Genomic DNA, 130557 nt, shown 5'->3' with positions numbered 1-130557 from the left:
TTTGACCTCTATTTATACTGATTGCAGACTATTAAGGCTTCAAATCCACTATTATGCCGGAAAAATCGATATACTAGACGAATATCATAAGCAAATATCACATCAAAGATTAATTTTCCGTTACATCATTAAATCGTCATTAATGATGGTTGAATTCGAGTTTTGTATTAGTATGTTTTGGCAGTTGGAGTCTTGGTTTGTGCTAAACCAACATAAGAATCTCAACCAATATTTAGTTTTTAATTTCTGGGACTTTATAGTATGGGGCTCGGCCCACTTTATAACTCGTAATGTTAGGTATAAATCTTAAATAAACAAGTCTCATATAAGTTCTTTGTAAAAAAATAGGTCTCACTAATAAATAATCATTTTTTATATTTTTTTAAAGTGAAATATTTTTTTTTTTATAAAGGCTTGCTTATAACTTATCTATTTGAAATTTGTATAAATAATTTATCTTTTATAATAGAGAATAATTGGTCCTTCCACGTGACATTCTCAATCCTAATGGAGTTTCTCCTCCCTTGTTCCAAGAGGATTTAGTTATTAGTTTTAATTGTTAAAGAGAAAATAATAAATTTACAACTAATCTATAATTATTTTAAAAAAAAAATATTTATAATCGTGAATTGTTCAACCACCGCGTAATTGCTTTAAAAAGAGTGAATAAAACATGAGATCCATATGTAAAAAATTAATTTTTTAATAATAGACCCAACTCTTTTTCAAAATAATTATGCAGTGTTTATGCACTTTATGATTATCTGTAGAATTATTTATTAGTTTATAATCTTATTTAAAATGAAGAGTAATCATGTAAAATTGAGATTATTTTCTAATGAAATGACATAATTACATTAACTAATTTAAAATAAATTATAAAATAATTGTAAAAAAAAGTGGAGCATCATTATCCTTTTTAAAATACTCAAATCAAATTAATATTTCCTTTTTATATTGAGGGTGGTTTGGTCATTACAAAATGTAGGTCCTCACTTATAAGCTTCTTTAGTTCTGAACACTCATTTCGCTAGGGTTTAGGATTTTCTTCATCGCCTCATCTGCGTCGTCGGCTTCTACGCTTCCTAAAGTACCCACAAACCCTCACCATGGCGGAACAGGTTGGATCTCTTTACACCTCTCTATCTATCTATCGGAGAATATTTTGATTCGTAAGGCTGCTTTATTAATATTCCGAGATCACCATTTTTGTGCGTTACAGACGGAGAAGGCGTTCTTGAAGCAGCCCAAGGTGTTCCTCTGGTAAGTAGTTGCATTTACGTTTGATTTGACTTATTTATGCTCCGTTTGTTTGGTCGGAAAACAGTGTAAAGAAATCGATGTAATTCAGTTTTCGAGTGTTATCTAGTGTACTCGGGCGATTCCTCTTATATCAATAAAATTTACTTTTACCTATAAAAGAAAAGGTATTCGAGTGTTACGAGTTTTTTTCCGTTCTCCTCAATCGAATGTGGACAGAATAGTTACCGCATCTTTAAGTAAAAAATTTGGTAGAACACTTAGTACTATTTTGATGAAAAATTGCGTAGCTCGAAGAAGTCGGGGAAAGGGAAGAGGCCTGGGAAAGGAGGCAACCGATTTTGGAAGAGCATCGGGCTGGGGTTCAAGACTCCAAGAGAGGCTATTGAAGGTATTAACCTCGCGAGATACATTTTCATGATGCGATTCATGTCGTGTTGATTTTGTTGGCATTTATTATTTAGATTCTATGGGTTCGTGTCTTTTCGAAATGTGTTTATTGGTGTCAATGGCACAATGCCGAACTCGTTCTGTATCCAATGTCTTTTGTGAGATCTTGCGATCGGAGTGTAATTTTGTTTTGTGTCTGTCTTGGCTGGTTGCAATTGTTGTGCCCTCAATAGTAGTGTAATCTGATGTTGGATTTGAACATGTTTTTGTGTTTCAATTATCGTGTGCTCAATAGTTGGGTGTATTTGTGCCTAATGAGAATTTGTAGAAAGCAAGCAATAGTTTCTAGCCTCAGGGCCCAACAGATCTTTCCCAGAGTCCCTCTTTGTCGATCCATTGTAGACTACTGTTCTTGTAATTGCATCTTTTTGGAAACTCAACTGACTTAGATCTTTTTGCTACTTCCATGATAATTTTTTTTTTTTTAATTTATACGTGACCATTTTGTTCTTGTAACTTTGATCTTTTTGAAATCTCAACTATGAGGTTGTGGAACCTCATATAATTGTATATGGATTTACCAAACTTATTGCTTATGAAATATGGTTGAATCTGATATGCCTTCAATTAATGATTTTGCTATTGAAAATCATGTAGAATATGATGGTTTGATCCTATGTTTTTCTTTTCGGTTATAGAATTAGCACTGTAAGTGAAAAAAATTTGCAACTTGTTTTGTTTCGTTTTTGTTTGGGAGCAAATGAAAGGGATTTGGTAATCTTAAATTACTATGAATTTATGATCATTACTCTGTCTCCCCGTTTTTAATTTTATGGGTGATCCAGAGGGGGTTTACAGTTTCTTTTTGCATGGTTAGTTATTTTGTATATGTTTTTGAATATTATGTAACAAGGATTTTTCCATGTCTTTATAGGTACATATATAGATAAGAAATGCCCATTCACTGGGGATGTTTCCATCAGGGGTCGCATCCTTGCCGGTACCTGCCATAGTGCCAAAATGATGAGGACCATCATTGTTCGGCGGAATTACCTGCATTTTGTTAAGAAATACCAAAGGTAAGAACCATTTACCTATACTATTTATTTACTTCTCGTGTTTATCGGTGATAAGATTAACCGATTATGCTAAATATTAGATATGAGAAGAGGCATTCAAACATTGCAGCACATATATCCCCATGCTTCCGTGTGAAAGAGGGAGACTATGTCACCATTGGCCAGTGCAGGTTTAGATCTTAATTTGAGCATTTTGGGATACATTTTATGGTTAATAGTTTTTCCTGGGTACCTTTTGTTTATGGTTAATTTTATATTTTATTCCCCATCTTTTGCAGGCCATTGTCAAAGACAGTAAGGTTTAACGTCTTAAAGGTGATACCAGCTGGTTCTTCAGGAGGCGGTAAGAAGGCATTTGCTGGAATCTGAGTTCTCCCTTGTGAAAGGTCTCAGAAGTATCAGATTTGAAGAGAATGGTGTTAGATGGAGCTTTTCCCTCCTGACGATACTTCTTTTTTATTCTTTTGTTGGCTCTTCAAAATATGAAAGTGTTCATGACTTGTTTTATGTTTCCTTTCAATTAGTTACCGAGTTTTGCCTTGTCGATTCAATTTTTCAGTGAGATACTTGTAGTTGTTTCTACGTGTGGTTTTGTTATGCCCAAAGAACCGTGCAGATGTAGTTCGGCCTTGATGTGTTTTTGGTCAGATGCCATATAGGGGCGTTAGAACTTTACATGGATAACGATCTTGGGTAATTACGAGGTGGAGTTTTAAAAATTCTAATAATAGCAAACTGTTGAATAAATTAGGTTTTATCATCCAAACGTGTATTATGTTTAGAGGATTCTAAAATGAACGTGATGGATTTGAAATAATAATGTTGTTAGGGTATCAAGTATTTCACTATAGAGATAAGGATCCAGTTCAAGCGAGTTATGCCATTTAGTCTAGTACCTGGGCCGGAACCCAGATTGGGTTTAGCCTGGGTCAAACCCGGAATGAAACTGATTTTTCTAAACCTGGAATTTTTTTTTTTAATAAAATCCTACATATTATGAATATTTTTCATGAAAAAAAATATTGATACAACATTCATACTCTATTTAATTTTTAAATCAAAGCCTACATATTCCTTGACCACCAATAAAAAGCCATGCAGAGAAGAGAGTAAAAAAAAAATAAATCATAAAATAGATGATTCATTAGATATAATATACATTTTTTTTTTGAGTTTATGTCCATTTAAAAAGGGACAAAAAAAAAAAAAAAAGAGTACCGTGTGCACTTATACGGGTACTAGCCTAGAACAATTCCTTCCTACTCGAAACTCGTAATTGGAACCCGATTATCCGGGTTTTGGACCAGGCTGGATTTTTCCCCACCTAGATGAATAGGCCTAATTTAGTCTCATATGCTAGTTTTAATTGCATCAATAATATAGTTTATGATGTTTGGCTTCGATTTCATTGGATCGTTTATCCTGTATGGGAATGTTTTAAGTTTCGTTTGGATAATGAAAGTGTTTTATGTTATCATTACAATTTTATCAAATTTTTACATAAAATATGATCAACAAATCAAATTTTTTCAAATTCTAAAACAATAATAATATTAAAAAATAATATTCTAATAATATTTTATTCAATTTTCAATTTTTATCTCAATTCATCTCAACTCGCAATCCAAACGGCACCTTAGACTTCTTTTGGTTACTGAACTCGATTGAGTTCAACTGAGTTCAATTTAATTTTAAACTAAATCTAACATCCAAATACTCAACTCTCAAATTACTAAATTCATCCCAATTCAAAACCTTCTTACACATGAGACCCACAACTTTTTTCAACTTAAAACATCTTTATATGTGGGACCCATACCTTTTTTCAAATTTTCATAAAAAATACTAAACTCGTCTTAACATCCAAACACATTTTCAACTCAGTTTAGATGAATTCCACATAATTCTCTTTACTACTCAACTCATTAGTATTCATAAAGAACTCAACTGAACTGAACTCAGTTCAACATCCAAACGCTCAACATCCAAACGTAGCCTTAGTCAGTTTTATTGTGCCCCTTCCCAACTTGAGTGGAATGTTGGGAATGTTTTAGTCAGTCTGATTGTGCCCTTTTTTTTTTTTTTATTCTCTTAAATTAATTGAATTCTTCTACTCACCATCCATACACCACACATTTGATAAAGAAAAAAAATAATTTGATGTGTTGCGTAAAAATGATGAGTATAATTTTTCTTTAAAGAATTGCCAGGAGAAAATGCAGAAGTCCGTACGGGGTCTAAAACCTAAGAAGATTAGCATTATGGACAATGGGAGTGGAGTTTTTGGACTCCCTACCCATCATCGGGGAATATGCATGCAATCCAGTTTGTATATAAAAGAGAAGTAGTTAACAACATTTTTAACGTACACAAAATCTGTAAGAATAACGTGCGTCCATGCTCAAAACATGGCTATGTCTACACAAACCTAAGCCTCAGATCTCGTCCCTACGATCCCCAATTTGGAATGTTTGCTGTGGCTTCATTGACCATTTTCACCAGTGTCACCTGCATCGCATAAACTAGCCCATCGAAACCAAAAACATGGAAGAAATTCTGAAACCTCTTGAAGCAAATATCATTTCTTGAAAACTATTTTCTTTGTATTTGTATTTGTATTTGTATGTGTGCGCAGGAGTGTATGAACTCCATTCATAAAATAGCAAGTCGCTAGAGGTTTAGCTTTAAGTGTGCACAATACCCCAAGCTTGGCTTTCGAGAAGTTGTAGGGTGTGGATGAGACTCGTCTACCTCAAAGGGAGAACTCACAACCGCATTTGATTGGTGTAAACAAGTGAGCCCATAAAACAATACTGTCCTAAAACCACAACTCACAACCACGCTTCTTTGTCAATGTGACTAATTACTGTCCTAGGGTCAAGCTCAGCTGGTAAAGGGGTAGCGTGTTTGCATAGATCCTGGGTCAAACAATAGCTTCATGTTATAACAATATGTCATGAGCCTCATTTTACCCAAATGTTGGTCAGCCTAATTAAGCAGACAGTTTGTAAGTTCCATGTTCAAAATTCTAAGCAGAAGAGTTCCCCAGGAAAAAAGAAATGAATTAATGAAGAGAAATGATTTGTGCAAGCCCCAAATAGACAATCTAGATGAATTGTGTAGCAAGCCAACAATAGATTTCCTACTTAATTGGTGAGATAGAACTTACCACACTTTCTGGAACACCAGGTGGAGGCAATGGAAGGTTTCTTGGTGGTGGGATAGCATCGTAAGATCTTTTGTCAAATCTCCATTCTCCTATCTTCCCATATGTCAACTCACCCTATATATCATAGCATGCAGTGTAGACAACACTTCTCATAAACGGAAACCGTTAAATTGGCAATAAATAAAAAACCGATAGGCATTTATTCTGCCTAGCAAGTAGCAACCCCCCTCCCCCAAAGAAAAAAACTTGAAGTGTCTCATCTCTCTAAGAAACATTAAATCCAGAAAACATATACAAAAAACTGAGTCACGAAAAGAAAACTACCTTCATATTATAATCACATCCGTAAGTGTAATGAATTATGAACTTCTTGCCAACTTCTGTATCCCACGGAGGCTGATAAATGTCACAAAACAGGCAACTAATAGTAACTTATACAGTGACAAGGGAAGCAAAAGATAGTAACTTAGAAAGGAGAATAAATGTTATACAAGTGTAGAAATATTTTCCCACTGAATCCTTAATTACTTCCCTTGATAAAAATTTCATGACGTACTATTACAAAGATGCCTAATATAAAGAAATGGCAGAAGATGCTTGTATCCCCAAGATTGAAGTGCACTCAGATACAGAGTAATTACTTCAAATTTCCTCAGTGTTGACGATACCGGATTAGACAATGGTAAAACCAATTGCTAGCAGATTGATAAATTGTAGAAGCTAAACAAAGTATGTGCACTCAATAAAAGGAATGGTTATCTCATCAAACCTGAATCATGAAGTCCTTGTACAAGATGTTACCAACTCCATGCAGAGCAGATGCCACAGCATAAGCATACCTATATATGTGACAGGACAGGGAGTGGAGTGGAGGTCAATAATGTAATTCAAAATTGACACAAAATTGAATTGATTAGATAACCCTTACATTTCAAGCACCCAACCAAAAGCCTTATCTGTTTCAGGATCCTTCTTCATTGCCAAGGAAACATTCATCCACGTGGGAGCAATCTTCTTGAGTGATTCCTATTAATTTATCATAGAAATCAAGAAAATGCCAAAGAAACCAAAAGACTGCCATTACTTTCATTACTCCAAATCACAAAATATACCTTCCCAACTATGACAGGGGAATTCCCTATTGGGTCGATGTTAGTTACTGGTCCCTTGTCCTCGGGAAAATACTTCCTCAGTACCGACTCATACTTCTTAGGTTCAATATAAAAGAAAGGAAACGCAGCTCCAAGCCCGTCTCTTGATAAGTTTGGTATGGGCTTGACGATAATATGATCTGGCTCCGCCATCAGTATGTAGCTAGATACATCATATGAATAGAATATGTAAACTAATATCTAGCCAGAACAATAGAGACCAGAAGGAAAAATCAACTCATCAAAGACAAAAGTAGGTTGTTATGAGTTTCATACTCCTCTTTAATGTCTGCTTGTTGAAGCCATTGCACAAATGCCCATGGTCTGTTGAGGACTATATAACCCTGCAATTGCGAGATTTGAGATAGGCAATAAATTATATTTTACTGGCAACCAACAAGAGTATAGTTGAAGGGGAACAAAAAGAGGAAGCTCATAAAATAAGTCACTACACTTCAATTTCATTTTCATATTTTACTTACATCCATGGAGAACTATTGTTCATTATAAAACCAAACAGTGAGCGAGAGAATGGCCGAAGAACTAACAGAGTTGAACTGGATACTCATAGGCCTGACAATTTGAAAGCTACACATTACGGGTTAATCTCTCATATGGGAAAAAAAAAGTGGTTAAGCACCTCTGATGTTCGGAGTAAGCAAAAAATTACTCACAATCCTGTTTATACAGGGATTTTAATGGTAAATCGTACATCTATAATTACTTTCCCATTTATAGCAGACTTCTGCTCTTTGTAACCATGTCTTGTATTTCTTCCCGATGGTAATTGTGAATAGGCATCTCATAAAAGTGATTATAGACCTCCTTATGATGCCGTGTTATGTTTGATAACCCTCAACGATCCACCAAATATCACAAAAATTAAAATCCCACAACGGAAACCCGAATTGAATTGAAATTTCCAAAAACTGGCACTACCAAAAGTAAAACACACAGTACATATAAATTGATGAAAAGGAAGGAATAGCTGGGGGAAGACCGACCTGGTCCAATCCCGAAGGAAGAGGCTGGGCAACAAAGGTGGGGATCTCGTCCATGTACTTGTCGGGCTTCCCAGAGTGCAAGATCCTCGTATACCCACCCATCTCGGAGTTGGGACTGTCCTTGAATTTCTTGAACCAGTAGTACATGACCCTGCACTGCCAGGTGTTGTAGACGGAGTCCGAGGCCGTGACCGCCGTGTGAAACAGACGCCCAGGACTTTTTGAACCGGCCCCACCTCTTGATCTGTCCACCGGCATCTTGATGATGGGGTCGACGGATATTCTCGATGAAGAGGATCGAGAAGGCCCAGGGAGTTCAAGCTTGAGAGGGGCATTGGCTGAGATGATTATGTTGTACGTGATTAGAGCTACTGAGAAGGTTACGAGGACAGTGAAGAACGTATTACCACAACCCATTTTTCTCTCTCTGAAGAACTCACTCACTCTCAGAGCTCTCTAGTGCCCATGGATTCGTGTTATCTGGTTGCAAAACAATTTCTCAGTACAGAAATATATAGAGATGGGGAAGATGAAGTCGGCGTCGACAGGGAAAAGTCGCCTTTAGCTGTCAAGGCATAGTCGGGTGTCAACAACTCTCAAATTCTTTTGTTTTTCTTTTTGTTCTCTCTCTCTCTCTCCTTATAGTCATTAGTCATTTGGGAAACTCATTGAACAGGCAATTAATCATTAATGACCAAATGAATCGACTTTAAAAATAATAAATAAACATAATAATGGCCTCCTGAGTGTCAAAATGAGAGTAGTTTGAGTGAGCACAATAACATTTTTCTATTACTCAAATGAATATCTGAAGAATGAAAAACACTCGTATTCCATTTGTTCATAATTGCATATTTAGAACAGAAATCATTTGGCATTGCATTTAATTGTACATAGACCAAAAAAAAAAAAAAAACACAATGTGGCGAATAGGAAATGCGACTGTCTCGCTAAATCAAAATCCATATCACTTAACTCCTTTGGTCCAACAGCAGTTAATAGCTAACGCAATTGGGGTGCAATCGTGTTTTTGGATCTTGTTCGGATTGTGTGAAGTTATAAACATTTGATTATATAAATCAACCTAAACCCAATCCGTTAAAGTATCAAACTTTCAAATCTTAATCTAACTCATTTAAATATTAGGTCGGATCTCTCATTTTGACTTGCTTAATAATTAATTTAAAAAATTAACATAATAACACCTATTTAAACTCGTTTCATGTAGATAAGTTAAACTAATACACAAACCTGATTAACAAAATTTCACATAAAAGTTAAAATCTATATTTAAAATATAGCAACATTATCTTAAAAAATATTTTTCAAATTTTAACATATAATAAAACCAATATTAAAAACCGTACAATAACAAATATGAACGTCAGTCTAAAATTATAATTCCAACAATAAAAATATAAACATATTGAAAAATATCAATATTACAACTTAACAATAATAAAATTTTAATTTTAAAATAAAATCAAAATGGGCCAAAATAAATTAATTTCATGTTAAACAGGTTGATCTGTTAATAAATCGTATCTTAATAAGTTAACCCATTTTAACTTAAATCCGTTAACATCAAAATCAAATTTATTAATTTTATATCGTATTCTTATTAAATTTACGAATTGTCTCACGTATTATTACTGCTTACTTTGAGGGTGCAATAGTCTGATCAAAGGTTGGGCCACAATATCAGAGTTTGTATGCCCCCAACCCAAACTCAGGCGCACGGATTCTCATGTACCAAAAAAAGGGTAATTAGAGAAGAAAATTTCTATTAAATAGAGCCCGAGTTCTCTAATCCTTGTCTAAATCGGATCTTAAAGGTATTCCAGGCAACGGTTCAGCAATCTCCCCAAGGATCTAGGGTCAATAGATGGAAAGCTGACAGGGCCAGTTACGGTGTAATCAAGGAAGATTTTTCCTTTGGAAAAAAGAAAGCTGAACTCTACATGTTATAAAACTAGAAAGCTATATCATCCATATACATACACAACTTGGAAAAGCATGCCAAAAAACAACAGGGGTTGACCCCATGAAAGTGGAGTAGAATCAATGCACCGAGATCGTAGAGAAACGATCATCCCTTCCTGATATCTTCGGTTGGCAACAAAATAGAATTTCGCCCAAGAAGCGTAACCAGTTTATCTCTCAACTTCCGCTCTTATATGGGGGAACCTAGGAGCCCATCGAGAGTATCCTGCAAGAACGCCCCAAAACCACTTGAACAGGATCTCAGAATAAGTAGATGAAAGTTGAAAGATAGTTCAATCGAGTAGAAATCCACAGTTCTAAACAGAGAGGTCTACACTTTTTATACATAAACCGACAAATTCATAATTTCAGAAGTGAGAATTTCACAAACCTGCATTAACAATCTCCAAAAGATCTGCGTCTGCATTGGTATCTTCAGACATATCCTGCAATTAATTAAATGCAATAACAGCATATAAGTAGACAATAATCAGTCTGTGGTATCGTTTCTTGCTTTAAGCATCAGGCAGGAGTGGAAACCATCCAAGGCCACCTTGAAAACAATCATCGGACTTCAAAAGCCTGGACCACAAATTTCCAACAGAGAAGAATGCTACAGCTCAATCCCAAGTTTGTGCAGCTCGTAGTACATTCTTGTCCCAAAATTATAATTCTGGCTATTGGAATTCACCCCACATCTAAAGCATGAGGATTATTAAGAGGGCTAGACATCATGCAATTTACCTGTCCACCTGAAGCCAAACTTCTCGCAATGAGCCTAGACAGAACATTAAGAGAGCCACCATCAAAGTTGGGATGAGTAAGAAGAGCCTTCTCTGATGTGAAATCAAATATCAGTGCACAAATGCTTGAAGCCATCATAATAACCGATGGGTCTTCAGTATCCTCTGAAAACAAGTTCAGAAGTTTTGACTGAGATGCTTACATAATTGCAATATTTCATCCCAAAGGAAATTTTGAAGTAAAGTTCAAGGGATCTAAATAAGCACATCATTGACCCCGCAACACAGTTGTGGGATCACAACAGTGTGTTGATTACAACAGTCTAGCCTTCTAATATATTCATTCAGAATTCAGTTATAGTGATTCAAGCTCCCAGCTTATAGACTAGGACTCGAGTATTTATATTTTCTTTTATTGAAAATTTTTGTCGTATCTTCTTTCATTTTTACTAAGCTTCTAAATTATTTGCACTGAATTTAAGTATAGGCTCCGTCTAAGTATCCAAAGGGGTTAGTATTTGGAGATTTGTTTTAAGTGGAAAAATGATGTAATGAAAACAGAAGTGAACATAAGGTTGAACAAAAGGAACTCTAATAAATATAGATTCGTATGAAAGTTCATGTGGGGGTACATACCTGATGACTTTGTCTATATTCTTCCTTTACCAATAAAGATCACATTTTATCATTGGTTTTAGCACCCAACTTTCTTACCAATTAGATAGCAATATAACCAGAGTGTTCCAGCACCCTCTTTTCCCAGCTCTCAATATTTCAATCTTACTATACGGTTTTTTTATAATTAATAAGAAATTTTATTACCAATAATAGGCACAGCCCAAGTACACAGGATGTATACAAAGGAAATACCTACCACACTCTAGAAAGCCTTACTATATGGTTTGACATACTCCAATGAATTTCCCATCCATAAATTATAACCCAATTTTCTCTCAGATACTTTTCATGAGGCAGGACCACTTTATGTTCAATTTGAGCACTATGCTATATACATTTTTTTATAAGTGAACACTATACTACATACAAAGGTAGAAAATGCTGAAAATTATTAAAACATGCAAGAAAATTAACCTGAAGGAAAAGAAGTCTAATATTTCACTGGAATACAAAAGAATTTCACATCATAGGTTCCCACTTATGATGCAAATTTGTAGATAGGAACTGCATGTAGACAATGGTACCTGTCCAACATGCCAACGCTTTCAAAAGATGAACATAAGTTGATTCGTCCAATGACAACCGCACGTGCTCTTTCTATTGACGAAAAGAAGCAAAATGTGTTATGTGTTGTTGTAAAGCAATATTATAAAATGCATCATGAGACTATGTTAACCACCTTTAACAGGAGATTCATGATTGTATCACAAGCCAAGAAGACAGAACTGTCGTTCTCAACCATATGATTATCCAGGCCAATCAATTTTATGAGGCATTCCATAACCTGCAAAGAAAATCAATATGCAAACAAAATTAATAGAAGTGCTTTGATACAAATCATTCCATTGAGTTGAGACAATGCATCTGTACATGTAACAAGTATATTCAAGATTTCAAATTCCCAAATTTTAACATAATTCCATTATGTTACAGTACCATAGCCGTCAAATGATATATTATTAGGTAGAAGAATAATGATAAAAGGCAAAAGACAAGTGATCATGAGTATTAAAAATAAAGAAGCCACAACATTCACATTGTGTTACAAGGATGCACTTCCATGTATCAATGGGAATTATGCTTACAGCTTGCTGTCTCCCCCGTATACCTCTTTTTGTTGATCATTAATAAAACTTATCTTACTTTTCAAGAGAGGGAAAAAAATAAGAAGAATTATGCTTACAGCTTTATGCCCTCCGGAAGAAGCCAAAGCATTGCATCCTTCAATCTTCATTGTTATTTGACACAACATTGGAAGCAAAAAACATATTGAGTAGAAAGGGCTGCAATTCATAAACAATTTGAGCAAAATTCATTCTCCAACTATTTTCTTAAAAAAAAAAAAAAACAGCACAAATACCAAGAACATAAAAGAAAAGAAAACCAAAACCAAAGAACTAATTATCAGTCCATCAAGGAATTATGTTTTGAAAGCTCTCAAACCTTTGTTCATCTTCACCTTCGATTGAAAGCATATACTCTAATAGTTCTTCGACCTTCTCTTTGCACGCAAAGGGTGCTTCTGCAAGATAGCTGATTCAAATACATTTATTAGCATATTGGTGAATTTCTAATTAAATCACAATTTATCAGATACCATACGGAGAACAGTTCCTCATGCAATGTAAAGGTGGAAGTTTCTCTCTTTCAAGTAAAATCAATTGAATGGTTTGTATGAAGCAAAACCCTTCTCAATAAACATTGCTAACCTGTATAGCCTCTTAGCCTAGTTTGTAATGGATGTTTAGCAACATATAAAGGAAGTTTGTCCTTCTACCAAAAGAAGTCAACAAAATGGAAGTTTTATTCCAAGATTGTGGACAGAAGCTCGATGCAGGGAGTTTCAATAAATGTGGCATTGAAGGAAAAATAACACTGTGATCATAGTTCACTGTAAATATAAAAGAGAAAAAATTATGCGAAGAAAATGGGAAATTGAGCAGACCTCCCCACAATCCGCACTGAAGCAAGAAGATCATCTCCTTTCCTTTGTCCATGTTCCTGTATAATCAAAACGGTAAATTTACGAAGGCAACACATGAAATCTTATTGCCATCAAATCACTACCTTACCTTTGCATCCTGTAAATACTCCAAAACAACACTAATTGTCTCATTAAGTGCCCTGATCACATTTGTTAAAGTGCTTTCATCAATAAGGTCTCCTGAAAATGATCATAAGATTTCATACCCTAAGACAGTTAGGTGACAAGCTATAAATGATCGTTTACTTATAAAAAGAAAATGATCATAAGATTATTGAAATCAGTTAGTTGACCAAGCTATAAACCTAAACAACAGCATACCCTAAGACACAAACTTCACAGATAGCATACATACAAGTGACCTGCAGCATTTTTTGTTTTGTTTTTTTAAAAATGTGTACTATCGTACTAAATAATAAAAAGACAAGATTTGCCAACTAAATTTGTAATAAAACTCAAATTTTGAGGATACAAGTGAAATATAATAGCACATAAGATAAATGGAATTTTCTAGGCAAAATGTAATAATTTCTCATACACAAACACAAAAATCTTCCCTGAAGAGAATGTATAATTGCCCCAAAAAAAACCTCTTGCGATCACACAACCCAAGTAAATTCAAGTGCACGGATATTCACAAACCTATAACTAATTTAGAAAAAGAATGGAATTATGAGCTGGCTACCATAGGAATTTCTTACGTACCTTCATTTCCACCAGTGTCTGATATTAATTTAATTATCTTCTCCATCAAGGAAAAAGCAATAGCCACATTTCTTTGCTTTAAAAAAATCGTCTCAGCAGTAGACGAACAATTCTTAGATGCTTCATACTTCAAGTAGGCAAGATCATTAAGCAAAACAGCAACTTCAACCCTTGATTGCTCTAAGACAAGCAGCAGAAACCTGACAAGAGAATGCAGTGAAAAAGGAAATAATAGGTATGAAAATGAACCACATGTCACACTTGATGTAGATGGCTTTAAAACCATAGCATTTACACGTATCACCTACCTGTCAACTGGAACCAGATCTTCTTTATGAGGCAAGTTTACTTGACCAAGCAACCACTGCCCCCCAAGTATAGTTACCATAGTCTCAGCCAACATAAGAGCCTCCAGCCTCTCTGCAGGTGCTGTACAAGAGTGGGAAAAAAAGGGGCATCAATATGCTTTTCAACAGAATTTTTTAAAAAAAAAAAAGTTGTGGGTTATGAATAATAAAGCATTATCATACACACACACACACACCCTACAAAGATGAATGCTGTAAGAAACACAGAGAGCTTTCTTGCCCTCAAATGATAAAGATATAAGAAATCTTAAAGAACATTCTTGAGAAATGGGAGGAAAAGGAGAAAAACATGTTTCCCAATCTTGACTTGTGAAAAATAAAACAAACAAAAAATACAAAAATACTATATATAAATGGTATGAATGAAAAAGTAGTTCAACATACCAACACGACTATGTAGGATGGCCGCAATACCATCACGCATATAATATGACCAACGTCCGTTTGGCATTACCCGAAGGGCATCATGTAGTGGTGCCTGCAAGTACAAAGAACCTATCACAATCAGTTCCATAATCAGTTGAACTAGAAAGCATATACATGATAGTAAAAAGATGCAATGATTATAAACAAGACTTGCAAATTCATGATCTGAACCTAAAAGGTACAGAATTAAATGAGGATACCTATGAGTAGCTTCATATTCATTGCTTAAAATCACAGACTCAAAAGTTTCACTACCTTGCATATAATGAACTAAAGTAAACGAACTCTAGCCAAGGTGCAGAGTGAACTCGTTGGTTCAAAACCCCCCATTAAGTTTGCATCTAGCTTACCAGATGTAAAAAAATTTTTTTTTTGATAAGTAAAATAAGTATATATTCATCCAAAAAGTGTCAATTACAAAGAAAAGTTCTGCTGCTCCCATCCTAACTAGGTGGGAACATTAGAAACTAGAAACTCATGAAACTCCATGCCATTAAAGTCCACAGCATGAGCCCAAGTACAAAGGGTCCTAAAAAATAACATTTTTAGCTCTGCTATTGATCTCTCTTTGTCTTCAAAAATCCTCTCATTGCGCTCCTGCCATAAGCACCACAAAATACAGTTTGGGATCATCTTCCAAACCGCTTTAATCTGTCTCATTCCTCGAATTGAAGTCCAACAGGCCAAAGCATCCATCACAGTTTCTGGCATCACCCATGCTAGATCTATTCTGTTAAACACCGCATCCCAAATAGTCCTGGCTACCTCGCAATGTAAAAGTAAATGATCCACCGATTCACCCCCTCTTTTACACATACAACACCAATCTGCTATGATTATGTTTCGTCTTCTCAGATTATCCGTAGTAAGAATCTTCCCCAAAGCCGCTGTCCACACAAAGAAAGAAGCTTTGAGAGGAGCCTTATTGCACCAGAGCTTTCTCCAAGGAAATTGACTGTCAGGCACTTGTGTGAGTACCTTGTAAAAGGAGCTAACAGTGAAGACTCCTTTCCTTGTTGGACACCACCACAAATCATCTGTATGCTGGGTATTTGGGCGACAAGAGTATAAAAGGCTATAAAAGTCTATAAAACTCCCCATCTCCCAATCCTGTGCTGCCCTGAAGAAATTGATATTCCAAAGGATGTTTCTACCTTCAACTTCCATTACCTCCGCCACCATGGCATCTTTAGCATTTGCAATCTCAAAAAGTGTAGGAAAACTGTCTTGTAGAGTACAATTGGTACACCAAACATCCTTCCAAAATCTGATCTTTGAACCTGTACCCAATTGCAATCTTGTATGTTGATGAAAAACCACCCATCCTCTTCTAATGTGTTTCCATAATCCCATTCCAGCGGCCCCTCGCACCTCTCTAGTACACCAACCCCCCTCGAGACCACCATATTTGTTCTCAATCACAATCTTCCATAAGGCATCCGGTTCCTTGTTATACCGCCACAACCATTTGCCAAGTAGTGCCTGATTAAACATCCTCAGATTTCTAATACCCAATCCTCCATTGGAGATTGGACGACATACAATTTCCCACTTGACTAAATGGAATTTGAACTCTTCACCTAGGCCCCCCCACAAAAAATCTCTTTGTATCTTCTCAAGACGTCCCGCTACGCTGGCCGGTATAGGGAATAAGGATTACCAGATGTAAAAAATAAATACAAATATAATGAATTAAATTAAATAATGCCCAAAATTTCAAAGCTCATACAACAGATCAGATATGAAATTTCCAGACATATTTCCAATTTATATTCCTGAGAACCAAGAACCAGATCTGATATGGTCAAGGGTTATGGGCGCAGCCACCCAACCAATTGATAAATCCCAACGGTTCAATCTGAATTTATGGAGCTTTCATTGGTGTACTTATGAACATTGTACCGAACCTTTTATCATTATGACTAATAGTATTTAACATTCAGACTAATATATACAATAGCATTAAGACTAAAATATCTGGAAAAAAAAAAAGACTTTAAAAGAATACAGCATACCAAATATTTCAATGAGATAATGGTACAGAGTAGGTGGAGCAATTCAAATTTCAAGGAATTCTGCAATACTGCAAATGGCCTCGCCATTGTTGACACCTAAAAGAAATGAAAGATGATAAAAAAACGTTCACTTTTGTAAAGAGTAAAAGCCATGCAAACCAAGTCAATACAAATTTAGTAGACCACATAATTGACAACAGAAACACAATTTTAACATTTAAACAATGACAAATGGCTAAACTTACAATCACCGAGAGCTCAAATAAGTAGTCATTAGCAATGACATCCAAAGACAACTTGCTTAGTATCAACATCACAAGTTTTGAGGCTACCTCCATTAGATGAGAATCTGCACAACATTTTGCATCGTATGACTTCTGTTAAAATTAGATGAAAGACCACAAATTCATAATCTAATAATGTCAAAATTGTCAGACTCGCTCAAGCACAACAGCCTCATAGAGCCTTAGCACAAATTGCAAAGCACAGCATGCCTGATTGAAGTAAAATTCACACTTTTAAACACGTATCAAGTCACTTCGGATCTCCAGGTCAACAAGATTGGAAGACTTCCACGCAAGAACTCGGTCGGTGACCATAAAACCAAATAACTCAACTGTTTAAAAAAGACAAATACAACATTTTTAACAAATTTGTTTAAAGAATTAAAAAAAAAAAAAAAACACTGAATCAATGCTCATCCAACTTCCCTCAGCAAGTGCACCTCGGGTAATTCAAAGGAAAAATCCTCCAGTCCGATGGCCCCTAGAAATTATTTGCACCCAAGAGGATTCAAACCTTAGACCTGGAGGGAGCAAAGGCCTTTACCACTTGAGCCAACCCCTAGGGGTTATCAATTCATATTTTATACAATTTCCCCCAAAATACTATCCAGCAATGTTAATAAATTATCCAACCATTATTTGTAATTGAATGCATATGCTTGACTGCATGCCCTTCACTTCAAGGTTTGGAAGTGCCTTTCTTCTGGCACCTAGCCCTTCAGGTGCACATTTTTTTTTCTTTTGAAAGGTAATCAAGAATTTTTATTCATAAGAAAAGGAGGCATAGCCCAAATACACAGGATGTACACATGAGAAGTACCTAATGTTTTCAATAATACTAACATTAGTTCATAACATAAAATCCAAAATAAGACCTGATTTAACCCTATACTCCTAATGACTTGACCCTCAAAACTATATGAGTGGCAATGTTACACATGACCTGTCTCAATCAGATGTTTCACAAATGAATCCCACAAGTGAAAATTTTCAAATTGCCAAAATTGAAAAATACTTTAAATACAGCAACTTGATCTTACTTCCATGGTTGCATTGTTTTATTAATCACTCGTTTCATAATCGATGCTAAATTTGAATTGGTTTCAGATTTTACTGGTAAATACATGCAATGCCTCACAACGTGGTTAAATACATGTGCTTTGCTTTAGGGGTAAGACGCGTTTTTTCCTCTGGCACTTCCCGCTTTAAACACACCAACACTGCCAATGCCACACATCCAATGCATGTTCTACGCGATAAATAATTACAAAAAAAGGATGCAGACACAGTAAGAGGTATCAATCACCACACACTAGAGATAGAACTAGTGGTCTCTACATGCTCAGACTTCACTGTACGCAAGAAAGCAGTACGCATTAAAAGGCTCCAGGGTGCAAGAATAAATTATAAACAGGATTCCAACAAGATTAACAGTAAAATTCACTAGAGAAGAATAATAATACTCACCATCTGAAAAAGTAGATATTTGAGAAGCCAACACTTTCATGCCTCCAGATTCATACAATGTCAAGGCTCCATCTTCAGAAGCAGTTGATACTAGGTAGAGAAATTCATAGCATTCTTCAAGCACAGATAAGCCTGAACTGAACAAGAAAGGAAGTCCACAAATCAACAATGAACTATGTGTGAACAGTTCTGGGCAAAAAGGAATTCCCATACCAAAGAAAAAGGCACCATTAAAATTTAATATAGAATCCAAGTTCTTTCGAAAAATAATGCACAATCAACAGAATAGATAATTCATTATTGAAAACAAAAGGCATGATAAACAGATATCGCTAAGCAAAAACAGCAGACAAGCACCAAATCCCATATAAGCCTAATGAAAGAGATCAAGCCAATTGAAACAATGCAGCTAAGATTTTCACTCAAGTCATAGGAAACCACATCTTTTAGAATATTTCAAGAATGAACATCATCACTATATATTTTTTGTTTGTGTGACCATGAAGTAAGACGACTTTCTTAAAGCTCACACCTGTTGAGGCTACTATGTATAACGTTTAGTATATAGTACAATCATGGTCAATCAATTTGCTTTTAATATGCATGCATGACAACAAACTTGTACTTCGTACATGTGTTCCCACTTTGCACTAGAAGTATGAACAGCTCAATTTGAAATCAAACTATTAATAAAAGCCTAAAGAAAACTAAATACAACAAACTAATTTTCCTTTTTTAGTTCACAATATTTTTTTCTGATATGTGAAAAGATGTTATCAATCTATTCAGTTCACAATCTCTAAGCTCTAATTCATTCCTTTTTTGGAAATAATCATAGATCTTAATAATAGACGCAAGGAAGCTCTGATCCCTTCCTTGCTCATAACAATATTCTCAGAGGCCATAACTAAAAATTATGCTACAAAAATAAAATCTAATGGTCAAATTCAGGTTGAAATCATAAGAAAGAATAAACACGCGATAAGAATTTAGGATAACATTTTCGAGCTCGGCTCGTTCCAATTCATCAATATATAAAGAAAATTTAATGACAAAACCTTACTCCTTTGACATTATCTCTAGTATCAGCGGAATCTTCAGATTCATATCTTCTGAAGAAGCAATTTCAGGCACACGACACAAGGCAGCAAGAACGGTAATAGATAGCTTCAAGTATGCGTCACGGTTGTCGGCTCCACTGCCACCAACGCTTCCTTTTCCCATCCCTTAACGCATACATTCACACATGCACGCAAAATTCAGAGTTTGAGCTTCAATTTATTGAATACTGCGCTTTCCAATATTTGAAACCAAAGTAGGAGATGACTTCACTCGACCAATTCCAATAAACCTTGATGGCTTCGGTTGAGGTGGGTCTTCCAACTTGGCAAAATTCAAGCGTAAAATATTTTGGCGTTTTACTTCCTTAATTTTCATTGTCTTCCTTGAACTAAGCGGAAAGACGAGCAAAAAAAATTCTAGTAATAAATTATTCCAAGATGTAATTTCATCTTCATCAAACTTTTCTTTTAACAAAGAAAAGTTAAAAAACGCATCAATCTCATTAACCAATTAAACAACAAAATATGCTCGAGACTGAACTAACTACTAAGTACAAAGCCTAGTAAAACAACTTGGTTTTCTTAATTCAAAAAAGAATTAGAATTTAGAAGCATTGGTTTTCAAAATTTTCTTCTCTCGAAAACCAACGGGGGATTCAGAAATTACCAGTTCTAAGCAGACGATCCAGGAAGTGAAATCCGACGGCGTTGTAAACCCTGCGGAGCGAAGCGTTGTCGTCACCTTTGCAAAATTTCGTGACCAGAAATAGACCAGCGAGGCGCTGCTCATCCCGCTCGCCTTCCAAGAGCTTCAAGCAGTCTTCTAGTGAGGGAGATTGTTCCGGCTGTGAGTCCTGTAAATTAAGCAAAAGGAACTATCAGAGAGAGAGAGAGGGAGAAATGGAAGATAGAGAAAGAGAGAGACGCTCACCATGGAAGCTGGGGAGCTGAAAGCGAAGCGAACGAAGAGAATGGAAGTTCAACGGAGATTCTGGAGGGTTTTCTTTCTAATTCTCTGTTTGAAAAAATAAATTTAAATATAATAAAAAGAGTTCTTATATTGGGGTCGAGAATGTTGACAATCACTTCATGAGTGTTGTCTAAACGGCAATAAGAAAAACCACCGTTTATACAGATTCAAGGCAAATGAAGTTTTACACCAAGGAACGGCATCTTTTCTCCTGTTGTTAAATTAAAATTACGATGAGTGTTACAGTCATAAATAGATTATATAAAAATAATCTTACAAATTGATATGATTTTATGTAATCTATTTTACAAGAAAAATGATTTTATAATCTGATATACTATATTAAATCACATCAATCTATGATATTATTTTTATGTAATTACTTTGTGGTTAGAATATTTATTGATGGTAGGCTAAATAGTTGAATAAAGGTGTGGATATACAACTCATTATCCTTTTGAGTTCTGTTATATACAGTTACTTTTGCGTACTCTTTACGCATTCCACCGATGTGATTGGCTAAAACAATTATTTTATATTAAAAAAAGTGATACAGCCAATCATATAAATGAAGTACGCAAAGAAATACACAAAAGTAACTGCACATAAAATTTTTGTATCCTTTTTAAGTTTCAATCCAATTTGCATTTCAAATTTTATGCAAAACTTACTTAGTATATAATGTGGTTGTAAAAAATGTTTTATATATATAATTACTCTAGTAGTATAGGATCGACAATGCTTGCTCATAGTGATTTTGTATTTTCATTTTGAATTATTTTATAACTCATTTTACTATTAAATAATGCAATCAAGCAAACTCATTAGAAGTAAATTCTAATTTTACAAAATTTCCCTTGATTTTCAGTAGAAGTAAATTTGCAATTCCGACGGACGAAGGAAGAATCCTAATTTACACTATCACTTTAAGCATCTAACAAAGCAAATACTGAGGTTAAGGATCTTCGTTTTTGTTGACTGATTGATCGGTGTAGGAATGTCCAATAACAAATGGCCGTGCAAAAAGTGGAACTTACGAAACAAATCTCCTCAATACTCCATAGCTAATTAATAATTGCATAGAAATACAAAATGGGTCTTAAATACATGTTCACCTTTCCATCCCACTTTCCCATTTTAAACCCAAAAATCCAGTTTCAGAGCCCCTCTCTCTCTCTCTCTCTCTCTCTCTTTACAGCACTCTCTTCCATGGCCAATCCACATGAAAAACGGGCCTCCATTAGTTAAGCGAAAGTCTTGAATTAGAAGAGAATGAATGGGTTGAAGAAAATGGGCTTCTCTATTAGTCTCAGTGGTATTCAATCAGACTAGAAAAAAATTTTCTTGAATTATTTTAAGTGTGGACTCTACTTCAGATGGTACCCAAATCACAACAATGGCGCACACATAGATATCTGCATCTGCAATGACATGAAGTAGTTTTCGGAAGTATTGGAGGTATTGCGCATGGTATTAACAAGAAAAAGCAAGAATCAGTATCAGCATCATCTGCAGAGTTACCCTCTTCAATTTGATGATGGATTCAATAGATAAGAAAGTTGTGCATACAAATTAGCACCTCTGTTAGAGAAAACAATATCCGAGAGAGAGAAAGGAAGAAAATACACCGCAAACATCATATTTCATGCCAGTGATGGCACTGTAGTTGCTTGAAAGAGCATCATGATCAAGCCATCAACAATCAAACTGTCAAAAAACTTTCATGCAATATTTGCTACAAATTTAACTCTGCAATACAATTGTCAAACTAAAGCTATAATCACGTATAAAAGTAAGGAAACATGCACAGATTATTACACTGTATACCCACAACCCTCACCATTATTATTAACAGCCATTAAGAAGGTAAACAAAAATCATAATCTTGCTGAGGCATCCAAACCATTTTCAGTATTATAATTTCTAAAATATTGGATTTCCTAATGAGATTTGCATCATATGCACTAAACTGTCTAAAGCCTTTGAACATATATGTGCAATGTCACAAACCAGTTTCATCATCCCGACCTCATCCTCAATGTCAGCCTTTTCCTATCTGAAAAAGCAGAATTGGAGTGTTGTACTTGAGCCCATAGTCATACCATGAAGTCCTGTGCAGTCAGAATTTTTTATGTAGTATTTTGGATTGATTTCTTGATAGGAAGGACGAACAGAGCTCACTTGAGAAATCGTTCTTCAATGTTCTTCCAATTACATAAAATGATCACGACTTTTTTCACCTGCATTACTTCTTTTCAAATTTTGGTTGGTGCAAAGCTCGTGGAAAATTCAAACTAACAAACATTCTCTAATTCGAATACCTTTTGCGTTTGCTCTTCAAGACAGTAGAAGTTGAAGGGTTGCTGTGCCAGTTCCTCTTCCTCTGATTGATGAACCAATTATTTATCTGCTTCAACTGCAAACCAGTTTCCTGTACCAATCTTGCCTTATCTTCCTCCTGAAAGTTCATAAAATTCAGGGTATGGATCACTCAAGGATTGTTTTATTCGTTTTACTCAGATGATATTCTCTTAAGCAGCTTACTCATTAAAAGGTTTTCTTAAAAAAGCAGTTTCGCCTTGTAACTTAAATACAAATTGTAAGTGGGTGGTAACCATTCGTGTGTGTGTTTGCACTGCACTTGTTAGGAAGGAGAATTTTGGTTTTTGACCAGAGTTACCCCTCTTTTTTTTTTTTTTTTCTTTGGGGGGGAGGGTTGTCATATTTGCTCTAGTCAGTGCTTGCCTTGCGTAAGACCTTTTGCCCTATCATAATGTCAAATTATAGGTTCAAAAAGATGAAAAAATCTATTTGCAAGCCTCATTTGGTATACACCCAACACACTGCTGATGTGAGAACTTTTCACATCAGCTATGTTAAAAAACGATTGGTATTTATGTTTTTTTAAAGTTTTAATGGGTCCCACAATAAGTAGTGTGTTCACACACTGGCTTGTGTGTCATTGTAGCAAAACTCCAAAAAGATTCCTCAGCTACTTGTAACTGGCCAAAACTTACGGTGGGGTACGGCCACTTCGAATGAGATTGCCACCATGCTTTTAAAACAGAGGTAGTGTCTCCAGGAAGCTTTCCTGCTCTTCTCTTGCGTAAAATTTCCTCTCTTATGTCTACAATTTTCTCCTTGTAACCCTATCAAAGAAAGAGAACACTGTTCAGGTGGCAGAGCTGAAGATGCCATAATACACATTGCAAACAATAACTCCAATTACCTGTTTCAGTTCATGCTTCAACTCTTGCCTCACACGCTCCATTAAGGACCTCTCAGTCTCTGTTGGGATCAGAGGGCCAAATCCCATGCTATCTGGACCCTCCAAACCTCCATCAAACAAGTTGGCATCACTATCTACTTGTTCATCATCATCATCAGACATTGTTGCACCTGTACCTTCACCTGGAGAGACACCTGTTCGTGCAGCATGTAGGAGCAATTATAGCTTTGGTAATCGATTATTCCATGCAAAATTGCTTGCAGATCAGTGTAAAAAAATATGGATATGTGAATACATCTAAATAACCACATGCAGCTTATTTAAGGATTAGTTCATTCTTTTCAAGTAAAATACAGTTATTTTAACCACTCATTTTCCCTAGAATTCCTTGGAATTAACAATGGGTTCTGTTAACTTAGGGCCTGTTTAGGAACACAACCGTTCTCAGATATTCCCAAACTATTTCACTACTATTCACATATATTATGAGATATTCTTAGTATCCAAATGAGCCCTTAAGTGCCCCCATCATAAGTTGAGGGCTAATTGATCACATAAGCCATGCCAAGGAGAAACCTTGGATTAAAAGTACTGTCACCACAATATGGGACGGGGAAGCATATTGGGCAGCTGCAAGAAATTTTCCAACCATTGAAATGTATTCTTATTACACTAGCATGGAAGCATCCACTAGAATAGGAATAGAACAGAATATCACCTGTTAAACTTTGTAAGGATTGCTCAATCTCCCAGCAAGCCATTACTGCCTCCATTGCATGAACTCGAACATGTTGTTGCAGTTGTTCTTTAAAGGAACAAAGCAACAGAACATAATGTGTCTACATTAACAAAGGAGAAGATAAAAAATCTGATTCTATTGTGACAGCCAATTACGAAATAGGCATAGGGACAGAAAGGTGTGAATGCATGGAACAAACATGCATGGAAGCCTTTACAGCTTAAATTAATTGTTAAGCTACTCCCTGTAACTCAATGTCACCTTTTTAGTTAGAAAAATAGGTGATAACATAAACAGAAACCTTTAACCAATAAGTATTTTCGAAGAACCTTGCCATTGTTCCACTTTAAGATGGATAATCTATCCTATATGTCAAAATTGAAAGAGAACAAAATGAAGTGAAATAAACTTTGAATGAAGAGGATATTGAGTTCCAAATAACATTTCTTGCATCCCCCAACTACCCATCTTATGTATTCAGAAGTTTTGACTAGGCACTCCGACTAATTGAGAATACCATATGCAATCTTACTTAAGGTTTCAATAAAGAAAAATATAATACATTGTGAAATATCTCATTATAATGTAAGTATCATGCATGAATCTAGCAGTCCAGCAATCTCCCCGCTGCATACAAGCCAGATTATGACTGACATTTAAACCTGTATGTGTACCGACAAGTTTTTTTTTAGCATTTCTGAAACTAACCTCACAGACAAGAAGTACGTAAATGATGAGGAGAGGAAATCTACTCCCTCCCTATCCAGGATTTGAAAATAGCAGAGACTAGAATTCTGCCTAATTTTCCAACAGGCTAAAACTTAATAATAGGAAGCGAGTCGAGATATTTTTTTTATGATACACTACAACTACTGAGTAATGACGTTCAGCTGCCTTTGAATTTATGATGAGAACGGAAAACCTCAGGCAGATGTACTCATTCATGCCAAAACCAAACTTGTGTATCTTGGATATAGCTTTCCAGCACAGGGATTGTTATACCCTCTAATTCATACATCTCAGTTTGCGATCTGTATTCCTTCACAAAAGCCCAAAACCTTGTTTTATTTAGTGACATAGATATTTAAGTGACTATGTTCATCCATCACAGTTTCCTTCATTTATCCAATCATAATCACTACCACGTCTCACAGCCAACTTTGCAGTAACCGAGCAAGCTTGAAAACTTTTAATAGTTTTTCTTTTTTCTTTCCGAGTATATTTATCCATAGAACGCATGTGTTAGGAATTTTCTTTACAATTTGTGTTGGCTGAAAAGACTAGGAGTTGCTGTCCTATCTTTTATGACTTGAATTGTGGCTACAAAAAAGGATGCGTGGTGGAAATTTCATTCGGACGTCCAATTATTGGCATTCAGGAAAAACTTGAGAAAAATAATCTGTCGGTTAAAGACATCTAATCCGCTTTCAGTCTTGGAGGGCAGCGTTAACTATGTCAAGACCTTTCTGTTTGCTGTAGCTTCCTCTGTTTATGCTTTCTTGTCTACGTACAATTGGCCGTAACACAGTCTCAACAGTTTCCCATACCCAGAAATGCTTGGAAATCGATGGGCCACAAGGAGGCATGCTTCGTAAAAAAGTTCACAATTCATGGAATACTTGACAGTATATCAAATCGTTTGTTACCAACCAGGAAATTTACAACTAATAGTACATCCTTCCCTGTGCTTCATGAAAAAAAGTTGCACCATCAATTTCAAATAACAAGCCACGAAAGGCCAACTAATCTTGGGTCCCAATTGAATTCCATGAGCAAAGATGTGGTCTTTCTTAACACCACCAATCGATCAATCCTCACGCAACAAAACAGATTGGAGTAGTGGAGTTATCTGTCGGTGCATCAGACTTTACAGTTCAATCACCAAGAATTTCTAGTCGGAGAATTCTCGTTCAGAGGGAATTTTCCAACAAAATACTGTAAACCCAACTGAATTTGATGAAACGCAGAATAATATAGCCAAGTTGATGCACACAGATGAAAAAGATAAATAGTGAATTCATAATTTTTTTGATATAAAAAGCTTTTATTTGCAACAATTACAAACACATGAATCAACGAATTTTGAACAACAAAACGACGACAGCAGAGAGAAAAAAGCGTACCAAGAACTGATCGAGCTCCTTGTCGTCCCCAACCATGCTCGGAGTCGCGTGTCCGAGAGCCGAGTATTTGGCGACTACATTTTCAGACTGCGCGAGCTGGGCGTCGATCCTGGGCAACTGGTCGACCGGCGTGGCGATCCGGAGGCAGGCCACGTGGGCGGAAAGCAGCTGCTCGTAGAGCGGATGGGACAGAATCTCGGCCTTGTACCTTGCATTCTGCCAGTTCATCACTCCGTCTGCCCCGCTCTCGACCACAACACCCACTCCCACGCCTCCCTCGCTCTTGTTCGGGTTGCCGCTGGTGATATTGAGGTTGTCGCTTCCACCGTTGTTCTTCAAGTTCTCGGCCGAATCGTGGGACATGGTCGCGGCGATCATGGGGTCACCGGCGGCGGCGGATGCGACGTCGTCGATGACTTCACTGTGGTTTCGGTGAAGGATGGGGCGGGAGAGCCATTGGTTGGAGGATTGAGAGGCTGCGGTTGAATCAGAGGCGGTGTGGAGATTCAAGAAATTGGTGCTGTTTGTGTTATTGTTGTTGTTAGTGGGGCCGGCAGCGGTGGTGTTCGAGGTATCGTTGTACTGGGCTTGCGTACGGAGGAGAGCGCTGTTGAGCCAATTGGGTGCGGTTTGGAGATGATGGTGGTGGTGATTGGAGCCGGGTTTTGAGCTGGGGTCAGAGGGGGAGGAGTGGGCGGCAAGCTGGTCGGGTAAGATGGTGCGCAAGGCACTGTTGTCAGGCAAGCCTTGGTTTTGCGCTTCCCGTTGACGGGATTGGTCCGCGAAGTGCTGAAGAGGGAGGTCTTGGGAGAGCTGGTTGTGGTACGCCATGAATGAAACAGAGAGATGGAGAGAGAACGGAAAGAAAGAGATTTTACGATAACTCCTCCTGGATAATTACGAGGTACATGGCTTTAATATAACAAGACCTGCACAGGTACGAACTTCAAAGAAGAAGAACCGAACGAGAGAGCGAGCGAGAGAGAGAGAGAGAAGTGATACGAAAAAGGAAGCAGAGGGGATGCAGAGAGAGAGTGGAGCGGAAGGTTTGGGGAGAGACGGTAGGGTAGGTGGTTTTTTGTGAGAGTGGTTTTCGGGTGAGGTAAAAGGTCGAGAAACGGCTCCAGTCTGAAAATGATAGAGGAGGATGGTTTTCAGGTTCTGTCTACTTAACGAGTCTTTTAATTAAAGCGAGTGATTATGTCATTAACTCTTCCTTCCATTTTATAATTGTTAGTTGTTGTTGTTATTATTGTCGTTTTTGTCGTTAACCATAACTTAACCTAGATGGGATTGGTTTTGTACACGTCCTCTTTTTTATTCATTTTATCAGCATATCATTATCATGTCATTAGGTTTGGAATGAATAAATATAACGTACGTGGCCTTGGGGCTAAAAAGAATATCAAATTTGGTAACAGACACATAATCCATTATCCAACCCTCTTTTTTTTTTTTTTTTTTTTGAATTATTTCAAAAATATTAAGAAATAAATGTTTATATGAGATTTACGTTTGAGTAGTGAAGTATTTTTAAGTATTTTGTTAATAATAAAATAATAATAATTATAAAATATTAAATAATAATAATAAATAATAATGATGTATTATGAGAATATACTCAATACCTAAACTAGAACTAAAACTTGGTAAAATGATAATTGCATACTCTTAATTTTGTTTGAAACTTAAATCTATTTCAACTCATCATTATAATTTTTTCAAATTTTAACATAAAATATAATAAATAATTCAATTTTTTTAAATTTTAAACTAATAATAATATTAAAAAATAATATTTTAACAATATTTTATCATCTCAACTCAATTCAATTCAATTCAATTTATCATCTAAATGTAACTTTAATTGTTTTAATGGTTTAAAATGCTTAGTAACTAAAGGCTGATTATAAAAGCTTGCCCTTTAATTATCGTTAGTTATTACGGTGAATCGGTGATCAGTATTATATTTCTTGTTGACAAGATGTTTGCTTTTGTAGTTAGTAAAAGTATGATCAATTTAAATTTTAAAAATAAAAAATCTACACAATCTTTTATTATTTACATAATTTTTATACATCATATTTTTTTTAATTTTTATTTTTATTTTTATCAAATATTTAATATATAAATAAAAAATAAAAAAATTATATTAGTTTAAAAAGAATAAATTTAAAAAAAATTAAAAAAAAAATTAAAAAATTTAAAAAAAATATGATGTACAGAGAATTAGAAATTGTGTAGCGTTACTCTTTTAAAAAAGAGTGCGGAAAAACTGTGTATTTGCGTGGACCTCTATTGGTCGTCGGTTGATTATTAATGTGATCGGACGTCACAAGACAGTTAACGTGGCAAAACAGTTGGTCTTGGGGATGAGAGTTTGGCATTAAGGTTGGGACAAGAAGCGCGTGGTGAACACACTGGTAGTTTACGTTGGGGTCAGGTTTTCAGGTTTTGCCTGAAGACAGAAGCAGGAGCTGAAGTTATTTCTCACTGTAGCAACGACCATGTTTATGCGCGTCGGCGCACTGTTTCTCTTATTGTATAGATATCAATACTACTACCTGCAAATGATTTAAAAATGAAATTTTTTTTTTTTTTTTCTTCTCATCATTTAATAATATATCATTAAATGATAAAATGATAAAATAAATATAATAAATAATTTATAATCATCTAATAACATATTATATGATAATAAAAAGATAATGATAATTAAGATGATGAATATAATTATTTTTTAAAAAATATAATTATTTTTTGATATTTTTAGATTATTTATTATTATTTTAATATCTAAAATGAGACTGACATCGTGGAAGTGATAGAGAATTGCCAACTTATCCAACCAAGTCCAAAAAACAAAAATAAAAGTAGTCTTACAAAGTCCGATGATCACGACGCCATCTCATTTATTTTCAACCAATGGAGGGATTAGTACAACTTGACGCGATACACTGTACTAATAGAAGAGAGAGATGGGAAAGACAATGGGCAGAAAGCAATTCTTTTATATATAACATGCAATGTTTCTTTGATCACTAGTCTATGCACAGTCTCATTTGATTCTCTTTAAACACGTGACACCTTTCTTTTTTTTTTAATATTGTGATTGGATATTGAATTGAATTCTTTATGAATAATAATGAATTGAATAAAAAAGAGAATTATTTGAGATTCATCAAAACTGAATTTAAAGTGTATTTAAATGTTAAGATGAGTCTAATATTTTTTATAAGAAATTGAAAAAAATTGTAGATTCAACGTATTAAGATTTTTTAAGTTAAAAAAATATTATAAGTCTGATGTGTAAGAAAGTTTTGAATTGTGATAAATTTAATAATTTAAAAATTAAATGTTTAGATGTTAAATCAGCTTAAAATTAAACTGAATTCGACTGCTCAGTAATCAAACGAACCACATTTCATGATAAGTATAAGTTGATTGGAGGGAATGTCAGTATTAATTTATATTCTCTCATCGGATTGCGTAAATAATTATGAAATTAGTTTTATGAATATCATTTTATTTTATTATCAACTTGGTTACTAAGCTAAAGCCAAATGATTTAAACGTGTTACCAAATGCGGTTACTTATTTTCTTTATATGGAAGTAAAAGTGAGTACTTATTACTATATATGGCTTCACGTATGCATGTAAAAGTACACAATTGTATTCATGATACGTGCGTAGTGCTGACATTTGTCCATGTACCCATTGGAGCGTATCATTCACGTCGTCCCATGGTAGCGTGAAGGATTAGGGATTGAAAGCATCATCCATTACCAATAATTATATTAATTAGTTTATACTTACGAGCATTCTCGGTATACCGTTTGTTCGTTAGGTTCGGTGGTTCCATGACCGGCAATAGCCGGTAGAAGATAAGAAGAGGGAGAAACATCGCGAAAAGGGAACGGGGGAGAGAGGGGGCGGGGGGGGGGGGACCATGAATTACGTCGGTACGCTCTCCGCTACTCGGGGGAAAACGACCCTGAGACACGCGTCGAGAGCTAGTCGCGTGGACCACGAGTGGGGCCGGGATTCGAAGCACGCGCCAGATAAGCGTATCAGGACCGTCCAAATGGAGAGATCAGACGGGTTTGGACCACCAAGAATGTTGACTTATCTGACAGCCGCCGGCTTAATAAATGGGAACTGTTCACCTATAAAGGAGCTAGGTCCCCTACCTACTTGCACTTCTTTCTATTTTCCATTTTTATTTTTATTAATTTGCGGACCTGCCATCAGGCAAACCGCATGGCACCTCACAAATAAAAGGGTTTACGTAATTTCCTAAGATATGTCCCATTTTGTCTTTATCATCTTTTTTTCCTTTTTTAAATAATATTTACAATTTTGTGTATTGAATTTTAAAAAAATAAGTAAATCTTATATTTATGTGAAAAAATAATCCTTTTAATGATAGATCTTATTTAAAAAAAAAAAAAAAATCAACGCGAAACTTACGCATATCTAACGTTACTTTATTTTAAAGGAAAAAAAACTAAGTCTGACATTTGCTCCCATCCCATTGGGCATTACCGGGTGCATAGATCACGACCCTACGGAGAAGTGTAAAAAACAGTACTGTTAAGTCGCTCGTAGTCGTAGGGGTAACTTTTTCATGCAGAAAAATCGGATATTGTTGGGATTCAAAAATTATTTTATTTTATATTATTTTTTTAATTTTTTTTAAATTTTACATAAAATATAATAAATAATATAATTTTTTAAAATTTTAAAATAATAATAACATTAAAAAATAATATTCTAACAAAATTTTATTCAACTTTCATTTAAAATTATTTTATTTCATCTCACTATCCTAACGGAGGCCTTAAACCATCAAATTCATTTTATCTAATTTTATTTAATTGTTGTAATTTTTTAAAATTTTTAAATAAAATATAATAAATAATTTTAAAATTTTAAAATAAAAATTATATTTTAATTATAAAAATTATTCTCATAAGTCGTTATTCAGCACTCCACATTCTACATCTTGTGAAAAATACTTTCATACCCTATAAAAAATATCCTACACCCAATGAAAAAATTATAAGTATAGAGTATGAGAGTAAATAATGACTGATACATAATAAATTTTTTTATTTAACTTTTAATTTTTATCTCATTTCATCGTATTATCTATATAACTAAATAGGCCTTAATCTCTATCCCTCTCCCAACACTATGGTCCGTATCCTCTGAACTAGGATGTTTTGAAACATTATTCAAAATATCAACAAGGATATGTTTCCGAAAATTTGAATAATTTTGATAAGCAATTCCTTGATTGTTCAACACGTGTCATTATGAAAATATAAACAAGGAAATATTCATCCTCCTTGATTGTTGTTCTCCAAGCAAGCTCATTAAACATGTTTAATATAGGAGAAATTCTATTTGCAGTCCTGAAGTGGGGACTGTATGTGCAGGCACATGCTTAAATGAGAGAAAACATTATTTTAGGAGGGATAATTTTGTAACTTTACAAAATTTTAAAGTTAAAATAGTCTAGGCCTGCACATGCAATTCCCAAGTGGGGACTGTACCTAGCATTGCTCTTAATATAGTTAATGTGTAACACGTGAACATGAGTGGGTTGAAATATCTTTAGAGTTCTTTTTTTTATATATATAAATTTGTAACACGTTTAATAATAGTAAATTTGTAACACGTTTAATATAGTTTTTTTTTTTAACATGAGTGGCGTAGAAATTGGGTCCTAAACATTCCTCGTGGTTTAAGGTTTAAACATTGTTTGTAGATTAAATAATATCTGTTTATTGCCTTACCAAAATCAAATATAAACAATTAACTAAGTTTAAAATTCAAGATTTCCTAAAAGTTAAAAAATAGATTAAAAAAATAATGTTATATACAAATTATTATAAGCATATAGTATAAAACGAAGGTAGCATCGTTCAATTTAACACTTTCAATATAATCCATTGATAACTTTTTAACAAGTGGAAAAAAAGAAGAATATGAGAGTGAGTTCTAACAAATAATAGTTAGGAGGCATATTTGAGAAAATGAAAATTCAAGATTACTATTCGTTTGTATTTACAGTTTATCTCAACTTATTTCAACTCATCTCATTACTATTCACTATTATTTAGCAACTTTAACTAGGGGTGATTAACGGTCCGGACCGGACCGGACCGACCGTTTCGGTCCGGACCGGACCGGACCGAGACTTAGACCGGTCCGGTCCGGTCCATATTTTAGAGGACCGAAATCATTCTGTCCGGTCCACGGTCCACGATTTTTTCTGACCGGACCGGACCGAATGAAAAATTAAAAAAAAAAATATTTTTTATATAATAATTGTACAATTAACAATATAAATTTTTAAATATATTATTAATACTTGTTAATATTCTATAAATTAACAATATTTTATATATATCTTCATTTAACCTATCACTATTAACAATATAAAATTTTAAATATACTATTAACACTTGTTAATATTCTATGAATTAATAAATATATAATATCAATTAGTTAATTATATAGTAATTATATAAATTAATAATATAATTTTCATCTAATTTATTATCATTGACCATATAAAATATTTTTTTATTGAGTTTGTTACATAATCCACATTAATAAGTCACTTAATTTAATTTAGTATTTTAAATAAATTTTTTTACTAATTATTTAAAAAAAAAAAAAGGGCGGACCGACTGGACCGGACCGGACCGATAGAGCTATCGGTCCGGTCCGGTCCGGAAAAATAATGGACTAAAAATTTTCGGTCCATCGCCGGACCGGACCGGACCGTTTGCAGCTCTAACTTTAACTCACAAATCTCACTACTATTCACAATTAATTTTAACTCATTTCAATTCATCTTTGAGTCCAAACAACACTTTAAATTGATAAAATCCAAACTAAATTAAGGTTTCGTTTAGTTACACAATTAAAATGAGATGAAATTTATTGAAAATTAAATAAAATATTATTTTTATTTTAAAATTTAAAAAAATTTAAATTATTTATTTTATTTTATATATAAATTTAAAAATCTTACAATAATAATATGAGATAAGATAATTTTACATCACGAAAACAATCAAAATCCCAACAAAAGTGTGGAATGAAGTTTTTGTCAACACTCAACAGAAAAATATCTGGCTAATTTGTTTATTTATTTATATTTATTCTCATAGAAATAAATTCTTATAACGCAAACAAGGAATGTTGATTTCACTCAGGGAGACGAGGTCTATATTTCGTGGAGCAGCCATTAGTTTCGCAGCCCCGACGTGCAGTTTGTGTGGGGGGCCGTGACGCATCTTCAATTGGACGGTACCGATGGGCCCACTAGTTTTAGAAGATCCAATCGGCCGCACCTTTATGAATTAATTAATTAATTAATTAAAGATATTATAGTTTTTTTTTTAAAAAAAACATTAAAGTAAGTGATTTTCTTTTCTATGAATCATTAAAATAAGTGATTTAGTAGGTTGAAAAGATGATTATTTTAATCGCCGGGGGTGCTGTATTTGGTAGGTTGGGTTTAATTATATTCTAAACTTGGTGGGTCCACCTAATTATGTGGAAAACCATATTATAATATATTATGGGGTGTGTAAAATATATGTTGAATCTAAGATACATCATAATCCTTGTCTTTGTCTTATTAGCTGCCGTGTCTTTTAGTAAAAATATTTAATAAATTTGTCTACTTTTTGGGATTGGGTATGGACTTTTTAAAACATTACATATATTTATATATATATATATATATTATATAGTCTGAAGATAGGACATGGAATGTTCAATGCGATGGACAATGTTGTTCTCCTTTGTGAAAGCATTAATTCATGTTTGAATTAATTCTAGTATTCTTTACGAGGTGGGAAAATTTAAAACTCGTGTGTTTTGGTTCAAATGTGCATTTATTCTATTTTTTTTTTTTGGCTTTTTTATTGAATTAAATTTAAATGGGGAGACTCCAATCAATTTTGGGAATGAGAGTTTTTATTTAATTAAATTTTGAGATTGAAATTACTATAAATTTTAGAAATAGTTCCCGATAGAGCTCGGAAGAGTTGATCGGATAATTAAGATTTATTTTATTTTTTCATGCATGAACGTAGCCATAACTATATTCATGCATATCATACAGACTCTAATGTGCACCGAATTTGTTTTTTTTTAAGCTATAATGTTTATCGAAATCTCGTATTTAAAATAACTGCTATAGATACAAAAAGATTATATAAAATAAATTCACAAACTGACGTGATTTTATAAAATTCGTTAGATATACTTTATAATAAAAATAACTTTATAATTTAATGTAATATATCAAATCACATCAGTTTATAAATTTATTTTTATATAATATATTTATAACTAAAATATTTTTCATCAATATTGGTCGGGATTGAATGGAATATTTTGGACTCTTCTCTGGTTTGGCTTTTTTTTTTTTTTTTTTTTTTTTTTTTTTTTTTTTAAGAAAAACCTCTGGTTTGGTGACCAGGGTGTACGTCTTGGGAGACATAACAAGGCAAAGCTTGGCTTTTCTACACTCTTTCCCCTGTCATAAAAAATTGACAAGTCATGCTAATCTCTAATGTTATTCTTCATCTTAAATTTTATTATTTTTAATTTTTATTTATCGATACATCGTATTTTACATCATTTATTCATCAACTACTCAAATCGAAAATAGTTAAAATATATTATTTAATAAATATGATTGAAAATAACAAAATTAAAAACAAAAGACTAATATTTTATATCATAAATAATAATAAAAGCTTACAATTTTTATTTAGATAACACTGATGTGTGATATACTGAAAATTATTAAATTTAAAATTTAAAATTTAAATTAAAGAAAAACTAATAAAATTAATATTTTATGTGCATTTAACTTCGTTTATTCCATTCATATTAAAAAAAATTATTCTCATCAATTACTATTTATTATCTCACATCTTATAAAAAATATTCTTATATCTTATAAAAATACTCTTATATTTTTTAAAAAAGTTATAACTGAGTGATATGTAAAAATAAATAATGATTAGTGTATAGTAAATCCCTTGAATTAAACATTAGACTGTCTTAGTCCTCTCCGTTAGGCGTGACAATGGGCTGCTGGCCCACAACAAACGATGTGATGGTCTTATCCATAATAATGATGATGAAAGTTGAAACGTTCGTATGTTTCACCTCGAAGACTTTTTCTAGCACCCGAGAAAGAAAGAAAAAAAAAAATGAAAAGGAAAATGAAAGTACATGTGATATTTTGATGTTAAGAACCATATAGGATTTTAAATTTGTGGACATTAAAGATGATTATTATATACACTGACCCACTCAAGAAAAAGAAAAATACAAAAGACTTTGCTATCTAAGTCGCACTTAAATCACTAAATGGTCGTACACGTTTAAAGAAAAATGGTATCTATCAATTTGGAGCGATGATGGGGGAGGGAATTTGGCAAAAAGTGGTTCCAAAAATAATGCTGTTGGTTTCAAATAGGGACATGCAATTGGTTTGAATATGTGCAATTCACTGTATTCTATTATGGTTCACATCAAACATGTGTTTTCTTAAGATAAAATGACATCAATTGAGAGTCAAGATATCATGCTTTTACACGAGATCCCATGATTCCTATTCTCTCAACAAATCATTTTAGTCGAAATTTTGTTTTCAAAATGCAACTATAATTGTGTTCTTTGAATATGATTTACACTCGAAAAATTTAAATACAAAAAATTTGTAGATCAAGTGAGACAGATAGATATAATATATGCGTTTTATTGCATTTACTACTAATTTAATATTGCCTGATAATAAATGAGATAAATGATATTTGTAGTTATGGAGTGTGCGGTCTTCACGTATTCTTTTTTTAAAAAATGAATAAATATGAAATTTATGAGAAAAATTATTGCACACTACATAACTATATATAACATTACTGTAATAAATCGTGTATGACCTACTTTTTATGATTAAGACTTTAAAAAATTATGAAGTGGGGGGTGTCGTTAATCCAATTAAAAGGACAGGAATTGTATTGACAAAGACGGGTTCTGTTATGGGTTCAAAATTCGAAAGGATGAGGTGGGTGGGTACTAGAGATGAGAAGAGATGGGTTTGTTTTTGGTGTGGCATTCATTTCCCACACTCTTTACGGCCTCATGTTCTGTTGCCCCACTTTGTCTCTCAAAAATAGGCTTTTTTCTTCATGGACCACAAAACCACTTCGAAACACTCTTTCCAGGACCACACAGCCACTTACCTCTTTGCTATTGCCTTGCATCTTGCAAGTAAACACCGGCCTCCACCCCTCCCACCCACTAAAAAGAATCCAAAAAAGAAGAAGACCTTGCATTGTAAATTTCCTGCTGATTAGTCAAATTCTCGTACTCCTGTTGGAATGTGTAATTCTATGATCTTGAGGATTTCTAACTTCATCCCAATTTAAACCTGATTGGAAAGTTGTATCATCTTCAAAGACCTACCTACCTCAGTCGAGATCAGAAATTCAGAAGCACAGCACAATACTTCAAAAATATGTGCTTAAGATTGTGTTGGTCTTCCTATGTTGGACACAATGACAAAATAAAAGGTGCTGAACGTTCATTGAAATGAAGTTAAATGTTATTTGAAGTGTGTAAAATGCACTCCTTTTTGGAGGAAGTTCAGCTTAGGCTTAGGCTTAGGCTTAGGCTGAGGCTAGCTGTAAGTGTTTTTGGGAACATCCATCAGAATAAGGAAAGGGGGACCCAACTCTCCCACAGGCCAATGTAGGTGAGATGATGGATCAGGAAAAAGGCATCAAAGGAAGAACCTATGATAAGGTGAAGCATGGCTTTGATGGTTGTGTTTTTTTTTGCAATTCCCCTGAGATGTCACCCCTATATTTACTCTCTCTGTCTCTCCCTTTTTCTCTTTCTCTTGATTTTTTCAGTAAATTCTGATAGCGACCAATTAATACTTAAGGAAACTGAGAATTCATGTACACAAACTGTTATAGATGAGGGGGTATATATTTCCCATTGACAGGATGTATAAATTCTGAAAGTGACCAATTAATATACTTTTTAGGAAACTGAGAATTCATGCACACAATACCATAAATTGGGGCATATTTCCCATTTACATGATTTGATGGTACTTTGGACAGAAATCTTAGGCCATTTTGTCAAAACAAGGCAGAGACGGGGGAATTGGCATCGTGGCATGAAGGTAGAGGACTTTTAGGAATAATATTTATAAAATGCGACTGTCAAAGGCAGTGAAGATAACTTGATACCAACACAAGGCAATAAGGGAATAAAGTCTGGCTGGAAATTGTCCAAGTACTATTTATTCTTGATGGCTATTTAGCAATGAAAATGAAATTATGAAAGTATGTCTGCTAGGGAAGATTGACGACCTTTTGAGGAATTTCTTGGACGATTTCGTGTATCCATAACAGTGAGGACTTTTTGGCTCTTTTTAAGTATTGTTATCAATCTCACATATAATTATCATATAAAAAAGGGTTATTTTTCATCGTACGTTTCCAATCCAGTGCATGTTTCTATCTCCCAAACTGGTACCTCCCACAAACAATGAAACAAGGGTACCTCCCCAGTCTCCTCCTTTGCATCTTAAGAAAATTAAATTGTGGCAAGACAAGAATAGTGACCACTTAGAGGAGTCCACTTACCAAGTAGTTAACTTTTCAAGTCTCAACAACATCGAGTTCTTAATTTTTTTCCAACCATCAAGGTGTCGTCCCTATATGTTCACAGAATTGGAAAGACATTGAAGTCTCCTAATATTCGATCGGTAGGTCAAAGAGTCGCCCTTTTTTTTTTTTTTTTTTTGTCGGAGAACCTCTCCAAGACAGGCTTTTCGGAACCTCTCCAATTCTCCTAAACCCTAGTCCAGTGCACTGTACCCTTAAAAGTTTTCCCATACGAGATTGGTTAAATCGCTGGCTTTCACCAAAGAGTGTGGCCCCAAATGATTGTTTGCACCCATAAGGTGTTGAACCTTAGACTTTAAAGGAGTGATATCTCAAGACCAAGGCCTTCACCACTTGGAGTTGAGTCGCTCAAAATATTGAACATATCTAACAAAAAGAAAAAAATTAAAAATTAAAAAAAAAAAAAAAAAACGAGCAGGACTCTTATCTAAATCTTGCATAGTTCATTTATGTCGACACGCATTTTAATTGTTTAACAAAATCCAATCATATCTGAAGGTAGACACTAATAACATGAAATAATAACCTTGAACTGCTTTGATGTTGAGGCAGCAAAGTTTTAACAAAACCGGTGTCCTGATGCATGGCTCGAAACGGTAATTTAAACCTGAAGAGAAGCTTCATCCTGCATGCTTTTATCTCAATACCTTGAGTGTTTTAGGCGAGGGTAAAAGTTCCTCACGAAGATCTGATTCAAGCAGCCATGATTCCAAGAGTTTCAAATTTCTGTTCGGCATTACTTCACCCTGCATCCGTTTCCAATTAATCAGAAAATTCACCAAAGCAATGTTCAACAATGAGTCACAGGTTCCTGATAATTTTTGTTTTGGAACAATAAGATCACCCACCTAACAATCAATTTCTTTTACGTGTAAAAAGTGGCAACTTATTTCATGATTAAGTACTAAAGGAAACTCCTGACAACAACAAAAAAAAAAAAAAGGAAAGCGTTTCAGACATGGATTTACAAACCAATACACAGACTTAAGTTATACATTTGTCAAAAACACACGGACAGAAAGACTTCATTTTAAGGTGGAAGGCGGGGTTGAAGAGTTGAGGAAGAAAGCCAATGCACGATTCATGCAGCTGCCAAATAAAAAAATTGGCAATTTTGTCTACTTTGAGCAGCTTTCCTTAATCTACAATGATTTGCTATGAGGTTATCCAATCAATAAAGACGGACCAAAAAATGTCATGCAGTCCCAATGACACGGACATTATATGGAGGTCCACAACAGAAAATTGGCTCATCAGGGGAATCAGTCCGTGCTCGAGCCCTGAGGATGTCATTAGCATCATCTATCAATGCAGCAGCTACCACTGTATATTCACCGGGGACAAGAAAATACAAAGAGAAAGAATGCTTGCTTTCTTGAAGAGGAGGAATTTCCATGGTGATCCCACTCAGAACACCTACAACAAATTTAGAAAAAAATAATAATTATTCAAGAGATCTTTGATAATGGAAATATACGAAGCAACTTGTCTTGCATCTTGTAAGTTACACATTAAGATTCCCATAAAACCAAATTAGCACATACTTTTTCAAAATTAAAATATAGGCAGGATCCTAAGTATATTCGTGAAACCAAAACACTAGAAATAGATGCATTATGAAAGAAACTCACCAGCCCATAAGACAGTTGCCTTGGCACCTTCTATACAATTTTCTCCTGCAACATCTCTGCATGTGATACTGAGTCGCATTTTAATCATATCCTTAGTGTTATTACGAACCAGAACTTCCATAGGAGTCATGTCATGCGCCAGCACAGAACCTTTAAAAGCAGAAGAGAGCACCGACTCTTTAGGAGAATCGAGTTTTGCAGGATCAAGACTACTTCTAACAAGCCTGAAGCCAAATGTCAAGGGATCTGGCAGCAGCACATCCATTACAGATGTTTGGAGTGCTGCCTGTATAGCATCCTTGATATTTAATTCTCCAGAGCTATTCCGCCCTGAATTCCACCGAACCTTTATTTTAGATATGAGGTTCTTGATAGAAGCATTCAGTTCAGCCTTATTATTTTTTTCTGAAAAACTAGAATTTCTGCCACTGGCAGGCCCATCTGCCTGAATATCCTTCATAAAGAAGGAATCATCAAGAATTGGTAATTTAAAATGCTCTAATGGTATTAGCACCCTCGCAGAGCAATCCCTATCAATTCTTGATTTAGGATAACCATATTCAGCAGAACCCTGGTCTGCGGAAAGGGTATCCTCATTGCTAGAGTTTTCCAACTGGACAGAAACACTTATGTCAAACACAACATCAGTCGGATTAGACAACTCCAGTTCAAGAAAACGAAGTCCCCAACTTCCTCTAAAAGGATCGATTTTCACCAATCTCTCCATTTTACCTTCAGAACCAATAGCTCCTTCATTATAGATATCATCCACACCAACAGGCTTAGGAAGGTCTTCACCAACATGTGCGGGAATTTCCATTGAAAGTAAGCGGGCCTTCACAAAGGACAAACCCTGCAAGACACAAATATGCAAGGGAACAACCAGTCGTCTACCAGGAGGCACAACAGATCCACTTGTTGGAGGATCTCCAGAATTTGACAGTGGCCCTAAGAAGCAAAATGAAAAGAATATTACCATCAGAAAGTACAATTTTCAAACATTTATGCAACTCACTTGCACAAATGGTATTTGCAGGGGGCACATGCAATGGTTACAATGTTACCAAAAAAAACTAAAATTCAAAAGAAACCAATTATTCTGCCTCCTTTTCTTAGCTAGGAGAACATATGGAAAACCACAATTTGAAGATGTTCAAAAGGCAAAGCACACCAATAGAAGACTTCCATATCTGGATAGTGTTAATGATTCATTTTCAAATTCCAAAAACATGTCAATTGTTCCTCCACAACAAAACACAAAGCATGAAATTTTGTGGAGATTTCAACAGTTGAAGAATGAGCACAATAATGTAACGTAATGTATTAAGCTAACAATGCATGAAATTTTGTGGAGATTTCTACAGTAGAAGAATGAGCACAATAATGTAATGTAATGTATTAGCTAACAAATGCCTGGCCAAAATCTTGAACTAGATCAAGTTAACTGGACTACGGATGACTGAAAACAATTCACCAAACTGAATCAATCATCATATTTTTGTGCAGCTCAACAATTTAAATGTTATCTGAGAAGTTATTTTTATACATTCACTATAGATGTTTCGCCTACCAGCTTAACACATACAAACCGCCAAAGCCTAGCATGTTGCCTGCCCTAGATTATTGTGTTTTAGTACAGGTGGCATGATAGCTGGGACGGTGAGACAACTTGGCGCAGGAAAGCTGAAACTTTTTTTTTTATATATAGGAAAAATAAATTTTATTAATGTAAATAAAGGAATAGGCAAAGCCTTCTTTTCTTTATAATGTTTCATAAAGTTACCTGCATAATGGATCAATAACGTGGGGCTATTTCCATCTCTCGGTTGCCTCACCATGCTACCCAAGGCACTCTTGCCGGTTGCAGCATCAGAGTCCACAAAGGCAAGCTGCCAGGCTTTTAAGGTCACAGGTATAGTCACTTCTGCACCAGGATTCAAAGGGAGGGAAGCCTTTAAGGTTTCATATGCCACTGAGATTACCGAGTCTTGGTTTTTCCCTGATAGTGAAATATGTGCCTGCTCAACTGGAACTGTACCTGCATTGGCTAGGCTAATCCATACATCACGGATTTCACCTTCGTATAATATAATTGCACCATCACCGCCAACAACATGTGACACTAGCAATGGCAGCGGTGGTACAACAGAAATATTTGGAACAAATACATTCCTCAACTTCGCAGACCCACAGCATCGAAAAGGGTCAGAAAGCACGAGTCCTTGTGTTGCTCCAAGCAAAAGATTGTCAACATCCCTAAACAGGTGTTCGGTGATAACACCAAAACAATGAACTATGCACCCAGGGATTGTCACTGGACCCACCAAAGTTGGGATTCCTGATAAGGTGATCACCTTAGATGAATTAGGTGGAAGATTCACACTAACTGGGAAAGCATCAAAGTTTTCTGAATGCACAGAAAGATAGATGCTATCAACCCTCAAGTCAAAGCCACATGGATTAGCTAACTCCACCAAGACTTGGACGGGTTCTCCAACCACCCAGATCAGCTCGTGCTTGCTGCTATTATTTGACTCTCCTTTGCTGAATGGTGTATAAATAAAAGGCCCAGAAGGAGCAGATCCAGCCCACCAATCTTCTCTTGCCAGATTGCGTTTTACAATGTCTATTTGTGAGGGATGGAGAGGAAAAGAATACAACCTGCAATCCATTCAAATTAACCGATCATTATCTATCTCATTCCTCATATAAACTAAAATAAAAATGAGGACATACTCTAACAGTGATTTGCTCCGATTCAATCACATGACTGATCAAGATGACTCTATCAACAAAAAAGTTCTTCACAGGTGGGAAAGCATTCATATGTTTTCAAAACCAAAAGCGAGTACCAAACTATTGGAAATTTATTGGAATTCAAATACACATGCTAAATCAGCTTAAAAAACAACATAACCAAACTTACAAAAAAATACTCTTTTTTCAAAAGCAATTCAAACACAGACTAGTTTTGATTATATTTCAAATAATATGCAGCACACAATATCATTAGGATAACAAGATGGATGAAGATGATTAGATTTCAAGATGCACTATTTATATGCACAAAGCCTCCACATTGCAAGGACTAAGGCCTCGTTTGTTTTCAGAAAACATCTTATTTCATCTCATCTAATCATTACAACTTTCCCAACTTCCAATACAAAATAAAATAAACAACTAAACTTTTTCAAATCCCAAAACAAAAATAATATTAAAAAATATATTCTAACAATATTTTATTCAAATTTTTAACTTTAATCTCAACTCATCTCATCTTTGAAAACAAACGAGCCCTAAGACTCAGTAAATTATTTTCTCATTATCAAGCTTCGCTGGGAAAATATAATCAACTTTTGATCACCTTATGAAAGGTAAGGCAGGATCAGCACAGCGAGTTCCTGATGGAAGCCTATCCGCTGAATTTGAAAGTGCACTAGCAAGGCCATTTTGCCCAGCAGGTGTAATTAAAGGGTAGTAAGATCTCAGTAGGCGTGACGCTGCACTCCATGCAGCAAGAGGATCTCCTGCACGAACTGCAGAGATCAGAATCTCTCTTAGCACAACCATCTGGAGAGTACTCCATTGAGACTCGAATAGGGATACTACTGACTGATGATGCACTTTTCCACCATCGGCATGACTCGATCCAACTTGCTTCTGTATAGAAACAAAAGAAGAATATGAAAAAAATTATCTTAGGTATATGCAGTGCAGATGTTTTTTTTCAATAGAACATAAATTTATCAAAGGAAAAGAAAAGGCTGATACCATACTTCTAACTTCATTTTTTTTACAAGAAAGATTGTATTGATATAAAAATAGGCATAGCCCCAAGTACACAGTAGTATACGAGAGAGTGCACCTAGTTAAACCATACTTCTAACTTCCTAGAAAACAAAACTAACACAAGCATATTATTAAACATGACAGGCCACAAAGCAAGTTAGCATATTCTTCCATAGCCCAATTTTAAGCTCCTTACTACAACTGAAACAAATTTAAATCACCGAGTCATTGCCTGTAAACTGAGTGAGACACCCTCTGAGCCAGATTATCAGATTACACAGCATGTGACGTAAAATTCAGCGGAAACCTTTTTTTATAAGCAAAAAAAATTCAGCGGAACCTTTCATCTATGTTTGTTTAACTTGGTACTCCTAACTGAAGCAGCCCCACCAATAACAGAACCAACATAAGCTCATATAAGAAAAATATGGTTCGGAATTATTTAAAAAAAAGGTCTTCCATAAATCAACGTCAATAATAGGGAATCCCCAAGCAAGGACAGTATTATCATAACATTTGTTTCAAAAGTTGAAAAAAAATGTCATTTTGTTACTGTTCACTTCAAGAGTAAATGATTAAAAAGAGGTTCACTTTCACCAGCAAGTCATTAGTATTTGTTATTCACAGAGTAGATGATTTCTCGTTGTTTTGTGCTGAAAAAAAAAGACTTATATAGCCCTTAAAGCACAAAAGACTTCCCAAAGATGGTCCAAGGATTATAGTCCTGTCCTCAATTTGAGCCTCAGTTATTGTAGAAAGGCCTCATGGAGATCGGAAAAATTTGAATGATTCTACAAAGAGGAGATGATTGTATTTCATACATCTATCTGATACCCCAAGCTTTTTTCAATCTTTGACATCAACGATTTGAGGTCACACAAACAGAGTTTCAACGCTAAAAGGCTTGGTTAGATTGATGACTTGTAGGCGTTACCAGGAGATCCATCTTCAGGCAGAAATTAACTTGGTTAGGTGACAGAACTCAATCAAGATAACAGACCAATTTCAGCCAGTAATATGAGACAACTAAAATCATGGATGCTTTACTACCAACATAAAAAAGACAAACTGGTGTCTAAAATTCATAAGTTGTGCCAACAGTTGAGATAATATGCTCTCTCAATTCCCCAAATTTGACGAGATTTATTGCTTAGTACTTGTAAACTCACATCGGGTAGAGTATTTTCGGAGATGGATGCTCTACTTTGAACACGATATGCCTTTGTTGTCATTGCCAAAACTTGCATTGCGCTAATAGCAGCCACTCTATTTTCTTGTTGCAGATACAACTGAGCAACCTGCCTTGAAAAGAAGGCAGCTTTTCGCTGATAACCGAGAGTGCCATATAAACGGGCTATTTCAATGAATAATATGAGCCTATCACTGGCATCAATCAATGATTTTGCACCATCAGCAGCATTGGTTAACAAATCCACTACCTCCCTAGCCAGCTCTCTTCTGTAAAAAATAAAAGAAGAAGAGAGGAAAGATGAAGAAATTAGTTCAGGAAGAAGATCTTATACTACACGTAAAGGTTAATAACTTCACCTGCAAAGAAACCTTGCCAATTTCAGTGTAGCCTCAAGTTCAAAACTTAAGGGTGAAACTCTGCACAGAAAACATTGAATTAAATAATACCGATAGTATTAGCACCTTTCAAGCAGTTTCTGCGACAAAAAGCCCAAGTTTCTGTTACTGAAGCAGAAGAATGTATCGAGCATATACATTTTCAACCACATGTATTTGTACTTTTTTATCAGTAACATGTATTTGACACTTATCATAGCCATCTTAATCGAAAAAGGAAAACAATAGAGCCAAAAATGTTTTTATTGATAATCAGAATAGGCAAGAGCCCAAGAGCAAATTTGAGCCAAAAAAAAAGAGGCTAACAGGATAAAAGGTCTTATTGCCACTTCTCTTATGAGGAGAGCGAGAACCATATATCAGCTTGTTTGCACAATACAGTATCTCGAACCATCGTTGGAAGACCGAGCCCCAGAAACATGTTATTCCTCTTAGAGTTTTAACAAAAATCTAAAATATACTTGTTATCAATACAGAGGTCTACTAGCAGCAGCTTAGGAAAGCCAAAAAGGGACAGCACAAAGAAATCGGTTTTCTAAAGTCCTAGCCTGGGGATATCCTTCTTGTTCGCCTAAATGGCAAACTTATTTGACGGCTGTGTAGTGTACCAAAAACCAGAAAGCAATACACCCCCTGTAGGGCCAAAATCAGAATATTATATCATCCTCACCACATTTCTCTTCTTGTAGGCTAGAAGTAGACCTATATATGCTGTCATGAACACCAGAATTATAAATAGGATTTTTCCCGAGTGTCTTCTTGCTAGCCTGTGTATAGATCATCTTACACTCACCCCCTTGTAGAATGCAAATCAGAACCTTAATGAAATAAATTTTTAATTTTTTTTATTGGTTAATACAAATTTTATTAAAAAAAGGCGAAGCCAAGTACACGGGACATATACAAGACCAACACCTATGGATGGGTATCTAAAGATATAAGGAAATCATGTACGTTCATGCCGTTAAAGTCTATTACAATTGACCAATGAAATAAAGTTTGAAGAAAAAAGTTCTAAGCTCATCCATTGTCCGTTCACGATCCTTAAAGCTGCGACCACTCCTCTTCAGCCATATGCACAACCATAGATAGATTGGAATCATCTTCCACATAGTTGCAATTTGAGAATTACCCCGGAGGCCTTGCTAGCTGGCCAAAAATTCAACAACCCTTCTTGGCATCACCCAAAGGAGCCCCGCTCTAACAAAGATATCATTCCACAAACTCATAGCCACGTCACAATGCAATTCTAATTTATAGGTGATCCACAAACTCCCCACTTTTCTTGCACATATAACACCAATCCAACACAATGAGTCGGCGTTTCCTTAGCTTATCTATTGGGGGTGTAATTCTATTTCATTAACTATCTATTTTATAAGAACTCTGATTATCATTGAAACCAGATCTGAGGGCGTTGTTGGACATAGTATACACCACATCACCATTACTGTATAGAACCTAGCAAATTGGGGTGTACATTCTAAACTTCACCAATTCAAATTTAATTGCAGACAACTTATCTTTTTTTTTTTTTTTCATTTTTGTGAGCGACACAAAAGCTTGGCAAATAAAAGGAACAAAGCAAAGGCAAGACATACAGAATCTATCACTAGGGAAATCCACCATACAAATAGATGTAACAAATGAAAGAGTTTGTAAGTGATATATGCAAAACATTGAAGTAAATAGTAATGTTCTGAGAAGAATTGTAGTCATGGACTTGTTCCTAAAAAGAAGGGTGCATTGCCGAAAAAAATGAAATAAGCATCAACTACCTCTGAGCATTGTCTTGTATAAACGATTTTCTGTAATGCAAAATGGCACTATTGTACTGATATCTAACTCCATCCTCCAAACCAGGATCGTTTAGGCCCATGCGATCTATCTGTTAAAAGTAAAAATACATAAATAAAGAAATAACTCTTAAGAAAAAATTGGTATGTGAACCAAGGGCATAGAAGTGCTGGTGCACAAGGTCTGCAAGCAAGGATCTAATACCAATCAAGAGATAACCTTAGTAAAACTCAAGAAATCAGATATTTGACATTTATAATGACTGTTCACTGCATTAAGTTTATTCTTGGGACAGCTTAAACTCAAGTTTTTTCTCTGTGTTGCCGAAAATTAGGCCAGCTCCATCGCTATCCCGCACAGAATTTTTTTTTTTGATAAGTAAACGGTAGTATAAATAAGAATAGGAAAAGCCCAGGTATACAAGGTGGAATACAAGAGAAAGGACCTATCTAGTTGCTAAAAAAGAAAGAAGAAAATCATGTACAGTTGGCCATTAAAATCTACAGCACTAGCCCACAGAAGTAAGGTGCGGAAAAATAAAATTCTAAGATCCTCTAATGTTTGCTCCTTATCATCAAATGTCCGCTCATTACGCTCTCGCCATATGCACCACATAATACACATAGAAACCATCTTCCACACAACTTTGATTTGTGGAGCACCACCCGGCATTACCCAGCAAGCCAATAATTCTACCACTGTAGCAGGCATGACCCAATTCAACCCTATTCGAATGAACACATCGCTCCACAGTGCTCTAGCTGTCTCACAATGTAGCAAAAGATGATCCACTGTCATACAAACCTCTCCAAGGAAAATGCGTGTTTGGAAGCTTAGAAAAGGACTTATAGAAGGATCGAACCGAAAAAACACCCTTACCTACCAGATTCCACCACAGCTTATCTTCTCTCAAACCAGACATCCTCGTAGAGTACACTTGACTGAAAAATGCCTCAACACTGGTAAGTTCCCAGTCATGAACTGCTCTACTAAAGGTGACATTCCAATGGAGTTGATCCCCTGAACGAACCATGAGATCCACCACAGAAGCCTCTTGATCACATGCCACACGAAAAACGGAGATCCGCCACAGAAGCCTCTTGATCACATGCCACACGAAAAACGGAAGGGAATGCGTCCGCTAGAGCCTCCTCCTCACACCAAATGTCTCTCCAAAATTTTATACGAGTGCCCTCCCCCACCAAAAATTTAGTATGTCGAGAAAACACCCCTCAACCACGTCATATGTGCTTCCAAACCCCCACCCCATAGGATCCATTCCCCTCTCTAGTACACCAATCCCCCTCATCTTACCATGTTTGCAATCAACCACTAATTTCTATAGAGCTTCTGGTTCCACATTGTAATTCCAAAGCCATTTCCCAAGCAATGCCCGATTAAAAGTTCTCAAATTCTGTATCCCCAATCTCGCACAGAAATTGCCGATCATACACTCTTGGGCTACCAAGTTGCAGTTGGGCTTCGTTTTTACAGGTAAACTACATAGATCCTTCTTCTTCAGCCGTGCTCCTCTCGGTTTCCAACTGATCTTTAGATCTGCCTCAGATCTACACCAAAGACCTGTGCTCATATATTTTGCATAAACATTCAAGAGGAATGAAGCTTGGGAAGCCCCTGAATCTAAAATTGAAGGTTTAAGATTAATATGAGTCAGTTGGTGCTCTTTTGGGTGGAATCGAAGGCTTTTGAGATTTTACCAGAAGCATGGAGGTCCTCATTAAAAATTGTGGAGAGGAACAGAAGGGTTTGGAGGTCTATAGCTATGGGCCGTAGTGGTATAGGGTGGCTGGTGGTTACATTGGAAGCAGTGTTATAGGCAGGGAGAAATTCGGAATTCACAAAACATTTGCACGAAGGAAACAGAGCCTTCGTGGGTCAACGATGCTCTAACATGCATGGTAGGTATCTAATTGTCACCGAATATGATGGAGGAGGCCGACAGAGTGATGTAGTCATTCCTTAAGGGTATGAAGGTCTGGGTTGGGAGAAGTTTGTTGTTGAATTATGCAGAGCTACTGCTATGTTTTTCTCCATTGATGTTGATGGGTCAAGGAAGGAAAGCCAAAAGAGGACATCCGGTCATGAGAACATCAACTTGGAGTTGAAACAAAAAGACCCAAGCACAACCACGATGGCAAGGCAATCATATGCAGCAGCTCTGAAGATAGGTCATGCTTCGATGACTCAGTTTGATACTAGAGGCAAAAAGGGGAACTATGAAAGTGGTTTGCAGATCACGCAAGCTCAGAACGAGCAGAAGGGGTACAACTCCTCTGAAAAAGAGGAGTATGGTAGTAAGGCTGAAAAAGAGTTGCACAATACATTAAAGGAAATGGAAACCCAACTTATCGAGTTGAAGGCAACGATTGATTTATTGTCTACGAAAATAGACTTGCTTTCAGCTAGAGACAACAAGGTTGTAAGAAACAAGCCCAAGATAGGCCTAAATTCTTTAAAATCAGATAAAGGAAAACGGAAAATCGGTTTCGGCCATGTACCTATAACCAGATCCAGGAGAGTGTGGCAAGTCAAAAGGAAAACCTTAGATTCAAAGTGGGTTCTATGTCAGGTATCAGCGTAGAGACATATGTAATGGAATGCTCTTCGCCACAGGTGAGACAAGAAAGGTCGATAGTCGGTGTTACACCCTTGGTTAATGTTCTCTCCAAAAAAACTATAACTCCCACATCGGAGTTGAAGGAAAATGGTGTAACGCCGAGGTCTGAAGGAGATGTAGGGTCCGTCAAAGTTGCACATAAAGGGTTACTGGAGATGAGGGAACTTGATGTACTACCGAGACTTGCTGCCAACCTAGAACCTCCAATGGTGACAGTGACCTCACCACTAGAGAGACAATAGAGTTGTTGAGGAGGTACAAGATTTGAATGCAAGAGATGGGGGAAAAATATGGGTTTGTCGTTGGTGCCTTGCGAGGATGAATATTTAGGGCCTGGTGTACAATTGGGAGTTGTGTCTGGAAAAGATGTTGTCCCCTTGTTATCTCTTCCTCCGTTAAACAATATAGTTGGATCATTATCGGATTGGGTTTTGCAAAAGGTTAATGAGATACATAGTGTGTGGGGATTACATTTGGAGGATTTGACGACCTATTTATAGTACTACTCACTGCAATTGAGGTGGGTCACTCGCTTGACACAAAATCAAGATTTAAGAAGAACAAAGAGTTAAAACATCTTACTTGGGCGATCAACTACGATGTAAAGTGAGGTAGTATAAGTCGAGGGAGGACTAGAGGGAGGGCATAAAGCCTTCCTCCGTCCTCGTATAATCATTCGGGTGGAGTATTAATTGTGTGGGAAACAAGGGGTTGGGGTAGTTAGAGTGACTTGCTTTGCTTTGGGGAGGTGTGTTTTGTCCCAATAGGGCTTGGTGTATATCGGATAGGATTTTAATTTCTCCATCTTGGGCAATGTTCATTAGGGGCTCTCTATTATGGGCTAGGTGTTCTCTCTTGTATACCCAATGTACTTGGTTATGCCTATTGATATTACTATATTTTTACTTATAAAAAAAAAAAGTTTATTCTGACCAAACATTAAGGATGCTCAAGAACTACTGAACTGCATCAAACTGTTTTGTCAGGATAAGAGTGGACAGTGTCTGCTTGATGAATTGATGCTATTCAAAACTATACCCAAAAATCAATGACAACCAAAGATATCATGCAGTGTTCTAGCCCTAAAGGTTGCTGAAAGTCATTAAGCAATTCTCAAAGATTCCTAACACTTTCGCAATGCAATAACCAGCTCCCAACTATCGTTATCACCAAAATCCGAATTTATAACCAGATTGAGCCAATCCATGAAATTTTTTGGCGTTTTAAATTTTCCATGCAAGAGTTACCTCTGGGACACTTTTCCAAAAAAGTGATAGTCGCCACCCAATTATTACTCCCAACATGATGTTCTACAGTCTCGGTGGATTAGAACACATCTCAACGACCATACAATATCAGATTTTATTAAGATCTATGCATAAAGATAAATAAATTTATGTGCTCTATGAGAAATCCTTTTTTCTTATGAGAGATCAATGTCTTTATGAAAAATCTGTACATTAGACATACCCATAACAATTGTTTTGAGTTATTTGCAGTGTAAAAGATCTTGGAATAGAGCTTTTTCTGTACAGTTAGATACTCAGTTCAGTAATGAAAAGGCATTATCCACGCATTCTTCTCCATGTTTATAGCGTAATAACGATTGAATCCTATTGTTAGTTTTCAGTATAGGCGTCAAATGTAAGTGATTATTATCATGATGTCTGGTCATGTTTGACATGCCATACACAAAAAGGGAGGAAATCACTAGATACGGACTAATTATTCATTAGGAGGAAAATGGAAAATGAAAAAAATACATATTACATATCTTTTGCTAAAAACACATACCAGTAACGCACAAACGCCACCCTCCAATGCCCCAGCATACCAAAAGTAATCACCAGTCAACCTTGCAAGTTCTAGGGCAGTAGAATAGTGGGCATTGGCATCTACAGGCGATCCTGCCAACAAACAATAGTCACCTATTGTCTTTTGTGCCCGGGCGAGCCTTCGCTTTTTGGCCTTGATAACCTGCATTTTTTTTTTCAAATACAAAATAAGTTGCAACATTAAAAAAATTTCAGGATCTCACAATTTGTTGAAGCTTCGAGAGAACATCTAACTATTCAAATTCCTATAGGACACCTAAACATAAACCTCCTCTGAGCTGAGAGTGGCTTGAGAATCTAATGGCGTCTTTAGTATAGTTCCAGCAGATTCAGCCTTAAGAACCCATTTTTCAAATTCCATCAACAATGAGGCAGCAATGTCTTGCATCATCGTCTGCAAGTGGAACTCTTGAGTTTGAAGATCGGCAGGAGGAAACAACCTCAAGTTACCACCCTTTTTGCCGCCATCCTCCAGCTGAAAGGAGACATAAACTTAGCATTGCTCACACGATTTTCATTGACTTCGCCAACTTAATATAAAATCGAACAATTACAAAAACAAAACTTTGATCGCTTGTTTTCCCAATTACGCTGCCACGAGAACTGCAAAATGAAAGCGCACGCACCTGCGAATCGCCGGGGCAAAAAGCAAAGCAGCTGTTGACGAGTGAGGAGGAGTAAGCCTTGCAAGCGGAGTTGAAAAGGTCGATGACGGAGTCGAGATCGGGGGAGGAAGGGCAGTGACAGACTCCGATGACGGCGAGGATCTTGCGGTTGGACTGGAAGTCCTCCCAAGGGCTGGGTGGGGACCCACCGAGAACGAACTTCAACCGGAGGCTACCGGAATCCCAGGGCTGGTGGGCAAAGGGGGACTTCTGGTGCTCCGTGTAGAAAGAGCTAATCGCCGAGAGCGGGATGGTCTGGTGGCGGAGCAGCATCGACCAGTACTCCCGCAGCAGACTCGGTGGGACCGTTCCAATCGGCAGGACCGCAATTCGGATCATGCAGGAGGTCTCGATGCTGACGTCCGGCTCCATTTCCAGATCGGAGTCAAGGATACAGGTGTTAGTTGTGGGAATGGGCGTATCAGATCGAGATCATTCGGATCGACGACATTCCAGAGTGTCACTCTAACAGAGCGATGGCGAGAGAGAGAGAGAGAGAGAAAGGGTGCGCTACTTATGAGGCAGTGAGCAAAGGCGAACTGGAGAGGCTTGAGGCTTGAGGTGAGATTATGATCAACTCACCCTGCCGGGTTAAATTTATGATATTATTTATCTCGATCCGTAAATTTGGTCACACGCTCAACGTGACTTTGGATTAGTTTCTTATTTTATTTGTTAATTTTTTTTAAATAACATCTTTTGGTTTCAGTTTTTTTTTTTTTTAAGGATCTTTTGATTTCAGTTTAAACCAATATAATTGTGTGCTTTTTTATAAAAAAAAAATATTTTAGAGATATATCAATTTCATAAAAGTAAATTTATAAATTGACGAAATTTAATCAAATATGTCAAATTATAACATTATTTTTATTACAAAAAGATTTATAACTTGTTTGGAAATAGATTTCATCTCAAAATTATCATCTCATCGCATCTCCTTTTCAAACATAATTCAAATATAAATATTTTTAAACTAATCGTTACAATATTTTCAAATTAATCATTACTATTTTCTCAAACTTTCAAATAAAAAATAAAACATAATTCGATTTTTTAAAATCTCTAAATAAAAATAATATTATCAAACTATATTATAACAATATTTTAATTTTATAATATTTTTTATTCAATTTTTTATCTCTTCTTTCCCAAAACTAAAAAAAATATTTAATTTAAACTATCTTATTACTATTCACAAGTTATCTTACTATTATTTATAAAATCTTCATCTCATCTCACTTCTCAAAATAATCCTTAGGCTCAATTTAGATTAAGAAACATTTTCTACCCATCTTGTCTTATCTCATCTCATCATTACAATTTTTATAAATTTTCACATAAAATACAAAAAAAAATATTCAATTTTTTTCAAATTTTAAAATAATAATAATATTAAAAATATTTTCTTAATAATATTTTATTCAATTTTTATCTTTTATTTTAACTAATCTCATCTCAATTTATTATCCAAACTTAACATTAACGTATCAAATTAAGTCATATTAATTTCTGAATTTATTTCTATAAAATTTTCTTATAGTTGTAACACTTTTGGTATAAAAAATATCTCAATTTCTTTACGTAACTACTTTTCATTTAACTAAAGCTATAAGCTGATTGCAAGAAAATATAAATTTATCATTTTCATAATAAATAATATATTTAGCCTTAAAAAAATATGTAAACCTAAATCTTTATCTTGAATTTTGTACACCTCAATCTAATGTGAGTAGCTATTTCTGTCAAATATTTTTTAAAAGAATTCACTTAAAATATAAAAAACACCTCAAAAAGTATTTTATTAAAGGATTTTGCTATATACAAGCGAGTTCGTGCACCATATCGCGAACCGATAATTTTTTTTATTTAAAAAAAATAAAAATAAAAATTAAGAGAAGAAGAAAATCTTATATATCATAAAAATTATTTTCATCTTTAATTCACATCATTTCGTTAAACATATATATTATATATCAATATTGGTGTAGGAATTGGTGCACAAACTTACTTGCAATAAGATTTTTCCTTTATTTATTAAATAACTTATAATTATGTCTATCAATTCTATAAAATATATTAACATAAACATTTAATATTTAAAAATTTATTTTGAAATTACAGAAATAACCTTTCATTACTTTTTTTAAATAATTAAAATTTAAATGTTATAAATCAAATTACGTAATATAAATGAGTGGGGTAGATATTTAAATGACTCTGAATTAGTTTCTTATTTTACGTTTTTTGTTTTTCTAAATAACATCTTTTGATTTCAGTTTAAACCAGTATAATTGTATGCTTTTTTATAAAGAAAAATATTTTAAAAATAAATAAATTTCATAAAAATAAATTCATAAATTAACGTAATTTGATGTAATATGTTATATTATAAAATTAATTTTATTGTAAATAAAATTTAACGTATCAAATGAAACCATATTAATTTTTGAATTTATTTTTATAAAATTTCCTTATAATTATAACACTTTCTGATATAAAAAAGATCTCAATTTTTTATGTAACTACTTTTCATTTAACTAAAGCTATAAACTAATTGCAAAAAAAATGTAAATTTGCCATTTTCATAATAAATAATATATTTAACTTTTTTTAAAAAAATGTAAACCTAAATTTTTATCTTGAATTTCGGAACCTCAATCTAATGTGGGTAACTTTTTATGTCGTTATTTTTTAAAAGAATTCACTTAAAATATTAAATACACCTGAAAAAGTATTTTATTAAATAACTTCTAATTATGTCTATCACTTCTATAAATTCCATTAACATAAACATTTAATATTTATGAGAAATGATTTGTACAAATCCTAAATAGACAAGTCCATACAAATTCTTGTAAAAAAGTAGACCTCATATTAAAAAAGTATAAAAAAAACTATTATTTATTAGTGAGACCCATTACTTTACAAAAGACTTATATCAAACTTGTCTATTTATAATTTGTATCTAACATTACTCATTTAAAAATATATTTTGAAATTATAGAAATAACCTTTCATTCTTTATTTAAGCCCGGTTTAGATGCCCAAATGAAATATAAACTATCTAATATGAGTTGTATGTCTGGTCTTGTATGTAGGCATACACACCATCCAACATGTACTTGTTTTGGCCCCGATCCGACCCGTCCGCATACAATGTCCAAAACAACCTGACCCGTAATGGTCGGATCGGGTTGAAAATGAATCCGCTCAATATTCGCACAACATCAATACAACATAGGACAAGAAGATATCTAAATCACTCTGTTGCTAGTCACTGACAGCGCATAAACCTAGCAACGTTGATCTTGTCGTCGCGGATTTGTTGCCAGTGAAAGAAAATTGAGACCAACCATTCTTGACGGCATCGTTAACCAATAATGGATGATCAGTCCTAAACAGAGGTTTCACCGAAACCCCTGGTGCAAAACCGTACTGATTCCCTCTTCTTCTAACATTGGAGTATTGAGGTTGATGTTGAACACTCTCTGTTTGTTGAACTCTTGCATAACTCCCAACTGTTGCTCGAAAGCTCGGAGCTTTTGGTGCGAAATCTTTACGTTCTCTGAAACAAAATCACCACCAAACCAGAAGAATCAAAAGGAACGTAACAACTCCAACGGACGAGGCCGCCACTATAACCAGCGTCAACAAAAAAGTTCTTTCATTTTCAGAAATGGGTCTATGTTATTTCCAATCTTTTCACTTTTTTTTATCATCTATCTATAATAGCCAAACCAAAAGAGTGCGATCAACAGGGAAGGAAAGCCAAAAAAGAAAAGCATAAGGGAAAATAGAAAGACAGAAGCACCATTTGGAGGAGTTGAAGCCCCAATGGAAGAGAGAGAGGCTGAACTTCTTGAGATTCCTGGCATGGGTCATGGCTCCACTTTCGTTTCTGCACAGTCGTCTTTAGAGCAAAAAGAGAAGTCGGCTGCGCTAGGGTTTGTACTCTAAACACTTGAAGAAATGTAAGAGTCGGTCTGCCCCGTTATTTATCGGGTTCAACCCGACACCGAAGCAAAACCGTATATTGTCGGACGGATCTAACCAGATCAAACAAGTTACACGGTTTCACGGGTTTTTTGCATAGTCCTACTTGTATGGGTATCAAAAGGCAATCCCATGTTTGTATCTCATGTAAAAAAGTTTTCAACAATTACAATTACTCTTTGATAGTGAATAGCAAAAAAACATTGATAGCCAACTACTTTTTCAGAGTGAATTATTTGACAGTGAACAATGAATAATAAAAAAACACCGACGACTAGCAATTGCAATTACTCTGCCAGTAAACAGTATTATCTATTATTGAAATAATTATGACCAATTACAAAAAAATATATTTTGAAAAAATCAAAATATTTATGAATTTTTAAACTAAAAATAAATAATACTTATTTTTAATATATTCATAATATTTTCTACCAAATAATTAAAAATAATTTTCAATAATTGGTGGGACTCACCACTTTATCAAATTTATAAAAGTTTAAACCATCTTATTTTATGTCACTATTCAAATATAAATTTTTTATAATAAAAACTATTATCATTAGGTATTATTTACTACCTCACATCTTATTAAAAATATCTTTACACTCTATAAAAAAAAAGAAACGGTATGAGAGTGTGAGAGTGGATACTGACTAATACATAATATTCATCTTTTTACAAACTATCTAGTCTCGCCTTACTATCAAAACATATATTTTTTTACAAACTATCTTATCTTATCTTAATTAAAAAATCTTACTACTATTCAAAATATCTTATCTGAATTGTGTAACTAAACGAAACCTTAATGACTTTGGATTAGTTTCTTATTTTATTTTTTAATAACATCTTTTAATTTCGATTTAAACCAATATAACTGTATGTTTTTTTATATACAAAAAATATTTTAGAGATAGATAAATTTCATAAAAGTAAACTTATAAATTGACATAATTTAATATGATATGTCCGATTATAAAAAAATTTTGATTATAAAAAAATTTAACGTATCAAATAAAATTATATTAATTTATGAATTTATTTCTATAAAATTCCTCATAGTCGTAACACTTATGGTATAAAAAAAAAATCTCAACTTTTTATGTAACTACTTTTCATTTAACTAAAGCTATAAACTGATTGCAAAAAAAAATGTAAATTTATCATTTTCATGTAAATAATATATTCAGCTTTAAGAAATATATGTAAACCTAAATCTTTATCTTGAATTTTGTAAACCTTAATCTGATACGAGTAACTTTTTATGTCAATTACTTTTTAAAAGAATGAACTTAAAATGATGTGATATTAGATAATTAGATATTATTTATTATATTTTATTTATAAATTTATTATCTAATATTATTTTATGAAATAATAAAAATATGATGAAAAAATAAATAATAAATAAATTTTTATTTTCTAATTATATATTACGTTCGAATTCTCTTCTACTGCAAGTAAGGTGAATTTGAATGTTGAAGTGAGTTGAGTTGAGATGATAAAATATTATTAGAATATTATTTTTTAATATTATTATTATTTTAAAATTTAAAAAATTTAAATTATTTATTATATTTTATATTAAAATTGTAGAAAATTATAATAATAAATTGAAATGAATAAAACAACGGGTTCTACCAATTTTTTTTACTTAAAAAAAAAAAAAACCAATGGGTTCGACGAAATTTGCCAATTTCAAGGGGGTCAGAACTCAAAATCCGTCACCCGCCTTGTCTCGCCTCTTCTCGAAAAGTTTACGAGCTATTATGGGGTTTTGAATCATTTCAAGCTGAAACTTCCAATTGCAGGGGCTACGGTTTTTACCTTAATCGAAGGAATTCCAGAGGATTAGCTCGACTCGTCAGATTTTAAGTTCCATTGTTGCAGCAGCGCCATGTCAGTGGCGAGTGCAGACAATCACCGCCCCTCCGCTGCTCTTCATGTTCGAGAAATCCTGAATTCATGCTCCAAAGTAAGAGCCCCCGCTTTCCTCTCTTCGATTTATGGAGATCTGTTTCGTTCCCGTAAAAACTTCGGAAATGGCACAGCTCAAAAAACTTTTAAATATCTCTGATTCCAAATCGAACAAAAGAAAAGGCCGGATATAATTGTTCAGCTGAGTTGAGTTTTACGTTTTTTATCTGGTCAAACGGAAGTAGCAATTTCCAAGGGTTTATACTTGTTTACTGAGAAATCATTGCAAGGTAATGGAAAACAAAATAAAAGAACGCGTGTCAGTGTTAGTTGAGTTTATTCGTGTTTCATCGATACGACCAGTAAGAAATCAAGACGATACGTACGTATATAATTACAACTTCTGTTTACTTGATTTTAACAGGACTCGAACGGAGTGTTAATGTCTAAATCATATTTTCTTTATACACTGTAGTTGATCATAGCCGGAGATCCACACCAGTCTGAAAACTCGATCTTGGAGCTTGTTAACTTCCTCGAGGCAATCTCAGATGCCGCTTTATTAGATCCTGACAACGAGGATGCAAAATACAATGCATTCGAAGTTCTTTCCGAAGTTTATGCATATCTGTGTTCTTCACTGCACCAGGTTTTCTTCTTCTTTCTCCTCTTATTATTTATTTTTTTGCTCTTCATTGTTTGTCGATAATGTTTTTATTTTTTGACGAATTTATAAATTGTTTGGTGCTGTGCCAGGAAGTTATCGATTCGTTGTCATTTGAGTTGCCAAAGGCAGTGTCAAAGTTTGCGAGTGTGTCGAATGGATGTTTGGAGATTACTGAGAGTGTTATCAGTCAATTAATAACAATGTGTAGCCCGCGGGATATGCTTTCAATTCTTTGCGAGGTGTGTTATTTAGGTGTATATGGTCAATTAGTCGCAAATCTTTATACCATTTTGATGTTTGGTTGGGAATACATGGGTATGCTATTTTATTTTCTTGAAAAGTGAGAGTGGATGGCAGTGTACATCATAAGTATTTTCATCGGTGATGGCTTATCTTATAAAATTTAATCTAAACATTATAATCCAAAAGTGAAATGTTGACTAGTCCTAGATACCGTCAATATATTTTGACATCATCAGAACAAAAGGGTTTTGTTTACTTTATTTTAACAGGGCTTTGTTTCTTTCACTATGTTGCTTAAGATTTTGGTCTTCTGTTTTTTGACTGATATTTTCACACGTATGCTGCATCAATTTTGTGCATTAGTTGTGCCACCTCTATATTTTTCATTGCTTGTACTTGTCGAGGAGTGTGCATGCTTATTACTTATAAAAAAGGAGTGTTGCATAATATATCCATTACTACATTAACTTGTAATTATCTGTTGTTCTGTGTTCTTGTTCTTTGCTGACATCCGATTTTAATTCTACCAGGCATTAGCTAAGATCGTCAGGACTTCTGCTTATTTTACCCCTCTCCTAAGTGGTCTTTCAAAAGGTAATGCGATTAACATGTGTTACCTTAAGTAAGGTGAAAGCAATGGTCTTATTGATTCATTTACATATCACTAGATGATGCATGCCATCCGTGGAATGGACTTATTCCAATATGAGTTAGTACTGGTAGTGTCTATTTGTTGTATCATTTTCTTATATTTAGTATTATTACTTACAATTAGTTTTCAGTGAGGATAAATCTAGTAGTTCTTCAAATTGAGCTTCAAAATAAAGATCAGTGGAAAAGCATGAAAAATCTATTACAAATTTAGTTGTAATTTATGTATTAAAGATATAGGCCATGAAGCACTGATATGGATACAAGATAAACATACAATATGATTTGACCTGGGCAATACGTTAATTCTTGATAGTCTAGAAATACAGCAAAGATACATTAGTAAATTAGTAATAATGTGTTCTGCTGTTTAGTTTAAAGATGAATGATAAGTACGTAAGGTTCTCTTGCAGTTCTGTTTTGTATAATATGGTTCTGTGCTTAAGATTTGTGTGTATGAATGTTGTGAAAGCCACATTGTTGCCAGCTGTTGGGTGATAATGTTGTTTGTGCATACTCTTTTTGGTTTCAGTAATTCTTTCCATTCGGAGGCATCACTATGAGCAAGTAAAAGTAGCAGTGCCTGTTATTGTTAATGTTTTAAAGGTTGTGACCTCAGAGACTGATGATGGGGATACAGAAATTGAGGGTTTGTTTGACAGAGCTGTTGGCATTGCCAGTTCTATACATACAGTTTGCTCAAAGTTGGTCTGTGACATTTTCATTCGTTACATTTCCCACTTTGTTGAGCTATTTCTTGCAACTCTTTATATGTTCTCCATCAGAGTGCTGACCTTCTGTGCTGTTCAACAGGAGGGCAGATCAAATGAAAAACTTTGTGCTCTACTTGGTCTATATGTCTTGGAAATCATGGTTGGAATATCTCTATGGAACTGAACTACCAGTTTGAATATTAAAATGTTTTCATTTATGTTACAGCTTGAAGAATTGTGGTGTTTGATTGTATTCAATTGCCTTTTCTTCTTTCATTTGCTTGTGGGTCTTCTTTTCGCCAACTTGGTAGTTTTTTTATTCAGTTTGCTGATCTTTATTATGTCTGCCTGTATGTGACTTAAAATACACCCTTGATGTGCAGGCTCTTGTTTCCATCAGCTTGAATCACAACAAAGTAAGCTGTCAGCACTTGGTGTCACAGTTGTCACGCCTCTTTCCCTACTGTGGTCTATCATACCTTGGTTTGATAACTGGGAATGATGTTGACAAAATGACTAGCATTGTTATAGGAGGTACTTCATTTTCGATTAATATATTTGATTTTCACTCTCATATAGTTGGTAGTTTTTTTTTTCATTTTACTTTTTTTTTTCTGTTTAAAAAGGTGTGGAAGATGAAGATGATTATATAAGTTGTTTATCCGATGTCAAACTCGGCGCATCTCTTTCAGGTTCATATTTGCATATGCTGTGATTTTATTTTCTATTTTTCCATTTGAGGTTTATTTTGATATTATTTCATGTTTCTCTGACATGCATTTATCTTTCTTGGGGCAGTTATTTGGGGCCATATCTCAGATGAAGTTGCTCAGGCTGCTGAGGAGGACTTGACTACTGTCAAGGATGAACTTCGAAGTAGCCAGTTAAGAAGGTGGCAAACAGTCGGCATGTTAAAGCACATATACTCTTTTGTCAGTCTGCCATCAGATCTAAAGAAACATGCCATCGACTTCTTGCTTAGCATCACTGATGGAAATGTATCCCAGACCCTTGATGATGAATATATTGACTTGGCATTGTATATGCCTAGTCTTTTTACTGCTTTGCAGGTACTCTCTTCTCATGTTGAGTATACATCATGACCAACCTGTTTTTATTAAGGATAAATTTTGATGCATCTAATCTCTGATGGTCAAAACTACATTTTTCAGGCTATTAAAATGGTAATCATATATGCACCAAATACGGTGTTAAGGAAGCTTGCCTTTGATGCATTTAAAAGGGTAGGGAATTTGTATCTTTTATTGCCTAGAAGTTGTAACTCTACTAGAAATTTGTTTGCTACATTCTCCAGAAGTGGGTGACCTTCTTCTTCTTCTTTTTTTTTTTTTAATTTTTTTTTTATCTAAAGCTTTTCTACCTTATTTTATCAAGTGTTTGTATAGACTTGTCTATAAACATTTTTAATGACCGATTGTGTTGGTGCTCAAAACCAGGTACTTGCAGATATTCCAACTTCTCATAGGTTTGAAATTTTAAAAGCTTTGATTACAAATACCGACTCTTCCTCCATGGTAGATTGTTTCAAGTCCATTTTCATGAACTGCAACATTTTATATCTGTTTTGCATTAACTGATGTGGTCATTACAACGATATGTAGATTGCAATTCTTTTGGATCTTGTTAAAGGGGAAATGCATTCAGAGAGTTGCAAAAGAATATCAAAAATAAATGATGAAGTTCAGCAAACAGAAAATAAAGAATGTTGGAGTCCTTTGTTGTGGAATGCTAATGTCCTTGAACTAGTGGAATTAGTACTGAGGCCACCCAAGGGAGGCCCTCCACCCCTTCCTGAGCATGGGGATGCGGTATTCCTTCTAATGAAATTTTATTTCCCCTCTGGGTTTCTTGTTTTTCCTTGCTTAAATGCTCTTTTGTGTGTGCATGCCACATGTGGGGTCGGTATCATTTTGTTCTTTCACTATGCTATGCTGTTTAGCAGATTGCCATGGTATTCAGATTTTTGTTTTCCTTTGATGTTAACTTTACTGAATTGGACACCATGGCCTTTTCTGGGATAACCATATGAATGTGATGTGTGAAGAAAGTTGGTGCAGGGTGTGTGGGTTTGCAGGAGACGAGAGGGAAGGATTATCACTTTGTTTTGATGTTTTAATAATCTCAAATCGAAATGGAGAGGGGAGTGATAGTGTGATACTCACTCTCTTCATTTTGTTCAAGGGTGGAAAAGAAGAGTAGATAAGGTATTATATAAGTTGACAATATAGTGATAAGAGTTTATATAAAATTTCTTAACTTTTAGTAATTATGCAGGGGTAATTTTAGTTAATTGAAAAGGGGGCTTTTTAGGGAAGATTTTTTTTTTTTTTTAAAAGTCCTTACCTAAAAATGGAGCTCTGAGTGGGGGGGCCATTGGTACCCCATTAAATCAGCTCGAAAATTTTATTTTGATTCGGCCTTGCAATGAAAATATCTGCCTATCTTTGAGTTTGTATTACTATATGGTATAATAAATAACTGATTAGTTATTCATTGATCAAACATTATACAGGTGCTGTCTGCCCTGAACTTGTACAGATTTGTGTTAATAACAGAGTCGACAGGTAATTCATTATTTTGTCCAGTATCTTGTTAGAAGCCAAGACGGAAAATTAGGTTTTACTAGCATACTTTGTTGTATACATTTTCGTACTCCTTTTTATGCATGCTCTTCTTAGGGTGGTGGCAAAAGAACACACATGACAAGTTAGATGGAAATACACCAAAATGGACCCCGACAATTGCCCCTATAAATAATAAATATATATCTTCTGTCCCGTAAACAAACATTATTTTAAAAATTTCTGACACACACACACACATATGGTATACTTCCAATGCATTATGGCTTCGCCTCTTCTACTTTTTATTGACTGTAATTTAAATTATATGTTTTTTAAATATTAGAAAATGGAAAAGAAATATATTTTAAATTTGACTTGAGTGAGAAATGGAACAGGAAAAACCAACTATAGTGAAGTGCTGTCCCAGAATAATTTACACAAGGCATACCACGAATGGTTTCTACCTCTTCGAACCCTGGTGACAGGCATAATGACAGAGAACAGGAATGATTCTGATCAACTTGCTGATGACACAGTCTGTCAACTAAACCCGATCGAGATGGTTTTGTACCGGTGTATAGAGCTTGTCGAAGAAAATCTGAAACCACCTACATAAACTGTCGCTTGTGGGTATGCATGCTATGTCTTCAATACGAAAACCTCATCTCGGTAAAATCATAAACGGATAGAAGGTGTTTCTGGGGTGCAATTGTTCTTCCTATAGTTTTGAGGAAAATTGGTTTGCTTTATTTAGATTCAAAAGATTTAAGGTGTTGTTTGTTTTTATAAAACTTCTCATCTTATCTAATTATTATAATTTTTATAATTTTTCATATAAAATAAAATAAACAATTTAATTTTTTTTAAATCTAAAAACAAAAATAATATTAATTTTTTTTTTAATATTGTTTTATTTAATTTTTAATTTTATTTCAACTCATCTTATCTCATCTGCGAAAACAAATGAAATAGACCGTGATTGGGTAGTGAAGAAAGTGCTTGTGTTTAGGTTGAGATCATTTTACTGTTGATTTATTTTGTCACTATTATTTTACTATTCAATATTTTATTATCATCTTTTTATTATTTTTAATCATCTAAGATCAATTTATCATTCAAACGCAATCTTAACAAATGATTAGTGTTAAGTACAAGTTTTAAGTTTGCAAGTTTAATATAATTTTTTAATAATAAAAAATGGGGTCCCCAAACATAAAATTGCCGTATAAATGTTAAAAATTGCCATTTCGTCAAATTTCAATTAAACATAGGAGATTCCTCCCTGACCTGTGACCTCTTAGCTGCTCAACGCGGGTGATACGTGTAGAGGCTCGTCCTATTCCACAATCTACAAATGTTTGGTGTATTTACTTCAAAATAAAAGCTTTTCATCTACTAACAAACACAAAATGCAAGTGTTGACTTTGAATAACCTTCAACAGGTGAGTCCAACAGCGTGTTACAAGAAAAGAATGACACGATTTAAGGATCGAGAAAAAGGGTTGGTTTACCCTCAACAAATTTCCAGAGAAAAAACTTTCGGCATTTGAGGATTTGAAATCCCTCTCCCGAAACTTTCGACTTCTTTCTCATTTCAAGACGGAGAGAATGGAACAGTTGAAACCTACCATCAGCAACTTTCTCTAAAGGTTTTTTTTTTTTTGATAGGTAACTTCCACTGAAGTTTTTATACAGTCACATCTACACGAGGTTCTGTGCTTGGCCATGACAATGCAACAGAATTTGATATCTTGATGGAAACAGGTCCTTTGGTGAGGAGAAGAAAAGCCGTCAACATGAGGTCCTCAGCTCATCCCATATAATGTCTCAGTACTTGAATCTTCCTCGGATGGCATCATATTTAGATCAGGCAGCAAGAAATTGCCACCCCTTGCCAGGTCAGCAGCCTTGTCTGCCTCACAAGGTTCTGATTGCAGGTTATCATCACTTGTGGTGTTTGCTGGTAAACTCAAAGAAGTATGGTCAGGAGCGGAGGCTATTCTCTGGTAGGTTTCTTTATGAACAGTTTTCTCAAGTCCATCACAAGTTGCATTGAGATTTTTTGCTGAATGCAAGACCGAATCAAGCTGCAAAACATAAAGATGTTCTTTTCAGAAGAGTTGAACAAAGAAAGAACCGCAAGATTACTGGAAGGAGCTCGGTGCAATATGTAGACTCCATTAGTGATATTGCTGTATAATACTGGTTGGCAAATTTGTATAGTGATTACATCTTTAGATACAATCAAAGGACAAGATTAAAATATAATACTCGGGTCACCTTTATTCTCTTCAAGCTCTCGTTTCTGGCTCTCTGTTCCTTAAAAGTTGAACGTAGTGTTGCTAACTCCTATTTAGGGAATGTAAAAGATTATTTAAAAGAACTAATAAAAATTGTGGGGGGCCAAAAAAAAGTGGAAAGTCAGTAAAAAGGACCAAGAACACACCTTTTTCAAAGTTATTCTTTCCTTCAACAGAGAACTCTCCTCCTCTTTAAGTTCAACAAATGTCTGAGTTTCAAATAGTTTTCGGATCAGTATATTTCAAGTTTCGCGAGAAAAATTTCGCAGCTGTAATAGTTCACATAACAATATCCATTTTTACCTTTTTTCTTCTTGAACTCTTGGTAGCGGTGGATTCACTTGTAGCAGCACCCTGAAAAGAAAAATATTCGTGCAACACACATCAGTGAAGCCAACATAAGCAAAATCGTACAATTTTCCCGCGACAAATGTGGGGAAAAAAAACAGAGTTACTCAAAGATAGGTACGAGAATTACAGTGACCCAAACAAGAGAGACAACGTGGCAAGTGCCGACAGATTATCACTCAACGACGGCACCAAACTCCTCCAAAAAGTCAGGTACGTTCCCATTTCTCACGGGACCCATCAAAGATTCAAAACCACAAAATACATAATCTTCGTTCTTTCTAATCCTGAAAACTAGCAGCACGATATATTATTACACACAGCACTAGCATGACTTTACAGATGCCAAAGCTTTTCAACTGGGATTAACAATTTTTAGCTTAGTTTGACGTTTTTCACCTCAAACTGACTGGGCAGGTAATGAGGAGGGAAGGGAGAGTAGACCGGAAAAACGATATTCAGAGCGTCTTATCACGGAATTATATCCGCAATGTTGATGAATTAGTCGGTAACCAAAAAGCACTAACAAAAAGGCACCAAACCGCGCATCCTTCCCACTCGGGCCACTCCCAAAAGTAGGGCCCACCAAACCACAAAACTTGACCTCGAAATATCCTCGCCCCCCGTATACAAAAGCCCCCACAGAGTGGTATTATCGTCAAAAAATAAAGGACGACGAAAGGCCTTGAGAGTGAAGCTTCCTCTAGTCCTCTTTCTCTGGACAAATCATAACTATGGCCATTTATCCTCCTGACAAAATTCTGTCCCTTCCACGAATGCGTTCCGCCACCGGAATCTAATGGCACTTTCCGAAGGATATTTTCGTCATATCAAAAAATCCAACAACAAGACAGGTGACCGGAGTCCGTGTTTGCATAACTTCACGTGAGCGTCTGTACTGTAAGTTACCAAGGGCAATTCCGACATAACATCAGAGAGTACATACCCCGAAGGGTGTCAAGTTTCAACTGTCGATTAGTCACCGCTGATCTGAACAACCACTATTTTTTAAGGCAAAAAAAAGTACGGCACATTTATTGACAGATTTGTCCCCGGTGACACAGGTTTTTATTTGTCATGAAACGAAAGACGATGATAGCGAGATGGGCAATCGGAAAACAAAAATCGGTTTCTATCTTTCTTTTTTCCCTCTTTTTCATAGAGGACATCGGTTTCGAAACTAACAAATTACACGGAGTAAATAAGGTAGTTAATACGGGGCAAAATAGTAAAATGACCTTAAAAAGCAATTTCGTAGACGAGTAATGTCTCGTCGACGGACACGCGGAAAACCCCAACCTCAACCTCCGATCCTTCACATCCCCATTCTCCACCACTCCTCAGACGCAAATCAAAACACTCTCCAATGGTGTTTTTTTCAAACAAATAAACTATGACACGGCACAGATCAGGCGGCCAGCAGCGGGAAAAAGAAGCTGAAGATAGAGTAAGAGAAGAATGAAGAGAGACAGAGATAGAGACAGAGAGATCACCTTGGATCTGGAGGCAGCGAAAGAAAAGCTGGCGTGGAAGCTGGACTCTTCGAAGCTGTCAGCGGTGGCAGAAGGGGAAGCACCGCCGCTCCAAGAGAGAGGCGTGGTGGGGCTGCCTCTTGTCGAGTCAGCTTCTTTTATCGGTAGAACGGCATCGCATCTCAACGAGACAGACCTCGAACGTGGCTGCCTCAGTCCCCACCGGAGCGGGACCACCGCTCTAGGCCAAGACTTGAGAGAAGATGACGCCGCTTGAGACTGCTTGAGCCGCACGAGGAGCTCGGCCACAACCGTATCGTCCGTTATGGCCACGCTCACCCACTCGTCCCTGGCCATCTCCTAGTTCTGTTCAGAAAAGAAGTGGAAAAAAACTGCAGGAATCGTTTCTGTGCGCCTCTGAGAAGGATGAGTTAATCGAGAGACAGACAGAGAGGTGGCGGAGGAGAAAGAGAGAAAAGTCGAAAGAGAAAGAAAAGGATACAGGAGGAAGGTATATATAGTGGGGTTGAAGGGGTGGTCTAATGTGTGGTGCGGTATTCCAGTGATTCGTTTATGTTCGTCTTCCCTTCGTTGTTTCGGGTGGGAGTGGGTCTGAGCTCTTTACTTTTTTAAAAAAATTAAAAAATATAAATAAATATATTTGTAGAGAAATGTTAGTATGTCGTTTGAGTTTATTCATTTACTTTGACTGTTTATATATTTTATTTTATTTTTATTTTTACTTAATGATTAAGAAAATAAATTTTAATATATTGGTATAATTTTTTTAAAACAATATTTAAATATATTAAAAAAATATGAAAATAAAAAGAAGGAAAAAATAAAAGATAAATTTGTGCTAGGCGGGGACGCCCATCATTGCTGGGCGGTAGCCTAGCACTATTCATATTTGTAATTTTTTTTTTAAATAATAAAATATTAAGGTCTCGTTTGATTATACATATAAAATTAGATGAGATAAAAAAAATAGAAATAGATATATTTATAGAGAAATGCTAGTATGTTATTTGAGTTTATTCTTTCATTTTGACTGCTCATGTATTTTATTTTTCTTTTTTATTTTTACTTAATGATTAAAAAATTGACTTTTAGTATATTGATGTAATTTTAAAAAAAAATATATTTAAATATGCTAAAAAAATATGAAAATAAAACGAAGAAAAAAATAAAAAGACAAATTTATGCTAAACGGGACGCCCATCATTGCTAGGTGGTAGCCTAGCACTACTCATATTTGTAAAGTTTTTTTTTTCAAAAATGATAAAGTATCATGTTCTCGTTTGGTTATACATATAAAATGAGATGAGATAAAAATTAAAAATTAAAAATTAAATTATTGTTAGAATATAACTTTTTATTTTAAAATTTGAAAATTTTTTATTATATTTTATGTGAAAATTTAAAAAAATTATAATAATTATACGAGTTGAGATGAGATATCTATTCGAATGCCTAAGTAGACGAGTTTTTTTTATCATTTTTATACAACTTAATAATAAATATTAATTTTTAAAAATCTTAGTTGTCTTTATATTTACTTTTAATATGTTTAATTTTAAAAAAATATTATTTTATTTTAAAGTGGTAAAATAGTTATAAACACAAAAAAGTTACCACAGCAGTGCTCTATTTTCTATTGAAACATTAGCAATTGCGGAAACTTATTACCTCATTTTATATATATAAAAGGAAAAACTTTAGATATAAGTCTTACGCTTCTGCACATCATTTAAAAATATGTGATTTTATCTTTTTATCCTCATATTTTTTGATTTATAAAATATGAAATACGAAGATAAAAAAATAAAATTACATTTTTTAATTAATGTGCAGAGTATAAAACTTATGTATAGTATGACTCATATAAAAAAGTTATATTTTAAATCCATTTATGAATACAATGAGTCATAATAAGTGACGATTGCACGCCAAACTTGCAAAAAAGTAATAGTGCATGTGAAATATGAAAAAATTCTATTTATTATTTTTATACTACATATTATAGATGATTTTTTACTTTTTTATCTTATCATGTATGTGGCATAGAGATGATTAGTAGAATAATTCGATTAGTTTAGTAAAAATAAAATAAAATATTAATAATAATAATAAATAGTGTATGAAATAATAAATAAGAAAAATGAAACTATCATATTTTAACATGAAACGCTAAATATATTTTATAATCAGTTAATTTATAAATTTATTTTTATAAAATTCACGTCCATATTGAACATTCGTATGAGGTTATTGTTAGTAGGTGAAGTAGAAGCTTGGTTGGAAGAGATGGAGCAGTAGCTTGGAGCCCAAGTAGTGGAGTAGTAGCCGAGCCACGGTCCATAGAGACAGAGAGAGGGCAATCGGGTGCAACATGGAGAGTAGAGGGGACAGCTTATCTTATATCTTAGAATTATTAAAGCTAATTTCATGGAAATAACAAGCCCTCTCTGGTTTTGCTTTGCATCATTGGATTCGGGCTTTGAATCATTAATTTATGACCTTTATCGTCTGGTTGTACCCTGCTCCATTCTGTGGACGTGTCTTAGAAGAAGATTGATCGCCAAGTCAGGAAATCCAGTGGAGTGAATTTCTCCCATTCACATATTCGGAAAATCTTCTTCACAAGTCATTACCCCAAAAGGAACTGTTGTGAATGATGTCATGGAATTCAGTTCTAGTAAATATGGTAGGTGAAACCAATTCATTGGCTGCAAAAACAAGTAGGTAACACAATAAAATAGGTCTGAACAGTTGCAGTTCCAAACCATACGTATTGCCTATTTTGCTCATTTAAAAAAAAAAAAAAAACCCATAATTATTGAGGCCACCTATGGAATTCATCTATACTCCCTATGGGGGTGGACCATGCCTGACTGTAAAGGATAACTCCATTTCCAATTGCGGTGGATAGTTGAGTCATGACAAGCGAAAAAATCAAAACATGGATTTGGATTGAGATGGTTTGTAAATAGTAGTAAGATTTATAAAATAATAATAAGATAAGTTGAGATGATCTCAAATCATCTCCCAATCCAAACCCAAATCGGCTTTGTTCATGATGGCATTCAATAGCAAATACATTTAAAGAGAATAGTGTTCAAGAATTTGCAAGTCTTTTCACAAAAAATTGAGCTAGATGACAAGGTGGAGAGTAAGGTTTCCGACTTTCTTCTAACGAAGAAACTCCGAATTCTTTAGGCTTTCGGCATGTTTCCCTTCGTAGCCCAGAATTGAACATTCAGATACAAACAGTTGATTAATCATCTTGATTAGAACCGGTCCTATGACATATCCTCATGAAAAATAGACGAGGGTAAAACTAGACTCTCGGAGGCGCAAGAGATTTATGATCACCAACCACTTTCCATAAGACAGGGCGGTGGCTGTGTCAAAAGCACCATTTGGAATTTAATTGATCCATTTGGCGGTCTGGGCTTTCACGATTCGATAGTTCAGAGCTCCTCCACATGAATCATGAAGCTCTGGAAAATTCAGAAATCTTTACAGTATGAGCAATTTTGGGTTTCGAATTAGACAAATTCCCATAATCCACGTCACTACAAATTGTAAGACAAATAAACAGATCGTTTTCATTCATCAAACAGAAATTTAACACAAACCAAACCTATAAATTTAGACGCTCGAACCTTTAACAACAATCTAAGAACCACCACCCAAACCAGAAAGAAAGTACAAACTAGGTACAAAACCCACGCATCAACCTTACTATCCAAATCCAAGCACCCAAAACCAACAAACCCCAATGAAACCTAATCCTTTACACGATAATTTAGACTTGAAATTTCTTTCAAAGAACAATCTAAAACTACTTGATACCATAATTGCTTTAGGGTCGTCAACTCGACCTTCGCCTCGATAAAATGTAAGGGAAGATCGAGAATCAGATAAACCAAAACCACAACTATTCCACATCCACAGTTGATTATAGACTGCCGAACCATCCTACCACCACAAGGTTATGCTAAATCGAGCCGTAGAATCCTACGCAAGTCGCTCGCAACATCTTCGTTCTTTCCAGGAACACACTTCTTCATGAAAAAAACCGGTAAGGGAAGCGAACTAGGGGGCGGTGACGCAACAAACACCGAGGACCCGGCGTAGAACCCGGAGACTCCGTTCGACGCCGTCGACAGTTTGATCCGAGACGGCACCGAGCCCGGATCCGGACCCAGCCACTCCGTCGATCCCAGATCCGGCACTCTAAGGTTCTCCTTATCAGACGCCGTGTCGTTCAGCTTTTCACCGCGTTTAAGGATCTTGACCTGACCCATGACGAGGCTCTTGGAGGAGAGCGCTTGCTGGGTCACGGAAAGTCTCGGAGCAGGACCCAGGATGGCTGTGCTAGGCGGCGTAGGGCTCTTTTTCCTACGGTCGGGTTGTATGCGGTTAGCCCCGTTAGGGTTAGGGTTTCGGGACTTCTTCATGTGAGTCGGAGAGATTAGGGTCTTCCGAGAGAAAGGCTGTTCTAGACAATCTTGAGGGTTTAGGACAGCCACAACACCCATTATACTGAAAGCAGATATGAAATTGAAGATACAGATAACAGAAGGGCAGGTTCTTACAAAGGGAAAGATATTTCGTATAAAGGGAAAAACTAATCTGAAATTTCAAGAGAGAAAATTTGTAGAAGTACGGAGAATTTTATATTTCAATCGGAGAGAATTCAAGAGGGGAAATTCTCTATTTCCAGAGAGGAGAGGAGAGGAGGAGAAGAAATGTATTTGCAGATGAACCTCAATGTGTTTGGTCGTGGAGGAGCAGCGGTTACTTATAAGGGTAATGGAAATGTGTGTGTCCCGAAGGCCAAAAGACAACCATGGCCAATCCCTTGGATGCTTAAGCAGTAAAACCACTCTCAACAGGTACCCCGTGTGTCACACGCCCCATCTAGTCACTCAAATAATTTTATCTTATCTTCTCGTTCCCTATGCCTTGAAGTTGGTTTGGTTTTTAAATTTATCTTAATTTATTATTATAATTTTTTAAAATTTTAATACAAAATATAATAAATAATTTAACTTTTTTAAAATTTAAAATAATAATAATATTCTAACAATATTTTATTATCTCAATTCAATTCAATATCTAAACACAATCTTAACTAAATATTTATTTAAATTGTACTTATATTCTCTTACACTACCTATCAATTATTTTTATTATTCCATTAAATATATATATTAATATTTAAACATATATATTTAAATAACAAAAACTTTACTTGCAACCGGTTGGATAATTCCCGTGTAATCGGTTGCATAAAAAATATTATTTTTTATCCACTTTCATTTCGTTCCCCTATGAGCTCTCTTTGTCTCAATTATTTATTCTCATTCTCCCCTTCAATTTTTTTTTTCCTTCTCCCCACTCTTTCATTTTCTCTTTCCCCAGCCAGCGACATATAACCATTTTTCTTCTCAATTTTCTCTAGTTTCAAACACACACACACACACTCTCTCTCTCCCCTTCGATTTTTTTTTTTCTTCTCCCCACTCACTCATTTTCTCTTTCCCCCAGCCATAGACCCCCACGAACTTCCCTGTGCTACTTCTTCAGCATCCTTCAAGCCTCCCTCGCAAACAGAGTCCTTCATCTTCACAAGATTCACAGCTGGAGGATGAGAGGTGGTCTAACCTTCTTTATTTTTGCAAGATTCACAGCTTTTGAAACTCTCAACTTAGTGAAGCCCTTTGGTATGAAAAATTTTGGATGATCGAATTCCTTGATAAAGTCAGTTTTTTTTTAAAAGCTACATCCGTCAGAGTTTGCATTTAGATGGCAGTTTCAATACAAAAATCAAGTAGAAATCTTTTTTAATGTGAAGGATTTCGCTTATATTTTGAAAAATATTCTAAAGGCAGTTGGCAATGATTTGTATGGCGTTAAAAAAAAAAAAATCAGCTGCGTTAATCTTAACATAAGCCAGTTCTTTCTCTCTCAATCTCGTTGCTTTCCAATCCACTTATGTTGATGCCACAATCGACGCCATTGCCTCTTGGATGCGAGTGGAGTCGAGCTGGCGATCTTCGATGCGGTCAATGAGCTTGTCAAAGGCTTTGCTCTTTTGCTGCATGTCTTTGGAGTCCAACATCATCTGTATCCCTCCGTCATCTATGCCCTCCATGATTTTCTCCCTTTGCTCAATCACTTTCTCTGCATAACGCTTTTCTTGAGAATTTAATTTTCCATTGACTACAGTTTCTTTGGATGATGTCTGACATTCTCGATTTCAAGCCGATGAACTGCACAGTCCTTTCTTCTTTTGAGATCTCAGTCCTTCTTATTTTTTCGTTTGATGTCTTCTCCATTTTTTTTCCTTTTAAAAAATAAATTGTCAGAGCCACGTCATCCGGTTGCCCACGGTTTTACAAGGACGGTTGTACGTAGTAAATTTGTTTAAATAAAAAGATAAAAAAAAAAGTATATTTAATTTTCAAATTTTGAAAATAAATGTGAAGTGTACTATTTAATTTTAGGCACGTGGTTTTAAATAATAGCACATAATATTTTGATCCTTCCTTAACAGTGAAGCTAATTTAGTAAATTTGGGCCGACATCTCATTTCTTTAAATAAAATTGAGAATGAGTTTATTTTGAATTGTGAAAATATTTTAAATCTGTGTAAACTTTCTGTGTAAAAGGAATTGCACAAAAAAAGAAGAAGATATTTTTATAGGCTAAAAAAATAAAAATCTTATTTATAAACTGACGTGGATAACACGTAATAAAATATTTATATGATATAATTATAGAGATTTTAAAATTTAAATCTTACCAATCAAGTCTTACAATTTAGAGTTTTTCTATTCATTATCTTTATACCACACATCTGTTAAGTAAAATGAATAAAAAATAAAAAATAGGTGCATAATATAAGAATGATAAATATATTTTTTCAACAATTTAAATGATGTAAATGACTTAAAAATAAAGTAACTCTAGAAAAAATATTAAGGGCTCGTCTCATTTCAACATTCGAACATCACTCAAATAAAAGTATTTTTTTAATTTCAATTTTTTCATATAATCATTACATGTTCGTTATAACTTTCCAAAAATTTTTTTAAAAAAAAAAGTCGACTATTTCATATTCTAAAACAAGAATAATATTTTAATTTAATTTTTTTACTTTCTTAAAAGTTCATAAAATATATTAACTTAAATAATTTTATTAATATTTATAAATAATTTTATTATTATTTATAAATTTTTCATCTTATCTCATTTCATTTAAATATCAAATCAAGCCTAAATTCTTGCATTTTCAATAGCTTTAAATACGGATAATAATTATGGTACAATTATATATAAAAATATATGTTGTCACGCTCTTGAGGCGCGTTTGCTGTAAAGGACTAGAAGGGCCACACCTTTTTTGTTTTTGTTTTTATGATAGGAAGGAAACGGCCAAGCCTAACACTGCTGTGAAATACTCGTATCTGACGTGGGTGCGAACCTTCCGCTGGCATAATTATCTACGAGTTCAATTATTATCCCTTTCTCTTCCACACAATTACCAAGTTGCCATCGCGTCTTTGAAGAAGCAATCATATGCGGTGCGCTAAAATTTCCATTACTCTAGTTATCATCGTTCTGACCATTTCATTTAGGTCAAAATAAAGAATAAAAAATAAAACTAAATTCCTTATCTCTAATCATATTTTTAGCCGTCGCACATTTTATTGTATCAATTGTTTAAGGAAAATACTATTTTATTGTTGGTAAAAGTTTAAAATTTTAAAAAGAAATAATATACCTATAAAATCAAATTGTAATTTATATAATATTATGTATAAAATTATATGTATGTGTTGCAATACTTATAATTTAAATAGTAATTATTTACATTATGTCGTGTTATCTAAGTGTGAGTAAGGATGACAGTGGTGTCTAGAATAGAAAAAAAAAATACTAATATGTATTAATAGGATGAGAAATGATATTTAAATTACGTTTTGATGTTAAGTTGAACTGAATTAAATTCTTTATGAATAGTAGTGAATTGAGATTATAAAATGAGTTCTATAAGACTTACTTAAAATAAGTTTAAAAGTATTTGAATATTAATATAAATTTAAATGTATTTATGAAAAATTAACAAAAATTATAAATTTTACATATGTTAAGTTAAATTTATATTGTATTTGATTATTGTAAATATTTGTTAAAAAATATGATAGTCAAAGATCCTTCACATTAGTATCAGCCCTTTCTTCCTCTAATTTATGTACATTATTATTATCTTTGTCATCGTTCAATACGATAGGCCGACACGATTTGAAAAGTTGACCCTGGTCTTTGATTGGAAAAACACGCATTCAAAGAGGAGGAGGAGTAGGAGGTTTCATCCGTCTGAAGTCAACATCCAACGCTTCGAGGGTACGTGTTGTAGTTAATCCCGAACCGAAGGGCAAATATAGTAGCCGAAAGCTGTGAGCGAATAACAGGTACACGTGTCTTTCTCCGAGTGGGATGATGTAGCCGTCGATAGCGACTTCCATTTGGGAGTTTCGGCTGCCGGCTGGACCGTCCTTTTCCTTTCACTCTTTGACAAACCTTTTGCAAAACTTAGCTGGCACGCGTCAACTGATACAGGATTGGCATTTGGTTGTATATTAAAAGTTTTTCACTTTCTTAAAAAAAGAAAATAAAAAACTGAATTTCTATTTTCAAATTTAATTCACAAAAACAGAGATGATGTAATCTTATGATAAATCTACAATAAATAATTATTTATAAATAGAGTTCTTCTTCAAAATAACGAATTTATTTTTAAAAAAAAAAATACTATGGACATAATTCGCTTACTTTGGAATATATTATATAGTTATTATATTTTTAAGTTATAAATCATGCACATAATTTAATATTTAATTTAAAATATTAAGTTAAATTTAAAATTTATATTTTAAGTTAAATTATATCGTATAAAAAATTTATTAATTTTAAAAGAAAACACAAGAAAATACTGGTTGAGTTATGGGCTTCAATAAAAAAGTCCAAAGCTAACGGCCGAGAGGCCACGAGCCCAGTTTCACTTGATGGCTAAACCATCCCATCGATTGTCATTTACATTTTTTGGGCTTTTTTAATAAATCACTAGCGTGGTAAAATGTATACTATAGCCTAGTCTAAATGGCCCAAAACTGTGGCCCATGCTGGGATCCACTACCTCTGATGGCCGAAAGTGCTGACCAGACCATATGTATGAATATGATTGGATAAAAAAAAAATGATGTTCTTTTGTTTGTTTTCATTATTTTTCTGCCTATCTGAAACATATAAATAAATGAATATATAATGTTGTTGTGATTAGTTGTTCGAGTATGATGTAAGGCGTGGGCCCATTGTCTAAACTTGGGGTTATAGCTTTCATCCAAAACTCAGATAATGGGTCTATCAAATTCCAGACAAACTGGCCTCAAGTCTAAGCTGTCGAACCACCCTACTCTATTTCTGAGAATTTTAAACCCATCATCTCTCTCTCTCTAAAGAATTATTACCTAACATAACTATTTTTTCCCCTCGAAATTTTCCAATAAAGTGCAAGAAACCACCTCCTATCCTAATCAGTGCTTGCATTCACTTGTTTCAATGTTCTTTTTGGGAATATATATATTGTTGAAAGTGTGGGCGCAACTGGTTTTAAAAACGTTTGGTGGTATAACCATCGATTATGGGCATTATTAGACCGACTTTGAAAATTTATATTCTCAAATCGGTATATAGAACATACATAGTATACGTTTACATGATATAATTTGATTAGAAATATAAATTTTAAAATTTAAATATTATAAATCAAAAAAGTATATTTAAATTATGTGAATGACATGCTCTACATACATACTTAAAAATAGAATAACTCCGACAAACTTTTCATTGTAGCCATTATATAAATTTGACACATTCTACAATGTTAATGTGACAATATTTGATTTGTGATAAAAAAAAATTTACAAACTCGAATCTTGCAAATCAAATCGTGCTATATTAATAATGTAAATTATGTATTTTTCACGCTGATTTATAAATAAAAATAACTTATTATATATATATATACACACTCTCAATATGAAATACAATCTTCAAAATGATTATGTATTATTCTAGGCCTGATGGATGAGTAGACATTTATAGAGTGGAGTGTAATGGGGCTCTCACGAATCGCACGGCTTTAATTGCGAGATTGATAAATGATTTAGGAAGATATGACGTTTAACAACTAGGATCAAGAACTACTGCCCAACATAAATAGCTGTAAGTATCTTAAACAAAGCTTATAGAATCAATCAAATGATGCAATCAGCCAATAAAAGCATGGTAGCCCGCATGTTTAGGAATTTACAATTTATAATTCCTTATATATCGGATAAAACAATAATAATAGAAATAATATTTCATAAATAAGGATTTAATATAATCTTTGTTGCATAGATTAAGAAATGAGAAATGATACTTGTAGTCGTGAGTGTGGAAATGTCGTGCAGTCGTTTTAAAAAAAGTGAATAAATATGAGACTCATATGAAAAGAAATTAATTTTTTAATAGTGGACCTCATTCCTTTTCATAACGATTGCACCACATTCGCGTATTGCATGACTGTATGTAGTATTATTCTTAAGAAATACATGAAGAGAATATATATATCATTGTGTCATACATTGAAAATTTTGTTTTTTATATAGGGAGTTATCATACCTTAATACCGTCTAGTCTAAAAGTATATTTCTTAAAAATAATATATATAAAATATCCTAAACAATTATAATAATTAAAAGTAGAGCAATTTCTGGGATATGAGTACGTAACTTGGGCTTATAATAAATGTCATTTTCTGCATATAAACTCATCATAATGCCCTGATGATGACACTCTAGCGACCCTTGGCTCTTTGACCCTAACGTTGATTATGATATAATACCTGTGGGCCCTCCATGATTTTGGGTACCTCGTCACGGGCAAGAGTAATATTACTTACACTATAATCTTATGTTGTATAAATATTACGTATTTATTTAAAAAAAATGAAATTTATTATTAAAAATAATTTATTATTATCTTAATTTTATTTATTATTTTTAAATATGCAAAACTTATACACTGTAATACTATAAATATCATTTTTCATTAGCTAATGACGTGCTGACATGGGACATAATACAAAGAAATATCAATAATCTTTTTTAAAAAATATGTGTATTTAAATAAAATAATAAAAGTAATAAATTATTTATTGGTGTGCGTTAGAATTTTTCTTATATATAATGCCCGTGTGCTAACTGTTTTATAGCGTCCTCTCACCTAACACGTGATAAGTCCATTTTTTGTTCCCTGTAAAGTAAAAAGGACGAAAGGGATCAGCATTAATGGTATTTTCTGTCATAAATCCTTACGTGATTTGAAGAGAATTTTTATTAAGCAATATGTAAAATTTGAGGAAAATGCTAGTTTTATTCGGGCTTTCGTTGAGATTTATTTATTTATTTAATGATTAATAAAGTATTTTATAATATTTGAGATAAAAAATTTCACTAAATAATATAAAGTTTAAATGTTATTATTATTAAAAAATTTTGAATTTTGGTGCAAGAAATGTTATTATTATTGGGAATTCAAAATGTCGAATAGTGGTTGACTGTATATGGGCAAGAGTAAGGCCTATAAGAGAGAGCATAAACAAGCATTTGCAGCTTTTTGGATTTATATTTTTGGACCAACTCTGCTTTCATGACTGCCCACATGATTTTCGTGCACTTGTCCCTACTTCCCATATAAATTGCCTTTCCTCTCCCTTTCTTTTTCTTCCCTTTTTGCGTTATTGGGATCGCAGATGCCGATAGAGAAGAGACGGAGACCGACTGTTCCTGGAGAAAAAAAGAAAGAACGAAAATTCGTACAAAATAATTTAAAACAAAACTAAGCATCCATCTATATTCCATAGCCTTCTCTCTCTTGTCCTTTTTCAGACCGCAAGATCCGGCCTTTGCATATAGAGTTTTTCTTAACAAAAACTTCACATTGAAACAGCCAACAATGAAGCTTCTTCTTTTCTTTGTTTTGCTGTTTTACTGTCTTCGTAAACCCATTGGGGTTGGTGCCACGCCAGTAGCTTCTGTTTCCTCGCCAGTGGTCTCACCCGTTTCTCCGATTTCCACATCAATGGCTGCCTTCTCCCCAGGTACTCTAATGTCGTACTGTATTTTAGTTGGGTAGTGGGCCAATTCAGTTCGAAAATTCAAATTAAAAAACAATGACAAAAATACAGTATCTCTGATGCTGTCGTATGATTTTTTTTTCTTTTTTTTGTCGATTCTATTCATTTATTGTTAAGATTAAACAATTATTTTCTGATGTGGATTTTCTTGCCCTTTTTGATTGTATCTCTAAACTTGGTAATCGTATAATTGATGAGATTTTCCCGATTTGCTATAGCTAACTTCTATATATCTATAATCCTCATGCGAACCAGGAATTCAAGTGGGAACCGAAGAGTCTCATACGCATACACACAAGAAAATGCTAATAGTACTCGTTGTTGCCTGCACTACCCTTGCTGCAACCATTTTGTCTTTGTTATGTTTGTGGATTTATCGCAGGAAGTTTTCTCACAAATCCCATGGAAAAAGTGTTCTGAATTCAGGTACATCCTTACGCGACAAAAACTATTTTCTTTCCCAACTTAACCATCATTGGGTTTTGGAGAATGTGAATCAGTTATATATGATAGTGCTCCGAGACTCTTTCATATCGTGCTTCTATAATATTTGTTCTGAGATTCTTTGTTTCGTGCGTTCTGTGTTGTTGGGTTTGTTTTGGATACGAAGATGCTGAAAAGGGACTTGCTTTAGCTCCCTTTTTTACTAAATTCAACTCCATAAAAGTGGTTGGTAAGAAAGGATCTGTTCCAATGATTGACTACAAGCAACTTGAAAAAGCAACCGACTATTTTCGAGATAGTAATGTCTTGGGAGAGGGCGGATTTGGATGTGTTTACAAGGCTCAATTGGATGACAACTTGAATGTTGCAGTGAAGAAACTTAACTGTGAAACTGAGGACGGCGAGAGGGAATTCGAGGTAATTTTTCTTTTTAAACCATATATATGAGTTCATTTCTCTTTGAATTTGTTATGACCCTCTTCTTCCGATCTTAAATTATCATCTGGATTTGCAGAATGAGATTGATTTGTTAAGCAAAACTCAACATCCAAATATAATTTCTCTACTGGGTTGCTGCATTCATTGCAAGACTAGATTTATTGTCTATGAATTGATGCAAAATGGGTCTTTGGAAATTCAATTGCATGGTAAAGCATCTATATCTTCTTCTTCGCTTTGACCATCTGAAGATGGAAGTTTAAAAAAGAATTTGAATTTAATAATGCTAATATCTTTATTTTCCAAATTCAATTGATATGAATAGGACCTTCTCGTGGTTCGGCATTAACTTGGCATAGGCGGATGAAAATTGCCCTTGATGCAGCAAGGTGAGCTTGTTTACCAGAGTTTTTTTTTTTTTTTAAAATTTTTTAAAATCATTTTATTGGGACTTCAATGTTAACATGTTGGAAAATATTGACCAGAGGATTAGAATATCTGCATGAGCACTGCAACCCATCAGTGATCCATAGAGATCTGAAATCATCTAATATACTTCTGGACTCCAACTTCAATGCTAAGGTAAAATATATTTGAGAAAATCGTTGAAGTCTTCGATTTCTTTTATAAAATTGCTGAAATTTGTCTTAATATATTGCCATTATACATTTTTATTATCTCCCATTTAACTCTCTCTCTCTCTCTCTGACTGTCTGACACACGCATTGTCTGGAATCAGCTTTCGGATTTTGGTCTTGCTGTAACCGATGCAGCCCAAAACAAAAACAACATCAAGCTTTCAGGCACCTTGGGTTACGTGGCTCCAGAGTATCTTTTAGATGGTATGCCTACTAAAATTACAATTATTGCTCACGGTATTCTTCAAGTATATATGACAGGTTGCCATATCTCTCCATATATATATATATATGTTTAAATTCTCTTCCATAATGTAATATGACTATTGTTTTGGACCTCTGACGCTGCAATGATGTTGTGAGACGGTGCTGATTTTGATATACGTTTAAACTCATTATTATGTCTTTTGATTAACGCTATCTTGAGCACATGCACGTGTACTACCACTTCAGTGCATCTGGATCAATCATTATCTAGACAACCCTGAAAATTATTTCATTAATGACTTAAGTGCGTTCTAAGGCTGATCTAGTTTTTGCATCTTAGGATTCTTGTATGAAAACAAGTAGTTTTAATCTTCCAGGTAAATTGACGGATAAAAGTGATGTATATGCCTTTGGAGTCGTGCTTCTGGAGCTTCTATTGGGAAGAAGGCCTGTGGAAAAACTGGCTCCAGCTCAGTGTCAATCTATGGTCACATGGGTAATGCCTCACTCTTAAAACAGTTCTTATGTGCATACCATTAAAAAACATTTGAACTTCAGAACTTAATACCATAGCCATATATGGATGCAGGCCATGCCCCAGCTCACAGACAGATCTAAACTCCCAAATATTGTGGATCCTGCGATAAAAGATACAATGGATCTTAAACACCTATGCCAGGTTTGTGAAGTGATTATTCCTTACCTTTACTCTTGTAATTCAATATTGTTTACCCATTTTTAGTTTTCCTAATGGGTGCAACTTGGGATCCTTGAAATGGTTGTGTGGCAATTTGAGACTCAGGATGAATGATTTCTTAGGCAGGTCGCAGCTCTCATATTTGGGTCTTAGAAATTCATCCTATTTTTTGAACTGATTGCACCCAATATTATGAAATGATTGTGTAGGTTGCTGCTGTAGCTGTGCTATGTGTGCAACCAGAACCAAGCTACCGCCCGTTAATAACAGATGTCTTGCATTCTCTCATTCCTCTGGTTCCCGTTGAGCTTGGAGGCACTCTCAGAGTTGCACAAGCAACGCCACCAGATGGTTCCATACTTCCTTCTAGTCACTGATACAGAGCGTTGCCGCTGCTGCGTTATTACTAGGGTTGCGTAAATTAAAGATCCACATCGATTACCTTTCTCTCCTTTACACGCATATATAGATATATAGATATATAGATACATACACATGATGGTTTTGTCAGAGAACGAAAAGCATTGGTTTGGAGCAGAAGAGAATTAATGGTTTTTCATATTTTGTAAATTGAAGCAGTCTAGTTCTTGAGTTCCCGAAAATTACCAGTGCATATAATCGGTCCTCTTGGAGAACGTTGAATAGTTCAGCTGATGATTCTATTCTTCACCCTTTCCCACCATTTATTGGTGTATGTTTTGAAAGTTTTGCTAGTGGTAATACCTCTGGAGCTCCATTTGTCTTTCATGATAATACTGCGAGAATGTAAATTCTTGTTTTCATCTCAGTTTTTTTTTTTTTTCCAAAAAAAAAAAAAGGTTGCTCATAATCTTGCGTTTATAAAAAAGCACTAGTTTTTCTGCACTGTCGGAATATACTGAAAACAGTCCAAAAAGAGAACAGAGTAGGGTACCATAATCTGAAGACATCCTAAATGCAGCAATGCGGCACGATAGTCAACCCCTTTGCAAATATTTTGGATGGAAGTTAACTGTACGGCCTCAATGCAAAGCGACAAACGAAAGTATAACAACAAAAGAGAGAAAAAAAAAATCTACTTGTGCCAATCATACCATGAAAGTGTACAATGGCAAGGGACTTCCCACCCTCTCCACTCTCAATTCTTTTGCTCTCTAATATAATCTAAAGAAAAATAATATTTGCAGATTTAGGATGGTCATGCGTATTATCTTTACAAAAAATAAATAAATATGAAATTTATATAAAAAAATTATTTTTATAATAATAAATTTCATTTTTTTCAAAAAGAATACATAAAATTTACAGTGTCTAAGACTATATATAGCTTTAGCCTCTCATTTCCATTATGGGAGGCCCATCTAAATTGAGTTTAAAATGTGTTTAAATGTTAAGATAAGTTTAATATGTTTTATGAGAAATTAAAAAAGATTGTGAGTTCCACATATAAAGATATTTTAAGTTAAAAGAGATTATGGGTTCCATGTGTAAAAATATTTTAAATTGAGATGAATTTAATAATTTAAGAATTGAGTATTTAGATGTTAAATTTAATTTAAAATTAGACTAAACTCAACTGAATTTGAGAATTAAATGAAGCCTAAATCATGCGGCACTGTTAAAAGTGTAAGCTACCTGGCCCAAAACGTTGTCGGTATAAACTCAAAGTGAGCCTTCATAAACTTTCTGCATGTGGACGCGTGCAAAGGCATGCCTGTGCAGTGTGCACGCATATTTTGCGTAAGAAACCACGTATCATCCAATAAACAAGACCAGATGATACTTCAGTTTTACGCAACACCAGTCATGCACCCTTACACAGAGTCATTATAAATTTTTGAATTTAGAAATTGTCAACTATGGAATGGCCTCAATTTGAACTTCAAATATCAACTTGCGTTGTTATAATTCCTACTCAGTAACTAGTTTGCATATTGTACCCCAAAAATGTGACTCTGTATCCATTAATTTCAACGGAAATTGTGGAATGAATCAATGATGGCATCCGCAAGGTACTCACATTTGGCCAAAGATAATCCAGCCAAGGATATCCTTCCATCCTTTGTCATGAATACATGCCACTTGGTCGTCATATTGTCGCTCTGATCACACAACAAGAAGATGCAACATTATAAAACATTGTACATGCCAGTTCCGTGCACCATTGTATTGCAAACTGCACTTTCAGAGTAACCACACAGTTTCAAGGTATTTGGATATTGTAACTGGTTTCAGGTATGAGTGAACAGTTGACCACAGTCATAAATCCCGAAAATATACATGACAATTAACAGGGAAGCTAGTACTCAATGAAGATGAAACAAAAGCTTTTGGTCTAAAAGGAAAAAAAAATCAATTGAACTTGATGCGGGGTGGGCTATTAAGCAATGCATATAAAGAAGTTGAAGAGGTATATACCCATAATTTGGGAAATATATACAATTGTATTAGCTTTGACTAGTTATTATTAATAAAAAGAAAAATGATATTTATAGTCTAGAGTGTGCAGTCATTAAATACTCCCTTTGAAAAATATGGGTAAATCTGTGACACATGAAAAAATAATTTTTTAATGCTGGCTTTCACTTTTTTTAAAGGGAGTATGCGAAAACTGCACGCTCCAAGATTGTATGTAGCATTACCCTAATAAGAAATAAGACCAGGGAATCCACGATGTCAAAGAAAAAAAAAAAAAAGATCAGGGAAACAAAAGCTTATGGGCATAAAACTTGGATGTTCTGATGGGAGTTGAGAAGAGGCAATTACCTGATCTTTGTTCAGGCCCGTGAATGAGAACATGCCAATCTGCTCAACTATAAATGACCAATCCTTCCCACTCTTATCTTTTGCAGAGAGGCTATCAAGTTTCTGTCGCACGTTCTTTATCCTTCCAGCCATGATTTCTGTTTCTGCTTTCCATTCATTGAAGAGAGCTGGGTCCCCAACAACATTGGCAACAATCATGGCCCCCTGAATAGGAGGATTGGAGTACATTGGTCGAGCAAGTCTTTTCAGTTGGCTCTTCACCCTGAAAATATATAAAAATATACCCATCAAGCGGATCTCAGGGAATACTTTCTGTTTCAATAATTTCTCTACTTCTGGAGCTTCTGGGTTGATCATGCCTAATTATTTTAAAAAACACATAAGGGGGAAACTGATGGTGTGAAAGACACTCTTGCCATGACAACTGCCCACCAAATATTTAGTTCATGAATGTTGAGAGACGAATGTGCTAAGATCATTGATGAAATCTTCCCCCAATACTTCATTACTTTCTATTTCGTCTTTCAAATGCATGCACGAACTCAGGAAATGCCTCCACTTGCAGATTTTGGGGAGTTCTCAGGCTCAAATCACATTCATGCCAAGCCAATAGCATTATTCAACTCTGTTTCCCTTAGATTCAGGACATTGATGTCGGGGGGGAGGGGGGGATTGGGATTCATGTTTTTTGACACTGATATCAAATATCCAAATGGAGATGCATAGACAATGCCTGAATGGTTGCAGACACAGAAACTTATTTAATAGGTGACCTTTTGATAGGGTTAGTTTTTTCATCTCATCGTGAACATATTTTGTGGGAATGATGATTTAACCATAGACCAGAAAGTGAGCAGATCATAGGATATTGGGTTCACCATACCTTGCTGCAGCATCTGCTGATGAGCAGACAACATTGATTGCTCTGATCCTTTCTGCCTAAAGGCCCAGATTTTTACTATATGATTGGGCAACCAGAAGCTCCAAACCCCATGCAGCAAATAATCTCACAGATGCTGCATCTATATCAAGGTTTCCACTAGCAAATCCCTGAAGCATTTATACGTACAGATTTGAACACACTATGCAGATAATTCTCGATTAAAAAAAAATCTACATGATTCTCCGGAAGACAAAGCGTTTCAATATATATCAACAAAATTTTAAAAACTTGGCTTTTTCCAAAAAGCTGGGTATCAAAAATCACAATTTAGACAAATTTAAACAAATTCTGCAATCATACCTGGTATGCAACGTCAAAAAATGGTATATGGTTCTTCTCTTGAATGATATCGGCAATCTTTTCCCACTGTTCAGGGGTTGGATCAATGCCAGTTGGGTTGTGAGCACAGCCATGAAGTAACACAAAAGCTCCTTAAGGGGCAGCCTGAATAAAGAACAGATTAATTATTGGTAAATGGGTTAATAGAAGTCAATTTAGACTGGAATTGAGAATTTTATGGAAAATAAATCATAAGTACAAAGTTTTACTAGTCTATATGTCTAAATTACTAAACAATTTTCACATAGTAAGTGTACGATGTTCTCCGATTCTGAAAAAAATTACAATTAAATGGATATTTCAGCTGAAAGTGCAAAGAACCAACATTGAATTGAAACATGGATATTAAGATGAAAGCTGGTAACACCAGATAAAATCTGAAAAATAAAAGCACAATTACACCAAGTTGGAACCTTTATATCGGCTACCATCCCCTCAAAATCCAAACCAACTGTTTTTGGATCATAGTATCATATTCAGACCATGGAACTCTAGCATCGTTGAAAATATTCTTGTGATTACCTGCAGGACAATTTTGTTGGTCGTGAAAATCCAGTACCTATTGTCAAGACAAATTTCACATACAGGTTCAAGTGAATGGCAATACACACCCCAAGTGGGAGATGATATCAGAACTTTAGCCCCAGGAAAATATCATTCAATAAAAGCAGCAGCTAATCGAAGAGAACCAGTTCCTGAAAGACCTTGAACAGTAGCAACCTGGAAGGAATAATGTAAGGGTATTTTTTTTTTATATATAGATAAAAAAGAAGAAAGAAACAATATGAGTCTTTGAAAAACTCCAGGCATTTGAATTCCCACGTACTCTCTGTTGTTTTATTACGGGGTTGTCTGCTCCAAATAATAACTCAGCAGCCACCTTATTGAATGCAGCCAAACCTTTGATTGGGAGGTACTGAGGATAATCATAAAAATTTAGTAAGTGATTTGAAGCATGAATAATGACTCTAGGTCAACCATGCATCTGAGCAAATGGAGATACCTCTTTGTTTTCTCCCCTTTCGACCATAAGATTCTCTGCCTAGGAAAGAAACGTTTCAATATGATTAATGTGAACTCAATTTCCTTGTCAAAGAATCAGTTCTCAGTTTTTGCAGTAAGAAGTTAAAAACTGCTAGCATGTAATGTTAATGGTAAAATTGTGTATACTAATGAAATTTTAACTTATGACATATATATGATGGAATTGAGTCGGACCTTCTTGACAACATTCAGTTCATAAGGTTGTAGCTCTTCCGTTCGATAGGCTCCAACTCCAAGGTTGAGCTTGCTTTCGTGTGTGTCTGCCTTAAAAGCTTCAGAAACCCCAAGAATTGGATCGGGAGGAGCCATTGTGACACCCTCAAAACAAGAAACGTTAACGGCAGCCACCATAGATATTCAACCAAAAGACTGCACATCAGAATTGATTAGAACTCAGATATGAATAACAACAAGCAAACATTCTAGCCAAAAAAAAACAAAAAAACAACCATACATATAAGTATACTCCTACAGTCCTCCTAACTGAGAGTCTAGTTATAGCCTCGTGAAAACCAATATAAAATCAGAAAGTGAATGCATCGATTCGGTAACAAAGTGAGGCATGAACATTCTATCAACTAGTAACAGAACACAACACCTATAGAAGAGATCAAAGCCACCAATCAACTTTATCTAAACTAGGCAGAGAGAGAGAGAGAGATTCAATGTGAATACCGTGATGATCAGAATTTATATAAATCTTAAATCAACGTGATGGTCGCTTAATATTAAGGAAAACCTGGGAAGGCCATTATTCCCCTTAAGGACAAATTAATCCACGCCTACATAGCCAGAGCAGGCCACTGTGCTATATATCTTTGTGTTAATAAAGACTTTGCCTTTCTCGTTGTGGAAGCTCAAGCTAGTACTTCCAAACTTCAACTTCCCCTGTTCAAATTAGAACATGTTAATGATGAAGTACTACATAAGAAGTACGATTGGTTTCCGAGAAAACATAAGAAAAGAAGAGAAAACTCCTTCCTTAATATCTAACAATTGTTGGATTATTTCAAATATCCCACATTGAAAAGATAAGGAAACTTTTAATGGTTTATAAGTGAATGAGTATCACTATACATAAAATGGAACACAAGGGTAGACACACAATAGTAGTGTGACCACACGCGCGTGCGCACGAAGCATTGATGCTTTAGAAGTACTTACGCATCGTCGCAAGTGACGGAATTTTTTACTTAAACGAAATGATGTGTTCTTTCTTCTTTTTTGATAGTTATTGTTAACTGTCAATTACAGTTATTTCTACACCTTTTTAGATAGTAACTGTTTCATTTAAATTCAAATTGAGACATTGCAACAGCTGCTATTGCATCTATTCGTTCTATGGTTTAGTGTTAAGAATTTGCAATCTGCACAGTATACAAACAATGTTGTATCCTGAGGATAGAATTGCCAGATTCTCTTTTGCAGAACTCAATACGAGTGGGAAACAATATTTGTCTAAGAGACAGATTAACAATCACCTCACTGTGTATCATCTGCAATCTCTGTCTGCTATTCCTATTTTTTCTTAACAACAATGACCTCTATATCCTGGTTTAAATAAACAACCGTCCAGTGCTGCTTTTCTATGGATCCTAAAAATGAAAAAAAAAAAAAATAGAAACCAGAGTTCTGATTCGTTTTAGTTTCCTAACAACATGTCCGGATCATAAAAATGGAAAAAAAGAAAGAAAGAAAGAAAGAAGAGAAACATGAAAACCAAAATTCCGATTCGTTTTATTTTCCTATCTTTTTCGGCAACCTGGCACAAACCTCCCTTCAAAAGAAACAATATGTAAATGAAATTGGAATCAGAAATGAAAAGAAGCGGTACCTTGATACTCGCGCGCCGAGAATGACGTAGATGGAGAGGCTGAAGCTAGGGAAAGCATTGTCGAAGCCATCTGAATCAATAATTGTAAGAGCAGAAGGTCAGACCGAAAGCAATATGAGAGTCACCGAAATCAGTAAAATCAACAAGTATTACTGAAAATTCGGTCGAAACTCGACAACTACAAAAACGATGAAACTATGATACAAATTAGGTCGATTAATTAGCGAAATGAAATCGTCGAATTAGAAGTGTAAATGCGAACAGAACTCACACTCGGTGCACGAAGTAGAAGCCACAGCTAATTCTGCGTTGGAAACAACGGAGCCTGAACCGAAAAAGGAAATGTACTTGGGTGTCATTTTTCTTATATACACGTCCAGGGCCCCGGGCCCTGGGGTAAGGTAGTCGTTATGAGTCGTACAACATTGTACTTTTTTTTAATAAAAATAATTAACAAGTAACAACATTGAGCATTCGTATTGATTTATGAATATATATATCTAAAGTCATATTAATATAATTTTAAAATTTTTTATATTAACTTATGTATATTTAAATATTTAGTTAATTATGAACATTACTTATTTAAATTTAAATAACTATTATTTACTCTACAAAATATATTTTAATCAATATTTCTCTCTTCCCACTCTCTCTCTCACAATCTTTTTCTTTTCTCTCTTCTTTAACAACACAACAAATCTTCACTTGCATATTCATTTTATTATTATAATATATTATATATATTTCATTTTATTATATTTTTAATATAATATATAAAAAAATATATTTTTTATTATTACATTTGTATTATTAATGTCAAATATATGTAGTAGATGCTAATTGTAAAATATATATAAAAAATTCATTTTTGCAAAAAATTAATAATAATAAAAAAATATATATATATTATTTTGTCTCAAATATGCATTAGCTAATGTGAGAATTTTACTTGAATGACAAAGTGATTATGCAAAATAGGTGATTTTGTATATGCATATGCATAAACCAATACTAATGCTCTTACTGGTAATTATCAACATTGCAATACCAACATTCGTACAACTGAATAAGAGAGATTCCCTGGGGCATATTGAAGGGTGTCAATATGTGACGCGATTGTGAATTTAACACGAATAAGATACGAAATTAGTTGGTTTGTATTTGATATTAATAAGTTTGGATCAAAACGAGTTGACGCGTTAAGACAAAATTAATAAACGGGTCAATAGTTGATCAATCTGCTTAACACGAAATCAACCAATTTTAACTCATTTAAAATTTATTTCAAAATTAAAATTTTATTATGGTTAAGTTGTAATATTAGTATTTCTCAGAATGTTTATGTTTTTATTATTTTTATTATAATTTTAGACTTATGCTCATATTTGTTATTTATTGATTTGTATTATTGGTTTTATTATATTTTAAAATTTGAAAAATATTTTTTAATATATTAAGGTTATTAATAAATATAGATTTCAATTTTTATGTGAAATTATGTTAATCAGGTCAAATGAGTTATATATTTTAGTTCAACTCATTTACATGAAACAAAAAGATTTAAACGAGTCGTGTCGTGTTAATATATTTATAATTAATTATTAAACGGGGTCAAAACGAGTGTTACGATATGACCTGTTATCTAAATTGATTGGATTAGACTTTGAAAGTTTGACACGTTTAACTTAATAATTTAAGTTCAAGTTGACTTATACAGTTAAATATTTATGACTTAACATGACACGAATACGATCCAAAAATACAATTTAATTGAAGGAGAGGAGTTTTTTCTTTTTATAAAGAGTTGGGACAATCTGATAGATGGGTTGGGTTTGGGCAAGATTTCTAGCGGGCCCAATCTAAAACTTTACCCTTTATTGGTTCATTTGTGATACAAGCCTTTTTGTTGGCTTCATGTTCCTTTTTTTTGTTTTATCACTTTTTTATTTTCTTTGTTTTAGTGGGTTATTGGGCCTTGGACAATGGATATATTTGATTCAATATGGGCCTAGCCTATACCCCGTGCTCTTCAATATGTTTGACACAAAAAAACAAAATCTCTCTATCCGATTTTTTTTTTTTTAGCAGTGACTGATTGAGTGCTTTTTGATTGTTCAATTAATATGGAGTAATGCTACACAATCTCTTTAATTTTTATATATCATATTTTTTAAAATTTTTAATTTTTTCTTAGTTTATTTTTTTTAAACTTAATTCAATTATTCTATTCATTATTTATATATTAAATATTTGATAAAAGAAAAAAAAATTAAAAAAATTATAATATGAAAATATTGTGTGAATAGTAAAAAATTGTGTTGATTTTTTCATATATATTCTACATGTCACCGAAGTGTTAATGATATTTTCAGTCAGTTCTGTGGCAGTAATAGTACTTACATATAATTAATTATAATCGAGATGCATATCATGTCAAGGCCACTGCAAAATTTTCCATTGCTCATTAATGTCTGAGCAATTGGACCACATGCATGCGTGGTTCCCTAATTAATTCTATCTTCCCCGAAGCAATTCTCAACCCATTAGTATAATAAACATGTTGTTGAACTTGACCAACTTTTGTGGGGGTCGATCTTGTGGGTAAAAGTTGGATTTTCCCTCAAAAAATGTAATCCCGTAATCTGCGTTTCATGCATTTTTCTCTTTTCCTAATTTCTCTCCGGAGTTTTCTTTGTTGTACTCTAGTTTTTACGTTTTACTTGGAGAGAAAAGAGGAACATGCACATGGAGTAATTTGGAGACATGCATGAATATATATCCTTTTCATGCCAAGCTAATGAGGTAGCTCGTTGGATGTTGTTCAAAATTCAAAGGAACAGCTAGCCTGAGCAATATCCCATGTACTGCGGGCTGGGACTTGGAAGACTCGGACATTTCTATCAGTGTACACTTCACCCATGCAGCGGGTTCACCTCTTTATTCTTGTTTAGCAGCCAAACCGCGTTTTAGAGCAATAGATACAATGTCTTTGAATTGCTATCTACTCTCATTGACTAGTCCTTATAATCATAAGAAATTAAACAGAAATAAATAAAAGGAGAGAGAAAGAGATCATAGAGGAGTAAACTTTATTCTATCTTTTCCCGGAATTCCTGGCTATACAAGCATATTATATGTATTGCAGACGAGAAGATACAGAGACTTATAAATTAGATAACATGTCCAAATTCTGGAAAACTTTCGTGTCTACTTGCATGATCTCCTGAAAAAAGGGATTCCCGGAGTAGTGTAAAAAGAAGGGTTTCGGTGACAAAAAGTGTCTACATGGATGTTTGCATCGACAGCTGAGTAGCAATATACTAAAAACTAAAAAAGAGTTGCTAAAATGTCTTCCATCGACAGAGAAAAAGATATCTCATGTTCGTATCCCTATCCCAAACAAATTTCAAACCTGTTCAGTATTCTTTCAGGTCAATGGATCGTGTTTGCATGTGATCGTCACAGAGAGAGAGAGAGACTTGACATGGACTGGACAGTGCCGTGGGGTTGAAACCGTGGGGAGGTTTCGAACATTTGCACCACACAAGGGACAACTTGCTATCATCACCCATGTTAGATTTTGGGCCCCACTTCACGCGTTTGTGTTATGTGGGTCCTAGACATTAGACTATATCCTTTTGACCTTTCTGTTGATTCAGGCTGGCTATCTGGTTAGCTGTAATCCAAAAATGAGACGGTGTAATTTCTCTGTTGACGTTTCATGTTTTACCAGGTAATTATCTGTAGCAAAAGTACTTCCCATTACCAGTTCTTCATATTCTGTTATGCGGATTACCTGGAACCTTGTTTAAGATTATGTTAATGTTAATATAAGAATATCCTTTTCCTTCTCTTTTTTCGGAAGAAAAGGAGAAAGGTCTAGGATGCAAGTATTTGCGACGGGGATCATATATGGTCAGGATCAGGATCAGGATCAGGCACAGTCAGAAATAGCTGCTTGACAGATGATCATGGCATGTTTCTCTCCTACACACCATATAATTGCGTGCAAAAAAAACAGGCCAATTAATTTTATAGAAATTTGACTCTCTCTCTCTCTCTCTGGGGGATCATTCTTGGCATGTGGGTGAACAGAAATGAAGGTGCTTCGTGGCAATCTAAAAACTTGGACTGCTTTTGTCCTGTTCTGTTATGAAGCATATGCTATGCTCAGGTTTCCAGTTTGCAGCACCCTGCATGCTGATGCCATGGGAGATGCATGACCTAATACCAGCAAAATCTACAATGCAGACGAGAACTCCCTCGGTGCTTGATATATATGAGATCACTGCTATTTTTTATAATCTGTTGCATGAAATTGAAAGCTGCGAAACCAATACCGCTTGAGCAGCCCACCTTTCCGTGCACAGAGATCCATTGTACTGATCCGTTGCATCATCCCTATACTTTTCAACTTTGTTAAATCTGTTATCATCATCAATTAATTAAAAACTATCAAAATGAAGCAAGACGTGCATCAAATTGTTGTTGCTTTGATTGCAAATTGATCCAATAATAGAGAACAATATTTGAGCAAATGATTTGGATGGTTATGGTAATTATTATGGTCCGAGAATTTTTTGATCTATGTGCCCCACACAAAATGGAAATTCATATTTGAGCCCAATTAATTGCATAGACCTCTATTTTGTTTTCTTTGGATAAAATTGGTTTTCCTTATTTGAGCTAAAAAATCTCTTTATTATTTTTTTATACGTGTGCTTTCTTGCAGGTTGATTTCTTAAGATTGTTTTTTTTATTTGGTTAATATTTTTTAGCTTTCTTAGTTTGTGGTTGAGTCTTTTAGTCTTTGATATACATGAGTTTTGGTTTTTATGCTTATTTGTAATTCTCAGGTGTCTGTTTGGTTGTAATTACGATTTTCTTTCGTCAAAAGTGAGGACTATCAATAAAATTAGAGTATTGTCCTTCACTTAAAAAAAAAAATATTGCATAGACCTCTATCTCCCTATATATGGACCATATTTGCGATGTATATTAATTGTTAATCCTTTTAGAATTAATGCAACATATAATCCCAATTTTGGTGGTTAGAAATTCATTATGAATATTGTGAGAAGAAGATGATACGCTCAATGATATTTCATTGATCAGAACCACTGGACTTAATTATTTTGAATTTTTAAGTATACAAAACATGTAGTTGATAGTTGATTGAGTCATATTCTAAACTCAAGAACATAATCACATGATGAGAAGAATCTATGAGACTATGACCTTAGATTTTCTTGAAGAAAGAATGGACAAAAGGCAAGAGAACAGTATTCTGATGCCTTTGGATATAATATATAGCTACTTTTTTATTATTCATGTGAATTGAATTTGGACAGTTTGAAATTTTGCTTCACTTATTTATTATATAATCATCACTTTGAACATAAGCCTACCGGTAACAAATAAATACAAAGGAAAGAAGTTGCACCATCCTGAAAAGCTTCAGTGGGACCCAATTCCATAAATTGGTTGCCAGTGAAGTCATAGAAAAAGAGCACCCCAGTTGCCTATATGTTGTCAACAAATGCAGCTACAAAATCCCTCTTTCTCCCCCCTCCCTCGCTTGCAGTACCACTCTCCTGCCTCGTTCAGGCATTTCCACAAACAGCTTCTCAAAGAAACGTCTCTTCTTCTTCCACATGGCCAGACCGCAGCAGCGATTCCGGGGTGTTCGGCAGAGGCACTGGGGCTCTTGGGTCTCCGAAATTCGCCACCCTATATTGTACGTTTACCACAGTGCGAAACCTATGTATAACGTTCTTCACGCATGCACGTTTATGTGTTCCTTGCCCTGAGTACTAAACGAAACGTTTCGTTTGTGCAGGAAGACTAGAATTTGGCTGGGAACATTCGAAACGGCCGAAGACGCGGCACGAGCATACGACGAAGCGGCAAGGCTTATGTGCGGCCCAAGGGCTAGAACGAACTTCCCTTACAATCCAAATGCACCTCAGTCATCTACATCGAAGCTTCTCTCGGCAACTTTGACAGCAAAACTACATAAGTGCTACATGGCATCGCTCCAAATGACAAAACCAATAGCACAACAGCCTCTAAAAGCATCATCACCACATGTCTTTGCCACCAACGGCATTGCCGGAAAAACCATCGAAATGGGTATGCGTTTACCGGAAAAGAGACCTGCGGCCGAAGTACTAGAACTAGAGCCAAGTTGGGTCATGAAGAAAGTCAAAGTGGAAAGTAGCTATAGCCAACTGGCGCAGTTCAAGCCTCTTGAAGACGCTCATATAGAGCAAATGATCGAAGAACTTCTTGACTATGGCTCCATTGAGCTTTGCTCTGTAGTACCACCTCAGGATCTTTAATGCATGTTAGCCATATCCACAAACATCGATCTCAAACACCCTTCTTCCTTCAAGTCTCTGGTATACGTACATGTATCTTCACTGCTAATGTGATTCATTGAGCTAATTTAACCTAGTTTCATCAACCTCATCATGATCTCTCTTGGACCCATGAATAGTTCTATGAATCCTATTCATAGTTTTCTTCAGGCGCCCCCAATTGAATGATGCCATATATGCAGCATCAAATATGTAATGATTAATATATGATATAAGCTTCGGCTTTAGTTTTGATGATTTGATCAGTATTGTAGTACTCGATCTACATTATTAACCCAAGTGCATGCAAGAATTACATTTTTTTTTTTTTAATTCAAATTTCTTTTATAGTACTTATGTGATCTGAAGTACTTTTGTTAAGGGCAAAAAAGTGCTCGGACCCCATGCATATATGCCACTTCATAGGAAGTGGCTCGACTCCCATTAATCAATAAGCTGCCTCCCATATATTGACATCAAGCTGTTTACCTAATTATATATATATTGATCGTCTCTAATTATCTCGATCCCTTTCTCTTATATATGACCTTTATGCATTTGAAAATATGAGTAATAGGAATTAAATGTCCTGAAGTTTAACGAAGATGGGACTGATCATGATCTCTCCCATGGTGGTGGCCTTTTTGATTTCAACTTTGCGTGGTATCCATTGGATTAACCCACGTCATGACAATACTGTGACATTGACATGATGAGACCCAGACCAGTTTTGCTCAAAAAGGAAAGGATATTCCCTCCACATTGAGCGTTAATCACGGGGAAACTGTGATCATTTACAAATGAAAAGATACAGAAAATATTAATTAGCCTGATCAATAGCTAGGTCATATCTATCTTCATATACAATTCATATGCTTGATACAGATTTCCATTCAATCATATCTCGCCACATCATGCATGGATGAAAAATGCATATCAGCCTAATCAAACTAACAGCTCGATTTTCTATAACTTAATTAATATATCCCTCGATGATCTCAGACTATACAAATAAAAACGTAAAGTTGGGTCAAGACTCAAGGGAAAATTCGATGCATCTATTTAATTAATTAGAGTCGTCTTGAATATATAATAGGTTTTAGGGAAAATTAGATTTCACCCATCCAAACCACAAGTAGTACTTATTTTATAGTTTAGACTCGGACATGATCCTAAATTTAATTCCACAGTACGTACATGATGATCATATAGTTCGAGCTATACTAGCGGGTACAATTAAAATTTGTCAATTATATATTGATCTCCAATTCGAAATATGTTATAATTAATGACTTTTTATTTAAGATTTGACCGCTAAATCGATATTTAGTTGGACGTACAAACTATTCATTTATATTTTAATATATATATAATGGAGTTTTAAAAAAATGAAGGAAATCACTGGATGGATCGATCAGATATATATAGTGACAGCTTTAACGGCTAACTCTTGTGGTTTTGCAAATTAAAAATCGATCGAGTACTACTCAAACTATTAATCTGCTTGTTTCTTCTTGATCCTTTTTTTTTTTTTTTTTTAAATTTCTTTATATACGGATCGAGAAACTGAGGTCAACGTTGAACCAAGTGGAAATTATGCGCGCAGATACTAATAAATACATTACTTTGGTATAAATAGTTATGGTTCTATATATCCTCCAACTGCATCATGTGTAGCATGTGCAGTAGTAGTACTGCATCATGTTCAACTCAATAAATACATATCCACACACACAGTACTACATAGCATAGCTTTTAGAAATTAAGAAGCATGCAAGATCAGCTTAATTAACTGGATGAACATCAGTCTCATTCTCGATCGATCGATCTCTATGATTTTACAAAGAATATTACGTACGTGCGATCGAAGTTGTGAAGATCAAAGCCTACATGAGACGTTATACAGAGAGACGGACAAAAACGAGGGAGCCAGTAAATCCCATCTCCTAATAATTAATTACTTGAAATTTAAACAAAAATAATTATCTTATATGAAGTGTCTCAATCATATATACTGTTAGGTTAGAAAATAAATTGTAAAAATATAGTAATTGTTGAGGAATAATCCCACATTGACTGTGGATAAGGTCTTGGGCATGTTTATAAGCAATGAGCAATCCTCTCTTATACAACTGGTTTTATGAGATTAGTTAGGCCCATAAATTTCATCAGTAATTACATAGATGTATTTATTTAACGATCGACAAATAGCGAAAAAATAAAAGAAGGGGTCGATGATTCAAAGTTCTCGTGGGAGCCAAGTAATTATTACTAATTGGTTGCTAGAAGGTTTAAAAAAAAAAAAAAGTCTGATTAATGGCCTGATTTTCTTTCAAAGAAGATCAACATCTCATAAAATTTTTGTCCATTTAAGTAGTTCAAAGAATCCTACCTACATAAAGGCCTCTCTTCGCCTCGTCCTCTCATTTTAATTAATAGGAACACTCTCTGCCTCCATTTTTCTCCTTCAGGCCGCACGACACTCACAAACACATTTCTATCAAAACGTTTCACCTTTTAAAGACATGGCCAGGACACAACAGCGATATCGAGGAGTTCGCCAAAGGCATTGGGGCTCTTGGGTCTCAGAGATTCGCCACCCTCTACTGTAAGTAATCTCACAAGTATCAACTATCATAACCTACGCATGGTAATTCCGACACGTTACGGGTGGGTGCATGCTGACACAAAAAGTTTTCACTTGTGCAGGAAGACTAGAATTTGGCTAGGAACATTTGAAACCGCGGAAGACGCGGCACGGGCTTATGACGAAGCCGCAAGGCTAATGTGCGGTCCAAGAGCTAGGACTAACTTCCCCTACAACCCAAATGCAGTACCTCACTCATCGTCTTCAAAGCTTCTCTCGGCCACTTTGACAGCTAAACTGCATAGGTGCTACATGACTTCACTCCAAATGACAAAATCATCAAGACAGGAGCCACAAAAGGCATTATTGCCGCTTGCTAACACAACCAGCTCCACTGCTAGAAGCCCCATTGAAATGGGTACTCGACTGCCGGATAAGACTCTGGCTGCTGCTCAGCAAGAAACGGAAGCCAATTGGGTTGTCAAGAAAGTTCAAGTGGAAAGCACACAGCTGCAGTTTAATCCTCTCGAAGATGATCACATCGAACAGATGATTCAAGAGTTGGTTCATTACGGGTCTATCGAGCTTTGCTCTGTTGTACACCCTCAGGCTCTGTAACTTAGGCCAGGACCTGATCTCAAACCTCCTCCAATTCATCCTGTATTTCTTTTCTGCTAATGCCATTCATTTTGCTAATTTAGCCCATTTTCTTAGCCCTTTCGAGACGCTCTTGCCATGTTTTAGATCCTTGATCGCTAGGTCCTACAACTAAGAAGAAGTGACTGATCAATCGAAGATGTTATTGCTATTTGAATAGTCAATAGTGTTATAATGTATTGATGTCTTTCTTTTAAGGTTTTCCCAAATTTCATGTGAAAGGAATGAAATAGTAGGTAATAAATACTAAATAGGTTCACTCCAAAAGGTGCTTAAAAGTATGACCCTAAAATCCTGGTATTTCCTTCAGGCCAAACCATCTCTAATTCGAACCATCTCTACCGAAGTAGTTTGTCACTCAAGTGTTCTCATTAGCTAGTCAAGATTGATGAGAGGAAGAGTAGCACTTTTCTAGGAAATCCAACAGTTTCAATCCTCTTTGGTTAATGAATGCGGTCAAGAAGAATCATCAGTCGTACTGTCGAATGAACTGACAGAAGGGCATGCACTATGTATTTTCTTTTCCCTTCTGGGAGATGAGTTAAATACCGTGGAGCGCATAAGCCTAGAATTCCACTATCAGATAAATGATCAAGAACAATGAAAGCTTGCACTGGAAAAGGTTTGCAGGCAAAAACAAGGACTGGGGCTTTTTTTGTTGAGCAGAGGATTAGTACAGGTTTGAAGCTTCCACAAAACAGGGTAATAAAATCGAAATCGAAATGGTATAGTAGTTCGTAAAATTCCGGCTATTAAACTGGATATCCAAGATCATATATAATACACGAATATCTACTGCATAAAATAGATCACACATAACAAATGGGTTTAAAAGTGAATGAACTCATCATATAGGACTGAAAAAGAGGATAATGGAAAAGGAAATTACATTTTCATTTCCATTGATCTGTGCAACCATTAATATAATGCTTTGTCTGCCAGGAAAGATATGTTTCCACTTACTGCTGGCTGGTGTTGCGTTTAGAAAAAAAGAGGACATTTTCTGGTTTTTTCTTGGCAATAGAGAATCACCTTTATGAATTGTTGGGTTAAAACTCGAAAAAGGGTTTTCAACGTGGGGAAGGCTTTTGGTTGGGATTGCCGCTACAGAGAGTCAGAGACAAGGGACACTGAAATTTGTTTTGAGTGGTTTTCGACTGATTTTATCTCTCTCTCTCTCTGAAGATCTCTTTGATAATTTACAAGTAGCCGATCACGACCGAGATATGTTGCTAATACTTGCTTTGGCCATGTAATTACTTCATGAATAATATTGAATTTCATGTGCTTAACAAAAGCAAATTGCTCGTTTTCACATGATGATGTGTTATGTAGCTACTAGTATAGCTAGATGATATGCAACTACTTTTTCCTGTCTTTACTAGATCTTTTTATTTGTTGGTTGTGTTATTTTTTTCGGTTTTGATTCTCTTTTTAGGGAATGCTTTTATTTGATTGTGATTTTTAACATAGAATTCATTTTCTAATCATTTTTCTGTCATTCTCATCTCCACGTCTGGATCTAATCGAGTTAAAGACAATTTGGCAGTTTGCACCTACTATACCTTGATTGCAAACTAGTCATGACTCATGAGGTGGAGCTTGGACCCCCACAATTCTGATGCGCAGCAGAGCTTGTAGGCATGAGAAATGGCCGGAAAAAATTTAAATGGTTCAAATCTATTTTTATCTGTCTAAAAATGGAAACACGCATATAGCATCAACGACATGCAAGCTTTTGATTCCGATGGCCGTTAGCTAGATTTGATAGCAGTATAATTTCTTTCCCTGCAAACTATTTCAAGATCGAGCTTTGCTTTAGTTATTGCATGCCATGATCTCATCTCGAACCTACCAAAAATATTATTTTATTTCGTTCTTTAAACTTTGCAATCTTTTTTCCCATTTTAAAAAATATATGTTTACTTTTGGTATTTTGGGCGTGTCCCATCTTTGGCAATGAAACTTCATGATTGTTTGCCTGTTTGGGAATTGATTCTGTTCCCCACAACCATAAAAAACTAAAGTTGTTTATTCTCATTATGCTGTGCTACTTTTGATTCAGCAAAGGTGTTTAAATCATGGCATGTTATTGAGTTCACCATCATTAATAGTTTGAACCATGTGACTTTGGGGACACATGAAATTTCACCTGATCGACCTGATCATCTTTTTCTCATCTCAGTACTGGGCAAATATCTAGTTGATCACCAATTACAGGGCTAGTAACAACTCTATTCAAAGAAACAAATATTTTGTGCTGGCGATACCCTGCAGAACTCTTCAAAAAAAAAAAAACCAGAGAAAAAATTAAGAAAGAATTGGCCGGTTTCCTGTAAATTAAATGTGAAGTCTTACGTATATACGAAGTTGTTGATCTGATTTTGCAAATTGTAGGTGATAAAGCAATAGTGATAATCTAACTACGATGAAAACTTTTCAACGAAATTGTTACAGAATTACAATGAAAGAACGTTTATGGAGAATCTCTGAAGTCAAAGGGTAGATCTTCCAAAGGAAAAAAGCAGTCAAAACCAATCATTGTGTATCCTATCATGGTTGTATGGAATCTCACGAGAAAATGCCGTGAAAGAAAGAATCATATGGTCTCTAGCTTGCTTTCCATGAACTATTAATCATAAATGTTGCGCATATTATTCTTCTTAGTGGGGCTTAATTTTTCTTTTATTTGTTTTAGATGCCTTGGCGATCAACCGATCGAGTCATGCAAAAATCCAAAAGGCAAAGAGCTTTGTTAGGGAGTGAAAGATAATGTTGGTGGCCTACTCATGATCTATCTCTGAAAAGCCAAAATACTTTCCACCTGATTTGAAGCCCAAAATTTATATATATATATATATATATTTATATATATGTATATATATATTTCTTGCCATTTTTCAGTGGAAATGACCTATTGGGCATTGGAAAACATAGACAAGACTTGAACCAGATTATTTCTATCTGATTAGGGTTAGGCTACATATATATTGCTATGTCTCTATTCTCATTTGCCATCCCTTGATCACATGGATGAACATGCTCTTGTTAGCATCCACATGACCCTAACCACCCCTTCATGATCTTATCAATGCCAAAAAGACAAAGCAGAGATGGGACCCCATAACAGCTAGCCATGCATGCACAATATCCCCAGCCAATAAATAATTATTAAGTAGTACTTTATAAGTAAATTTATAATTTGAGATTAAGGTTTTAGTACTATTTGTAGATGAGAGATTTATGAGAGATCGATTCAGGATTGTTTCTAATTTTCTAGAGCTGGACAAGGAAAAAGAATAATTACACAGACCGCCAAAACATGATCAGCAGCTTACACAAATATCAGTACGACAATATCGACTACGTACGTAACCTTTTTCTTCGATGTAATTTGCTGTGCATGCAGTTTTAGCCCGCATTTACTAGCCACGGCAGTAGTAGTAGTAGTACTGTTGTATCACATGCATGCACTCTTCAAGATATAATATATTAAAGATCGTAAACAGCACGAAATAAGATGGTAGCTGTATGTGCATGGGGACTGTGTGCACCTGGTCCCTGATCATGCTTAAGACCGTGTTATATACCTATAATACATGCATGCACCAAAATTAAAAGCATTGACACAGCACATGAAAAGTAGGTACCGAGTTAGCTAGGTCACAAGCTTATAATTAAGTGCGAGACTGTGGTAACATTAATCATGCATAGTATTCACGAACATGGGCGGCGTCGCAATATACAATCAGGTGCAAGATCAACCAGATAACAAAAGGGTTAAGATCAACTGTGGGGACATTTTGGTCCTCATGATTTTGATATTTTTTCTTTCTCGGTGTGGTACTGATCTTATCGTCTGCACCAACTTTGAGCATCAAAACATTGTGTACGTAGACAGTTTTTCCATCATTCCTTTATATATGCTGATCAATCTCTAATTAACATCTCTCATCAATCATCATGTTGTTGAAGCAAATTATATAATTGGTCCAAATTAAAGGTGATCAGAAATATCGACCTCTGCAAAAGAAAAGATCCATCAAGTTTAATTAGCTAGGAATATTCATGATCTCGGAAGGTCAATTAATCCGGCCAACAATTATATCTTTCATTAATTTTATTCTACCTAGCTATATATTTTGTTTGGTTTTCATCATGATTAAGATATTAATCTTATCTTATCTCAATGTTATTTTTTTATAAATAGACACCAATATTGTCTTGTATTCAATAATATTTGAAATAAAAAATTAGATGCAGTTCTCAAAATCTCCCTCCATCATTCTCTCATACTTTTAAAAAAAAAAAAAAAATAAAGTCTACTATTAAAAAATTAATTTTTTTATATAAATTTAATATTTATTTATTTATTAAATAAATATACTGTATTTAATTATTCTATGACTATAAATATTATTTCACTATCGAAAATAGGATTTTAAAAATCGCTGGATCAAAATCGATTATCTAGTAGTGGGTCGCGGATGTCAATATATACTTCGACTGGCGGAGCCAGGTTATAGCCAGGGGGCCATGGCCCCGGCCCAAAAACAGCTAATTTTTTATAATCGAAAATCTCCCCCTTTTTTTTCTCTCAAAATTCTGTATATATAGAAATTGGCCTCTCAAAAAAAAAAAATAAAAAATAAAAAATTATAACCCTCATGTACTCTTCAAAATTTTCTAAACTCTGTATATATATAGAAATGTCTCTCTCTAATTTTCTTCCCAAAATCTTATTTAATTTCTATATATCCTATATTTACTATGATGTGGTCTGTTCAAAATTAAATTCTTCGCTCCCAACAATTCTTTCAATTTTATGGGTAAATTTTATAAAAAAAAAAAAAAAAAACTTAAAACTAAAACTAAAACTAAAACTAAATTTATGAGAATAATAAATTTATTAATATGAACCCCAAATTTTTTTTATTATACGATATTAAGTTTGAATCCAAAGTGAAATAAACACTAGAAGAATAATTTAAGGTTGATATTTTGTATGAAAAAATAGTTGACATTATATACTTAATGTGTCACCAAAATATCTAAATTTTTATATGAAATTTGTATTAACTAGCTTACATACTAGAATGAAAGATGAGTTTATGAAAAATTACCTGTTAGTTTTTATTGAGAGCAAAATCTCTAAAAAAATATCATCACAAAAATGATACTGTTGGAATATTATTCAATGAAAGATTGTCATAAGAAATCTAAAGGAATGCTAAGTTGTGTTTTCTAGAATTTTATTTTTACATGTATATGATAAATTATAAATATTTTTCTACGACATAAAATTTAAATTAGATAATTTTTCCAAGATGTAACTTTTATATAGAGTTATGATCTTATAATTTACTATGGAATGAAACTTAAGAATTTTCTTATTTATTTGACATAATAAATGTTGCATGTTAGAAAATTATTCCCTACAGAAAAATGTCCGGTTCTGCCACTGTTTGACTGGTACGTACGTACGTGCATGGACTGTGGATCGATCTTACAATCTTTGGGTGTTTAATCAAATGCCGGTCCTTGTCAAAGACACCAAGTTTTGGGTCACAAAATAACCTCAATCTGTGTTTGTAGTGGACAAGTTTCTTGGAACTGAATAGCCTCAATCTGCAGAAGGAGGCCACACGTACATTTGAGGACCTATGATCGCTAAGTCCAAATATTGACTTTGATATTGTTTAATTAACTGGCCCAAAGCAAAGAGATCCTCATGCACTACCAGGCCAGTCCATGTTACGTTCCTCGCGCGAGCCTTCACAGCGAGAGAGAGAGAAGACTACGTCTTTTTCAGTTGCCTACATCGTCGATGGGCAGTGGACGGGGCGGACGGGCAAGGGTCCGTCTCGGCCCTCAGACACTCAAAAAAGGGGCCATCTTGGGAATGTGGTGGTGGATTCTGGAGAGAAAATCTCTCCGTCATATCAATTTATAAATTTATTTATATAGAATTTATTTATGTTTATAATACTTCTTTTATAATTATATCTACTCGTGTGACTGACTATACAAAATTATGTTTATGAGTAAGTAAGTATAAGTACAGTATATATCCACAACATTAATCAACACTACATATAACTAAAAATTAAACCACTTTCTCAATTCTGCTTCCTCTGCATCCCAAACCGCGCTACCATGCATGAAGGCTATTGTAGATAGCTAGGAGACGCGTTTGATGCTTCACTTTGGTTCGATGTATGTATTGTTTCATAAAGCAGACTCCAAATTACTCAAAACAGAAAATGAAAAAAAAAATAATAATATGGGAAAAAACATCGAGTCATCATTTGCAGTCATAATTTCTTTCTCTTTTTGCTGCTCCATGTTATCATCATGTAATTCATAAAGTTATGCAAAAACATCACCAAATGGTTCACAGTGGATCGATTATGTTACCTATTAAAAATATTAGATCAGAATGCATAGCAGAAGCGATATTACCTCACAAGAGATATCTCGGATCTAATGCGGTTGTTTCACGGATTCTCTAGCGTCGTTGTTCGTTCATGATCTTCACATCGATGGTAGAGTGTGCTACGTGGTAATACCAGAACAACATTCACACGTTCCACAGTTTAGATACTGTGACTAGAGATAACCATTTGACAGAGAGAGAGCTTGTTTATCCAAGTGTATCATCCAAAGAGGGGAGAGACTATGTAAATAGCCTCTCTAAACGTAACTCCCAACTGGCCCTTAATGGCCAACCATCAAGCCTCATGAAGGGATGCTCACTATGGATGCCCCTTTTTTACTTCTCCCACTCACACATAGTGGGCAAGACCCCAGGTCTGCATCTCTCAATATGTTCTCAATCTTATTCATACTAGCAAATAAGTTGTGCGACCATCGAGCACAACTGTAAAAGAAAAATGGGAGCATTATATCAAATCTCCCCGAAAGAAGACCAGCATAGCAACAACATTCCTAAAAGTGTCTTGTTATGCCTCGACTCATTTGGTTATATCAGACTAAGCATCTCTAATCCCTCTTGAGTCCAAATGACTCAGAGCAATGCTCAATCTCCATAAAAGATGATGTATTCACAGCTATATTGCAACTCCCAAGAAGCAATATAACTTGCTGACAATGAGTACACACCATTATCGATGTGTTACCAAATAGTCTTCCCTTCGCGCTCATGTAATTTAGTTTCAATTCAGTCGCTTTCCCAATAATGTCTCTTTAGACCGCATCATTCATAGCCACAGATAACATGCCAAAGTAGTAGACACTAAAACATCAACCTCGTGACATGTCAAATGTCTCATAAGTGCATAAATAAATTAAGGTAATCAATTATGACCTACAGGACTCACACAATGAGGAAGCAGGGAATCATTCATTCACCTCTACTGTTGGTCGCAAAAACACATGTAGTATGAAATATATGCTATGGAGGAGTTCTCCTTTCTAAGAAAGAGCGTATATCTAATCTCAATTCACCGTACAGATCTTAGTCTAGTCGCTATCTCAGCGCTTAACCCGAGTCCTTCGATTTGCTCGCTATCCGAAGCGCCAAAGAGGTTCTCGCATCTGGCTAAACTACAGGCTATATGGATTGTGGGTAACTAGGCACATACCTTTTAAATATGATGGACCTCATCTTAGCTTCCACTAATGTGACATATTTTTTGTGTCTTACAACTTATCCATTTTTGGACAAGTACCGAGTAATACATTATCTCATCTTTGCTTGCTACCCCTTTGTAGTGCCAAAGGCGATTGCTCGTATGAGTGAGCCGATCTAAGCCCATCGATATATATTTTTTATCATAACTCCTAAATTTATGGTGAATGTGTGTACTTACTAAAAAATACTTCTAATCATGCCACATGATCACAAAACACATCAGTATCATATGCACGATGAGCAATACTATGAGGTACAGAGAAATCACATGGTCAACAATAAATTATTAAACCACAACTCTCAAGTGGTGTTTGATGACCATTTCTCTCAATGTGCATTCTTATGTGTAGTAACTTCCCAAAACATGCTCCTACAAAGATATTTAAATTTTACATATAAAAGTCTTTTGCACAACCATGAAGTCAGGGATGATTTATCGCGTATCACATTTAGGTCAAACTCACAATATAAGCTTTAGATTCTAGTCAGCAAGTCTAACTGCGATTTTTAAGAATTTACAAGGTGACCACAAATGTCATTCATCAAATTTAATTTTCGATTTCAAGATTTCATATAAATCTCTTGTACTCAACAAAAACATGTGAGATAACCATTATTTATTTTTTATTAAGGATAAAATGATTAGGGCATTTGCCCCCAAAAACAATCATAATAGTTTAGTCATTACTTTTAACGACAATCGCATCACAAACTCACTTAACCAATTAAACCATATTTACTCTCTAACAAAATCTTAACATCTAACTCTCATGAACAAATCATAATGGAAACACCAAACAATATATGCAAAACAAGATTCTTCAGTATTTTTCATCTCATTAATTGTCTATGAATTTTGAACAAGAGCTGTTAGAAATTGTTTTTCTTATAAACAGTCTCACAAGACATAAAACATGAGCTACTTTTCACAAACCTATATCCATCACCTTGTAGTATGGAAAACCTCTTATTAGGCGACAATTAATTATCTAAGATAATCAGTTCGCAATATCTCTTATGATGACACTTTTATAATATTGTCAACAACGTTCAAAGAATCACATTTTATTTAATAGGTCGTTAATAAAAAAAACTAGTTACATTGGAAATATTTAAATAGATGGTTTATTTAAGCCGCATGTAAACAACACTAGCATCTTTCATTCGCTTTCTATACCAAAATAGTGCTAGCAACAATCATGCGCTCAAAGTATTTAATGCCTAAACATCATAAAAGTTAACCATCAAATTCTCTTATGAGAATTAACTATTTAATACCTTCATGAATAGTTTCAATAAATATGTAATCAATAGCTATTTAAATACAATTTAATTAGTGCTAAGAGATGGATCTAGAGCATTGCTATTCATAAGCCCATACACCACACACCAAAATTTTTTTATTTTTTTAAAATTTTTTTAAAGTTTATTTTGATTTTATTATTCTCAAAATAATTGAATTATTCAACTCATAATCCATATACCACACATTTGGTAAGAGAATAAAATTAAAGAAATTATAAAAAAATTGATGTGTGGTGTATGAAGCTTAAAAATAGAATTTTTCTTATTCTAATACCGAGAAGTACCGGAGAATGAACATAAGTCCAATATGGTACATTTAAAAAAAAAAAAAAGTCCAATATGGTACAAAATACATGCATTAATCAAGTAATTGGCCGACTGAAGAGGCCAATCTGTCTCGCATGCACGCACCCAACTGCTGGAATATTAAATGCAAAACCAAGCGCTATCTTTCGTGCATGTGCTAGGAATAATAATGCCCGTCTCAGGCATACGGACCAGTACTACTACACGCAGTCAGCGATGACATACTAAAGACCAGCCAGGGCATGGCTGCCTGTTAGTTCATCGACAATGTTATTTTGTAAATGAGCATTGCTACACAACTTCCACCACATTTCACACTCTACACTTTTTTAAATTTTTAATATTTTTTTTAAATTTTTTTTAAGTTTATTTTTTTTAAATTATTTCAAATTTTTTATTTATTATTTATATAATAAATATTTAATAAAAAAAAAAAATATTAAAAATTAAAAATAATGTGGAGTGTGGAGTGTTAGGAGGTTGTGAAGATTTTTTGTAAATTAATTTATAACAAAGTAAACTCCTACATATGCACGATGTACACCAGGTCTTGGCCCGACATGCTGCAAGTTGTCATGAATCGGGCGGTTTCCTGTTATTTTCACATAGCTAATGGTAATGGGTCAAAAGTACGATTTGTTATTTAGAAAAAAAAATAATAATAATAATACGATCAGCTGGTCATAAATGTGTAGCTACCTAGCTATCTAGAGTCATCAAATCTGCTTAATTTTATATATAATCTAGTGAGGAATAGTATATATTAACGTTGGTATGTTTAAAATTAGTAAAGGGGCCGTCTTAATTATCAATAATTTTATGACTTTTAAATAACCCAAAGAATCAAAGATCAAATCAAATATAAGAAGTTCAAGTCCTCGGCCACCCAAGGGTAATTAGAAAATGAAAAATAATTAAAAAAAACTGACTTAATTGATATTAATAATTAAACGCATTTTATGCGTCAAGTAATTAGTGCAAGGATATTTATAGGACTGACTTAGGACCTGGAATAAATAAAAAGGTCATGATCATATTAACATATATATATATATATATATATATATATACTCTATTATAATAAGTATTTATTTAACTATGAATAGTAATTTGTTGTTTTTCTGTTAAGTCCTGTTTTATAAAAAAATTCTTAAAATTTTTGACCATTTGACGTGTAACTCCCTTATAGAATTTAATGAATGATTATGTTTTACCAAAATGCCCTTAATAAAATATAATTTTTATTACTATTAATATTGAATATTATTAATTTGATTAGAATATTATTATTAATATTTTAATTAGTAGAACTATAAAATGTGATAAAAATAAAAATTAAAAAAATTATTAAATTATAAAAATTAAAAAAATTATTAAATTAATAATATTTTATTATTATATAGAGAGTAAATAGATAATCCAATATAGATGCAGACTAATGCTCATATTTTGCTGAAGTTTAGATTTTTTTTAATCTTAATTTTTTATCTTTCTTTAAGCTTTTACCTTATATTTTATTTTTCCAGACAAATAAGTTAATGACTTTTTTACTTTTTTTTTATTTAAATTATTATATCAGGTGCACTCAGGGGGTAACGCACTCAGGACCATTCCCTAGTATGTGTGTGTATATATATATATATACTAGCATGGGGACTACGTGCAATGCACTTATGCCCCTTGTACGTAGCATCTAGTTTGAGGAAAAAAAATCTTAAAACCTTTTTGCAGAAGCATATAATAGTAATAATTCATTAAATAAAAGCTATTTAAAACAGATTATGTACAACATCGAATTAAAAATAGCTTCTAAAAATCCAAAGAGTTTCAACAGAGAAGAGAGACGAAGAAAACTTATATCCACATAACGGCAATATTTACAGGCAAGAAGAGAAATTCCAACGCTAAAAATCTCAAAAGTTTGTGTGAGAAAATGAAGAGTAAAAAATATTAAAAACGTGAGAAAGTGTGAAGAAAGAGATTTTGACCAAACTTTAAATAAGAATAAAGCTATAAAAAGACAAATGAAATACCGTAAAAATATTTTACATAATCGAGGGAGAAAAACACAAAATGATGGAGATTTGAGAGAATAAAGGGCAAAATAGGACAAAAAAATACTGTTTATTTTGTGCAGAGCATTCAGGGGCATAACTGAAATAGTCATCAATTACACAAGGCATAAATGAAATAGAAAGTGTCAAATAAAAATACTATACATCCCTATCCATATATCTATAGGCGCTTTTAACATATAAGGGATATATATATATATATATATAAATATTTATATAACAAGAACTTACGGAGTAAGTGCAGCGATGATAAAGGGAACATACCTGATGATGATAAGCACAAGCTAGATACATAGGAATTAGATCATACAAAATTAGAGAAGACTGCTTCCTGATCTATGTTGACGCGCTTTGAGTGGACTTTGGCTTTTCCTGATATACTCATTCAAATTTCAAACGGTCCGATACAATACAAGTTTACTATTGAAACGTTCAATGTTCAATGCCTCTTCTTTTTTTCCTTGACTTTTCTTCTTCTAAGTTCATTATATTCAAATATTATATACACATCTGTAATTAGTTGTAAAAGTTCTCATGGGAATGGCATACAGTTGGGAAATAAGTTCTCCAATCTTTTTACAATTTTTTATACAATTATATTTTAGAATTAAAATATTTATATAAAATAATGTTAATTTTATAAATTACTTTACAAAATACCTATTATTTAAAACATAATTATACCAAAAATTGTAAAAAGTTTTATATGTCTAATATTTTCCTATTATATATTTAATACATACATACATATATATATATATATAAATTTTATTCATCATCTTTTTTTTCATTATTTCATGATGTGTCATTAAATGATAGGTTTACAAATAAAATAAAATAAATAATTTTCAATTATTTAGTATCACATCATGAGATGATAAATAATAAAAAAGAGAATGATGAGTAATATTACTTATATATAATATATATAAGAAAATACCATTCCAATATAAACTTTCTAATGAAAATTTTTACTGAATTGCACTGCATTTTATTTTATTTTATTTATTTTTATTTAACGATTAAGAAAGTATTTTTAAATGAATTTTTAAATTTTTTATATTTTTTAAAAATATTTAAAGTGTTTAAAAAAATATTGAAAAAAAGCAAAAAAAAAAAAAGTTTTACCCTGTGTGTGAGAATCCTGTGTGGCTGTAGCAGGTTCCGTGTATATATATATATATAGGAACACCAATATCTTCCTAAGCCCACAAAACAAAACAAAACGCAAGCGACTCACTTCCCAGATCATAGAACCTAAAGAAAAAGAACAAGAATGTCTCAAAGCTCCTCATCCTCCTTACCCTCTTGCTTCCGCCCATCAACTATTAATAAGGACAATAAGCGCTCTCCGCCCATCTCCGCCGGAAACCCTAACCTCGCTACCTGTGGCCTCTACCACACTCCCCTCGGCCTCTTTTCCCTCACTTGGTCTCGCTCCCTCCTCGGCCACTCTCTCCATCTCGATCTCCTCCACCACCATCACCACCCTTTTGACTCTCCTGATCCTTCTCTTCCTTCCCAATTCTCTTTCCATCTCCACCTCAAACCTTTCATCTTCTGGAAAAAGCATGGGACCAAGAAGCTCAACTCCAACACCCAAATCTTTTGGGACCTGACCAAATCCAAGTTCGGGTCCGGAACCGAACCCCGTTCCGGATTTTACATCGCCGTAGTTGTTGAGAATGAAATGGCCCTCCTTGTTGGCGACTGCACCAAAGAAGCCTACGCCAAAACCAAAGCCCGGAAGCCTAACAGTGCCCAAGTTCTCGTCTTGAAAAGAGAGCATGTCGTTGCCAACAAAATATACACCACGACAGCAAGATTTGGAGGCAGAATGAGGGATATAAAAATAGACTGCGGCTACGACAATGATACCAGACTCTGTTTCAGCGTGGATAACAAAAAGGTCTTGCAGATAAAGCGTCTAAAGTGGAAATTCAGAGGAAATGAGAGAATTGAAGTCGATGGAGTGCCCGTACATATATCGTGGGACGTCTACAACTGGTTGTTCAAGAAAGACAACGAAGATGGGTGCGCTGTTTTCATGTTCAGGTTTGAAGAAGAACAAGAACAAGAAGAAAAAGAAAAAGACAAGGAGGCGAATTCTTTGAATGAGAAGAATGGGATGGCTTTGTGGGCGCAACAGAGCTGGGGTTATGGGTTGAGTAGGGTCGAGTGGAGGAAGAGCTTGTCGTCGTCGTCGACATCAATGTCTTCGTCGGGTGGATCATCGGGAGGAAGTTCGGTTATGGAGTGGGCTAGCGCGGAGGAGACTGAGTTAGGTGGTCCATCTGGGTTTTCTTTGGTTGTTTATGCTTGGAAGAGGTGAAGATTGCGAAGAGGTATCTATTACAACAATCTGGCAATGCTTGATTGATCTTAGCTCTCATTAACCCATTTGTTTTGACGCCAAAGAATATTAAAGTAGTGATCAACAAAATTGAAGATGATTCAAACTTGATTATACATACATAGCTAGATCTAAGAACTTCCAACTTCTCTTTCACAAAATCAGAACATAGATTCTTTCTACTCGTTTGAGATTCAATGTAGTAACGTACTGGAATGTACATTTTTGCTATAATTTTGGTGTAATTAAAAGCTGTCAAACAGATTGATGAAGCTTCTGTTTTTAGCTCTATATAGTTGAAGCTTCCTCCTGGCTTCCTTGATGACTAAAAAGAAAAGAAGAAAGCTATTCTCCTTCTTTTTCTCCCTTTCGCTCCTATTCTTGAATCTTTGTTGCTTCTGGGTGTGGTCTGAGCTGTTCGACCTTGATTAGATTTAGAACAGTAGGCGTGAATTCCTCAAAGCTTCCTACCACAGGACAAACCCATGTGAGGTGGGTCATTTTTCAAGGCTTCCTAAATTGTTTTGTGCAATAATTATGTAGGATCCAGAACCTACTGTAACCCATCTCAACCGCTACTTTTGTTAAGCATGTCTTGGATCAATAAAAGAATTTTTTTTTGGACGGTAAGTACTGTAGGCCATCTCCATTGTTAGAAAGAATAATCATATAGAAGGGGATAAGAGTCATCGTTCAAACAATCTTAAATATCTTCTCCATCTAAGAATGGATAATGTGCCTAATCACGAATGATATCAAACACCATCTAAACTTATTCAAAGAATAGAAAGTGAGAAAAATTTATCGATCACAAAATCGATGCGCACATAATTTAGTGCAATGGGCATCGACAATACAAGCCTTTGATAATATCCTTTTAATCTAAATTCTCATTTCATTACTACAATTCTATAGTGGGAATGATCCTCCCAACAATGACGTATTTTGTTAACTTCCAATTTCTAGAACCTTATATATGCAACTTTTATTAATATCATGCAACTTGCTTAATAATAATAATAATAATAAAAAGATTTAGTACCTGATAGGAAACGGCACGAAAAGACATGTGTAAGATCATTAGTATTGGATTCATCATTATTATCTTCAAAATTTGATAAAAAGTAAATGTTTTTCATAAATCCAAAACCTCTCTATCCATAATTTCACATTGGATTAGTTATTGGATTCATCAAAATAATAATATAATATTATTTTGTTAATAATAATATTTTTAATTTATTTTTTTCATATTTTACAATTACACTAACTATGTGTTAATTAATAATTTAATTTGATACTTAAATTATTATTTCCCAACTTAAATATACTATGGCTCAAAATTGGGAAACAATAATTTAAGCAAATAAAATAATGGTTATAGAGTGTGAATAGTAAATCTTTAAATTTGAAGATGAAGTGAAATGTACTGTAGCTAAAAGCTTGACATTTGAGCATACGGTGAATCCAATGGCAGGATTTTAAAATTAAAATCATCAAATTTTGAAGATTGGACTCGTCAAATGAGTCCAATGCTAGTGCTCTAATGGCCAAATTGGTGTATAAATGATGGAGATAAAGGGAAAGGGCAACTCGTAGATGTTTAGTGCTTCAGCCATTCATTGTTTGACTGCTGACACTGTTTTCGTACTCTGGCATCTGCTTACCTTTGTCTGTGGACAACTCGGTCACTCCCGTGAATAAACTATAGTGAATATTAGAAGGAGCAATACTACACAACCTCTACACATAATATATTTTTAAATTTGGTGTGGATAGTTATGGTGTTATGGTATGGATGCATAAGCCATTGTCAATGCCCTTATGGTGTGGATACTTTTTTAAGGAGTTTCTATAAAAACCTAGCAAGTTTCTTTAAGGTCAAGAAAAAAGTGATTGCTTTTCTCTCTCTCTACCCTAGGTGACAAATCCTCTGAGCCGTTCTTCGCGATTCCTGCCCGTTCACTGGGAGGAGATGGGTGGAGCTTCATTAGCCAACTGTAGCAGCTTTCTTCTATTTCCTGTTTTGTCAATTTTTTTCATTTTATGTTTTAGTTTTTTCTCCACAAATTCCTGCCTTTCAGTGTTCTCCAACCAACACGCGCTGCCTTTTATGCATCTTCAGTCGCCAATCTTCAAGTTTGCATATGGATTCCGCTCTTTTGCTCGGCGTGTTCGTCACACACGCGACTTATGCCTTGCTCAACAATCACGCGCCACCGCGTCTTGGAACTGCTCCTGATAACATGTGCGGCCTCACCAACATCAAAGGCTTTGGATCCTCCGGATCTGACCCTTTGTTTCACTCCTATGGTAACACGTGACCTACATGCGCCGTCACAGCCTGTGTTGGTCCTCTGCCGGTGACTCTACTTTGTTTCGAACAGCTTAGACTTATATAACTTAGCTAAACCAACTCGAAAAAAATATCTATTGAACAAAAAGTACTTTAGTCACAAAGAAATTACACAAAAATAAACCCACAAACTGATATAACTTGATGTGGTACGTCAGATTGGAAAGTTATGAACATATGACTAAAACAAAATTGAAAAAGAAAAGGTAGAGTCCATTTGGGTTGATAATTGAAATGAAATGAGAAAATTTCTTCGAGAAAAAAATAAAGGGGAAAATTTTCAAAGATGTGCTTGGAAAAAAGGTGTTGATGATGGAGGGAGGACACCGATAGACTTCCTTTCTGAAGACTTTCAACCATTTTTACTCAACTTTCTCTGATTCTTTGAAAATATTTGGAGAAATTTGACATGGTTTCTCATTTCTCTCTTTGTAACCACCAGAACCACGGAAGGCGGGGGGAGTTAAGCCCCCACAGATTTTGTTGATCTAAATCGGACTCAAAAATTGGCTGATGGAAGTCGTTTCTCGTTCCTCAGGGGCTGTTTGTAGTCCGCACGTCCAATTACCATTGGTTAGAATCTCAATAACAAAGCTCAACTCTATTGTACTCGGATATTCTCGCCACTTTCGAAGCATTGCATTGGGTAAGACTTGATCGTTCGAGCATGCTGATATTTTTATATAGAGTAAGGCTCTTATGCTCCTAATTTATACCATTCATTTTGTCCAAAGTGATATTTTAATATAGTACCACGTGACTTACTAAAAAATATTAAAAAAAATATATATTCAAAACAAAATGACGCTCAAAAATATAAAAACAAAAAAGAATACTAAAATTCTAAATTCCCTCTACCTTGTATGTTTGCGTTTTTAATTCTTCTAATAAGCCACAATGTGATGCCACATATCAACTAACACTACTATTTAGGTGGCATAGTAGCATTTCTCTTCTATTTATACACCTATTTATCGATACATCAAACGCACTATTGTCGTGAAAACGTATCAACTAACAACATAAACAACAATTAGTGTTTCAAATTTTTTATGAATAGATCAAACCATAAACGATGTGTTTATACAACGATTTGTAAATAACAGAACTCTTTGAAAATACATCATCTTCAACCGAGCTAAAGATCACAAGTCATAATGTATAAAATGATCCATACATGGACCACCAACCCCACTAGTTTGGAACACAAAAGCTCAACCTTCATTGCCATTTGAAGCACCCTAGCTCTAGGTGAACCTGCCAACCTTATCTTCTAATGCCCAGCTCCATAATTACCCCCAAGGTATGCCGACAAGGAAAACATTGTGATTGCAAATGCCCCACTAATTTAAACATGATCACAAGTACCCCACACTCAAAATAAATAAAATGTCTCCCTACAATCCATAATGATAAAGCGACTAGGGTCCCCTCCTCCCCCACCCACCTTGAATTGAAAATGAGGACTCTCTTCTCTCTCATTCCCTCTCAATAAACTACATCTCTCGCCAGTTCAACGTATGTAACCACAACTAATTAACAAAGAGAGAATTGCAAGATGTAATTCCACAAGTAAAAAACAGAGACTTGTAAAGGCATATTTCCATTGAAGTAAAAATAGAGAATTTTACAGAGCAGAAACGCTGCAACGTTCCCAAGCAGCGATATTTTTCCTAACCATAAGACAAGATCAGTGAAATTAATCTGAGAGACAGTAATTTGCTATTTTCCCTATCTTTTTTGCTTGACTCTAGAGAACCCTAGTAAGTATCAAGATCAGAATGCCATTAAAGCTTTAAAGTCAAGGTTGAAATTGAAGACGAATGAATCAAAGAGGAAGATGGAGGGATATAATGGCTCTGTCTGGCACTTCTTATTGAAGGAGGTGGAGGATTAGCAGAAGATGCAAACCTACTTGAATGGCTCCGGAATTTCTTCTTCTCTCCTTCATAAACCCTATCTCCCGATTTAACTTGCCGAACTTTTGCTTCACTGACACCTGCCGGAAGGACACAATTGCAGAAAGAACCTGCAATTCATTAAAAAAGAAAACATGATTATTATAACATTATGTTGCATCTTCTTTTTGCTTAAGTTAGTAAACGGAGAACTATGGCTGCAGATGTTAATAAAAGTGGTTCTCAAAAAGTGTCTTTATCCCAGTATTTCTAACTAAATTTCTGATTCACGCTTTTCATTATTGATGTGAGAGAAAATCTACATAAAACAGCAATGGATTGGCTAAATAAAGCAGGTACGAAACAAAATGATTCAAACAATTGAATTCAGCAGAGTGAAATTAACTGTATGCAATTTTCAGAAATAAAGCCAGAAGAGAACACAATAGGCAAGAGCTCATTTCATGATATCGTTTGAATCTTGTTTCCTAATCTCTAGTATCTGTCAATGAAATATAGCTGCTTATTCATTCCTAAAAACAGCTTTGGTAGCAACAGCTCAAATTGGAATGTTGAAGAACACAATATGACAAGAATACACAATGGAACATAATGATAAAATGCGTGCTAGAATTGGTTATGATATCTGTGGGTAAAGGGGAACCACTAATCTCGTACTCATGGTAACTTATCGGTGACTCCACGTTCAAAAGGAAGAAAGCTGTGTTTATAAATTTGAAGGTCTTTTGTTATGCAAGCAGCAGTAATACTTCAAATTGTCTATTCCAATTGTTGCATCAATGACTGCCACCTTGGCAGTTGCAGCACTAACGGCAGTTGCATAAAGGTGGAGTTTGAGCAATGGCGTCAATTCTGGTGAAAAATGTGGTGTTTTGCCACCTTTGTCAACAGAAAATCTACATTGTTAAAGTTCTAGATTTAAAAGGAAAAAAAGCATTATACAATGTTCTAACAAGTAAGTAAACGGTCCATACATAAAAACAGCAACAGAAATGTAAAAAACTGCAATCTTATGGTCAGTTTCTTACCAAGTCGGGCGAGTCTGTTGACCCACCTAGGAATGGGTTTTCCTGTCAATCTGGTACACACGTCATTGCAGAAATGGTTGCAGTTTTTCGTGATAAGATGGTAAGTGTTTCCACAGTACCCTTCAGCTAATTTCTCCATAAAGGCACGGACCTCCTTGGGACCTAGATCAGTTCTTCCTATCAATATCGATTTCCTGAATGTGAAACCAGGACAACGCTTTGGTTCCACTTCAAAAACCCCTGAAGTTCCATGATCGTGTGCTCCAAATGCGTATTCAACATCGTGAACTGTACCAAAATTAACAAGAAAATCCCACAACCATCGAAAAAGTAAAAATCTAGAACTGCTTAGGATTTGATGGAGTTAGTTTACCATTTAGGCTGCCGAAAATCAAGGGTCACAAAATAGTTTCGTCCATAATTTTCTTGTTTGCTGGAATATTAAGAAACTCGAGCCAACCCAAATAAAGCCACATAGTTAGATATATTTAGTTAATTAAAGTATTTATTTTCCTCACTTTCCAAACAAAGAAATAATCATGCATACAACACAATTACTTTTCTTTGGAATACATCACTCCTTACCAGATCCCACAAAAAAAAAAAAAACTTAAGACGCATATTAATAAAAATCTCCATGGTAAATTCATCATCACTCAGCTCTTAAACAAACAGACTACAGATCTGAACTTGAACCCAAGAAGAAAAATGCAACGAAACATGGAATAATAGGCATCTTATGACAGCCCCAAGTTCAATTAGCCGTTAAAAACCCAGCTTTTCGTTTCTCTCATTCATCTTCCTTCACTATCTTGGCACCGAAAACCCTCAAAAACGTTTAAAATAAATAAACGACCCATGATTTAAAAAAGGAAAATTATCAGATAAATATAAGAGCCCATGCTATTAAAAAAATCTCACCTTGCACGCCGGAATGGTAGACCCCAAGGCCGAGCCAGTACGCGTAGCCATTAATCGGCGTCAGATCGTAAACATTGAGATAAACTGGCACTGTTCCTTTCCTTTTCTTCTTCGCCAGCGATACCATTCTACACAACATTCTTCACCCTCGATACTGTCGCTTCCGGGAACTCAAAGAAACCGGGAAGTAAAAACAGGATTTTGGGGTTTAGACAATAATTTCGAGGAATTCGAGGGGTTACAAACAAGGAATTTTGGGTAGTCGTCGGAATTTCTAGGTGAGCTTTATTTATTACTTTTTTTCCTGGGAAGAAGAATCTTCTAACTTGTGCTCTTCTGCAGCCGAACCCGAAAGTGCCTTTAATGCGTGCTTTTCCCTCAATACTCCACTCCCTCGTGATTCCGTATTTTAATTTTAATTAATTTATTTATTTACCTAAGTAAATTCATCAATTATCATTATCGTATTCACTGTTTAAAAAAATTATAGTTATCACTCAAAAATTCAAGAATTTCATAAAGAAATGAATTGTTAATAATTTTTTATCTCTCTCTCTTCAATGTCTGCGTGCCGAAAAATTAGAAATAATATTTCATTACTTTTACAGACTTTAATCAGATATGATTTTGAACTTTACTTTTGATCCAATAAAGATTTCAACTTTATTTTTAACTTTGAAAAAGACATAATTTTATAATTTTTGAAATAAAAAATTGGAAGAAAATTATATTCTTCTTTAATATGTTCAATATCAAAATAAAAAATACTTAATATAACTTGTCATCTAATAAATATTTGCTTAGCAGTCAATTTTTTCACATCTTCAATCAAAACTTCCTTAAATGATTTACAATCTATTATAAGTAAAAACTTTTGATTCAATAAATCATATTGAAATTTGGAAATACAGTAGCTAAAATTTCTTTTTTAATAGTACTGTAATTCTTTTGGACAAGATTTCAACATTCGGAATGGAATCGAACAATTTGTTCTAAATCAGTTTATAGTTTTTGTTTCAAAATTCCTCCATATCCAATATCAGAGGCATTTGTTTCAATGATTTTAAAAGTATGAGGAGATGAGATTCCTAAGTATGGTAATTTCTTAACATGAGCCTTAATTGATTTTATAATATTCGTATGTTTTTCTGTCCAAGGAGGTAGATTATTTTTTAATCTTTAAAATAATGGTTTATATAATGGTCTGAGAGATCGATAAAAGTCTGCAACATAATTGAGGTTTCCTAAAAATCTCTGTAGTTGTTACTTATCTTTTATTTCATCTGAAATTTTATCAGCAAATTCTATTGCTATGCTAATTGGTGTAATAGTTCCTTGATAAATCTCATGTCCAAAGAATCTAATTTTATCTTGAAATAATTTTATTTTAGGTAATGAAACGACTAATCCATTTTGTTTGATAATTTGAACGAAATTATTTAAATGTTTCCAATATTGTTCAATAGATGAAGAAAATATTAATACACCATCTATATAAACTATCGAAAAATGAGTAAAATGGACAAATATCTCATTCATAATATTTTGAAATTTATTATGAGCATTTTTTAATTCAAATGGCATAACGTTCCATTCAAAATGTCCGAAAGAAATTGTAAATGATGTTTTATAACGGTCTTTTTCAGCAATTTGAATTTGCCAAAAACCACTTTTCATGTCAACTTTGAAAACACTGTAGCATTATATAATCGGGATAATAAATCTTTTTTATTAAGAATTTAGTATCTAATCCATTGTAATACTTTATTTTAAGATTTATAATTGATGACCAGACGTGGAACTCCATTTTTTAATTCTGCTTGTTTTTTAACATAAAAGGCAATACAACTCCATGGTGATTTATTTTTCCTTATTAATAATTTTGATCTTAAATCGTTAATTTTTTTACAGTATTTTAATAATTCATTATTCATTTGAATAGGTCTAGCATTGGTTGGAATATTTTTCTCAAAATTTTTTTTTTCATAAGGTAATTCAACTATATGCTGTTTTCTGTTCCAGAAAGCATTAGGCATGTTAGAGCATACTTCATTTTCAATTATATTTTTAAAATTTTTAATTTTTTGGGTTAATAACTGGTCTTTTAATTGTTCTTGAATTCTTTTATATTTTAATTCTTATTTTAAGAAATTTATCTGATTTTCTTTTCTTCTAATTCTATTTTTTGTTAAAAAATTAATTTATTTGGTTAATGAGACTTCTTTTAAAGAGTTAAATTCTTTTAATACTGGAGAAAATAAGAATTTAAATTGAATATTTTGTCCAAGTATTTTAGTAAAAATTTCTTATTCTGTTACAAAGAAATGATAAAGTAGGGCAATAAAGAGATTTCCTAATATTACTTTAATATTAATATTTTTTATTAAAATAAATGTTGTTTTAAAACAAATTTCATTATTATAGATATGTGCATTGGATAATTTATAATTTATATTTAATTTTGTTCCATTGGTTTGGGATAATGTTTCTTTTGTTTTTTCAAAATATTTAGAAGGTATTAATCCCCCTTGTATACAATTTAAATCTGTTTCTGTATCTAATAGGGCAATTGTAGTAAAAGAAAATTCTTGATTAATTGAAACTGTTACTTCAACACCTTACAATTTTTTAAAAATAATAGGAAGATTTAAAATCGACAAGCAGAAAATTACGCTACAAGATATACAAAAATATCAATGAGATAAAATAGGAGATTAGAAATTTAAAAATATCAAATTTTAAATTAGAAGTTTCAAATGAATAATTATTACAAGAAATTATATTATTAAAAATAGAGAAAAATGAAAATAATTTTCATGATAAAGAACATAATAAAGAATAAGGAGAATGTTCAACTTTAGTTATAAAAGATGAAACAGATAATTTCATTAATATCCTTGATAAGAAAAATTTTCAAAAATGGTAGAATTATGCCGTAGAAACGATAGCTCTTGAGAAGTAGTAACTCGAGAGTTTTTACAAATAAATTTATAAATTTATATGAATTTATATAATACGATAATTTTATTATTTGAAAAAAATAAAAGAGTAATGTTACATCTACAAATGAATTCTACAAAAATAATTTTACAAATTGATGTAGGTTAATCTGATCTAATAGATCTATTTTATAATAAAAATAACTTTTTAATTTGACAAACTACATAAAATCGCATCAGTTTATGATATTGTTTTTGTATAATCTATTTGTGACTAAAGTATTTCTTTTAAGTTAATTGCTACTTCACTTGGTGGGATTCTGTACTTCTCTTGTATGAATCATTGAATACAATTACAAGATATCCATATTCCTTTTTTTTTTTTTTACTTTTTAACAAAACAAAAACAAAAACAAAATCACAATGGTAATTAATGTGGGCATGCATCGTTTAGGTTGAATTAAAATCAAAGTCATGAATATAAGATTTGGAGCAAATATTTCTTCCTTTAAAAATTTAAAAAAAAATCCTAAGATGATTCCAATAGCTCTTGGACTCACCACTCAATGAAATGGGGAACAAAAAAAGGAATCCAATAAAGTAATGGATGGGTGTAGTCTAAGGTTTGATTATTTTTTATTTTCTAAAAAATAAATATATAAGTTGAGTGGTTCCAACGAATCAGATTGTCTCATTTATTTTAAGATAAATAATAATAATAATATAATTAGTCCAGAAGAATCAAGGAGGAAAGGAAAGGACATGATTAAGAAGATGGGTCCAGGCATGCGGAGCAGCATGGTGTGGGCTGCCCCCACGCGCAAACGGTCTTATATATTATTAATTCATGCTTATGCTTTTGGGCCCAAAAACAAAAACAAATTAGAAGAGAAACTACAACAATTTTTCATCTCTCTCGTCAATGCTTCGTTTAGATCCTCGTTTCATTACGTAGTTTAGAAGAGATGTTTTGTTAAAAATTAAATAAAATATTTTTAATATAATTTTTATTTTAAAATTTAAAAAAATTAAATTATTTATTATATTTTATGTAAAAATTTAAAAAAATTATAATGATAAGATGAGATAAAATAAAATATTTTGTGTATTCAAAACGAGCCTAAATTTTAGACCACATAGTTAGTTACCTATGGTTATCAGAAGATAGATGATTCTTCTCAGCATATTTTAATATTAATTTAATATTTTAATAAATATTTATGACATTCACGTGTTATATCTATTTCATTATTTCAATATAGCTTTTATAATTTTTTGAGTAAAGATTATAAACAAATATATATATATATTAGCCTAAAAAAAAAAAAAAAACAAATATATATATCGATACGTTGCGGTTGGTAAATGATCTGGGAATGGGCTCTTGTCTTAAAAAAACGAATGATCTGGGAATGGGTTGGTTGAGCCCAAATCAATTAGTAATAGTTATTCCTGCATAAAAGTTGGGCTTATGCCCTAACTCTACTAAATCAGTATGATTTAGAATTTAGATAACAAACTTGTTAAGGAAACATTGATATATAAATTAACAAACTGAGTTGTAGTATTTTCTCTACTTTGGTAATTTTTTTTCAGGCTACTATTATACAATAATTATTTCAAACTTTTTTTTTTAATATTTTAAAAAATATACAAATTGACTAGTAATAACTTTTTTAAAAAATTAAAAATAAAATAAAATAAAATGTCAGGGACAAACTATGATTTTGTGAAGTCTGTAAGGGGCTCGTAAGATGTTGTGGTTTTTGTGTGGGCTTGCTTACGTGGAGCACTTATATTGGATGTTGTTGATGGCTTAGCAACGGACGGTTTGTTCCAAAGAAGAACTCATATACACACATATACATATAGAGTTTTGCTATGTACAAATAAGTTTGTGTACCAATATGCGTACTAATGTTATTGCATTCATATTCTAAATTCAAATTAACACTATTTTTAATAAAATTTACTTTCTGGACCAATCATATTGAATGAATGTGCGTATTAATATATAGAATCGCTTATAATTAAACTTTTATATATATATATATATTGTCATGAAAAATGTGATGCGATGTAGACTAGCTTTTATATATATATATTAGATAAGAATAGAAGAAAATCTTTGATAGATTTTTTTGAGGTACTTAATGAAAGTGACAAAGTACACGCTCCTCATTAGAGGACAAACATACTCTACATCTCCACTTGGTTTGAAGATTAAAATAGTGGAACACGTCTTTATCTAACTTTGCAAGTGTGAACAAGAAAACTATTTATATCTTCATCTAAATTATGTTCCTAAGCTTATCTTGATGCTTTTTTTCTACTTTTTGGTTCATATCTTCATGTATTCCGTGTAATCCTTTTGTTTTTGGCCTTTTGACGTTACCTAAAGCTAAGCTTTATTTAAGGAAAAAAATAAAAAAATAAATAAATAAACTGGAGTGGGAACTCCACGTAATCTCTTTCTCATTGGCCTCCTTCTAATCCATGCTTCGTAATTAGCCAAAGTGATATTTCTTGACCCTGCGTTTTGGGGATTCTGAAAATGTTGTTATCATCTTCATATTGGATTTGGGTTCTAATCACTTCAATTAATAAACAACAATATAATTAATTGAGTAAAACCATATTGGATTTTGATTCAATCCTAAGATGAGACTGCTGCCAAGGCTTTTTAGAGGAGAGTTTGGCGTGCAAGTTTTAAATGGTTACAGCTCAACATTTGGTGCATTATGGTTGGACTCTCTCTCTCTCAATTTTTAATTGAAATTGTTGAATGTGGAAATTTCTGAAAAATGATCACTCTTTCTACAAATTTTAGCTCCAATTATTACAATTTCTACATATATATATATATATAAGTCTATATATGTACAGCAGAGGCAGATAGATCATGATGATCCAATCTTATTAACTGACAACAATGTATTGATCTCATCCAACCAGAAAAGGAAGTCAATTCCATTAACTCTCAACTAACTACATGAATCCACAAGGTTTTGTAATACAAAAATATACAATTTAATTAATACTGAAAGTAGACAAATTTGGACAAACTTTTGACTAGGAACAAGAGTGAAGATCAAAAAAAAAAAAAAGAAAAAAAGAAAGACGAAGCAGCGTGCAGCTTAAAGCTTGAGAGACAAGTCAAGCTTCTTCATCTCCTCTTGATTAGTCCTGTAAAGAGCAGTACCATCTGCAGACCAAAATCCACTAAATTCATCATCACAGGCTGGAGAACCATTCATCGTTCTTGCTAGCAAGCCAAATTTACCAACGCTGCCTCGCGAAAGCGATCCTACTGCTGTGTGAAAATTCCCAACTGCTGGTTGCTGGTCAATGAGGGGTCTTGACCAGCCCTGAGGTTCCCAGAACCCACCTGAAGATGATTTGTGAGAAGGCTTTTGGATCATAGAATGCGCCTGAATTCCAAGCGATCTGTTATTATAATTAGCACCATGAAGAGGAAGAGAAGCCATGCTTGGGTAGTGTTGGTGCTGGTGCTGGTGGAGGGAATGCCCAAAAGCTTCTGCGGAGGCCAATATGTGTGCTGCTATCTTTTGTCCTCTTTTTGCTAGAGTCCTCTCTCTTTTGTGGGCATTTTGGTGGCCTCCTAGTGCTTGTGAACTATAAAATTTTCTTTTGCAATAGTTGCAAGAGAAAACTCGTGGCTCGGCATAAGAAGCCTGATCATCATGCAGGGGATCAGTTTCTGATGATGGAATATTCTGAGATGAACCCACGTCCAAGCAATCAATGAGATTGAGCTCAGCGTCAAACCCACGATCGGACTGATCCTCATGACTACAGACATTCAGATCTAAGAAGATATCTAGCTTTGTCGTCTCCTTTTCATGACCTTCATCCTCTTCTGTAACTCCCAGGTGCTTGTTTTCTTCTGGGTATTGCTGTGGTGTATTTGGACATGGATAAGCCTCTTGATTAGCAGAGAAGATGCTATTACATGGCTCCTTCCTTCTTGTTTCCATTGGAGGATACCTCTTTTTTCTTGGCGGTTTATGAAAAAGAGATTATAAAAAGTCATTCATGGGGCAAGTAAAATGCCTTGTGCTATATATCCAACAAACATACAGCACTGTTCTAAAAGAGTTTAAAAATAGTAAAAGCTGAGCCTTATGTTGGTAGGTTTACTTGTTCCCACACGCTTAATTCACGACACTTTGATCGACTTATAAAAATATCCTGTCAAGAACTGCTTAAAGTGCCATTTAAGTTCGATTAATGAGACTCTTGGGGCATCTATAAAAATATGTATAAATTTCTTTTGATTTTTTTTTTTCAGCGAAGCTATATATATCATGCAGAACTGCTCAAAGTACCTTGATGATCATGAGGGGACAGGCAACCATGCGTGTGTATATATGTAGCCCCGCGGACGACTTTTCTCTGCACCGTGACCCTGGTTGCATGTTCTTAATGCATCTGTCCCCCTGCACATTTTCGTGGGGGATCACTTTTGTCCCATTTCACCTGAAAAAATCATACGATGCAGGCCAAACTATCCAATTAATATTATCGCATCTGATCAACTAATCGAAAGGGTGCAAATTCAATACTTGGGCTAGCTAGTTGATTTAGTTCTATACAATTCTATCTTATTACACCAGAAAAATGTGGTTTTTCCGTGAAGATAAAAGAAGAAGATCAATGCCATGCGCCTTGGACCTTAACAGTACTGTTTCATGCCTATCTCCCCCGTTCTAATTCTGTTTATAAAAGCACCACAAAAAGGCTGATCAAAGCATGCCATAGCTAGCTAGCTAGCTTGCTCTTACTAATTACCGCGCTTAATTCATACGAAACCAAAAATGACGCGGTAAACGTCATGCATGAATATTTCCAACGCTAATCGTTTAGATAAGCAGTCTGTCAGTACATATAATTATATAATTAGCCAAAGATATATGGTTTGATAGGCATATATTCCCAGCTTCTAAAATAGAAATTTTGGTTCGAAACCCCGTCTCCAAATATTTAAAAAAAAAAAAAAAATTACTGTCATATAATTTTAAGTTGAATATTGTTTATTGTTTTGAAAAATAATCATTACATTTAAGCGTGGACTCGACATGACATCGACGTTAATATTAATTATTTTAATTAATTATAACTAAGTGAATTAGCTACATGAATATTAAATAGAACATGATTTGAAAAATTGTCATCTTATTTTAATCGCTGAAATCTTGATTAACCAAATTAATCTTCTATCTCCTAATTACTATATCTCTTTTTGTTTGAGGAGCGAGCTAGAGAAACTAATTTATATAAATATTTTGATTATGGATATATTTTATGATGATAAATGATAGTTGCAGTCATGAGTGTACAAGTACTGTCGTGCAATCATTTTAAAAAAAATGAATAAATACATTACTCATATGAAAAATAAAATTAATAATAGATCTCACTCTTTTTTAAAATAATTATACTGAACTAGCGCACTCCATGATTATAAGTAACATTACTTTTTTGTGATATGCCATGATTAGTGGAGATCAGCGACAAATGGCCGACAAGTACAAAGGGGGAGGCTGATGAAGAGCCTCTCTTTTGCCATGATAGTGCTATATATATTAAGCTGCATTATTAATATTGTAACAAGATATAATCTCAAAAGTTAACCCTTGGGATACAATATTCAATATATAGCAATCTCTAATAATATATAATTAAAAATAAGATTATTCCCACAAGCTGCGAGCGCCATAAGAAAGTAGTTTGGCATTTCAATTTTTTTTTTTTTATTTATATTTCGATGGAGCCAACTTCTTTAACCCCACATATAAAAGTTGGGCAGAAAAAAAGATATGCATCGGAGTGGACTTTTGCATTTCACTTTCATAGGCTTAGGCAATATTACAATTAATTGCAAACACTCATGATCATATTCATATCTAACTTCATGTACCCTTTGCTTTTCTTATAAAAAATAGAACCAAATCTCTTTGCCAGATCTGTCTGTCCCCATAAAGGCTCTATAGATAATTCCCATTTCAAAGGCCATAAAAAGAAATCGACAAAGTGCCATCACTTCCCTGCATAAAAAAATCTGAACTACTCAAAAGACGACAAATTAATGCTCCCTCTTCCTACTAATGAAAACCATCTTGCATGTTATATAAACACCCCCCCCCTCTCTCTCTCTCTCTCTCTCTCTCTCATCATGACAACTCAGACATGACAAGGCCAACATGGGCACGATGCAATATGTATTTGACTATGGAGTTCGGTAAACTCTTTATCTACTCTTATCTTTGTCACTACCCTCATCTCACTGTCATTTCTTTCATATACTGTCTCTTTGTACAGAAACCTTCCACGTTTCTTTTTTGTATGATTTATAAAGATCGTATATATATATGTTTACGTACAGTTGCTACCTAATTAAAGAGAGATCAGACATATGGAACTCGAAACTTCTAATTGCAAGTAATGAGGTTATAATATATTGATAAACATGCACCCAGAATTCTTTTCTTTTTCATGTGAGTAAAAGAATAAAATATTTAGTAAAATTATTAGCTTTAAGGTAAAAGGCAATTAAGTGTTTATTTGAAACAACCTAGCTAGTTTCGACCATATTAGCTTTATGTTTTGAAAGGAATATTGCTTAGGCTGTTTCGATGGAAACAAGATGATCATGATCATGTGCATTTGACATGAAATTGTGTCGCGCATCATCATATAATCTGTCTTTGTATAATTATCACATCTAAAATATTATAGGTGAGGGCAAAGGAGTAAGCGAAAGAGTCCAAGCTTGACAGGCCTCCAAAATTATTATTATTGTTATTATTATTATTATTATTATCCATTATTGTATCCTGCATGTTCTAGAACCCAAACAAATATAGGTATTATTTGTGAAATAAACATATCAAATTGAGCCATTGCAATATTAGTACCTATTAGAATTGTAATTAAAGAGTACTGTTAGCTATATATAGTTGGTTACAGATTAGTTAGAATAGGTTAGCTTATTAACAGAGAACTTAAACTGATCAGAGCATCTCTCCGGTCTTTTTTCTCTCTACCCGCAGCCAACTATCATTGCATCTCCGCCCGGGAGCTGAGTAGCTCCTCCCCCCTCCGCTTGTCCAGCCATTGCCGGCTTTGTCTATAGGTGTTTTTCCAGTTTGTTTTTTAGTTTTCCAGCGATAGCACGAAGATGTCCATATCTGCTACTTACAGGCCTTCCTATACCACCACGCGCCCCTCCATTGGATCCCTCAGCCGTCGATCTGTTGGATGGTAGAAGAAAACGAACCAAACGAGTGGCGTGTGTGTCTCACGCGCGGCTTACAATACGCGTGAGCCTCACGCGCCGCCATACTTGGAGGAGTCCTCTGCCGCCACGCGTGGCACCGTTTGGGTCAACGGTTTCGAATATTTCAAATCCAAGTGTTCTCTTCCTCCTTAGTGTAGCTTGTGACCCACACATGCCACCACCGTCGGTGACAGTCCTACGCCGATGTATCAGGTCATATACACATTACTATTCTCCTATCTTTCTATTTTTCCTAACTAACGATCAAGATGAAATAGTTGTGATAGTCTCTTTCAACTAGACCAGATCAGCAAAACGCAGCACACCCCCCTCACCTGCGACTTTTAGTCGTAGATTTATAATTTATTTATCAGACTATGTTAAAACAGCTTTAAAGCAGCTTTCCCTTATGGGAATTGGTCGGAGTCAATCTTTTGGCTTAATAACCATTTTTTCTTTTTTTTTTCTCTGTGTTTTTATTTTGGTGTTGGTGTTGCTTTTGCTTGCTTTGGGATGATTGTTGGGGACTCTAACCCCACTGACCCTTATATCTTTGTAAACACTTAGTTTTCATCTATAATATGCTTATCTTGCTGAGGAAAAAAAAATTTGATTAGAGCATTGTATATAAGAAAAATTATACTCATTATTCTCACACCACACACCACACATAAATTTTATTTTTTATTTTTTTATTTTTTCCTCTTACAAAATATGCGGTATATGGATAAAAAGTAGAAAAAATCAATTAGTTAGAAAGAATAAAACCAAAAAAAAAAAAAGTGTGGTGTGTGGGCCGGGGATGATGAGTAGCAAAACTCTTGTATATAAATACCTCAACTCATGTACTACACAAGAAGATATATATATATATATATATATATATATACACACACATACATACATACATATGACTTCAATAATGATTTTCAGTAATTTTTTTTATTTTATCTCTTCTCTCTCGATACTTTCGACTATGTTTTTCACATGATATTGTTGAGGAATAATTTTACATTGCCTGTTAATAAGGTCTTAGGCATGTTTATAAGGAATGAACAATCATCTCTTGTAGAACTGATTTTATGAGATGAGTTAGGCTTATAAATTTTTTCATTGTATCAGAACCTGCCACAGGACAAATGGAAATCCACACTACTTATCCTGTGACAAGGACCAGAAAAAAATATTGGTCCGCACGTGAGGAATGGTATTGAAGAATAATAACATATTATCTGTAGACAAGATCTTGGGCACGTTTATATATAAAAAAATGAGTAATCCTCTATTATAAAACTAATTTTATGAGATGAGTTAGCTAGGCCATAAATTTCTTCATATATCGGAGCTACCTCTCTATGGGTCTGAGGTGAGATAAATTTGGCACCATCACTTAAAAATACAAATTAGGATTCATTTCTTCCTGATGATTCGGTTTAGCTAAGTAGCCCGGGTCTTTTCACTAAATAGTTTCTATTATCAAAACATTTTAGAGCAAAAACAACTTTAATTAAACCCTCCCTCACTAAGTTTTTCTTTCTAAACATATATATTCATCGAATCCATGCATGACCCACTTTTTTCAAACGTTAATAAAAATATCGATCTCGGAAAGTTTTTTCAATCTAAACGTGAGTACATTTTAATGAATCCCACCGCTTTCACAAAATCTCATAAACTCATGATCATCTTTAAATTTTTCTAAAAAGCTATACAAAAATCTTTCAAGAAAATGTTAAATTTACGTACACATTCCCGAAGATATATATATATATATATATATATATATATATAAGATGC

At 34.3% G+C, this 130557-nt stretch overlaps 14 protein-coding genes and 1 pseudogene across 20 annotated transcripts; 6 read left to right on the top strand and 9 right to left on the bottom strand.

Annotated features, from left to right (window-relative positions):
* Positions 1-1001: 1001 nt before the first annotated feature.
* LOC109008221 (40S ribosomal protein S11-like) lies at positions 1002-3362 on the top strand. The gene is made up of 6 exons (XM_018988232.2): positions 1002-1121; positions 1223-1263; positions 1551-1651; positions 2585-2729; positions 2810-2899; positions 3008-3362. The coding sequence occupies exons 1-6, from the start codon at positions 1110-1112 to the stop codon at positions 3096-3098; spliced, it is 480 nt and encodes a 159-aa protein (XP_018843777.2). The 5' UTR covers positions 1002-1109; the 3' UTR covers positions 3099-3362.
* A 1600-nt stretch (positions 3363-4962) lies between these two features.
* On the bottom strand, positions 4963-8672 carry LOC109008222 (hydroxyproline O-arabinosyltransferase 1-like). Its single transcript, XM_018988233.2, has 8 exons — positions 8054-8672; positions 7326-7393; positions 7011-7212; positions 6827-6924; positions 6668-6737; positions 6223-6294; positions 5899-6012; positions 4963-5237 (listed from the first exon to the last, which is right to left on the bottom strand). The coding sequence occupies exons 1-8, from the start codon at positions 8468-8470 to the stop codon at positions 5178-5180; spliced, it is 1101 nt and encodes a 366-aa protein (XP_018843778.1). The 5' UTR covers positions 8471-8672; the 3' UTR covers positions 4963-5177.
* Positions 8673-9820: 1148 nt separating this feature from the next.
* LOC109008223 (neurochondrin) lies at positions 9821-20799 on the bottom strand. Of its 2 annotated transcripts, none has more exons than XM_018988234.2 (18): positions 20699-20799; positions 20435-20621; positions 19770-19932; positions 18707-18843; positions 17201-17304; positions 16956-17051; positions 14899-14992; positions 14455-14575; positions 14147-14346; positions 13530-13621; positions 13403-13458; positions 12901-12990; positions 12641-12740; positions 12137-12241; positions 11982-12054; positions 10781-10944; positions 10428-10482; positions 9821-10262 (listed from the first exon to the last, which is right to left on the bottom strand). In XM_018988234.2, the coding sequence occupies exons 1-18, from the start codon at positions 20699-20701 to the stop codon at positions 10207-10209; spliced, it is 1896 nt and encodes a 631-aa protein (XP_018843779.2). In that variant the 5' UTR covers positions 20702-20799; the 3' UTR covers positions 9821-10206. The 2 variants fall into 2 exon arrangements, with proteins under 2 accessions (XP_018843779.2, XP_018843780.2); XM_018988235.2 differs by having other exon boundaries at positions 20435-20612; positions 20699-20773.
* Positions 20800-22407: 1608 nt separating this feature from the next.
* LOC109008224 (homeobox protein knotted-1-like 3) lies at positions 22408-27998 on the bottom strand. 3 transcript variants are annotated; one of them, XM_018988236.2, is made up of 6 exons: positions 26829-27998; positions 24685-24805; positions 23967-24160; positions 23755-23886; positions 23059-23195; positions 22408-22988 (listed from the first exon to the last, which is right to left on the bottom strand). In XM_018988236.2, exons 1-6 carry the CDS (start codon positions 27657-27659, stop codon positions 22949-22951), a joined length of 1455 nt encoding a protein of 484 aa, XP_018843781.1. In that variant the 5' UTR covers positions 27660-27998; the 3' UTR covers positions 22408-22948. The 3 variants fall into 3 exon arrangements, with proteins under 3 accessions (XP_018843781.1, XP_018843782.1, XP_018843783.1); XM_018988237.2 differs by having other exon boundaries at positions 22408-22985; XM_018988238.2 differs by having other exon boundaries at positions 22446-22977; positions 26829-27997.
* An 11333-nt stretch (positions 27999-39331) lies between these two features.
* LOC109008225 (trafficking protein particle complex II-specific subunit 120 homolog) lies at positions 39332-53065 on the bottom strand. The gene is made up of 10 exons (XM_018988239.2): positions 52480-53065; positions 52122-52328; positions 51813-51995; positions 47362-47471; positions 45545-45604; positions 45166-45454; positions 43572-43867; positions 41991-42868; positions 40208-41155; positions 39332-39992 (listed from the first exon to the last, which is right to left on the bottom strand). Exons 1-10 carry the CDS (start codon positions 52888-52890, stop codon positions 39772-39774), a joined length of 3603 nt encoding a protein of 1200 aa, XP_018843784.2. The 5' UTR covers positions 52891-53065; the 3' UTR covers positions 39332-39771.
* A 5131-nt stretch (positions 53066-58196) lies between these two features.
* On the top strand, positions 58197-64098 carry LOC109008226 (aberrant root formation protein 4). 2 transcript variants are annotated; one of them, XR_004802190.1, is made up of 15 exons: positions 58197-58489; positions 58907-59080; positions 59188-59337; positions 59872-59935; positions 60525-60700; positions 60806-60865; positions 61089-61239; positions 61332-61397; positions 61504-61775; positions 61878-61949; positions 62163-62240; positions 62328-62534; positions 62784-62930; positions 63239-63290; positions 63686-63747. XR_004802190.1 is itself a non-coding variant. In XM_018988243.2 (14 exons), exons 1-14 carry the CDS (start codon positions 58412-58414, stop codon positions 63904-63906), a joined length of 1821 nt encoding a protein of 606 aa, XP_018843788.2. In that variant the 5' UTR covers positions 58197-58411; the 3' UTR covers positions 63907-64098. The 2 variants fall into 2 exon arrangements, 1 of the variants encoding a protein (XP_018843788.2); XM_018988243.2 differs by lacking the exon at positions 62784-62930 and having other exon boundaries at positions 63686-64098.
* Positions 64099-64686: 588 nt separating this feature from the next.
* Positions 64687-67964, bottom strand: LOC109008228. Of its 3 annotated transcripts, XM_018988246.2 has the most exons (5): positions 67432-67960; positions 65894-65944; positions 65737-65799; positions 65571-65639; positions 64687-65377 (listed from the first exon to the last, which is right to left on the bottom strand). In XM_018988246.2, exons 1-5 carry the CDS (start codon positions 67765-67767, stop codon positions 65096-65098), a joined length of 801 nt encoding a protein of 266 aa, XP_018843791.1. In that variant the 5' UTR covers positions 67768-67960; the 3' UTR covers positions 64687-65095. The 3 variants fall into 3 exon arrangements, with proteins under 3 accessions (XP_018843791.1, XP_035548853.1, XP_035548854.1); XM_035692960.1 differs by lacking the exon at positions 65571-65639 and having other exon boundaries at positions 64820-65377; positions 67432-67964; XM_035692961.1 differs by lacking the exons at positions 65571-65639; positions 65737-65799 and having other exon boundaries at positions 64820-65377; positions 67432-67962.
* Positions 67965-70995: 3031 nt separating this feature from the next.
* On the bottom strand, positions 70996-72227 carry LOC109008229. The gene has a single exon (XM_018988247.2). It carries the CDS (start codon positions 71955-71957, stop codon positions 71409-71411), a length of 549 nt encoding a protein of 182 aa, XP_018843792.2. The 5' UTR covers positions 71958-72227; the 3' UTR covers positions 70996-71408.
* A 7035-nt stretch (positions 72228-79262) lies between these two features.
* On the top strand, positions 79263-82846 carry LOC109012842 (probable receptor-like protein kinase At1g80640). The gene is made up of 10 exons (XM_018994681.2): positions 79263-79633; positions 79925-80095; positions 80280-80530; positions 80628-80760; positions 80877-80940; positions 81037-81133; positions 81291-81393; positions 81774-81892; positions 81986-82075; positions 82303-82846. Exons 1-10 carry the CDS (start codon positions 79489-79491, stop codon positions 82468-82470), a joined length of 1341 nt encoding a protein of 446 aa, XP_018850226.1. The 5' UTR covers positions 79263-79488; the 3' UTR covers positions 82471-82846.
* Positions 82847-83771: 925 nt separating this feature from the next.
* LOC109012843 lies at positions 83772-89319 on the bottom strand (annotated as a pseudogene).
* Positions 89320-94444: 5125 nt separating this feature from the next.
* On the top strand, positions 94445-95615 carry LOC109012844 (ethylene-responsive transcription factor ERF003-like). The gene is made up of 2 exons (XM_018994682.2): positions 94445-94738; positions 94841-95615. The coding sequence occupies exons 1-2, from the start codon at positions 94656-94658 to the stop codon at positions 95340-95342; spliced, it is 585 nt and encodes a 194-aa protein (XP_018850227.2). The 5' UTR covers positions 94445-94655; the 3' UTR covers positions 95343-95615.
* A 2190-nt stretch (positions 95616-97805) lies between these two features.
* On the top strand, positions 97806-98724 carry LOC109012989 (ethylene-responsive transcription factor ERF003-like). Its single transcript, XM_018994887.2, has 2 exons — positions 97806-97968; positions 98070-98724. Exons 1-2 carry the CDS (start codon positions 97886-97888, stop codon positions 98563-98565), a joined length of 579 nt encoding a protein of 192 aa, XP_018850432.1. The 5' UTR covers positions 97806-97885; the 3' UTR covers positions 98566-98724.
* A 12435-nt stretch (positions 98725-111159) lies between these two features.
* LOC109012845 lies at positions 111160-112916 on the top strand. Its single transcript, XM_018994684.2, has one exon. It carries the CDS (start codon positions 111221-111223, stop codon positions 112274-112276), a length of 1056 nt encoding a protein of 351 aa, XP_018850229.1. The 5' UTR covers positions 111160-111220; the 3' UTR covers positions 112277-112916.
* A 3324-nt stretch (positions 112917-116240) lies between these two features.
* On the bottom strand, positions 116241-118859 carry LOC109012846 (deSI-like protein At4g17486). The gene is made up of 3 exons (XM_018994685.2): positions 118522-118859; positions 117601-117888; positions 116241-116682 (listed from the first exon to the last, which is right to left on the bottom strand). Exons 1-3 carry the CDS (start codon positions 118658-118660, stop codon positions 116441-116443), a joined length of 669 nt encoding a protein of 222 aa, XP_018850230.2. The 5' UTR covers positions 118661-118859; the 3' UTR covers positions 116241-116440.
* A 5567-nt stretch (positions 118860-124426) lies between these two features.
* LOC109012847 (zinc finger protein 3-like) lies at positions 124427-125697 on the bottom strand. Its single transcript, XM_018994686.2, has one exon. It carries the CDS (start codon positions 125456-125458, stop codon positions 124598-124600), a length of 861 nt encoding a protein of 286 aa, XP_018850231.1. The 5' UTR covers positions 125459-125697; the 3' UTR covers positions 124427-124597.
* Positions 125698-130557: the final 4860 nt, after the last annotated feature.

Source organism: Juglans regia, chromosome 8, assembly GCF_001411555.2.
Source record: "Juglans regia cultivar Chandler chromosome 8, Walnut 2.0, whole genome shotgun sequence".
Classification (NCBI taxonomy): domain Eukaryota; kingdom Viridiplantae; phylum Streptophyta; class Magnoliopsida; order Fagales; family Juglandaceae; genus Juglans; species Juglans regia.
The sequence above is the reverse complement of the archived record's forward strand: the minus strand, read 5'-3'. Positions and strand labels throughout refer to the sequence as shown.

Coding starts and splice junctions, on each gene's coding strand:
- LOC109008221 (XM_018988232.2), top strand. Junction 1,264..1,550: donor CAGCCCAAGGTGTTCCTCTG/GTAAGTAGTTGC, acceptor AAAATTGCGTAG/CTCGAAGAAGTCGGGGAAAG. Junction 1,652..2,584: donor TCCAAGAGAGGCTATTGAAG/GTATTAACCTCG, acceptor ATGTCTTTATAG/GTACATATATAGATAAGAAA.
- LOC109012846 (XM_018994685.2), bottom strand. CDS start 118,660: ATGTTGTGTAGAATGGTATCGCTGGCGAAGAAGAAAAGGAAAGGAACA. Junction 117,889..118,521: donor CTACCATTCCGGCGTGCAAG/GTGAGATTTTTT, acceptor ATTTTGGTACAG/TTCACGATGTTGAATACGCA. Junction 116,683..117,600: donor CAACAGACTCGCCCGACTTG/GTAAGAAACTGA, acceptor AATGAATTGCAG/GTTCTTTCTGCAATTGTGTC.
- LOC109008224 (XM_018988236.2), bottom strand. CDS start 27,659: ATGGCGTACCACAACCAGCTCTCCCAAGACCTCCCTCTTCAGCACTTC. Junction 24,806..26,828: donor AGGAGCTCGATCAGTTCTTG/GTACGCTTTTTT, acceptor TTGTTAATGTAG/ACACATTATGTTCTGTTGCT. Junction 23,196..23,754: donor CGAAGTGGCCGTACCCCACC/GTAAGTTTTGGC, acceptor ATGAACTTTCAG/GAGGAAGATAAGGCAAGATT.
- LOC109008226 (XM_018988243.2), top strand. CDS start 58,412: ATGTCAGTGGCGAGTGCAGACAATCACCGCCCCTCCGCTGCTCTTCAT. Junction 61,398..61,503: donor ACTCGGCGCATCTCTTTCAG/GTTCATATTTGC, acceptor TTCTTGGGGCAG/TTATTTGGGGCCATATCTCA. Junction 63,291..63,685: donor GTTAATAACAGAGTCGACAG/GTAATTCATTAT, acceptor GAAATGGAACAG/GAAAAACCAACTATAGTGAA.
- LOC109008223 (XM_018988234.2), bottom strand. Junction 14,993..16,955: donor TTATCTCATTGAAATATTTG/GTATGCTGTATT, acceptor TTGTACTTGCAG/GCACCACTACATGATGCCCT. Junction 10,945..11,981: donor AGCGTTGGCATGTTGGACAG/GTACCATTGTCT, acceptor ACTTGTTTTCAG/AGGATACTGAAGACCCATCG.
- LOC109012845 (XM_018994684.2), top strand. CDS start 111,221: ATGTCTCAAAGCTCCTCATCCTCCTTACCCTCTTGCTTCCGCCCATCA.
- LOC109008225 (XM_018988239.2), bottom strand. CDS start 52,890: ATGGAGCCGGACGTCAGCATCGAGACCTCCTGCATGATCCGAATTGCG. Junction 47,472..51,812: donor GTGGCGTTTGTGCGTTACTG/GTATGTGTTTTT, acceptor TACTTTTAACAG/ATAGATCGCATGGGCCTAAA. Junction 45,455..45,544: donor TTGGCAAGGTTTCTTTGCAG/GTGAAGTTATTA, acceptor TATTTTTTACAG/AAGAGAGCTGGCTAGGGAGG.
- LOC109012844 (XM_018994682.2), top strand. CDS start 94,656: ATGGCCAGACCGCAGCAGCGATTCCGGGGTGTTCGGCAGAGGCACTGG. Junction 94,739..94,840: donor GAAATTCGCCACCCTATATT/GTACGTTTACCA, acceptor TCGTTTGTGCAG/GAAGACTAGAATTTGGCTGG.
- LOC109012989 (XM_018994887.2), top strand. CDS start 97,886: ATGGCCAGGACACAACAGCGATATCGAGGAGTTCGCCAAAGGCATTGG. Junction 97,969..98,069: donor GAGATTCGCCACCCTCTACT/GTAAGTAATCTC, acceptor TCACTTGTGCAG/GAAGACTAGAATTTGGCTAG.
- LOC109008228 (XM_018988246.2), bottom strand. CDS start 67,767: ATGGCCAGGGACGAGTGGGTGAGCGTGGCCATAACGGACGATACGGTT. Junction 65,945..67,431: donor TCGCTGCCTCCAGATCCAAG/GTGATCTCTCTG, acceptor TTTTCTTTTCAG/GGTGCTGCTACAAGTGAATC. Junction 65,378..65,570: donor AGAGCTTGAAGAGAATAAAG/GTGACCCGAGTA, acceptor TATGTTTTGCAG/CTTGATTCGGTCTTGCATTC.
- LOC109008229 (XM_018988247.2), bottom strand. CDS start 71,957: ATGGGTGTTGTGGCTGTCCTAAACCCTCAAGATTGTCTAGAACAGCCT.
- LOC109008222 (XM_018988233.2), bottom strand. CDS start 8,470: ATGGGTTGTGGTAATACGTTCTTCACTGTCCTCGTAACCTTCTCAGTA. Junction 7,394..8,053: donor TTCCTTCGGGATTGGACCAG/GTCGGTCTTCCC, acceptor TCGCAATTGCAG/GGTTATATAGTCCTCAACAG. Junction 6,013..6,222: donor GATGTGATTATAATATGAAG/GTAGTTTTCTTT, acceptor TATGATATATAG/GGTGAGTTGACATATGGGAA.
- LOC109012847 (XM_018994686.2), bottom strand. CDS start 125,458: ATGGAAACAAGAAGGAAGGAGCCATGTAATAGCATCTTCTCTGCTAAT.
- LOC109012842 (XM_018994681.2), top strand. CDS start 79,489: ATGAAGCTTCTTCTTTTCTTTGTTTTGCTGTTTTACTGTCTTCGTAAA. Junction 80,096..80,279: donor AAAAAGTGTTCTGAATTCAG/GTACATCCTTAC, acceptor TTGGATACGAAG/ATGCTGAAAAGGGACTTGCT. Junction 80,941..81,036: donor ATTGCCCTTGATGCAGCAAG/GTGAGCTTGTTT, acceptor AATATTGACCAG/AGGATTAGAATATCTGCATG.